Genomic DNA, 144,179 nt, shown 5'->3' on the forward strand with positions numbered 1-144,179 from the left:
GGGCAGGCTTCCAACGCACTGAATTTTGTTTGCAAATATTATTAGCTTATGCACATTTAGGATTTCTGAAAGTAAATCAACAGGTACATAGTTAAAAAATAGATAGGAATTCAAAAAAATGCATAGAAAACCAGCGGTACTGTCTTTTGTACAGTAAAAACGCTTTCTAAAACATCAAATAGACAGAGAAAATACCACATGGTCAGGTACAAGGTGCATCCAGGAAAAGGTACATCAAGGTACACCGAGGTCACTGCTAGTGCCAGATCTCCACCTACAAACACAGGACAGGTATGGCGCATGTATCAATAGTAAAATACACAAGATGATGGACCGAATGTTGGACAATGGCAAAACATTCACCCCCAGTCACAGATCTGGGTTTAATCCATCGTTATTTTGCTCACCAAGCCACCCCAGTTCCGACATGGCCATATGCAAATCAGTCTTGACCCTGTGCCTCATGGGAACAGTCCAGACCGAACTGCCAAGCCATATATTTCCTGGACCAGAATCAAGCATCCTAGGACCGGTTTCTGGCTATCAACCGTCTTCAGCCAGGATAGCTTGACTCCAGGGGCTTAGTGAGCAAGGGACCCACGTCTGGGCATACCCTTCCCACATAGGGTGAACAGCAAAATACACAAGATGATGGACGGAATGTTGCACAATGGCAAAACATTCACCCCAGTCACAGATCTGGGTTTAATCCAATCGTTATTTTGCTCACCAAGCCACCCCAGTTCAGACATGGCCATATGCAAATCAATCTTGACCCTGTGCCTCATGGGAACAGTCCAGACCAAACTGCCAAGCCATGTCTTTCCTGGACCGGAATCAAGAATCCAAGGACCGATTTCTGGCTATCAGCCGTCTTCAGCCAGGATACCTTGACTCCAGTGGCTTAGTGAGCACGGGACCCACGTCTGGGCATATCCTTCTCACATAGGGTGAAGAGCAAAATACACAAGATGATGGAAGGAATGTTGCACAATGGCAAAACATTCACCCACAGTCACAGATCTGGGTTTAATCCATCGTTATTTTGCTCACCAAGCCACCCCAGTTCAGACATGGCCATATGCAAATCAGTCTTGACCCTGTGCCTCATGGGAACAGGCCAGACCAAACTGCCAAGCCATGTCTTTCCTGGACCGGAATCAAGCATCCTAGGAACGGTTTCTGGCTATCAACCGTCTTCAGCCAGGATAGCTTGACTCCATGGGCTTAGTGAGCAAGGGACCCACGTCTGGGCATACCCTTCCCACATAGGGTGAACAGCAAAATACACAAGATGATGGACGGAATGTTGCACAATGGCAAAACATTCACCCCAGTCACAGATCTGGGTTTAATCCAATCGTTATTTTGCTCGCCAAGCCACCCCAGTTCAGACATGGCCATATGCAAATCAATCTTGACCCTGTGCCTCATAGGAACAATCCAGACCAAACTGCCAAGCCATGTCTTTCCTGGACCGGAATCAAGAATCCTAGGACCGATTTCTGGCTATCAGCCGTCTTCAGCCAGGATACCTTGACTCCAGTGGCTTAGTGAGCACGGGACCCACGTCTGGGCATATCCTTCTCACATAGGGTGAAGAGCAAAATACACAAGATGATGGAAGGAATGTTGCACAATGGCAAAACATTCACCCACAGTCACAGATCTGGGTTTAATCCATCGTTATTTTGCTCACCAAGCCACCCCAGTTCAGACATGGCCATATGCAAATCAGTCTTGACCCTGTGCCTCATGGGAACAGGCCAGACCAAACTGCCAAGCCGTGTCTTTCCTGGACCGGAATCAACCATCCTAGGAACGGTTTCTGGCTATCAACCGTCTTCAGGCAGGATAGCTTGGCTCCAGGGGCTCAGTGAGCACGGGACCCACGTCTGGGCATACCCTTCCCACATAGAGTGAACAGCAAAATACACAAGATGATGGACGGAATGTTGCACAATGGCAAAACATTCACCGCAGTCACAGATCTGGGTTTAATCCAATCGTTATCTTGCTCACCGAGCCACCCCAGTTCAGAAATGGCCATATGCAAATCAGTCTTGGCCCTGTGCCTCATGGGAACAGTCCAGACCGAACTGCCAAGCCATGTCTTTCCTGGACCGGAAACAAGCTTCCGAGGACCGGTTTCTGGCATTTCAGCCGTCTTCTGCCCAGCTTGCTTGAATCCAGTGGCAAAGTGAGCAAGAGACTCACGTCTGAGCATATCCTGCCAACGTATGGCGAACAAAGCAGTACAAAAGGGGGTGGTGATGGACGGAGCATCAGACCCAATCAAACACTCACAACCAGTCAACAGATCTGGGTTTAATCCATCACCGTTCTTTAGCCCACTCTGCCACCCCAGTTCAGACATGGCCATATGCAAATCAGTCTGACCCTGTGCCTCATGGGAACAGTCCAGCCAGAACTCCCAAGCGATGCCTTCCCTGGACCGGAAACAAGCTTCAGAGGACCGGTTTCTGGCATTTCAGCCGTCTTCAGCCCGGCTTGCTTGAATCCAGTGGCAAAGTGAGCAAGGGACTCACGTCTGAGCATACCCTGCCAACTTATGGCGAACAAAGCGGTACAAAAGGGGGAGGTGATGGACGGAGCATCTGACTCAATCAAACACTCACACCAAGTCAACAGATCTGTAGCTGGCTGGTCATATTCCTTACTCTGTATAGTTTTATGGTGACAAAAACACCTGTCTGCCAATACAGTTATGATGTACGAGAGAGTAACACTTATTTCCAGAGCTCTAGCTTCCTTGTACAGTGAGCAAGCATCTTGCTCCCCCACGTTGCTAAAAATACCTTCTCTTCCTGGAGACTCCCCCAGTCAGATGGTAGCTCAAACTGCACCAGGATCTGTAGATCGGAATCTCTTGCTTTGTGAGTGAAATAGAACTCAGGGGTGGAGGTTTTAAGCCCTCCTTCACCAGTGTAATACATTTCGACAGTCAGCAATTGCAGTAAGAAAATGAACATTCTGATGCTAAATATCCAAGGTAAACGCCTGGGCATTCTATTATCAATAGAACAAGGGGGGGCACCAGGTGAGGCGGACAGCGAAATATCAAGTGGGATAGGTAACAAGCATTTAAAATGCAATAGGTCCATGCAATTGCGAGTTTTTGAGCTATTGGCATTGTAAATGGCAATGCCTTTAAAAACAAATAAAACGGCATTGTCATTTACAATACCAAAAGCAATACCTTTTGTATTGCAAAGTACGGTGTCCGTGAAGTGGGCGCCCCGCTCATTGTTAAAGTTAAAAAAAAAAATAGCGTGGTATCCCTGAAGCAGGCGTCACGCTCATTACTAAAGTGAAAAGAATATAATGAAACCAAGCACGTGTCCCTGATGTGGGCGCCGCGCTCAGTATAAAAGTAAAAAAAAAAAATTTAAACAGAGCGCGGTGTCCCTAAAGCAGGCACCCTGCTCAGTATTTAATTAAAAAAAATTAAAACAGAGTGCAGAGTCCCTTAATCGGGCGCCGCGCTATTCGTAAAAGCTTTCTTTAAAAACATTTAATCTGAGCGTAGTGTCCCGAAAGCGGGCGCCATGCTCAGCATGCAAATACAAAAACAAAAAAAAGCAGCCGCCATGGTCCCCATCAGTGTCCTAATACAAAATAGAGCTCATTCACTAGATAAAGCTGACCCTGTAACAAGCCAAGTAAAAGATCCAGTCGTTATGGGTGTTAACAAATGCAGACGAGGTGGTAACAGGGCGGGACTAACAAGCCTTTTCACAAATCAGAAGCCACCACTTCAGAAGGACAATGACACAAAGCCAATGACAAATGTGGGCGGAGATTGGGTGAGGTTGTAGTGCATTTCCTAATACAGCATGCCTTGCAGAGCGAGCAGTGCATGCGCGCTGCCACTAGGCTCGACCTAAAAAGGAACAATACCCTTTTTACAAAGTTAATGCTAATGTTTCCATGAATGGAGATATATTATAAGAAATAAATTACAACATGTTTATTCTGTCTTTCTATTTCTTTCTCCTTGGCTGGTTTTTCCCTCTCTTGCCCCCGGGAAATGTATGATAAGGATAAATAAGGGCTGATCCCCAAACATGGGTGACAGCATCCCCCTACCGCCAACTACCATCTCAGATTAAGAACTGATATGGACAACACGCCAATAACAGTGCAAATCTCCCTCACAAACACAGTACATTTAAAGTGTAGACATAAAAAGCGTGAGGTTCTCTTGTACTTCACTATCTTAGTATTCTTCTATACTATCACTGCATATCGACCTTGATTTTCAGTGATAGTATAGTAGGATTCTAAGATACTTGAGGACAGGGGAACCTCGTGTTTTTTATGTCTATACTTTAATTGTACTGTGTCAAGGAGAAGAGGAGAAATGTCTGGATCTTGGGGATCAGGGTCTGATGGCGGCACAGTTGTTGTTCACAACTCATTTGACTATGAAATGTCTTTTCTCCTGCTCTCCCACAAACACATCTTTTTTGTGTGTTAAGCAGGCCTGGTGGGGAAGATGCAAAGTGTGCAGGACTGTTTGGCTGGCCCGAGAGGGCCGGCTCAAGCAGTCCTGTGGGCTTAAGGAGTGCATTCCACTCCTCTCCCTGCTCTGGCCAGGCCCACCCCACTCGAGAGCCACTGACTTCAATTGCAAAAATAAAATGATAAAAACGATACATTATTATCACTAAATATTTCCTTTTGATCAGTGGGGCGATGCTCCTCTGTCTTAGCAGAGGAGACTTCACTGAAAAAAAGGAGTCAAAAAGTAACAGGGACATGAATGGCTTGTTGTGAATAGTTTGGGGTTCTGGTGGGCACTCTGACAAGGAGGGATGAGAGTCACGAGAAATGGGAGGAGGCAAAGCAAGCAAGCACTAGGAAGATATGCAGGAGTATTGCTTCCTGCTCCTATGTGCGCCAACTGACAGGGTCTGAGGCCGCCATATGCAATGTGCACAATGATTCTCATATCACAGTAAACTGTGTGGTGAGTCAACTAAACCAGACAATTGGAAAAAGTATCACAAATGTATTATATATAGATCCAAATAAAAATGCTAAGGGCTTACATGTGCATTAAATAGGTGAGTGGAAATCTCTCAAAAGCCAACATTTCTCCAACGTCCATGGGCTTTCTCAAAATTGCATGACTAATAAATTAATAAATACATTTTACTTATATGCCTAATTAGAATAAGATGCCATCCATTAAAGTGCAAATGGAAAATAATAGCAAATCATTGCATTCTTGGATATTAATTTCTAACACAATTGTATTAACTCATCAGGTATATAATCACATAGCAGGTCAAAGCATGCAACTATATATTTTCCACCGTATGTTTATTCCAGTGTGTTAACCAGCTACAAAAAGCCATTTTATACATGTATGTAAAATTTAAAACATATGGCTTTCTTTTAGTGCAGCCAAGCCACCACTGACCAGTCTCATGCCGATATCACCTGTGATTGCCAACAAGGCAGCCACAGTCCCACGTAGAGGTCAAATGCCAGCCCAATGAAAATCAAGCTAAATGTTAGGGGGGCTCGAGTGCCTCCTTCTATATCTAAGGAATGCATAATTATTGGTTTGCCACACTTGCTACATAATCCATCATTTTATGCATATTTTGCAGATTTTAACAAATAAACCTATTTCTAGACAAAAGTGATACAAGGTTACTCAAAAGGCTGCCACAGTTCTTCCATACAGTAGCAGGACCATTGCAGTGAAGAGGCAGGTCACCATTCGACTTCTGATTGGTGTATTTAGTGGTTCGAACAATATAAATGAAATCAACCCTTCGAAGACCTTCTAACCTTCAGGAGACTTCTCAAGACCTGGCTCTTCGAACAGTAGCAGCCCCCCCCCCCCCTAGCGCCCTGAGACCCTCACGGGTATGTAGTGCTTTACAAATGCTATGATTGTTTGATTTATGATACAGTATTAATATGTGTAAAAAATGACAAAACAATGAAAAAATACAGCCACACATTGTGCCGCACTTCACCGCACAATTTGCCTTTTTCTTGCTGCATTATACTGTCCCCCACACTATGTAATGGGGTCTCATCCGACAACATATTTCCAGAGGTCCTGCTTAAAGCTCTAAAAATTAAACCTTGCCGGAATGATTTTGAGACAGCCAGTGTAGAGCAAGCGTGCAACAGTGCAAAAGCGCCAGCTCCATATCTTGTTCACAGTTTGTTCACCTGACAAGAAATGTGTCTAATGTTGTGGAGTATTTAACCCATCTGGAAATCAGTAGCCTTTTGGGTTTCAATTAGATTCTAAAATGACATCAATGAAGGAGCCCCAAAAAACCTGATAGACCAAAAGAATGCGTCATCAAAGGTAAACTGGTGCACAGTTGTCGTGACGGAGTCCTAGAGGAGCAGTGGGTAAGGTAGCATTGTAAGCTACATTCTTGCTACATGGATCTCTGATAGAATTCACATCACAAGTTCAAATCCCTCCAAGCAGACTCTTCCTTTGCCTTATCATGTTGGTAAGTTGAGTATGTTTGTAATCAAAGTAACACGTTATTTATTTTACAAATGGTGATACCAAGCGCAGGTTTCTCAACCCTTGAGGCTAGTGCAGAGTTACAAAATGTGACGCAAACTGGTGCAAATTGAGGACAAAGTATTTAGGGGCATATTATCAACAAAGGGCGTTACATTATGGCCGCTTTTATCGGCAGGAAACTGCCGATAAAGCAGCGATAATGGGCTTGATAATATGCTCTATGAATTCCAATCGAAGCCCATGTTAGATGTGAAGACATCTAACCCGGGCTTCGATTGGAATTCAATAGAGCATATTATCAAGCCCATTATCGCCGCTTTATCGGTAGTTTCCTGCCGATAAAAGCGGCGATAATGTAACGCCCTTTGTTGATAATATGCCCCTTAGTTTCCAGGGCAAAACTTTTTTCGAGCTGAAACGTAGCCCTAAAAATAACACAGATAATGCTTTGTACTGCTTTGTGTTACTCTGAGTCAAGGGGATGTCTCATACTAGCAATAGTAGACATGGCTTTACACCCAATCATAACAATGCCTCAGGCAAGCACTAAGAAGGTGAATTTTTTTTATTCTTCCTAAACTGTTCTCACATTTCACGTGTGCTGCACTGTGCAGTGCATAAATAGTATGTGGGTATAAAGTAATAAAGTATGTCAAAGCATGGAATTTTATGAAAAGCTACCCTTGCACGACAAAACCTTGGTTAGACATCATACACACCTTTGTACTTGGCATTAGGCAGCCTGAAAGAGTGCCAGTGCTGGAGAAGAGAAAAGCAGTGCAATATATTAGTAGATATGGCAGTGCTATGCTCTCTCCTCCGAGGGCAATACAGCACAGAAACCTTTGTTGCTGCATTGTGTTGGGCTATAACACGCACCGCCCATGGAACGCCTTGCTGGGGCAGTAACACAATGCAGTGATTTGTGCTGTGTTGAGTTACTCTGGATTGATCAAGCCACTCAAGGCCATGCAAGATGGCCTTGCATGGCTTGATAAAGCACACTTAAGTGTTGCGTCGTGCTTGCAACCCCTTGCGTGGTGCAAAAGCGGCACAACCCTTTGATAAATATGGCCCACAATCTGCAGAACGTTCAGCAATCATGAGCATAGTAACTTTCTCAGGATAGACTCAGTCTCCTGTGAAACAAGAACCCTTCACAAACATTTGATACTTTTTGTCCTAAAAATATTGAAAAGGGGTCTCTGCTCAGGAGAGGTTTGTTTTATCCTTTGTGGTGAGGTGACTCGGCCCTGTTCCCTCTTGCTGTTTACAAGGGATCTTTTTATTGGTGAATGCATGCCTAAGCAATGCCATTGCACGACGAGGCCTGAGCTTTTTACTGCTTTATGCGTCATCAAAGAACACTTTGTACTCGGAAATGCATGTCACAGAGCCTGTCTGCTTTCATTTCACTCTTCTCTCTCGTGTACCCACAGATTTCTTCTTCCCTTCTGACTATTATGTGTTTCTTTTATGTACTTTTCACAAAAAATACATCACAGATTCCTCACAAAAAAGTGTAAAAAAAGGCACCCTTGGTGGTGGAATCTGCGGGAAACAACCTTTACAACGCAACTTTTACAACGCACTACCATTACAACAAAACTTTCACAACGCAACATCCATTACAACGCATACCATTACAATGCAACAATTACAACGCATGACACTACAACACATACCACTACAACGCATGTCATTACAACGCATACCATTACAACGCATACCATTACAACACATAGTACCCTTACACTATCCAACACTTACCCTACTGTTGCAGCCCCTGGAGTTAGAATAGTAATTTTTACCCCTACACTATCCAACACTTACCCTACTGTTGCACCCCCTGGAGTTAGAATAGTAATTTTTACCCCTACACTATCCAACACTTACCCTACTGTTGCACCACCCTGGAGTTAGAATAGTAATTTTTACCACTACACTACCCAATACTTACCATACATGCAATGTAATGGTATGCCTTGTAATGGTATGCGTTGTAAAGGTAGTATGCGTTGTAATGGAATTCGTTGTAAAGGTAGTTTTTAAAAATTCGTTGTAATGGCATCCTTTGTAATGGAATGCGTTGTAATGGATGTTGCGTTGTAAAAAATGCATTGTAATGGTATGCGTTGTAAAAGTATGCTTTGTAACGTCATACATCCGGAATCTGCAGATAAGCTAAAAACGACGCGAGCAAGCATTGAGTACAACCCTATGACCAGCCAGTGCTAAGGTACAGTGACAATTACGGGAAAATGTGGTGAACTGTAAAATTTGAGCGGCACACCGTAATTTCAGTGCCACTTTGCGTATAATATTGCATATACTGCAATATGTTTGGCATGCCAGTTCTTAGCACACTTCGTGGAATGTGTTGCTTTTGTGGAGGTACCAGTATGGAACTTGAAAGGAATCAGCCGGCTCCGCCAGAGGGGACACCAATTAGGGACATGTATATTAAAAGTGGTATTTCTTCTATAATTTACAGCACATTATGGAATAAATATACTAGTAAGGATCCTGAGTTGCGTTGGCCTATAAATAGGTCATTTGATCTTAAAAAGATTCAGTGTGTGGAGCAATGTATGTTTAAACGTAAAAGTAGACAGGATATGTTTGATTGTGTACAAATGTGGGAAAAAGAAGCGCATGAACGAGTGAGAAGAGAGCAAGCCTTGGCAGACAAAGAACAGCGCAAAAATATCCATGCGAAAGCACTGGAATAAAAAAATTAAGAAATGAAGGAGATAAAAGAGAGAGAGGATAGGGAGCATAGTTTACAAGTAAATGGCCAATACCCTGTCCGGCGCCCCCTTTACCCTCTACTCAATACACCAAAGGACAGTTCTATTTTGTTAGATCGCTCCCCGCCACATATACTTTTCCCTCTGCTCCTACTATTGATTCTGATGATGATATTTTTCCTTCAGATCAGGATAAGTTAGGATCCGATGCTCAGCGTCAGACTCGCTCAGTTCTACCGGCTGATCGTGCAGCCACTCTTAGATCAGCTGCTCGCAAAGCAGCTTGTGATGATATTTCTGCTTCAGATCTTGTAGCCAAAGTACAACAAGGCAGGATAGAGAACAGTTATATTTTGTAGAATTGTTTGCCACAGAGGTAAGTGAACGGTTTAGAAGGCATTCCACAGAGTTAGAGCCTGTATATATATCAAACGAGTATAAACAATTGCGTGACGGTCTTTTTCTCCCTTCCCAGGTGGCTGACTTAATTAGATGCGTGGTTAACCTACGAGCTGATGCACTCCATTCGCGAGTGAAAAAGGCAGCTGCTGCAGCTGAGCGAACATTTCAGACCTCCGTGCCACAGGAATAATATTTCAGGGTCAGATAAAAATGCTGTAGTTCATACGTAACCTATGTGGGAAGCCGCACCTTTGTATGGCCCCCTAAGGGTACGGGAACAGGCGATAATAAGGATTCCACTAATGCTAAGGGTTGTTTTATTTATAATTGGGTTAATACTCCATGGAGTAGAGCAGATGTCATGGCTCTTAAAGCTGCTTTACCTGACCCACGGAAAAATCCAGCCGCCTTTTATGAAGAAGTTGAGGGAGCTATTAATTCAGTGTACAATGACTTTGTCTGATATTGATATGTTTTTTGGGCTTATTCTGCCCCCTGATATGTGGAGATCTATTCGTAAAGTTGATGATCATGTAACATTTGGGGATGTTTGGAAGGAATTAGAGAGGATCGATTCAGAAAGGGAACCCGTACAGAAACCGCAACAAGTGATTTTAGATCTCCCGAAAGCTATAGTAGTTAAATTGAAAACTCTTATTCCAGCCAAAAAGATAGATTGGACTGTGTTAGCATCCTGTAAGCAAAAGGCAGATGAATCAGTCTCTGACTTTTTTACACGTTTGGAGGAGGTATTCCACGACTTTAGTGGCCAGTCATTGACAGATGACAAGGGCAGACATCTGTTTGTCGATAAATTTGTCGCGAATATCTTGCCAGGAATAGCTAGTCGCCTAAAGGCCAGCGAAAGTTCATGGACTGCGTCTTCCCCAGTCTGTCTTTTGACTATGGCTCAGTATTATGAAAGTCAGGAATTGGAACCTAAGTGCAATGAGGATAAGAAGAATAAGAAGCTGAAAACAAAGATTATGCTAGCTCAGGCTTATACCCGTCCTATAGAGATGGTGGCAGAGGCGGACGTGCGTCTTATGGTCCGACCTTACCCACTTATGCTCGACCAACTTTGTCTTCTGATCAGTGTGCGTAATGTTGTAAGATTGGACATTGGGCTGTTTGTTTGTCCAGCATTGTGTGCTCAGCTGTATTTGCGTGGACGAGGGCAACCGAGAAGTCATCTGGGGTATTCAGGGCATAGAGGAGGTATGGTTCAATGTGCTAGGTTTGACACTGTTGCGCAAGATCAGAATGCTTTCAATACTTTTGATAGACGGAACCAATATCAAATGTCTGAATATTTATCATCTGATTTGAAATATTCTGCTTACGCATAGGACGGCCTTGGATGGGGTAAGGAATCAGTTGAAGTTCCAGTAGATCAGAAGGGTCCCTATGTTCAAGCACATGTTTTGGGTTCTACTGATCGGTTTCTAGTTGATACAGGAGCTATTCGTAGCTCCTTGTCTAAACAATTCGTTCCAAGGGCTCCTCTGTCTGGCTTAACCATTACATTGATAGGTTTCGATGGGATACCTTTCCTTAGGCCACTGTCACAGCCACCTGCATTCCATGTTGATAAATTCACTGCTCCATGTCCATTTTTGCTTTCTCCTAACACACCATACAATATTGTGGGTCTTGATATGCTCAAGTATTTTAGGGCTACAATACGTGGTTCCCCAGAAGGTATGAGTGTTATTTTGAATGATAACTATCAAGTGACTGAGAAGTCCTGTCTCATTAGAGAGGATTTTGCTTTGGCTTTACTCCCTAGTACTTTGTGGGCTACGTCAGACACTGATGTGGGGCAAATGGTTATACCACCAGTGCATATTCATGTAAAGGAGGAAGCTTCTTTGCCTCGATTGCCTCAATACAAAATTTCTCGATAAGGTGAAGAGGCACTTGTACGCATTGTTCATGATCTGACTGAAGTGGGGGCTGTGGAAGAAGTCCCTTACAATATTTGTAATAGCCCTATCCTTCCTATTCTGAAGAAAGACACTGAGACGAAAATCAACAGGTTTATCACTGATTTACGAGAAGTTAACAAGATTGTAGTGCCACAATACCCGGTAGTCTCTGATATCACAACACTCCTTATCATGGTTAATCCGACAGAGACTACCTTTACTGTGACTGATCTAAAGAACGCTTTCTTTTCAATCCCTATTCAGTCCTAGTATTTACAGCCAAGCATTGAAAAGACAACTTGATTCTTTTCCTGTGCCGACTGGGGTGGTTCTCATATATTATGTCGATGACATCTTGTTGGCAGCTGATAGGCCTGAACAGTGTGAAGAAGGGACGCTGTCATTGCTTTTATTTCTTGCATCACATTATCACAAAGTTTCATGGAAGAAATTGCTGTATTTTAGACAGAAGGTTACCTATTGAGGTCACCTCCTGTCTAAGGAGGGACGTGCACTTACACCAGATCGCATTCAAGCTATCTTAGACACATCAGTGCCCTGTACTCAGAAAGAAGTCAGTGCATTCATTGGTCTTACTTCTTTTTGTAGGCAATGGATTTTAGGTTTCTCACACATTGTGTTAAACCTTTGTTGGCTTTTCTGACTAAAGACACTCCAATGCCCCTTCCATGGAAGAATGAATGTCAGAATGCTTTCCACCAGTTGCGTCAAGCTCTTTGTTCTGCACCAGTATTGGGAACTCCAGATTACACTAAGATTTTTACACTCTATGTACATGAGAGAGATGGGTGTGCACTTTCAGTTTTAGTACAGACACACGGTGACAAGCAACATCCTTGTGCATATTTTTCAGCTGTTCTTGATCCAGTTGCTCGTGCATTGCCTGGGTGTTTCCGTTCTGTCGCAGTGGCAGCTGTGTCTATATGCCAGAGTGAAGGGTTAGTCTTGTCACATAGACTGTTGGTGTTAGTACCCCATGCAGTTGATGCCCTATTGAACCAGCATTTAACTAGTGCTAGGCTGACAGGATACAAATAGACACTCTTGGTACCTCATATCACCTTGAAAAGATGTTCAACCCTGAATCCAGCTACTTGGTTGCCATACCCAGCGACTCAGTCCCAGTCATAAGAGCCTCATGATTGTATATTCCTTACTGAGGAACAGACAAAGGGTTGTGTCGATTTGCAAGATACGCCCCTTTCAAATGTTGATGGGGAACTGTGGGTTGGTGGGTCCTGTTTGAAATTACCAGATGGCACGACATCAGCTGCATATGCTATTACAACACTTCAGACGATAGTTGAGACAGCGCGTATTCCACAGAAGTCAGCTCAGGCTGCTGAGCTAATAGCTTTGACACGAGCATGTGAGCTTAGTACCAACTTGTCTGTGAACATTTATACTGACAGCCGCTATGCTTTCAGAGTGGCTCATGATTTTGGGTTACTCTGGAAGGAAAGAGGCTTTCTTACATCCCATAGAATGCAAATAATGCATGGAGGATTGGTACATAATCTTCTTGACATACCCGAAGAAAATAGCAATTGTTAAATGTAGCGCACACAAGAAAGTGACCGATAAAATAGGAGAAGGCAATGCCTTCGCAGATCAAACAGACCCGTGAAACTGCAATGCAGTGAAGCACCACATCCATCTACATAGTGAAGTCACAGGCTGAACGTTGGCATGGTGGGAAAAAAACGATGGATTTAGGCCCAGATCTCTGTACTGGGGTGAATGTATGACATTGTTCTGCATTCTGTCCTTCGACTGTTGTTTTTACATTTGTCAACCCGAGTGGGACGGGTATGCTCAGACGTGAGTCCCGTGCTCTCCATGCCACTGGAATCAAGCTATCCTGGCTGATGAGGGCTGAAAGCCCGAAACCGGTCCTTGGATGCTTTTTTCCAGTCCAGGGAGGACCTGGCTTGGCAGTTCGGGTTGGACTGTTCCCATGGGTCACAGGGTCAAGACTGATTTGCATATGGCTGGGTTCAAACTGGAATGGCATGGTGAGCAAAAAAGCAATGGATTTAGGACCAGGTCTCTGTACTGGGGTGAATGTATGACATTGTTCTGCATTCTGTCCATCAACTGTTGTTTTTGCACAGGTTGAACGTTGGCATGATGTTAGGCAGGAAGTGCTAGACATGCAGAGATCTGCTTCTGCTGAAGAACTTGATCAATGGTCTAAAGAGGGAACATGATGAGGGCTGTTGGAGAAATAAAGACATGGCTAGGTGGAAGCTGCCCACAGTCTATTTTCAACCTATGATTCATATAGCACATTGGCTGGCACATGTTGGTGCTTCCTCGATACCGAAATTGCTTACGCAAGTTTGGGAGCATCCAGAAATTGCCGGCACAGCTAAAAAGACAGTGCAGTCCTGCTTGATTTATCTCCAGTACAATCCTGGTAAAGGGACACAAACTCCTACAGGAGGGTTTTGCTACACCAACTGCACCTTTTGAAGTTTTGCAAAAAATTCTTCCCCAGATTTGATGTTTGCAAACTTTTATGGAATGATAGCAGACTGCATTTTACTGGGCAAGTTGTAGAGTATGTCCTGAAAGGATTAGGGATTAAGCAGAAGTTTCATGCTGCCTTCCATCCACAATCAGCAGGGCTAGTGGAGAGATACAATGCTACTCTCACCGCCACCGATGACATCAAGTCCCTGCTGGACAATGGAGAAACGGCGGCCCTCATCTTCCTGGACCTGTCAGCCGCCTTCGACACAGTCTGCCACCATATACTACGAACACGCCTCCACAACGCCGGGATCCAAGAGAAGGCCCTGGACTGAACCACCTCCTTCCTCTCTGGCAGAACACAGAGCGACCACCTTCCCCCTTTTGCTCCGAAACCACCAAGATCATCTGTGGCGTACCCCAGGGCTCATCCCTCAGCCCAACTCTGTTCAACATCTACATGGCACTGCTCGCCCACGTCGCCCGTCGGCATGACCTCAACATCATCTCCTACGCTGATGACAGCCAGCTGATCCTCTCCCTCACCAAGGACCCTCACACCTCCAAAACCAACCTTCATGAAGGAATAAAGGCCGTCGCTGAATGGATGAGGAACAGCCGACTGAAGCTGATCTCGGACAAGACGGATGTCCTCATCCTCGGATCTACCCCTTCGGCCTGGGACGACTCCGGGTGGCCGACCGCACTGGGAACCGCTCTAGCACACATCGACCACGCACTCAACCTAGGGGTCATCCTCGACTCCACCCTCTTCATGGCTAAACAGATCAACGCCGTCTCCTCCTCCTGCTTCAACACTCTCCACATGCTCCGCAGGATCTACAAGTGAATCCCCACTGAAACAAGAAGAACGCTCACCCAGGCCCTTGTCAGCAGCAGGTTGGACTACGGAAAAGCCCTCTACGCAGGAGCCTCAGCCAAACTCCTGAGATGGCTCCAACACATCCAGAACGCCTCTGCATGCCTGATCTTCAACATCCCTTGCTGCAGCCACATCACCCCCACCTGAGTGGCCTGCACTGGCTCCCGGTAAACAAGAGGATAACCTTCAAGCTCCTCACCCACACACACAAGGCACTCCACAACACCGGACCAACGTACCTCAACAGACAACTCAGCTTCTACTACCCCACGCGCCTGCTCCGCTACGCTGACCTCACCCTCGCCACAGTCCCCCACTTCCGAAGAGCGACCTCCGGTGGCAGATCGTTCTCCCACCTCACCGCCAAGACCTGGAATACCCTCCCCATCCACCTACGGCAGACCCAAGACATGCTGACCTTCAGAAAACTCCTCAAGACCTGGCTTTTCGAGCAGTAGCAGCTTTCCCCATCCCAGCGCCTTGAGACCCTCACGGGTGAGTAGTGCGCTTTACAATTTATATGATTGATTGATTCAAGCTGAAGCTAGGTAAGATTCAGGCTTCCACATCCTTGAAGTGGCCTGATGCACTACCTTTAGCTTTGTTGTCCATTGGATCAGTGCCAAATTCATGATCTTGTCTTACACCATATGAGGTGGTATTTGGAAGGCCTATGAATATTTGGGGAATTCCTAAGCCACGCCCAATGCATGATGTACCATGTGTCTCGATGAGTGACTACCTATCACAGTTGACTGACAGTTTGATTTCTATTCATCAACAGGTTCGAGAAGCTCTTCCTGACAGGTCTGAAGGTGAGAGCCATGGACTACGGCCCAGCGACCATGTGATGGTCCGATCCTTCCAGACGTCGAGCAGCTTCGAGCCTAGGTGGCGCGGCCCAGAGCAAGTCCTCCTGGCGACGAGAACTGCGGTTCGAGTGACGAATAGGAGGAACTGGGTTCATTCTACTCACTGCAATAAGGTGCCGTCTACCCTGGTGGAACCTGCTGCCCTGATCGACCAACGACACATTTTGGATACGGAGAAAGGCCTAGCCAAATCACCTGAAGAACCTGCAGAAGTCTTCCGGACCATACGATCCCTGGTGTATCCCGATATCAACTGAGGCCCGGAAAGAAACTTCATTGTTGAAAAAGACTGGTTGAGCAACCATCCTGGTTTAGTAAAAAACTGAGCTGAAGAGGGGGGGATCTTCTGGGTATTGACACCCATCTTAATTCTCAGTGAAGAAACCAACGGACTTTAGAGCTCCAGCGATTTTGTTACTTCAACAACGAGATGAATATGCCTGTGGAGGAAAAATCAACTGCTGAAAGGATCTGTGATCAAAAGATAATGTGCATTGCTGGATTTATTGTTACTGTGGTCACTATGGCAGTGATAACTTGCGTTGTAGAGGAAGTGGCTCCTGCTCGACATATACTGACTGCCACTACACCAACACCCATTGAACACAACTATTTTACTCTCCCTTATCATGAGCAGAAGCACAGACAATCTTATCTGAACAACAGGCTAATCCAGATGTTGCACCACACCTACAATGGTATAAACATTACTGACTGTTGGGTGTATGGAATGATGCCAGCTCATCAGAAAAAGGGAGGAACCCCTTTCATTCCTCTTCCCTTTTCCCATAATGGCTCTTTTCAAGCCTGGTTTGCACTCCCATTTGCTTCTCCAAATATTACTGATATAGCTGTATGGAGACTAAACTATTATCTTAATAAAGCATGTTATCCTGATGAAGAAGGTGATCTGCAAGCTAAAGGAAATAAGTGGGAGATGGAGGAGTACCGACGAGGAAATGCTTCTACACATTATGTTTGCCCAAATACACAAACTGCAAAGGGTAAAGGGCCATTTGTTATTGCTGTAACTAGAGCTCGAGCAGATCTGTGTGTAAATAGTGTTGGGAAAATTCCAGTGGGAAGAAGCAAATGTACTCAGGTTTTGACTATTGAGGGCACCAATAACAGCAGCTTTAAGACTTTGCATAATACCTACTTCATCTGTGGGAATAAGGGATACCAACATCTACCTGTTGGATGGTCTGGAGTCTTTCATGTGTCCTTTTTGCTACCTCCTGTGTTTCTGGCACCTGCATCATACTACCAGGACTATCAATTGTTTAATGACATTTCTAAGAACAGATACAAAAGAACAATAAGTAATGACGATGTGGAGCAGACTGACACAACACTACAGCAATACGTTGATTTTAATTTGGGACTGTTTTTCTTTGTTGGTGCTACTTTGAACAATAGGAAAATAAGATGATTGATTCGTGTCATAGAAGCTGTGAACAACCAGACAGCTATGGCACTTGGAAACATCACGTCGGAACTGCAAATTGCGAGGATTGTGGCGCAACAAAATCATATGGTTCTAGATGGGGTTTTGGCTGATAGATGTGGTGCATGTCGCATCATCAGAACCACCTGCTGTATATACATTCCAGATCATGCCCCTTCAGTTTTTGATGCGATCTCCAAAGTCCACAAAAGTGCTGCTGAGAGCCACTCTGATACTGCCACATGGACTTTCGCCAGCTGGTTTTGGACACTGCTTGTTACCTGGGGCTCGAAACTGTTTACAGTCCTGTGAATACTATTTGCAAATCTACTGACATGCTGTCTATTTATACAATGTGGTCCAATGCTTTGCTCCATCTGTATCACTGCTTGTACACCTTCCAGACGAGATGTTAACCAAATGAATGCCCAGCGTATACTAGACAAAGAAGTTGATAGACTAATGAAGATAGGCATACATGATGTATACTTAGACTCCTCTAGATTGTAAATGTCTTCAGCTAATGCTAAAAGGGTCATCTGTGGAAATTTGGCAGAGATCGATGTTAGCATTTGGCTGAAGCCATCTTGTTTCCGACAGCCATTTTGTCTGCCATGTGCTTGCCATGTGCTCTTTCCTTCTTCTCTGTAATTTGCCCTTATGCCTTGCTTAAAGAACTGGCTATACTTAGCCTCTGCTACTCTGTACATGCGCAGAGAAGTTTGTAGCTGCCCATGCACTTGTTTAGGTTTGTTACTGTCAGGATGTTCCTACTAAAGTCGGCAACTAACTGTTGACTCCTTCTTGGTTGACTGTGCATTTCTGTATGACCATTTATGTATGTAACTCTCCTATGTGTGCTTGTACAGCCTTCTTTTGAGCCCCTGTGTGGGTATAAAAGACCCATGTTTCTTCTACTCCTTGTGCTACTTCATACACTACCGTAGGGTGTTGTGTGAATGTGGTTCCACCTCATGAGGTTTATTAAAACATCTCTTTGCTATTTCAGTTTCCGTGCCAACTTCTTTTTACTGGCCTGAGGACTTGTGTGCAGAGAAGGGCGAACCCCTAGCACTGGTAGGGCTTGCTGAGGTCCACCTCTACAACCCAAGAAAACCTACAAAATACAGAAATGCTTGGAATCTAGACACTCATGGGAGTCCAGGGAGGTAAGCCTTGCACGGATCCGATGTTGTATTACCCACAATGCCCTTCAATCCTCAAGCATTGGTAATAAACACATTTTCTTCAAATTTTTGTAAGCAAAAGTTCTGGAATCTGCTGGGATCCACAATTGTCCCACCTAACCAAGGTTCTCACAGTTGTCTCACAAGAGGAACAGAACAAGCCAGAGACCATGAGAAGATCATAGGTACTTGGCATAGTCCCTGGTTTGAACTGTTCCTCTTATGTGCACTAGTCCAGCCACACAAGTGGGGTAGTTTATTTATTGGGAAACATGTGGGAATGCTGGGTGGTATAAATGTTGCCGATCCACACAGATTCTGAAACGTTCTCACACAGAAATGCAAGGAAAATGGTTGATTTTAGCCAAAGTTTGAGGTTTGAAGGGGATTGTGGGTAAGGAAGCATTGTGAGATCAATGTTAAGCGTACCCCAAATATCTAGTTATTCAGAAATATCTGGGTCTGGTAGGTATCCTTGGGTGGCCGCTGAACCCGGACCTAAATAGCACAGCTACCCCCTGTAGGAAAGTAGGATCTGCTTCTTCTGGTTACCCCCACTTTTTGCTGATGTCTCACTGTTTTGGACTGGTCTGACTGGGATCTTGCTGTTAAGGAACCCGGTCTCTGCTTTCTCCCTTAAATTGAAATGTATGGACTTTAGGTATACTCCAGATTGGATACTGGGCTACCCTTATCAGTCCCTAGTGTATGGTACACATGTACCCAGGGAATAGGTACATCAGAGGCCTCCCATGGGTTGAAGCATGTATTATGCCACTCATGAGAGGCCATTCAAAATGACACCACAGGTCTGCTACAGCAGCTTGTGCAAGCTTGTGCTTGCACCACCTACTTAGATATAGGTTTACTATATCTATCTAAATCACTACACTTAAAAACCCATCAATCACCCCTATGGCAGCCTTATCAATCCTGAAGGCAGGGTTCTGGGTTTTACGTTAGAGGGTGCACCTGCATGAGTAGGGCCCCTCTGCAGCCTCCGAAGACCATTCTCCGGGGTTGTCTGTGATGCAGCCAGACATGTAGGTTAGGTTGCATTATAACCTTGCGGTAAATGCTAACGGCTGCTTAAAAACATGTTGTGTTTGGTGTCAAACACCTTTAAATCATACCTCCCACACCTGTAACTGGTGTGGGATATGATTCCACCTTTCTGAAATCACTATAGTGGGTCACCGGACTACCCGGTACCAGCTTTCTTGACCCGGGCAGCACAAAATGGATGCTGCCAGCCACAGACATGATTCTGTTCTTCTGCTGCTGAGCCAAGCTAGAGCAGAGGAAGGTATTACAACAGGCAACCTGTCAAAGGGAGGTGTGACCACCTCCCAGACAGGGTTTAGTGTATTGGGGCTGGGTGGGTGCACTCTGAGAGTGCCAGAAAGTATGCATTGGGGGCACATTTGGTGTCCCTGTGCATAGTCCAGCTCAAACCAGATCTGGAAACCATTGGCTCCTCCTCTGGCGTGAAACTGGACAAAGGACATGGGTGTATCCACCCCTCTGTTCTGCCCCTCCCCTAGGAGGGTCCACAGAATCTGGGTTACCTGGCTACAGGACTTTAGATTTTACCTGGACAAGATTCTACTAAGAAGAAACCAAGTACTTTGACTACCTGCATGACGTTGCATGACAGAAGAATCTCCCTTGGAGGAAAGGAGTTACTCCCCTGCACTAGCAGGCACCTAAGCTCGTCTGACCAGCTTGCATCTCCCAAGCTCCTGAAGACTCCAGAGATTTTAGCAACACAGGAGGTAGGTTTGCTGGGTCCCTGAGGTTGATCTGCCCTTTCAGAGATTCTGAGACCAATATACCTCATGGGGACTGCATGACCTGAACTCTTGTGCACCGCATACATTTACAAATGCATATGCTTGCTGGCAATTTCCGAGCTTGTGCATTGGATTCTGTGTAGTCCTGACCCCGAGCAGTATTTGCACTGAAGAAATATGACCTCCTTGCACTGAGTTCTCTGTGGGCTGGTGCTTTGCAAACTTGCTTGAGATCTCCTCGCGACTCCTTGTCCATTGGCCTGTGGGTCCTGGTGAGGTTCACCTTGTTTATTCTTGGGCTTCCGTAGTTGCTCCAGACATGCCCTGACTCCCCATTGCTTGTAGAGTCCCCTGGACCTTGCTGGTTCACACCACAACCTGTTTGTCCTTCCTGCAGGGGTGGCATTTGCCAAGGCTTGTAGGTCCTCCATCTGGACATCAACCCCTCAGCACTCGACATCCTTCGTGGGACAACTCACATCCGGATCCTGGCCATCCTCGACATCTCCTATTCCCCATGGCTGTAGAGTCAAGCATCCCTTCTTCGCACCTGAGGCACCCGACATCGGTGGGCATTCAACTATTGAGCCCCTGGTCACCTGAAGTGACCCAGACTCTGTCCCCTCTGCTTTCAGGTTCCTCTCACCTAGAATCCAAGCTTGGATTCCACTGGACACTCTTTACCATCCAGGCAGCAGTACTTCTTTGCAGCTCTCTCTTGAAAACAACAAAGGTTCCAACACCACTTGACCCCTATGCAGGCGGCTCCTCTGGGATAGGTAACACAGGTACTTCAGTACTCACTGGTGAGTTGGCTCTTGAACCTCCTATGTTCCAAAGAGTTTGCTTGAAGTCCTCATAGAAGTGTCCTTAAACTGTACTTTTGCCATCACGACTTTCCCATAAAGTTGTACGGAGCATGCGGTCATGTTTCCTCACTGCACCCATCCTCCATGGGCTCCCTGTGTCACTACCTTGGGTGGTTTCTTGTGGTCGCAGCGATTCTACGTGCTCTAGGCACTGTGTCTAGTAAAGTCATGATTGCTATACCATCTTTTTAGTATATGGTTCGGTCTCCCCCTGGAGCCCGCTGGGTAATTTGCTACTTACAAATGTTCTATTGATTCAATATTGTGTGCTTTTTGTTCTAATCTCATGTAGAGATTAGTAGAGAGTGTTATATTAATAAATTCATATTTTTATATAACTACTGCGTGGTTCTCCTTTCATTTAGTCATTCAAGAGGTGATATTCTGGTAAAACAAGCTGCTTTACATTCCTTCAAGATTAAGCCTGAAGGCTGCTCTCCACAGCTACCACTATGATAGATTTCTAAAGGTTATCTTTGACCTCATACATCATAAGGGTCATTTGGACTGGTACAGGGTGCCCACTTCAATTAGTGGAGAGCATATACCAGATCACCTTCTCACATTGGTGTGCAGGGGTTGGGATTCAAGCTTGCTATTGTTTTACAAGATAAATCTCATTGAGTGGTTAACTAAAAAGCACTAAGTATTAGGTACATAAAATACATCAAGATTTGAATAAGTAAGTTCTACTGAACTTGAAGTTTGGTAAGTCAAGGGTCTAGCACACCCTTTCTCCAACTCAAGAGAGTTTAATCTCTACTATGTTAGATAGGTGCCTACACCACACAAGACTAGTATGTCTTCTAGAGGAGAAGCCAGTGGCTCTCTGCCAACTAGGTACAATGGCCTCTCATTTTAAGAGTTGAAAGCCATGTGTGTGTCTAGGAAGTTGAGGACAGGGAGAAGTGTCAACACCTACGTCTCATTGAGGTGTTACTCTTAGAGGACCTTAGGAAGACCCCAGGGTCTGATAAGGTTGAATGAGTGGGAGAGGGAATGAGGATAGGCAAGGAGTTCTCACCTTCTTTGACCTATAATCAAACCCTGACCAGGAGGATAAAGATGATTCTAACCTGGCTAATCAAGATCAGGAAGAGAATGGAGAAGGCCTTGAAGGCCCTCTTTTTAATCCTCCTGGTAGAATACAGAGTTTACCATGGAGACCTACGTCTACCTCTGTAGAATTTAGACACTCAGGAACTTCTGTAGGGACTTCCATATCTAATAAGAGAGATAACTCTTATGGTAGACAGTGCTAATTACTAGAGCTTGAGAAAGCCAAACGTAGGCTCAAGAGAGAGCAATTGGCATTAGATAGGGAATCCTTAGAGCTCCAAAGGGCTAGTAGAAAATTGAGACTAGAGTCCCATGGTGGCAGAAACAGTGTCCCTAGGTTTAAGGAGTATGCTCATGATCATAAGAACCTGAACAAGATAGTCTCTACCTACCAGAGTGGGGATGACATCCACAAATGGGTAACTGCACTAGAGAGGGCCTGTAAAGTACAGAGGGTCAATCAAGAGCAGTGGGCAGCTATCTTGTGGCTCTCCTTTGCTGACAAAAGTAGAGATAATCTCCTCACTGTTAGGGAAGAGGATGCTGACAATTATTCAGTCCTGAAGAGTGCTCTCATTGATGGGTTTGGCTTAACCACTGAACAGTACAGGATTAAGTTCAGAAACACCCAGAAGACACACACTCAGCACTGGGTGGACTTTGTAGGTTGTGCTATTAAGGCTCTGGAAGGCTGGTTATTTGGCAGTAAAGTGAATGGTTTTAAAGGATTGTACAATGTAATTATGAGGGAGCAGATCCTTAAAAATTGCCTAAACCAGTTGCTGCATCAGTACTTTGTTGATTCTGATCTGACCTCTCACCAAGAATTGGGAAAGAAGGCCGACAAATGGGTCATCAACAGAGTGAAGGAGAAAGCTCAGAATCAAAGTGGTGACCAAAAGAAGCAAGTTGCTAAAACTCCAGATACAGGTGGGGAGAAGGGTAAGGACCAGAGGTCTTCACAAGGCCCCCAAAATCCTGTATCTGAGGGGGGTCACTATCTAACAAGTGTAAAAGTAAAAATAAACCTTGATGATTCCTGTGTAAGGAGAAAACCCTTTGGACAAGAGATGCCAATTGTTCAAGGAAAAGGGTCCTCCTGCCAACACCACCACTGCCCTTAAGGCAACTGACCCCCCAAGGATCAGCTCCAAGTGGTGGCATGGGAACAAAGGTTTAGTATGGTTAACCCTGGGATCTGAGATGGATTCTGGTCTAGTCAGAATTCCTACTCAGGCTGTTTTGGTCTGTGATGGAGTCATGGATATTGCCTCCTTATTTTTCAGTCCCAGTAATCTGGGCAAGTACAGACAACAGCCTTTGATAAATGGAAAGGAGGCCATGGCATATTGGAACACAGGAGCAAGTGTTACAATGACCCTGACCAGAACATACTTGGTGAGATGTACCAAGTGCCCAACGCTAGCAATGTCAGGACAGACCATTCCTTGGTAGTAGTTAATTTCACCTGGGGAGGAGTAACTGGCCCTAAGAATGTTGTATTTAGCTCAGACCTCCATGTGTAATGCTTGTTGGGCAATGATTTGGAGACTTCTACCTGGGCTGACGTGGAACTAAGGACATATGCAGAAATGTTGGGCATCCCTGCAGATGTGTGTACCATGACTAGGTCCCATGCAAAAATGTCTTCCACTGAACAGGTCCTGGATCCTGGAATAATGGACCAGGTGCCTTACAAGAGAAGGAGCAGTCGTGGTAAGGCAGTGTCTTCCTCGTGCCTCGGAGTGAGGATCAGTCTCCTGAGGTAGATGATCTCAGTCCCTGTGAAGGAACTGTCTCAAGGGAACTTGAACCTGATCAGATTGAGTTCTTGGGGGCCCTTCCAGTGCAGATATGAGCCAGGAGCAGCTGAGCTACCCCTCTCTTGAACCCCTCAGACAGCAAGCTGCTCAGAGGCTGCTGGGAGTACCAGTGGGTCCCACAGTATCTACTGGGATGATGGACTTCTACATTCAGAGGGAAGAGACACCAAGCCTGGTGCTACCTGGAGGTTGGTTATACCTCTGAAGTTTAGTGGCTTCCTATTAACACTCGCACATGACATCCCATTAGCTGGACACTTAGGCCAAAGTAAGACCTGGGACAGGCTTGTCCCTCACTTTCACTGGCCTCACATGTCAGAGGACACAAAAGAATTTTGTCGCTCCTGTATTACCTGCCAAGTCAGTGGTAAGGCAGGTGGTACTACAAAGGCCCCCCTGATACCACTACCTGTGGTGGAGGTTCCATTTTAGAGGGTTGGGATTGACATTGTTGATCCCATGGATCCTCCAACTGCATCTGGGTACAGATTCATACTAGTGGGGGTGGACCATGCCACTAGGTATCCAACGGCAATACCCCTTAGGACCACCGCAACTCCTCCTGTGGCCAGGGCTCTCCTGGGAATCTTTTCCAGGGTGGGTTTCCCTAAGGAGTTAGTATCAGACCGAGAAAAATGATTTATGTCTGGTTATCTTACTGCTATGTGGAAGGAGTGTGGAGTGAATTACAAATTCACCACACCCTATCACCCACAATGCAATGGGTTAGTTGAGAGATTCAACAAAACCCTAAAGGGCATGATAACAGGTCTCTCTGACAAGCTTAGGTGTAGATGGGATATCCTTTGCCCTGCCTTCTCTTTGCCTACAGAGAGGTTCCTCAGAAGGGGGTTGGTTACAGTCCTTTTGAACTTCTGTTTGGTCATCCAGTTAGGGGTCCCTTAAGTTTGGTTAGGGAGGGATGGGAGTTACCTCTCAAACCACCTAAACAGGACATAATGGACTATGTACTTGGTCTCCGCCCCAGGATGGCTGAGTATATGAAGTAGGCAACCAAAAACCTTGAGGCTAGCCAGGAATTACAGAAAGCATGGCATTACCAAAAGACTGTTTTGACTGTGTATCAGCCAGGACAGAAGGTATGGGTGTTGGAGCCTGTGACCCCAGAAGCTCTCAGAGACAGGTGGAGTGGGCCCCATACCATACTTGAGCAGAAGGGAGAGGTTACCTACCTGGTGGACCTTGGAACTCCCCGGAGCCCCCACAGGGTGCTCCATGGGAACAGGCTCAAGCCATATGTGGACAAGGCAGACATGGGCTTGCCCATGGCTACTGATGAGGTACAGGAGGAAGAGAGTGACCCACTCCCTGACCTCCTCTCACAGAACCCTGATGATGGTTCAGTTGATGGTGTAGCCTTGACAGGTAGCCTCACTGGGCAGCAACAGACTGATCAGTACAGACACATGTTTTCACTGACTCCAAGTCAAACTATCTGGTGTACACATGAGGTGGACACAGGTTACAGTCTGCCTGTTAAAAATATGATTTACAGGCAACCTGACAATGTCAGGGACTGTATCAGGACTGAGGTCCATAAAATGTTGGAAGTGGGAGTGATTGAGCCCACAAATAGCCCTTGGGCTAGTCCAGTAGTCTTGGTACCAAAGCCTCACACCCAGGGTGGTAAGAGAGAGATGAGGTTCTGTGTTGACTACAGGGGACTCAATGCATCCCTAGGACTGATGCTCATCCAATTCCAAGGGCAGATGAGCTTATTGACACTTTGGCGTCTGCCAAATTCTTAAGAACATTTGACCTGACAGCTGGTTAACTGCAAATCAGATTAGTTGAGGAGGCTAAAACAAAAACAGCATTCTAAACCCCTAGTGGGCACTACCAATTTGTGCTGATGCCTTTTGGTCTGAGGAATGCACCTGCCACATTTCAAAGGCTGGTGAATAAAGTTCTCACAGGTCTGGAAGCCTATAGTGCAGCTTATTTTGATGAAATTGCTGTCTTTAGCACTACCTGGGAGGATCGCCTGGTCCACCTAAGACATGTTCTGGAGGCCCTGCAAAAGGCAGCCCTCACTATCAAGCCCACCAACTGCCAGATAGGGCAGAGTAAGTGTGTGTACCTGGGTCACCTTGTGGGGGGAGGCCAGGTTCAACCATTGCAGAGCAAAATCCAAACCATCGTGGATTGGGTTGCTCCAACTACCCAGACCCAGGTCAGAGCTTTCTTGGGCCTGACTGGGTACTACAGGGTGGTTGTTAAGGGTTTATAGTGCCCCCCTTAAATGATCTTACTTCCAAAAGAAAGCCTAAGAAAGTTCAGTGGACAGTTAGCTGTCAAAAGGCATTTGATGACCTGAAGCAGGCCATGTGCACTGCTCCCATTCTGCAAAGTCCTGATTATTCCAAACAGTTCATTGTTCAAACTGATGCATCTTAATTGGGGGTAAGGGTTGTGTTATCACAATTGAATGAAGAGGGTCAGGATCAGCCAGTAGCTGTCATAAGCAGAAGGCTGACCCCCAGAGAGAAATGTTGGTCAGCTATTGCGAGGGAAGCCTTTGCTGTGGTTTGGGCTCTGAAGAAGCTGAGGCCATGCCTGTTTGGCGCTCACTACATTGTTCAGACAGACCATAAGCCCCTCTTATGGCTAAAACAGACGAAGGGTGAAAACCCCTAACTCTTGAGGTGGTCCATTTCCCTACAGGGCATGGACTATACAGTGGAACATAGACCTGGGAGTAACCATGCCAATGCAGATGGACTCTCCAGATATTTCCACTTAGAACATGAATATGAATACTCAACTGGTCAAGGTTAGTTTAATTCCCTTTTGTTGGGGGAGGGGTTGTGTAGGAAAGCAGGATCTGCTTCTTATGGTTACCCCCTTTTTTGCTGCTGCCTCACTGTTTTGGACTCGTCTGACTGGGATCCTGCTATTCAAGACCCAGTATATCTGCTTTCTCCCTTAATATGCTATGTATGTACATTAGGTACACTCCATATTGGATACTGGGGTACCCTTATCAGTCCCTAGTATATGGTACACATGTACGGAGGGCATAGGTACCCCAGAGGCCTCTCATCGACTGAAGCATGTATTATGCCACCCATGAGAGGCCTTTCAAAATGACCCAACATGTGTGTTACAGCAGACTGTGTAAGCTGGTGCTTGCACCACTTACTTAGATATTGGTTCTCTATATCATTCTAAATAACAACACTTAAAAACCTATCAGTCATCCTTATGGCAGCCTTATAAATCCTGAAGGCAGGGCGCTGAATTTTATGTGTGAGGGTGCCCCTGGATGAGTAGGGCCACTCTGCAACTTTAGGAGACCATTCTCTGGGGTTGTCTGTGATGCAGCCAGACATATAGGTTAAGTTGCATTATAACCTCATGGTAAATGCCAACTTTAAAACGGCTGCTTAGAAACATGTTGTGTTTGATGTCAAACACCTTGGAATCATACCTCCATACCAGTAACTTGTGTGGGAGGTATGATTCCACCCTTCTGAAACCACTACTGTCAGTCACCGGTCTACCCGGTACCAGCTTTCTCGACCGGGGCAGCACAAAATCGATGCTGACAGCCACAGACATGATTCTGCTCTCCTGCTGCTGAGCCAAGCTCGAGCAGAGGAAGGCTCCTGCTCTGGCACGAAACTGGACAAAGGACATGGGTGTAGCCGCCCCTCTGTCCTGTCCCTGCCCTAGGAGGGTCCCCAGAATCTGTCCAACCCTTTCCCATGGTTATAAAGTGGGTTACCTGGCTACAGGACTTTAGATTTTACCTGGACAATACTCTAGTAAGAAAAAAACAAGTACTTCGACTTCCTGTGCGACGTTGCATGACTGAAGAATCTCCCGTGGAGTAAAGGAGTTACTCCCCTGCACTAGCAGGCACCTAAGCGCATATGACTGGCTTGCATTTCCTGAGCTCCTGAAGACTCTGAAGATTTCAGCAACAAAAGAGGTGGGTTTCCGAGGGTCCCTGTGATTGATCCGTCCTCTCAGCGATTCTGAGACCAGTATCCCTTGTGGGGACCATGAGACCCGAACCCCTGTGCACTGCGTCATTTGCAAATGCATATGCTTGTTGGCGATTCCCGAGCATGTGCATTGGACTCTGTGTAGTCCTGACCCCAAGCAGTATTTTCACCGAAGAAATCCTGCCTCCTCGCACTGAGTGCTCCGTGGGCTGGTGCTTTGCAAACTTGCTTGAGGTCTCCTCGAGACTCCAGGTCCGTTGGCCTGTGGGTCCTGGTGAGGGTCACCTTCTTTTTTCTTGGGCTTCCCTAGTTGCTCCAGATGTGCACTGACTCCCCATTGCTTGGTGAGTCCCCGGGACCTTGATGGTCCCCACCGTAACCTGTTTGTCCTTCCTGCGTGGGTTGCATTTGCCAAGGCTCCAGACGGACATCGATGCCTCAGCACTCAACATCCTTCGTGGGATAGCTCACCTCCAGATCCTGGTAATCCTGGACATCTCCTGGTCCTTGTGGCTGCCGAGTCAAGCATCCCTCTTCGCACCTGAAGCACCCGACATCGGTGGGCATTCAACTACCGAGCCCCTGGTCACCTGAAGTGACCCAGACTCCGTCCCCTCTGCTTAAAGGTTCCTCTTACCTAGAATCCAGGCTTGGATTCCAGCGGACACTTTTCACCTTCCTGGCAGGGGCACTTCTTTGCAGCTCTCGATTGAAAACGATGAAGGTTTCTGACACCACTTGACCCCTATGTACCCGGCTCCTCTGATTAGATAACACAGGTACTTTGGTACTCCCTGGTGGGTTGGTTCTAGAACCTCAGATGTTCTAAAGGGTTTGCTTGAAGTCCTCGTAAAAGTGTCCTTAAACGGTAACTTTGCAACCGTGACTTTCCCATAGAGTTGTACGGAGCACTCTGTCGTGTTTCCTCACTGCACCCGTCTTCTGTGGGCTCCTTGTGTCACTACCTTGGGTGGTTCCTTGGGATCCCAGTGATTCTACGTGCTCTAGGCACTGTGTCTAGTTAAGTAGTGATTTTTATACCACTTTTTTTAGTATATGGTTCGGTCTCACCCTGGAGCCCGCTCTGTATTGTGCTACTTACGAATGTTCTATTGATTCAGCATTGGGTGCTTTATGTTCTAATCTCATGTAGAGATTAGTAGAGAGTTATATTAATAAATACATCTTTTTATATAATTACTGTGTGGTTCTCCTTTCATTTAGTCATTCAGGAGGTGATTTTCTGGTAAAACAAGCTGCTTTACATTCCTGAAGGCTGCTCTCCACAGCTACCACTAGGATAGCTTTCTAAAGCTTATCTTTGACCTCATACATCATAAGGGTCGTGTGGACTGGTACTGGGTGCCCACTTTAATTAGTGGACAGCATATACCAGGCCACCTTCTCACATCCCCCATCGCCAAATCATGACATTTTTATTACAGAAAAAACTGATGTCTCCACGTTGCGTTATGGGGACTGTTGTTTTGCAGGTGCTAGGACAAGCCACACAAGTGGAGTAGCATTTTTATAGGGAGAACTGTGGGCACACTATGTGGTAGAAGATTTGTGGATCTCCACAGATTCCTGAACCTTCTCAAAGGCAAATGTGAGAAAAATCATTTATTTTAGGCAAAGTTTGAAATTGTTGATAAGAAAATGCCATGGGAAAAATGCAAGGAACGCCACCCTGGACTGCCCTGGATGTCTACCTTTCAGTAATGTCTCTGTTTGGAATGTTTTCCTAGTTGTAAAAATGGTGCAAACATTGACTTGGTAAATCTCATCTAGATTTTGAGTCGTCCTTCCATTACTTTGCGTGGCACAAGGGTGAAGCAGAACTTTGATAACTAGCCCCCTAAGGATGTACAGCTTCTATTCAAAGCACCTCTTGAACTGTGTGAAAATGAGGAGAGAATCTACATAGCACGACTTACTAAATTAAACAGCAGCAAACGCCAATTTATGCACCATGGAAAAGCAAATTATGAGGCATATTTTGCAATTAGACGAAACTATGCTGCATTTTCGATGGCATTATTATTCAACTCTTTTGACAATTTTGCGCACAGTGATACAAAAGAGATTGCAAAACCATAGACAATATACAGGTTTCTGAAGGCAGATAACTGTACACTCGTAACATATCCTATTCAAAATATTTTTTACCAATTATGGATTTTGACTTGTATGGCAAAAAAGGAATGCCATTCTAATAACACTGCCTTTTCTACCCTGCCCCCCAGGTAAAACAGTTTCAGCAAAACACAAGCAGTGTTGCATTGACATGAAAATATGGCATCAAGTGCACACTTCTTGTAATAACAGGCATGCTACATTTATCTTGTGTGTTACAGCTGTTTAGAAAATGTTGTTCATTTTCAGTTTTACTGTGTCTCACCAGAAGGTGCTTTAGAATTCAAGAAATCGAGCCTTCCATAGAGAAGCAATATCTTAGCCTTGGAGGGATCCTTTAACTAACCCTTGCATTGAGATTAATGATACATTGACAGCATAAGTTTTCGGGATCAGTGAAGGGAACTAGACCTGGATTACCAAATAGGCAAAGTAGGCACATGCCTATGGGCCCCAGCCCTTTTAGGGGCCTCATGACAATAGATCAAAATAATATAGATTTGATCTTGAAAGAAAATTACAATCAAGCTTTCTTAAATTGTTTCCAAAACAGAGAAAAAAAAGAATCAACTCAAAGAAGCAAAAACTTTACATTAAAGTCTTTATAGAGAAAATACTGTATTAATGTAATGCACCCATTGAATTTTTTAATTTTGTTGGTTTATTACAAAAAAAAATATCACAATAATATTTATTTTTGTGTAATAAAATCAGTTTATTTTAATTGCTGGTTGGTAAAATTAAAAACGTATTAAGAGATAATTTGTGAGGGGGAGGCCCCAAAATGTTGACTGCCCACAGGCCTCCACAGGGCTTAATCCGGCACTGTAGGGAACACTTCCACCCTGTTTAAAAAATATTTAAACATGCTCCCATCTGCTGAACAAAGTCTTCCCCCGTTCATGAACTGTAGATTTTAACAACCCCTAGGCACAATTCTCACCTTTTTGTGCCTCAAGGCAGCGACCAATTAAGTTTTGTAAAGGGTTAGCATGAGTTGAGTTGCCCTCCACGTGCACTGTTTGTAGTGAACTTTGATCTTTTTCAGCTATAAAAAGTTTTGGGCTGGAAAGTACACATTATTCAGCAGTTAGTAAATTATGTTGCAAGTGCAGCAAATGCAAAATTAAGCTGACATCTCAGTCGCCACTAAATTGTAAATATGATTACAAGCAGTAAAATACCCTTTACTATACTTTAAAGGAATATTGCTGATCGCCTTGGAGTTCCTGATGACCTAAGTATTGTACAGCAGAGGATGCTTTGTAACATTTGTTATTATAATTATTATTATTATTGTTGTTGTTATTGGTATTTTGTTGCCGTTGTTCTTGCTATTGCAGTTCAATAATTTGTTATTATTGCTATTGTTGTTGCTATTGTTATATTAATATGGTATTATTGTTGGTGTTATAGTTGTTGTTCTATTATTATTATCATTATTATTATTATTATTATTGTTGCTCCTATTGGTACATCAATAATGTATTATTGGTGTTGTTGCTATTGTTCTATCAATGATATCTTATTAGGGATGGTGTTGTGTCAAAAATACTTTTATTGTTAATATTACTTTATTATTATTATTAGGTTTTTTCCCCTGGACGTTTATATAGCGTGAACTTGACCTGAAGGTATCAGAACACTTTACATGAGCACCAGTTGCGTTACATGAGGTCACTTTCACTTTTTTTTTTTGTTAGGCAGGGGGAGATTAACCCCTTGCATGCTGGTGACGGCCGGGAGCCGTCATGGCACACAGTGCTCGTGTGCTGATGACGGCTCCCGACCGTCATGACCGCACCGGCGATCGGAATGTGCCGCACAGGCGCAGAATCGCGGCAGCATCCAAGGGGTTAAGTGATTTGCCCAGAATCACAGGATGTTCAGCGTCATTGCCGAGACTCAAACCCGGTTCCCCTTATTTGAGGTCGATCGCTCTAGCTGTTTGGTCACATCCTCTCCCTTATAAATATTATGATGAATATGATTATTATTCTGAATATTATGAATATAATTATTATTCATAACAATATTTTTATTACCATTATTAATATTATTATTGTCATTGCAGTTGCTCCTATTGGTGCATCAACAATGTATTAATATTATTGTTGCTATTTTTCTATCAATAATATCTTATTAGTGATGTTGTATCGAAAATACCATTATTGTTATGATTCATTTATCGTTATTATTATTTTGATTTGTGGTAGTAGTATTGTTTTTATTATTATTTGCAATCTGTTTATGGTTTTGGTTATGATTTTAAATTCCAAATATACTCTTTTTCAGTGGAAAATAAGCTGGGTTTGGCAGCCCTTCCTGTCGATAGGAACGGAAATAATGCTCCTTTTCCTGCCACAGTCATTAACGATCAGCTCTTCTGCTCTTCTTCCAACTCTATCATTAACTTGCTTGAAATTTGTTTTCTCAAGTGTGTTACAAGTCGCACCTGCTGCTCCCCAGGGTTTTGGGACGGAAACAAAAGAATCTGAGGACAATTATTTTTTCCTAGATGATTTAACATGAAACAAATGCTGGTGCCTATGCTAGGAGGTGGCACTGGTGCCAAAGGCCTACTGTATGTGGGCTCGTCGGGGGTGTGGGGGCCGGGCAGGTGCTGCCAACCGGGGCTATCTCACTTAATTGGCAGAGGCACGGCTCTGCGTGAAGACGCAAGGGCCCGCCCCTCTCTGCGTCTCATACGTTTCAACTCTTGCACTTTGGATGCAATCGCTGGCCCGCCTCCAAATTGTTCCTAATGCTCTGCATGATTTTTGTTCCCCCGTGCCAGAAAAACAGAAAACAAATAGCATTTTCTTATTTCATTGCCAGTGCCTGCCCTCTCATGCGCACTCCTCTCTGCTTTACAGAGCCACAGCGCAGGTTTTCCCGCATTTAAGGTTAGCTAGATTCCTATTTTGCAGTTTTCAGAGTCAGAAGTTCAATGTAAATTAAGGTGGGTGCCCAATTGCTTGCATTTTGTAACACTTCTGGAACTTTCCGCATAAACTGAGCGGTGTAAGTTCTACTTTACGACGTATCACAAAACATTTTTTGACAGGCGCTATTTCATGTCCTAAGTTAAGGTAGTGTTTGCTCTAAACACCTTTTACCATCCTATTAAAAAAAAAACAGGATTCTGTAGGTGGTTTTGTGTGACAAGAACGTTGTTGCACACTTGTTGCGTGTTATTTCTGTTTTATGGTAGAATCCAATGGTGACTTCGTCAATGTTGATACATTTCCAACCAGAATCTGAGCAATAGTTAGCGTACAGTGCAAAACAAACAAATACCCCTTCCAAAGACACTAGCATTCAACCCAGGCGCGCAACACCCATTGAACTCACCGGGCTTCAGCTCCCCCCCCCGTCGTGTGTGTCACTCCCGGGATGAGACAGATCCCGGGCACACACAGAGCCGCACCCGAACGTTTCACAGGTCTTTAAAAGACCATTAGAATGTTAATTAGGCCTTGCAGTTGTTTCACCCCTTCTAAGAGCCCCTGCAGCTCCACTCTGCCTACTGATTAAAGGTTCAGCCCCCCCCCGAAATTTCTTCTTAGCCCCCCCCGAAATTTGGCTCTAGTTGCGCCTCTGATTCAACCACTCCCAGCTTTACATGCTTGCATGATACCAGTAAGCATAAAGCCACCTCAATAGACCCTGCCTTAAAATAACCTTCTCAAATTCACTTTTGTGATCCAGCTCAAGTAGTCGAATAGATTCAATTCAATTGATTGCATTGCAGTGTACATGGATTTCAAACAGCCACAGGGTGGTAACTTTTCTATTCCTGGATGCTCCCAAATAGTGAACATGCTTTCAGGGAGAAATTGGGTGTGACCAGATGTATGAATCCAGGCACTTCCCTATCAAAAGACAGAAAAAAGCCAACATTAAAATACAGAGGAAGATGCAGACAGATATACCCCAGCATCCAAACACAACTGCAACTATCCCAGCTCTGCAACGTAAATAACTGTGTGAGGAAGGATGCTGCTGTAGCTAGGTTTGTGGATGTTGGCGGGACTGTGGGCAAGTACTAGAGATGTGCAAAAAAATGTGTACGGTAGGCATAGTCTCACTCAGCTCCCCATTATAGACCTACATGAAGTGCACAAAATTGCTCAGTTTCCCTATGGCTACACACTTGCATAGATTGCTCACAAACTGGCACCATTTCCTCGAAAATGCCAATATTTCTTCGTGAGTAGGAATTGACACGGGAAACGTATCTAGGGCCTCATTTATGAGGCCGTGCGTCACTTTTATGCCGCCGGTGCGTCACTTTTTGTGACGCACCTGCAGCGGAAAAAATGTGCCTTGTTGCACCATATTTACAAAGTGACGCATCTAGGTACATGCGTCACTCTGTAAACCCCTGTGCTACATTATACCTAGGCCAGGTATAATGTATGCAGGAGGGGCGTTCTGACGCAAGACAGGGTCATAGAAGTGACGCAGTGAAATCTATAAGATTTCACTTCGCCACTTCTAGGACACAAATGCGTCAATTTCTTACGCCTGCCTCACAGCAGGCGTAAGACTGACGCAGGCCCTTTCACATGGGGCTTGCCCTATGTGAAAGGACACATTGCTGGAGTTGTGTCACTTTTGTGACACACTTTTGTGCCATACAGATACGTCAGAAATACTGACGTATCTGTAACTCCTTGCTCCATGATGCGTCATACTGTAAATATGACGCATCATTGTTCTCGCCCAGGAGGGCGCAGTAAAAAGTGAGAAATCGCTGTTTTCATGCAGGGATGCATCACTTTTCATAAATGAGGCCCGTAGTGTTTCCTATCTTGTTTTCTGTCTTCTTCACGACTTTGAGACTGGGTGTATGTTGGTGATCTTTTTGCATTCAACAATTGAAAGGGGTGCCATGGTCATAATTTTTTTACCTGAAAAACCATGTGCAGAAAAGTTAGCAAATAATGGGTACGTACTACAGTATTCGCGACCATTAAAGGAGGTTAGCTTTATAAATTAACACATTCTTAACATCACAAGTCCCCCTCCTCACTGGCATCAATTGTAATGAATCGCCCAGTAAAGTATAGATGACCTATGTCAAGGAGCGGAGAGGATATAGTGGTGGTGATCAGGACACCCAGTGTAATATGTATGTTTGGGTTTTTATGTCACCTGAGTCACTTACCTGAAGGCTTAGTTTCCTGGAGTGTGAGGGTGAATGAGGGCCTGGCAACATCTCAAAGGAGATGGGAGAAATCCTGACCAGGCCCAATACTATAAATAACAGTTCTGGAGCAGAAAGTCACTTGGAATCATAGAACGTATTCCTGTCCCATGGGATGAAAGCAATTTCTAGTGCAAATAAGCAAGGGGTAGTAATGCACGCGGACAGTACAGAGCTCAATTAGCTCTTTCGGGCCCTTAAGTGCACTCTAACACTTTTCCCAACATCAATGCCAGCAGTGGCAGTCAAACTTCTGCTGGAGGCGGACTTCACTGGCTAATTGGGTTCAAACCACCAAAAGGGGCTCTCCACTCCCCCTTGGTGGAGTATTCTAAATGGTTCTGCTGATAGGTGGGGGCCACGTGTCAACAATGGACAGTCACAACTGAATCACTTATTTAATTTCTATATCTATTGCGGTTGACATTGGGACCTGCCTTGGATCTGGGATGCTCTCCCACCAAGATCTCAGGTAGAAGCCCTGCTCACACGTGGAGCTACCCGGATTTGAGATTGTGTCCCATCGTGTTTGGGTTGTGGCCAGACTGGGACCCGATCACAGACTGTCCCTTGCATGGTGTGTGAGACAACTCTCTGGTCCCTCTTGTATTTGCTCATTCCAAGGAGAAGGCCCGCCCCCTTTTTCCCTTGTAACCTGCCCATTGGCCAGCCCTCTCCCGCCTCCCAGCTGCTCCTCCCTCCCACTTTGCCATTTATGGAGGTCGCCGTGCGGGAGCGCAGCGGGCGCGCCGATTGTGCGCCGAAGGCGCGCCAAAGGCAAGCCCGTCTGCGGCTGTCCGCGCCGGGCCCGCGCCCAGCGCCAGGACCCCTGGCCCCCGACGATTCCATCCCACCCGCCAGACCTACGACGCTGCAACCATCTACGCACTCAACACCGGCCGAACCCCCGGCTGCCAGCGAGCCACCCCAGGACGCACCCACGGACCCTTCACCTGCCAATCCTGCACATTCTCCAGCATCCGGACCTGCACCGCAACCGCCAAGCCGAGCACCAGCAGCAACCACCTGAAGGGCATCCTGCTCAACACCCGCTCTGTCCACAGACACGCCTTGGAACTCTGGAACCTCCTCGACACCACATCACCAGACGTCGCCTTCCTCACGGAAATCTGGATGAACGCCTCCTCAGCGCCCAACATCGCCATCGCCATCCCGGACGGATACAAGATCACCCGGAGGGACCCCGTCAACCAGACAGGAGGAGGCATCGCCATCGTTCACAAGAACACCATTCGCATCACGACCAGCTCCGACGACACCCTCACAGCCGCCGAACACCTGCACTTCCAGATACACACCGACCCCAAGGCCACCCTCAGAGGCACCCTCATCTATAGACCCCCGGGACCACGCACACAATTCAGCGAAAACATCGCCGATTTTATCAGCCCGCACGCCCTCCCCTCCACTGACTACATCCTCCTCGGGGACCTCAACTTCCACCTGGAGAACAACAACGACCGCAACACCACCACCCTGCTGGACAACCTCGCCAACCTCGGACTCAAGCAACTGGTTACCACCCCCACCCACTACGCTGGCCACACGCTCGACCCCATCTTCTCCTCCAGCAAGGACATCGCCTTCAGCCACGCCACCGGACTCCACTGGACGGGCCACAGCTGCGTCCACTTCAGCTTCAGAAGGACCACGATCCACCACCACCCACAACAGGTCCCCCGCAGATGCTGTAACAAAATCACAGCCGACCAGCTCGCCACATCCCTGAGGCAGAACCCTCCCGCCAGCTCAACGAACCCCAACGAAGCCGCCAACAACCTCACGAGGTGGATCAGCAACAGCGCAGACGAACTCGCCCCACTGAAGACCCCCACCGCCAGACCCGGCACCAAAAAAGCATCATGGTTTACCGACGAACTCAAGAGCTCCAAAAAGAATTGCCGAGCCCTCGAGAAAGCCTGGCGCAGAGGCCCTACTACAGACAACATGACCACCCTCAAGCTCGCCACTCGAAAACACCACCAGCTGATCCACACCACCAAGAAAACCGCATTTAAGGAATGACTTGACAACAATGCCCACAACAGCAAGGAACTCTTCAACATTGTCAAAGAGCTCTCGAACCCTAGCGCCGGAGACAACAACATCACCCCATCGCAAGAACTCTGCAACTCGCTCGCCTCGTTCTTCCACAACAAGATTGCAGACATACACAACAGTTTCAGCACACAGCCGACGCACCCTACGACTGCACCAACACCCCCCACCACCACCATCCGTGCCTGGACCCCGGTCAACACCGAAGACACCATCCGCACAATGAACTCCATCCACTCCAGATCTCCAACCGACCCCTGCCCTCACCACGTCTTCAACAAGGCCGACTCCGTCATCGCACCACACCTGCGGGACATCATCAACGCCTCCTTCGACACCGCCACCTTCCCAGAGAGCTGAAAGCATGCCGAACACAGCGGCCTACTGAAGAAACCATCAGCGGAACCCACGTAACTAAAAAACTACCGACCCATCTCGCTCCTTCCTTTTCCTGCCAAAGTCATTGAGAAGACCGTCAACAGGCAGCTGGCCGCCTTCCTCGAGACAAATGGATCCCTCGACCACTCAAAGTCTGGCTTTCGGGCCAACCACAGCACCGAGAACGCCCTCATCGCAGCCACCGACTACATCAGATCCCTGCTCGACAACGGAGAAACAGCGGCCCTCATCCTCCTGGACCTCTCCGAGGCGTTCGACACGGTCTGCCACCGCACCCTAGTACAACGCCTCAGCAACATCGGGATCCAAGAGAAGGCACTGGAGTGGATCATTTCCTTCCTCGCAGGAAGAACCCAGAGAGTCCGCCTCCCCCGTTCAGATCCGATGCCACCAAAGTCATCTGCGGCGTACCCCAATGATCATCACTCAGCCCCACACTGTTCAACATCTACATGAGCCCCCTTGCGGCCATCGCACGCCAGCACAACCTCAACATCATCTCCTACGCCGATGACACCCAGCTGATCCTCTCCCTCACCAACGACCCCGCCACCGCCAGAACCAACCTACACGAAGGGATGAAAGACGTAGCCGAGTGGATGATGAACAGCCGCCTGAAACTGGACTCTGATAAGACGGAAGTCCTCATCCTGGGATCTTCGCACTCCGCCTGGGACGACTCCTGGTGGCCCCCTGCCCTGGGCAGCGCACCCAAACCGACAGACCACGCACGCAACCTGGGCTTCATCCTGGACTCCTCCCTCTCCATGACCAGACAAGTCAACGCGTCTCCTTGTCATGCTTCAACATCCTCCGCATGCTACGTAAGATCTTCCGGTGGATCCCCACCGAAACCAGGAAGACGGTCACCCAGGCCCTCGCCACCAGCCGTCTGGACTACGGCAACTCCTTCTATGCCAGAACCACAGCCAAACTTCAGAAAAGACTCCAACGCATCCAGAACGCCTCGGCACGCCTCATCCTGGACATCCCCCGACACAGCTATATCGCCGAACACCTGAGAAACCTGCACTGGCTCCCCGTCAGCAAGAGAATCACGTTCCGACTCCTTACCCACGCACACAAAGCTCTCCACAACCAAGGCCCAAGATACCTCAACGGCCGCCTGACCTTCTACACTTCCACCCGCCAGCTACGATCGACCAGCCACGCCCTCGCCGGCCCGTCCCCCGCAACCGAAGAGTCACAACAGGAGGAAGATCCTTCTCCTAACTGGCTGCCAAGACGTGGAACTCCCTCCCCATCCACCTCCGCCAGACCCAAGACCACCTCTCCTTCAGGAAGCAACTCAAGAACTGGCTGTGGGGGGGCGTGGCTAGCAGCCGATGATGGTGGCAGCAACCTAGAGAGGCTCCCGTAGCAAGGCGGCTTCCCGCAACAATCCGCATGCCTATCCGCTCACTACTCGTCCCAGAAGGGGTGTCCTGGGTACGGTGACCGAACGACAGTCGCAGGCGAAATTTGGGAGCTCCCCGGCCTCGGAAAAAGGAGGAAGGATCGACTTCGTCCCCCACTGAAGTGCGGCCTGGTGACACGAGTGCAACCCCGGTGTCTGGTCGAGCCCCAGCCGAGCGGAAGTGGACCCTCCTCGGCACGATCGACAGGAAGTTCCCGCTAACGACATAGCTCGACACCAACGAACCACCGGACCGGCGGGTCCCCTTCGAGCATTCGATCCCTGACTCTAACTTTCCGGTGGCGAGGCGGGGTGGTGCCTTGCAGCGGCGACCAGCCGCAGCCGAAGTCTGTAAATTGCTGTGCGATAGCCGCCATCTTGCTCCGGCCTGACGAAGCTGAATCCGAACCGCCGCTGCCGGGGGGCTACAACATCGACAGCGGTCACAAGCCTGCTCCAGGTTGAACTCCTCGATCGGACGCCTCGGCACGGCTGGCCGCGGACTGCCTGCTTTTCCCATCACCGACAGTGCCCCGCCGTAGAGCCAAAATGGCGGGGAAAGGGCCTCGGCAAACCGCCGCTCAGGCGAAACTTGGCAAATTCGCCTACGACAACCAGGCACTCTCCCAGCCTGAGCAGCGCAAGTCCATTGGCAAAGGGGCGGACAATGAGGGGGCTAAAAAGGCCACTTTGGATGATGTCCTGCGTGCCCTGGAACAGGTCCAGGCAACGGTGGGCTCTACTGCTACCGAGGTGACCCTCATACGAGCCGACCTCCAAAAGATGGGCGAGAGAGTGAAACAAGTGGAAGTGGTAGCTAAATCACTCGTAGAAGACGTCTCGGATCTACAGGTGGCTATGGAAAAACTGCAGGCGGACAATAAACTCCTGAAGGACAAGCTAGATGATCACGAGGGGCGCTCCATGTAAAAGGGTAGGTAGACAACCAGTGACCAAAGACCCTTTTATGTTGCCCGGCGGTGTCGCCTCTATTACCCACATTTATTAATTAATGAAGAAGCAGGCGCTGGAGACTGAAAGGCAGGAAACGAGGGTTTATTCTCTCCGGAGGAGAACACATCAATTCGGACAGCAAGTATCGGCACGAGGTGCTCTGCCCGCATCTCTGAGGCCTGGCCTCTTATACACAGGTTTATTGCTTTATTACATGAAACACATATCTGTCAATACTTTGATGTTCGGAAAGGCATCCTAGGAATCCCCGCTTCAAGCCCGTTCCCACACGTTTACAGTTGAAATCCCCACCCTGGTCACAACAGGTGATGATCATCGCGCAGCTGGACATTCCGCCGATTCACGGAATGTGTGGAGTTGATCGGATCTCATGGGGTGAAGGGTGTTCGATCGACTCGAGGGTCCTTTGATAGGGGGAAGCTTCCTACTGTACGGGGGTGTGATAAACAGTATCGGCAGGGCCAGGTGGCGGCCTGGGAACAAGGGAGACAAACGGGCACACACAGGAAAAAGGGGTCTGTATCAAAGGACTTGGGACCATGAAAGGGATGAAGGGAGGTGTCGCGCTGGGAACAGGATGGGATTCCGAGGTAGAGCTGCGCTGAAGGGGGGGTTTATGACCTGAGGCATATGGGAGCGGGAGAGGGTTGTCAGCGTGCGAGGGATGCCTGCGAGGTTAGGAGAGAGAGAGAGACGCGCTGGCTATCAGCGAGGGCAGGGAGGCCATGGTGCTCAAAATGGCTGCCGCTTACGCGCAAGGCATGTGAGAGCGGGGGGGGTGATCAGTGCGTGGGGGTGCTTGTGAGGGTGAAGAGCCGTGCTGGGGGTCAGGGGTGTGCAGAGGGTGGTTCTGATCAAGGCAGCTAAAGTGGAGGGAGTGTGCGACAAAGAGTGTGGCATCGGGGCAAAGGGAAGATGGCGCAGATAATGTTCACCAAACCGTATTAATTTTCCACAGTCCTCCCTTTAACATTTCTAAGACATCTTGTTGGCCTATTTCCTATCTATGTCTACTGCGGTGGTCATAAGTAAGGAAGTGAAAAACCCAGGCGAAGGAACTGTACATAAACATCGCATTTTAAAATCTTTTCATCTTAGTGGCGGGCTCATCGTTAAGCTCGTTGCAGGAAAGTCATAGTAATGCAATATCAGACAAAAATTATGTAGTGTGAGAGCGTTGGGTACAGATCATAGATGCTTATAGTCATAGGAACTCATAGGTTACCACGTAAGTAAGTTCCTTTTGTACTCGGTTGGAGCATAGTCAATTCAATGGCGGTTGGGAGAGAAATGAGACATAGTAAAAACAATAATCAGGGTTTCCAGTGTCTTGTGGTCGTGGACCATTATTAGTGAGTTCTCAGCATTCTTTGTCATCTTCTGTTAGCACTGTTGAGCACCTGCATTACAATTCGTTCTTTAGTAGGAATGTCCATGTGGGTTGAGCCGTTGGAGGTCTGCGAGCAGGAGTGTGTCTTTGTTTTGTTTCGCCAGACCTCATGGGAGAAATATGTTACGGTTTTTGGAGCAGGTGCATTTTCTTCCATAATCCAGAGCGTGGCCATTAGAAGGAGACAGAAAAGGATTTGTGGTGAAGGGTGCAATTGTCTTTGAGTTGTGGAGTCTGTCTGTTCTTGGGTCTTTGTGGTGGGTATTTCCTGTTGCTTCCATCATCTTCAAGGTGCTCGGTAGCGGGCAGAACCACATACTTCGTTTAGCTTCTCTTTGGGGTGACCCTTGGTGGTGTTTTAGGTCACCGTTCTGAGATTTAACACAGTTCGTGGTCTACTTAGTCGGAGCTCCCTCCCTTTTGACGCAGGAAATACCCTTCTCTGGATGGCACGGTAGGATTTAGAGGATGTTGAAAGTTCAGGTGGAGGGAGGGGGGTGTGCGAGTAGTCCTTATGGTAGGTCGGAGGAGGAGGGGATGGAGCAGGGCCAGATCGGGAACAGACCAGGGGGAAGGAAAATTTAGACAGGCGGGTCCATAACCAGGTTCAGAGAGCGGGGACTTTTCGGCACATGTCGATCATAAAGCAGGGGCCTCAGGTCAGCCCTTTCCTTTCATTCTGTCAGAAACAGTGCCTCGTCCTGCGACTCCTTACTGCTGCGGTCTCGCCTTGGCCAATGTCGCTGATGTTCCACGATCTGCAGTCAGGCCACGTGCTCCCACATCCGGTCTCTTTCTCCTCCGACAGTGGTACCCTTAAATGAGTTTGGAAAGACAGTTTTTAGAGATTCTGCAGAGGAAGGTAATCACATAAATCTATTTCCCTCCCAACACTAAGCAACTGGGTTAGCATCCGTTACATTGAGGTTTTTTGCAGCCAACGTATAAATAATTGATGATAGGTTTGCTGGGTTCCCTACAGCTTTCCTTCGTTACTATTTCTTTGGTGTTTTGTTGGTATTACATTCATTGTCGTGGAACGAAGTCTGATACTTATTCATTGCATTTTATCACAGTCACGTCAATTCTTCTGGCAGAGACCCACTTTCCTAGTACGAGTCCTACGAAGCTTATGCCGTTCTTCAGGGCTTTATATTTTACAAAAAGTGCAACGTGCTATTCACCATGGTCTGATAGGTATCTTTCTGAGGAATGAACATAGGCTAAACGATTTTTCATTACATCAATGCATCCTATCTTTCGGCTAAACAGTTTACTTTCAACAGGGTTTATTTGCAACAAGTTCTTTCATTTTTGACTTAATTCTAACTTCGCAAACATTATTCTAAATTCTACATAGTTTCTTACAACCTGGCTACTTTATTAAAAAATTCGGGGCTTGCGATGACTATTCAACTCATCCTTGGGGTGAGCGAGGTCTAATGGAAAACAACTAGGAATATAGCGAACTGGGGCAAGGGACATTTTTCAAACTCTCGTCCAGGGCAGCTGATACGAAACTGGGGGCATTTTGGGAAAACGGGGATGTCTCGATCACTTTTACTGTTTGGGTATTGAGATAGTTTCGGGACGGGGAAGGTCGCGTTTACCAGAGACATTTTTATCATGGATGCCACTGACAAGTAGTTCCCTCAATATGGGTCAGATTAGGGAACCTTAGTCGTCTTACCTGTCCCTTTCTTTTTGGCCAATCTAGGTTTCATCAATATTTAGCAGAAAAGGAGAGGCAGCAACGTGGTATCGATGTAATTTTTATTTAGGACAAATTTGTGCAAATACTTGTGGTATTTTGGAGCCAATCAGGTGGTGCACCAGGGGTAGTGGTTCGCCACTTAGGTGCCAGTCGCTAGGAAGAGTGAAAGTGTGGAGGAGAGAGAGAGAGAGAGAGAGAGAGAGAGAGAGAGAGAGAGAGAGACAGATAGAGAGAGAGAGAGAGAGAGATCAACAATAGGCTAAATAGTACACGTGCGACATGTGGTTGTGTACTATTTAGGCTATTCAGTGCATTACCCAACATGAGACACTTTGGGTTTGTGTTAGAATGTAGAAAGCATGCAGTTTGGGACGGAAGAGCATTAGGCCGGGTACATTAAGGACATGCATTTAGAAGGGTGTCTTTAGGTGCCATCTTGCAGTGTAGGTCCGTTTCATGTATCAGACATGGTGTGGCTCCAGATCTTTACTATACCCAAGTCGTGATTCCAATGTAACCTGTAGAGGGAGAAAAAGGAAGAAAGGGAGGGGGAACAACATTCGAGCATATCAGATGTACGGGCACGAAAGTTCTTTACTTACCACATACTCGTCCTGTCTCCTTGGGATATAATCCCTAGGGTCTTGGTTTCTGAAGTTAAGGGGGGGCGGGCAGTGTGATAGGTTGTTCCTGGGGGGTCCGAGGGTGGCATTATAGATCGTGTGTAGGGAAACGCTAAAAAAGAAATCAGAGGCGCCTAGCGCGAGGTATCTGGTTTATAGATGTATCTAGCTATCGGGATCCTTAAATCATTCCCAACGCTGTGATGTTCTAAGGCATATCAGTTCTTCGGCCAACCCTGTCCCTTAGTACCTTTGAGCATCATACCTTTATCACACCGCTTCACTTTACCCGTACTCAGAAGTCGAGGTCCTTCTTCATGCGTTAGTTCCTGAGCCTAGTCGCATATTTGGAGGCAGCGTATCATACCTTAGATTCGATCATTAATCTGGGGCCAAACAACCATTTTCTAATAACCTTAAAAAGAGAGCAAAACGGTTGCGCACAGAATAGCCCTCACGGTAATTCCCACATTTACAAAAGTATGCGATACCTGTTCACAGTTTGGAAAACCTTTATTTGCATAATCGTTCAGTAAGTAAATATGTGAGTGCAATCGTATTTGGCCGGACACGATGATGGCTGAAGCACATACAGTAGGGGGGCTATTTTTGCAGTATTTTAAAAGCATTGAAAAACGTCTACTTAGTTATTTGTAAGAAACTAAAAATGTCTATTAATAATTGAGGGATCAGAGGGTATTTATTTCATAAATTGAAACACAGTCAGACTAATTGCAATCACATTTCCTAGATGTATACCGTGAGCGTGCGTCATAAGCTACGTTATGTATCGGTTACAATAAATATCATAATAAATCGTATATTGAAATCAACATTTTAACGGGATCCTTTCAAATGTTCGCCAAGTGAACCCTCCTCCCTTTTTCGTCAAGTGTACAAAGGTTCACATACATATCTCAGAACATCAAGTCTTGTTAGCTAAAGAACACCACGCGGTGTTCGTAAGTTCCTATTGATACTGGCGCCATTTTGGGCGATGCCGGGTTGGTTGCACCAGAGTCCCTTTCGGCAGTCCAAAAACCTGTGCTAACAGAGGGGCTGGTAATGTGGACCGTCAATCAAAAAGGGGGAGGGAGGTAGAGTCTTCCTTACCGGGTCACATTGAGGTTCAGCCGGAACTTACTCGAATCCGTTAGCCCACAATATTTTTGGATGATTCAGACTGAAGCTGGTGCTGACACGAGAGCACCACCATCTTGTGGCTATGTTGTGGTCATTTCATTAGTGATCAAGGCAGTTGTTCCTCACCAGAAGCCTGTAGGGGCGAGGGCTCCTAGGACTCTGGTAGAATCTTCAAAACTGTGGGGATGTTGTCGGAGGTGGGGGCTCGTGCCCAGGCAGGCAAGCGCCCGAGTGGCAATATCGGACAAAGTTACTCCAGCGGCCTAGACCCGCCTTCCAGGGGGCCCAGATGCCATTTTGAGACCCTGCAGCAGCCGCCCTTCGTCGTGTCTTCAAGAGTGGTAGAGACTTCTCTGGGGCGAGAAAAAAATGGAGCACCGTGCCGTTGGAGCAGGACATTGGCTTGTGGCGCTAGGATGCAGCTGTGGCGCCTCTACCTGGGGAGGTGGGGGAGACTCGTTCGCGCCGCCTCCCTGTCCCAGTGCACCCCACGCCGTTCCTTCGAATCAGGGGTGTACATGATGACCACCCTACACCCCTGACTCGGCGAGTACTCTGGAGGACCATTGTATGTCCGGTGCTGCTCAAGTATGCCCGTCGGACATTGTATGTTCTGTGCTACGGAAATAGGTCCGTCGGACATTGGATGTTCTGTGCTGCGGAAATAGGTCCGTCGGACATTGGATGTTCTGTGCTGCGCAGGTATATCCGTTGGACATTTGTATGTTCTGTGCTGCGCAGGTATATCCGTTGCCCGGCTGGAGGATTTCGGCACCGGGCCGGGGGCTGGGAAACCTCCTACCTGTGGAGGTGGAAGAGGCTCGTCCGCGTCACCTCTTCCTCCCAGCCCCACCCTGCACCAGTTCAGCGGAGGAATTTGCGATGGCCGGACCAGGAGATACGAGGGAGGGGGTCATCTGCATCCGCCCCCTCCCTACTCGTGGCCCGGGGGACGCCGCCCCAGGAAGGAGAGGATGGGGGAGACCATTTCCCGCCGGGCCCATGGAGCCTCCTGTATATTCTCGCCGGCGACCTATTTGGTCTATGGCGGTCGGCAGGCCCCGCCCCACACGTGCTGTGTGTTTCACCTTCCGGATGGGCGGGACCATTGACCTGTTACATTTTGGGAACTTCCGGAGTGAGCGTAATATGTTTTGTATTGCTCCTATTGGTACAGTTTTACTTGAAAGAATGTTTTACTAGTTTTTCTATTTATCGTTGGTTGTGTGTTATTTTTATCGTAATTAAATCTTAAATTATATAACAGAGATTTGGCTTCCTTGAGTCCTTTTCCTAACGGGGCGTTGTCTACGCAGGCCTGTAATTGCTTTTGTTTTTCAGAGTGGGGGGGGCAGAGAGTAATCAGTCCCAGAACTCAAACATGTCGTTGAAATTGGTCTGACGAAATCTGTGCCATCGGGCATAATCAAACGTTGTAGTTCTATCTGTCTTGTCCGTGTTAGTCTGATTCGTCTTTGTCTCGCGCCTTTTCCCTTTCTGCCGGTCTGTTATTTCTGTCGGCCCTCCGCTCTTACCTATGTTCCGTAGAGTCGGGCATTGGGCTTTCCAGTGCCCGAGTCTTTTACAAAAAGCACATTGGTTTTGCCTTAAGTCTGTTCGTCCTGCGCGTAGTGTCGGGGGGTTACTTTCGGGTCGTTGTGTCTCGGGGTTGTCCTGTCGGTACGTCCCTTTACACTGTTCCCTTTTTGTGTCTAATCCTCGGAACTGTGTCATCGCTGCCCCTTCCTTTGGCCTACCAGACGCTTGGAAGGTCGCCTGTCGCATTTCTTTACCTACTCTGACTTCGTCTCTTTCCTTTCGTTGCGTTGCTTCTTTGCGCCACATACTGAGACTGTCGAGCATAATAGGCGTGGTCTTGCTACTACGAAGGGCTATTTCTAACGTTTCTATTTTGTCAAGATCGAAGGATCCTACCAGTGGCCACTGTTTCTCTTGATTTGCTTTGGTATACTTGTGCCATAGCTTGCTATAGGCTATGGTAATTAATCCATACTTTGTGAACATTTCTTTATTAGGGGTGCCTTCCAGCGGAGCTAGATGGTCCACCTCTAATAAACGGTCCGGGCTGAACCAGCTATCAATCAGTGGGGAGAAGACAGGCATGACGGGTCACAATGGGGACAATAGTCAGCACTACCTATCTTATCACTGTGTGCAAAGACTAGACAGAATATTTCTATTCTACGTTGTTTGCAGGCAGTGAATACCTCAAGAACCAATATCAATCAAAAAAATGGTCAATGGGGAGAATAAGTAGGCCCGCAAAAAGGTCTGCGTCACCTACCCTTTCACTATCTGCAAAGAGGGAACCTATTCTTTCCTGTTTGCAGACAGAGAATCTCCAGAAAAACGATCCGTAACAGTTAATCAATGGGGAGGGGCAATTGATCAGTGGGGGAGAAAGATAGGCACGACGGGTGCGTTACCTATCCTTCACTGTTTGCAAGGGGAGAGCCGGTTGTTTCTCCATTTGCCAACAGCGAATCTCCAAATAAATTAACAAAGAGTAATACTAGTATTTTTTCAATCAATCAAACAATTTCTTAATTCGTCGTGTTTACACGACCTTACCCGGACCGCATGGACAGTTTCTTGTCTTTCGAATCCAGCGCCCGATCGTCCTCTTTTCTTCGTAATCCTCGCGGCACTCCTGATGGTTCCCAGTCAGGACCGTAGATCACTCGAGAGAGGTCTGTTCGGAACCAGTGAAGTTTGGATGATCGGCTGTCAGACGAGGGTCTATCGGACAGGGTACCTCCCGATCGTTGCAGTCGTTCACTCTGTCGTCAGGACCTCTCCCACTGGATCCACGAGTCGCTGATGGGCCCTACGTTGGGCGCCAATTGTAAAAGGGTAGGTAGACAACCAGTGACCAAAGACCCTTTTATGTTGCCCGGCGGTGTCGCCTCTATTACCCACATTTATTAATTAATGAAGAAGCAGGCGCTGGAGACTGAAAGGCAGGAAACGAGGGTTTATTCTCTCCGGAGGAGAACACATCAATTCGGACAGCAAGTATCGGCACGAGGTGCTCTGCCCGCATCTCTGAGGCCTGGCCTCTTATACACAGGTTTATTGCTTTATTACATGAAACACATATCTGTCAATACTTTGATGTTCGGAAAGGCATCCTAGGAATCCCCGCTTCAAGCCCGTTCCCACACGTTTACAGTTGAAATCCCCACCCTGGTCACAACAGGTGATGATCATCGCGCAGCTGGACATTCCGCCGATTCACGGAATGTGTGGAGTTGATCGGATCTCATGGGGTGAAGGGTGTTCGATCGACTCGAGGGTCCTTTAATAGGGGGAAGCTTCCTACTGTACGGGGGTGTGATAAACAGTATCCGCAGGGCCAGGTGGCGGCCTGGGAACAAGGGAGACAAACGGGCACACACAGGAAAAAGGGGTCTGTATCAAAGGACTTGGGACCATGAAAGGGATGAAGGGAGGTGTCTCGCTGGGAACAGGATGGGATTCCGAGGTAGAGCTGCGCTGAAGGGGGGGGGGTTTATGACCTGAGGCAAATGGGAGCGGGAGGGGGTTGTCAGCGTGCGAGGGATGCCTGCGAGGTTAGGAGAGAGAGAGAGACGCGCTGGCTATCAGCGAGGGCAGGGAGGCCATGGTGCTCAAAATGGCTGCCGCTTACGCGCAAGGCATGTGAGAGCGGGGGGTGATCAGTGCGTGGGGGTGCTTGTGAGGGTGAAGAGCCGTGCTGGGGGTCAGGGGTGTGCAGAGGGTGGTTCTGATCAAGGCAGCTAAAGTGGAGGGAGTGTGCGACAAAGAGTGTGGCATCGGGGCAAAGGGAAGATGGCGCAGATAATGTTCACCAAACCGTATTAATTTTCCACATCCAGGCGAAACAACGTCCGCATTCTGGGGGTCCCGGAATCTGAGACAAAAGGGGCCATGGACTTGTACTTGGAGGATCTAATTAAAACCCAACTGGCCCCTAAGGAGCTCTCCAACTTCTTTACTGTGGAACGGGCCCATAGGTTGCCCGGTGGGACACCAAAACCGGGGGCTGCCCCACGTCCCATCCTGGCAAGACTTTTCAATTTTAGAGATCGAGACACTATACTCCAAGCAGCCAGGGTGGCACCACCTATCCAGATCCAAAACTCTCGCATATCCTTCTTCCCAGATTACACTGCGGAGGTCACTCGCAGGAGAAGAACCTTCCTGGAGGTAAAGAAAACGCTCCGCAAGCAAGAGTTGCCGTACTCCATGTTGTTCCCAGCCCGGCTGCGAGTGGTGGCCGACAAGAAGGTCTGGTTTTTTGATTCCCCAGAGACAGCGAGAGACTGGCTGGAAGGTTGGCGCATGGTGGACCGCACCTCTAACCGTCGACGCAACAGGCCCGAGGACGACAGCCGACCCGGCTCACAGACTTCAGCTAGGAGAAGTGCGAGCGCATCGCCATTGCAGGATCGATCTGGGGCCGCCGGGGGCGAATGAGGCTCGGCAGTGATGAACTGGTTGGACTCCGGCTTTCTCCCACAAAGATTGCTATTTCTCGTCGTTCATGGACGCTGGCCTGGACATCCCGAGGGCGGCAGAGGGACCGCCTGCTTTGGGGGACACTCTCCCCTGACGTGCAAGTACTCTGTTTTTGGAATGGGATAAGCGCTCTGCTGAGTTGGGGTGGCGGGCAGTTGTAGGTCCGTTTAGCAGGGAGGCAGGGTGGGAAGGGGTGGGGGGGGGCTGGTTCTTCTTTATGGGAAATTCACAAAGTCGATCTCGAACTGTACAGTGTGCTTTGATTAGAATTGTACTATTGCAGGAGTGGATGATTCTTTATGGACAAACTGTGTGTTTGATGAATAATGATGGTGGGTGAACAACTCAATGCCGTGAGGGCGGATGAGGCGCAGACCGGTGGCTCCGCCCTCCGGCTTCTCACTTGGAATGTGCGGGGCCTGGGTGATAAGGTAAAACGCGGCCTTGTCTTGTCCGGGGTAAAGCGCTATAAACCAGACTTAATACTCTTGCAGGAGACCCATTTGTGGGTGGTGCTACCAAGGCCTTGGACAGGAGGGGGTATAAAATGCTGGTCCACTCCGAATTTTCTACTGGCTCACGGGGCACAGGCATACTGATCAAAAAATCCTCCCATTTCATTACCCTTAGTACTAAATCCGATAATCAGGGGTGCTTTGCGGCGGTGGTGGGACAGTGGGACGGTCACCCATTGACGGTGGTCTCAGTGTATATCCCGCCTTCCCTGCACTCGGTGATGCTTCCAGCCCTGGGAGACTTCTTACTGTCCCTCCTGGAGGGAGACATACTCTTGGGTGGGGACTTCAATGCAGCGGCTGACCCGCAGCTCGACAGGCTTCCGGCGACTGCCCTGCCGGGGGGGCCCTCCCGGTTTCGGCGGTTCTTGGAGGCGCTGGGGTTGGTAGATGTTTGGCGCCATGTTCACCCACTGATCCGACAGTACACATTTCGCTCCACAGTCCACAACAGTCTGTCCCGCATTGATTATTTTTTAGCGTTGGGGGACGGGATACAGCGGGTGGACGAGGTGGGCATACAACCTCGGGGCATCTCAGACCACTCACCACTGACTCTCACCATTACCTCCCGTACACGGTCCCGTCGCCATATATACCCCATTCAGGCCTCCTACCTTAAAGTCCAGAAAATCAGGAAGGCTCTTCAGAAGACCACAGAGCAATACTTCACGGAAAACGAGCCAACTGCGGCCTCTGCCGAGATTCTCTGGGAGGCCTATAAAACAGTGTTACGGGGGCAAGCGATAGGCTCTATAGCGGCGCATAGGAAGGAACAGACCGCTGAACACTCTGCTCTCGAGCTCCAATTGCACGAAGCCACTAACGCCCACGAAGCTGACGACACGGCACACACTCTCGCGCTCCACCAGCAGTTATACGCAGACCATGCACGCCTCACGACACAGGGACATATCACTGACACACAGAATCGGGTGTACGATATGGGGGACAAGGCAGGGAAGATGCTGGCCTGGCTTGATAGGAGAGGTGGTAGCTCCAGGGGGATCCAGCAGGTGAGAGATGGCAATGGCACGATGGTAACTGACCCCGACCGAGTGGTAGAGGCGTTGGCGTCCCACTTCGAGAAAGTGTACACTCCCGAACGGGAGGTGACCGTGATTGCGGCCCAGTGTGCGCTGAGCGACATAGACATTCCTTCGCTGCAGCCGGAGGCCGTAGCCGACCTGGAGGCGGCGTTGACCACCGATGAACTTCGGTTGGCCATTGGGGCGCTCAAGCCCGGCAAGGCACTTGGGCCGAACGGCATTCCAGTTGAGTGGTTCCAAGCACGCGCTGAAGATCTTTGTCCCTACTTACTTAAGATGTACGCAGAATGTCGTGAGAAGGGGCAGCTCCCACTGGATCAGCGGACGGCCACGATAGTGGCTATACCGAAGCCCGGCAAACCTCCTGAGGAGTGCTCATCATACCGCCCTATTTCTCTGCTAAATGCGGAAAGCAAAATCTTAGCGAAGCTCCTGGCCAGCCGCCTGCTGCCTCACCTGTCTGACCTTATCCACCCAGACCAGTCAGGGTTCATGCCTCACAGAAACACTGCTCTTAATCTCAGAAGGGTACACGGGGTACTGGCGAGGGCGGACCACATTGGCGATAGTGCAGCCATCCTGGCGCTAGACGCGAAGATGGCCTTTGACCTGGTGGAGTGGCCCTACCTCTTCGAGGTCCTCTCACACATGGGCTTCGGCCCAAACTTCATTTCGTGGATAAAGTTACTTTATACAGCGCCGGTGGCACATGTGGTGGCAAACGGCCACATATCACGCACATTCTCGCTGGGCCGTGGCACCCGGCAGGGTTGCCCTCTTTCCCCCCTGCTCTTTGCACTTACCCTAGAACCTCTGGCTATTCGCATCAGGCATACCCCCCTACTCAAGGGAATTCAGTGGAGGGAAGGATGGGAGGACCGCATATCCCTTTATGCGGACAATATGCTGGTGTATCTAACTGACCCCGAGCATGGAATACCAGCTCTTTTGCGCCTGTGCGACGAACATGGCGAGGTTTCAGGCTACACCATTAACTGGAACAAATCGGAGTTGTATGTGCTGGCAGGGGACCCCCGACACTCGGGCCAGACTGCCCACTGCGACTGGCCGGTTCCTCCTTTAAATACTTAGGCATCCATATCATGAGGGACCCTTCCGAATACAAGAGACTGAACCTCATACCACCACTGGACCGTCTCAGACAGGACGCGGGCTTCTGGGCAGGGCTGCCACTAACAATGCTGGGGAAAGCTGCATTGTTTAAAATGAAGTCACTACCCCGTTTCCTGTACATCCTGGATAACACACCATTCCCGGTGGCAGCGGGATACTTCAGAAAGGTCGCGGCAGTGGTCTCCGGACTGCTGTGGGGCAACCGCCCGGCACGCATAGCCCAGGCTAAATTCTGCAGAAGCTGGTATGAGGGTGGCATCGCACTCCCAAACTTGCATCTATATTATTGGGCAGCACAACTCAGGCCCATTAACCAATGGCTACATGCTCCACAATCTGACCCGGCATTTCAGGCAGACAGGGCACAGTTGGGCATCAGCACCATGCTAGCCCCACTTTATGATCGGAGGAAGCTGAGACTGCTCGTGGGCCCCACTAGGCTCACGGTGGCCACCTGGCACGCGGCCACCGCTGCGTTAGGATGGAAGAGCACGCTCACTAAGCTCACCCCGCTCTGGGACACGCGTGCTTTGGGCAATCTTCGGACCAGTAAGGGGTTCTCCCGATGGGACTCCATCGGCATCTCCACAGTGGGAGACATGTGGGAACGGGGAGAGGTTATTTCCTTCGCCCGCCTGAGAGAGATATACGACCTCGGACCGCACGAGTCATATCGATACGTGCAGATCCGCCATGCCCTGCTATCGGCCATCCCGGCTGGTTCGACCCTCCCTGAGTCCTCCGCATTGGAGGATCGCCTCCTGACCGACTTCATGGTGGAGAAAGCAACCTCCCTAACATACCGGAAGATTCTCAATAACTCACCAGATCCTCTGACACCCCTCAAGGATAGATGGGAGCAGGAGGTGGGTGCGCTGGATGAACATGAGTGGAATTACGCTCTAGCCTCCCCCAAAGAAGCTGGTATAGCGGCCAGGATGAGGCTAGTCCAGCTCAAGGTCCTTCACAGAGTATACTACACTAGAACACTGCTACACCGCATACACCGGACTCCGTACCCCTTTTGTTTGCGTGGCTGTGGGGATGAGGGTACCTTCTTCCACACATTCTGGGACTGCCCGCGCGTACAAAACTACTGGCGTCAGGTCCTGCGTACTGTATCCCAGGTGCTGGAGGTCTCAGTTCTGCCGGAACCCCGGCGGTGCCTCCGCAATGTATGGGAACCAACAGATCTGTCACGGTATGGCCGCCTTTGGGTGACACTAGGAATGATGGTGGCAAAGCGGGACATTGCGCAGCGTTGGGGGGTGGCGGGCCTTATAGAGTACTGAAGGTTGAGAGTACCTGGCAAGCAAACAGCCCTTCACAAATGTTACAAATGCTACAATATCACCAGAACAGGATTAGAGAAGAGCAGGATCAGGAAAAGAGACGCATGAAAGAGACAAAAATGAAGGTGCTGGTTGCCCAAACAGTACCGGCAAACACGAACAAAAATGGTCCGACACCTGTCAAAGGGAACTGTAATTATTGCAAGCAACCAGGTCACTTTGTAAAGGATTGTGCTGTCCTGAAACACAATATAGCTACAGGCAAGGCAAAAGAACGAGTACACACTCCTAGGCAAACTCCTATTTACGAGAGCTCCCCAAGGTTTTACAGAGAGTCCTAGCATTTACAGCCAAGCTTTGAAAAGACAACTGGACAGTATTAATATGCCTACCAACACTGTACTGCTTCAGTACGTTGACGACATCCTAATTACAGCACGAACAGAAACAGACTGCGAAAATGCATCACTGACAGTTTTACACTTTCTGGCAGACAAGGGGCACAAAGTGTCCCCTTCGAAGTTGCAATTCTGTGCACAGCAAGTGGTGTACCTTGGACACTTGCTGTCCAAGAGGGGTAGACAGCTGACACAAGAACGCATTCAGTTAATTGCTAACCTTTCACAGCCCAAGACACAAAAGGAGGTACGGGCCTTCATTGGCCTCACTTCATACTGCCGGCAGTGGATTCCCCAGTATGCCTATCTAGCCAAACCACTCATACAGTTGACAACACAGGAGGCAGCGTCTTCGACTGTCCTCCCTTGGACACAGGAACACACCTTGGCATTTGAAGAATTAAAAAGAGCCTTATGTCAAGCGCCAGTTTTAGCGACTCCGTGTTACAGCAAACCCTTTACACTTTTCGTAACTGAACGAGATGGAACAGCATTATCTGGTCTCACACAAGATCAAGCAGGAAAACACAAGCCTTGCGCTTATTTTTCTAGTACACTGGATCCAGTGGCCCAAGCTCTGCCTGCGTGCCTGAAATCAGTTGCAGCAACAGCCCTAGCCATAAGACAAAGTGACTCGATAGTGCTGGGACACCCCCTGACAGTACAGGTACCGCATGCAGTGGAAGTTCTCTTGAACAGGACACAGACACAGCACCTGACTGTAGCGAGACTGACAGGATATGAACTGACGTTATTTCAGCCACACATAGAGATCAGACGATGTAACATTCTGAACCCTGCTACACTTTTACCCTCAAGTACAGTAGACACCGCACCACATGACTGTGTGGAAATAATGAATATAGTGACGAAACCAAGACAAGACCTGACAGATATTGCACATCCAGACCCTGACCTAACACTCTATGTAGATGGATCATGCATGAGAACGAGCACGGGAGAGTTAGTGGCAGCATACACCGTGACCACTTCTACTGAAGTCATAGAGACACAAAGAATAGACATACTGTCAGCACAAGCAGCAGAGCTCATCGCTCTGACACAAGCCTGCATAAGAGCTAAGCACTTGAAAGTGAACATTTATACAGATTCACAATATGCTTTTGGCGTAGTTCATGACTTCGGAGTACTCTCGAGGGAGAGAGGTTTCTTGACCTCTCATGGGGCCAAAATTCAGCACGGCCCGCTTATTCAGGCTCTGTTAGAAGCAATACATTTACCTACAGCTATAGCTGTCCTGAAATGCAAAGCGCACACCAAAGTTACAGACACCATCTCCCAGGGTAATGACCTGGCAGACCGAACAGCTAAACTTACAGCACAGACACCAACAGACACGACAAAGACAGAGGTACCATCACTGACAAAAAGTATGACAGTCAGGGATCCTTCTCAAGATGTACTCGACATACAGACACATGCCACTTCAGATGAAATAAAGAAATGGACTGAACAAGGAGGGGTCCAGACTGACCAGGGTTGGCTGACTAAGGGCAAAGCAACATGGTTCCTTCCTGATTCCATGGTACAAGTGATCATAAACACATCACATAGTCCAGCCCACTTGGGAGAGAAGGCAATGATAGACAGCTTACAGAATATCTGGTTTAACAAGCACCTGCGTGCAGCAGCGAAACAGAAAGTACGTACGTGTATGATCTGTTGCCAGTTCAACCCAGGTAAAGGCATTCCGGTGGAACAAGGCGGATTTCATCCTCCTGACCACCCTTTTGAAGTCCTTCAGATGGATTATATCCAGATGGACAGATGTAGAGGTTACAAGTATGTCCTGGTAGTTGTGTGTGCACTATCTAGATGGACAGAAGCGTATCCAGTCCCAGATTATACTGCTGTAACAACCGCCAGGCAATTGGTGCGTGAATTCTTCCCTAGATATGGATTGCCCCGTGTCGTGTACTCAGACAATGGTCAGCCTTTTTCTTCTGAATTAATGAAACAAGTGTCCCTTCTGTTAGGATATAATTGGAAGTTTCATTGTGTGCGACACCCTGAAGCAGCTGGTCTTGTCGAAAGGCATAATCAGACAATAAAGACGAAATTAGCAAAGATCTGTGCAGAAAAAGGCGTGGATTGGATGGTAGCCTTGCCGGTTGCCCTCTTTTACATGCGTATGGTAGCTCATTCCAGAACAGGCCTATCTCCATATGAAGTGGTTTTCGGTAGACCGTCGAATATGTGGGGTACGCCTATGCCTAAGAAAATAACTGATGTTGACAGTAACATGCTGACAGATTACCTGGCTTCCTTGATGTCTGCACTACTCTCTTGTCGTTCACAGGTTGCCGCCGCCTTTCCTGACAACACCCAGGTCAAGGAGCACGCCATAGTCCCTGGAGATTTCGTCTTCGTCCGCAACTTTGATCGATCAAGCCCCCTTGAGCCGCGCTGGAAGACACCGAAATTAGTATTATTGACCACGAGGACAGCCATCAAGGTCGAAGGGAGAAAAGGATGGCTCCACGCCCATCATTGTAAAAAGTACTTTGGAAACTCTGGAACTTTGGTTAAGAAACAAGACATTAAAGACATTACAGACTTTGAGCCCCCTTTGCTAGAAAAGACTCCACAGCAAGAATATAGGTCCAAATTACGATCTAGAAAGTCAGACAGCGTTTAATTGTTTAAGTCCACTAGGTGGTGAATCGGTTAGACAGGATTTCTGACATGTATAGGATCGCGGAACCCAATAGTAAAAAGAGCAAAATGAAAGAGAAATACTGCAAGATATTACGCAGTAGATGTATAGTAACTCTGATTTTTCTATCTCTTCTGTGCATCACTATAATCTGTATCAGCTTAATACTACATGTTTTCTTTCCTCCTATTGCCTCACATATACACATTTCCATTAATGACACCGTAGAGCATACATTTAGTGATCTGCCACCCCATGAACTGTCATATCGACTGGCCCTGCGCAACAATACTTTTATTCGGATGTTGCACCGTTCTCACCAGACCAGCAATGCGACTGATAGCTGGGTATGTGGGCGACTCCCACCTTATCAGAAGACGAAGGGAGTTCTGCCTCTTTTCCCTTTTCCGTTCTCCCACAATGGTACGTGCGGAGCATGGTTTGCCTTAATGACATCATTAGACAGAAAGTTCACAGTTTCCCAGGGTGACTGGGTATGGGGAAATTTGAATAAAGTAATGAATGAGGCATGTTTTCCAGACGAAGACGGACTTCCCCAAAGGAAGGGAACCGATCTAGAAAATGAAGAGTACGAGCAAGGAAATGCTTCCCTCAGTTTTATAATGTTGAATGTTCAGCCCATGCAAAATGCAGGTCCACCGTTTATTTCAGTCCTGCCAGTAAAAGGTGATTTGTGCGTTAGAAAGAAAGGATCAGTACATATGGGACACAGCGAATGTAATGCTGTAGTCGAGTTTACTGATAAAGGAAAGTCTTCTTTCAAAGCATCTCGCCATTCCTATTTCATTTGCGGTCAGACAGCCTATGTACATCTGCCCTTAGACTGGGGTGGGACATGCTATATAGCGTTCCTACTGCCACCCGTCTTTCTGGCCCCATCCAATTATCATTGAGTTTCACGACTAGAGCATGTTAGACACAGGAGAGAGACCGATGCCTCCGTGGTTGATCAGACTGAGACAGCCTGGGAGCAATATACAGATTTCAACAGAGGTTTCTTTTTCTTCATAGGTCCCGTCCAAAACAGTAAACTGATACGCAGGTTAACAAGAACACTGGAAGCAGTTGTGAATGAGACTGCATCTGCCCTGGGGAACTTAACCCAGGAGCAGTCTGCCATGAGATTAGTTGTTCTTCAGAACCGCCTTGTTCTTGACGTCATCCTGGCGGATAGGGGCGGGGCTTGTAGAGTGATCGGCTCCAGTTGCTGCGTTTTCATACCAAATAACGCGCCATCTGTGTACGCAGCAATATCAAGGCTCCACAAGATTGCTCACGAGATACATCAAGACCCAGGCACATGGACTTGGTCCAGTTGGCTCTGGAGTGTAATATCGGCATGGGGATGGAAAGTGTTCTCGTTCCTAGGAATGATACTGCTTATGATATTTGGCTGCTGTCTCTGTCTGCAGTGTGGCCCGGCCATTTGCGGCCTGTGTGCGACTGCCTGTGTTCCACATCCACATATACAAAGGATCAAGAATGAACAAATGATGCTGTTTGAACAAATAGACGGTATCATGAATATAGATGTGACTTGAAGGGTACAGTAGGGGACAAGGAGGGAATGAGGAAACAGAAATTTTACATGGCCAGTATGTCCCCTTCATGTACCCCACGTTTAGTGTATGTGCATGTCACCCATGCATTTTCCCTCTATGACCTGCAATAATGATGCCTCTGTATTTCCGTCCCACATTAGGATGTCAGTTACCAAGTTTCCCATGTAAGACACGTTAATTCTGCACTGAGGCCCATGTTGCCATGTGTTTGCATTGTGCACGTTTAATAAATCGAGATGAACCCATTTTGTGGCTCAGCCTGAGCCAGTCTCTGAATTAAGGTTTTCATGCCTCCAGACACTCTGAGGGCTGGAGCTACGTATCCCTGACCCCTCGCATACTTCTTGCCAAGCCGAGAGGGGCCCAGCCCGGGGTGCCAAGACAGTATTTTGCACAACAGTTACATGCTTGCTCTACAGAATCACATTCCTGCCTGGTGAAGAAGGTAAACAGAACCCGTCTGCAGAGATAGGGCCTAGCCTTTCTGTCTCCGTTTAAGTGATTTGCAGAACTCGCGTCCATAGAAAGCCCAAAGCCCCCACGCAATGAACGAAGAAATATATGCTCACACCGGCTCTTAGTGATGAGCGAACTTTGCTTCAGATAATACATCCCCGGACTTAAGATATCAGATAATACCAGAAGTTCTGGTCGCCCTGACACTGAAGGCCTCTCTACCAGACCGAAAGTCAGCTCCCCCCAGCTACACGTCAATTGCACGTCATGACCAAGTTGCTCACACAAGTAGGGCAAAGTTTAAGCTGGCCATGCAACCCCCTTCCATGCATCCACCCACCTATGACTCACCTATGACTCATCAAGTGAACGCCCATATGCACACCCACATGCTCTTATCTCTCTTTTTCTCTTGCTCAGCCTGGAGCGCTCCTCCTCCTTCTCTATGCAATTCAATGTATAAATATTGTACTCTGTGAGTAAAGTTTAGAAGACCCTTCCTGAACCTTAGTGGTGATGGAACCTGATTCTCCCTTAACTCGAGTTAATGAAATAAAGCCCTTTTGAATCGGACACCACAGACTCTGCCTCTCATTTAATTCATGACCCTTTGGTTATTTATAGAAATTATGACAGGGTAATACTTTATTTACCACATTTCCATGGGCCCTAGAAAGGGCCATGCCCTATGTATTAAAGCACCAGAAATATCATCTGGGTGTGTTGCACACTCTTCCAGTAAGCATAACATGACACATAACATAACTTGTTGTAAGTATCATGGTTTGAAGGTTTGACATACAATGGCATTGAGTTTCTAATCTTCATTATATAATGGTATGTGATGTAGTAGCGGTAGTCCCATAAATTCTCAACTTTGTCTTTGTGAAATGAGCTCCAAGAAATGAAATATGTCTGATAGGGTGACCACTGGGGTTTCACAGGTGAATTTGATGGGGTAGATGATCTTTATAATATGTATGGATCTTTTATGTTGCTTGAATCCAATGATTAGGCAGTTTGTTGTCTTGCGGTTCGGTTCACACTTCTTGTATTTTGGATACAGGTGTGCAGACATCTGTGAGAAAACAGAGAGGCCAGGATTAGTAATAACCCTTGTGCTTGTGATCAGGAAATCAAAGCAATGTTATTTGATGGGACACTTTGGTAATAGCCACATTTTAACCATTCCCCCGAACTGTAAGTGATTCTCATTGGCTTTGGTCTTTACAGGTATATCATTCTTTACTGTGACTGCTTGAACAGAGAAAGTAGTGATACAAACCATTTTTTTTTGTAAGCTGTATTTCTTATATCTCATGCCTGCAATGAACTTATGTATCTCGGTTTGCATTGTTTTGTGATTTTTGATTTCAGGAATTTATATCTTCTATTGTTTATTACTCTGTGAGGAATGCATAATAGCTTGAAGAAGATCTTTTTGCACATAGAAGGTACTGTAGAACGATTAGGGCAGGAGAGATGTGGAGTCGTGTCTTTACATGTAGAAATGGTCTTTCTACTGAATTCAGAATTTTCTGAATCCTTTTTCTGATTGACAGTGGAATGCAGTTTTGTAGTCTATGAGCATAAGACAGTTTTGAGAGGATCAGTAATGTATTTTCTTGAACGTTTTGAGGGAATCCCCTTTGTGGAAAAATGTGTTGAAGTGTTTTTCATTGTATAGAAGGTAGATCTAGATAGCTTGTCCAGGGGAACATTCATGGAATGTGCAGAGTCCATGAAAATTCCTAGATTTTGTACCTTTATGCTAAAGTCCCAGTTTATCAAGCCATGAGAGAGGATCATGATGTTTCCATACTTGCTCCCCTCTCCATCAGATCAACCAACTACATCCTCCTCGTGGACCTCTATTTCCACCTGAAAGACACCACAGACCATAACCCCACTGTCCTCCTCAACAGCCTCAGCAACCTTGGACTCACCTAGCTCATCTAAGGATCAGACCACACAGCAGGCCACACTGTGAATCCTATGTTCTCTTCCAAGAACAGGATCACCACCACCCACACAACCCTGCTCACATGGTATGACCACTACATCATACATTTCAAGATACCTGCCCACCAAACCACCCTACCAGAAAAACAAAAAGCACCATGAAGGCACTGGGGCAAAATATCCCCAAAATACTGGACTTTGACACTGCATGAACACCACACTGCTCCCACCAGAAGCAAGACCTAAAAAAACAACGAATGATCCAGCTGGTGCATGAATGACATCAGGGAATCCAAGCACCATTGCAAACTATGTGAGAGAAAATGTGGCTCGACAAAGCCACACACAAAGTTGCCCTCCAATTCTGCCACCAACGACTATGAGACAAAAAGAAAAAGGCCCTAACTCTCAGACTCAAAGCCAGCTCCAGTAACGGCAAATAACTCTTCACCATTGTCAAGGAGTTCTTCAATACTGCCGCTGACAATGACATCATTACATCCCAATCACTCTGCACCGACCTCTCAAACATCTTTGAACACAAGATTGCCAAGATCTACAACACATTTGTCCCACAGCATACTGATATGAACTCCCCTAAACAGTCAGACACTCCCTTCATCACCAAACCACAGCTGAGCAACTGGAAGCCCCTCTTGAATGAAGTAACCAGCTCCTTGATGAATACCATCCACTCAGCAGCCCCCTCAGACCCATGCCCCCACTTCATATACAACCTTATAAGAACCATCATCTTACCCGTGCTCACCGCTAACATCAACACCTCCATAAACCACTACCACCTTCCCGCCTTGCTGGGAAAATTCAACTCCATATTAAAGAAACCAACAGCTGAACCCAACACTTTCAGCAGCTACAGACCCATCTTGTGTCTTCCTTTTCCAACCAAAGTCATGGAGAAAGCTACCAATACCTAATTTGCATACCACCTAGAACGCCACCAACTCCTAGGCAGTTCTGAATCAGGCTTTGGCACCAACTACAGCACAGAGATAACTCATTGTGGCCATCGATGACCTCAGAAGCATCCTCAACTGAGGAGAAATGGTTGCACTCATCATCCTCAACCTTTCCGCAGCTTTCAGTATAGTCTAACACAAGTCACTCATCAGAAAACTTCAGCACTTAGGAATCTGTGGACTGGCCCTCAAGTGGATGTCCTCCCTTCTCATAAACAGAACTCAAAAAGTTAGACTTCCCCCACACCTCAGAACCAAAGAAGTTAATCTGCAGAGTCCTTCAAGGAATGCGGCTGAGCCCAACACTCTTCAACGTCTACATGATACCGCTCCCGGACATTGTTAGACACCACGGCATCAACATAATATCCTAGACCAATGACACACAGCTCATCCTCTCCCTTATCATCTCAACCAGCACTGCCAAAGAAAACACAGCCAACTGCATGAGCAACGTCGCTGCTTGGATAAAAAACAACTGACTGCAGCTCAACACAGACAGCACCACATACTAATCTTCGGCAATAACCACTCTCCCTGGATGCCTCTTGGTGGCCCTCCGATCTTGACCCCCCTCGGATCCTGCCATGAACCTCAGGATCATCCTGGACACCAACCTCTCCATGAGCAGACAACAGTGTCTCCTCATCATGCTTTAATTGTCACCCAGGCTCTTATCACAAGTAGATTTGATTGCAGAAACACCCTCTAAATTGGAATCCCAGTCCAGGTTGTACGCCAACTTCAAATCACTCAGAATGCCGCCACAAGATTCATTGTGAACATCCACAATACCACTTCTCTCCACACTTCAACAATCTCCACTGTCTCTCAGTCCAGGAAATATGTAAGTTCAAGTTACTAATGCATGCCAACAAAGCTCTGCACACCACTGGTCCAGCTTACCTCAACCACTGACTCAACTTCCACCAACCCACCAGGCACCTTCAATCGGCATCCCAAGCATGAGTATACCTCCCTCGCATGAAGAAGGCCAGAATTGGAGGACTCCCCTTCTCATACCTCACAGACAAGACCTGGAACAACCTCCCACAACACCTCAGAACCCACCTACCCTTCACGGATTTCCAAAACAACCCCAAGACCTGGCTCTTAAAGACAAAACAGGCATGATGTCATTCTACCCTCATGGATGATTAGACACTCTCTACAAATACCCAAAACATTTCCATTCACCACAGGTCAATATTTTGCTTTTTTGAAGTATTTAGTATGAGGTGTTCCATGTCAGCCACTAATCTATAGCTATGATGCAGTTGTTGGTTTTTGATTTTCCTTGGGGGGTTTCCAATTTGTGAAGTATCTGCATGTTGTCTTCGTAGTTGAAGATGGTAGGTCCAAAGTTGTTAATTAGACCTTGTTGTTATTTCATATAAGTGTTGAAGAGTAGAAATGAGATGATAGATCCTTGTGGAGCTGCTATTTTTATATAGTAGGGGTTAGATGTGAAAGGGTTCTTTCAATTAAGAGCTGTTGTGAAGATGTGAGGAACCCCAACAGTGGATAATGCTATAAACACCAGTTTCCAAGTTTAGTAATACAGGGCTACTTTTCTTCCCCATTGTGTGTGTTTTAGGATATCCCAAACTGTAATTATGGCTGATTCTGTACCTTTTACTGGATGGAATCCCATTTGATAGAATGAGAACAGATGATGTTCTTCTATGGAATGTGATATCTGAAGAAATGCACGTCTTTCCTTAAGTTTGCCAAGAAAAGGTTGATTCAAGTTTAGTCTCTAATTGTTGGGTTCTTGTGACTCCAGGTTTTTGTTCTCATGTAATGGGAGCAGGTATGCCTTCTTTAACTCTTTCTATAATTCTACACCGGGTACTGCTTTTGCTTCTCACTGGGGTAGCTATAAATTTTGGTAGGAAAATATTTGTGAGGCTCAATGGAGGGCAGAAATTCTGGGCAGCCAGTCGGTCCACTGGTTTTTACTAAGTCCAGAAATTCAGGCATTTTAATTTCTTGAAAGAAGAACTAGATGGAGACAGTTTTACAGCCTTGATGCCTTTTAATTCTACATTCAGAGGGGCAGTGGGGGGGGGGGTCAACTGATATTTTTAATTATTAGATATGAGCCAACCCCTCCACTTTGGGTATGTTATGTTGTTGCTAACTTTTTGCTGGCGTCTGGAAAGAGTGGAGTAGATACTTGACTGCTTTCGAGATTGCCAAATTTCAATCTTATTTTGGGGGAGATGCTTGGATGAACATGTGACATTGTAGATTCTGCTTCAGTAGTATATTTTCTGGCCTTTTATATGCAAGAGTTATTCATTCTGTTATGTGTGATACAGCAGCCTAGTAGAATTATGTTGATATTTTATATAGCATCTTAATTGAGAAGGTGTTGATGTTGAAATAGTTGGCTGGTTAAGGGTTGGTGAATAGGACATAAAATGGCATTTACCTGCCGTGTGGGTGGGTCTGATGATGCTCTGTTGTAATATGTGTGTGTTCAGACATGAAATTATTCCATTAGGTTGAGACACATTTGTTTTGTTGAACAAGAGACTAAGGTCACCAGGTATACATAGATTCGAATATTTGATTGACAGATATGAGCCTGTGTCATAGAGTGACTCTGTAATGTCTTTAATGTTGGATGGGGGGTTTGTAGATTAGTTGAAAGCTGCAGCTAAAAGAAGAACTAGGGCTACATCTGGTGAGAAAGACTTTGCAGCCTTAAATTGTCATATCGCCCATCTTGATGGTTATTATGGAGTACTAAAGGATAGTAGCCAGGCCACCTACTTTCTTTACTTGTTGTTGTAGGTAATGGCTCAATAACAAGATGGTACAAAAGGGGATTATGGATGGAGCGTTTGAGCAAATCAAACACTCACCCCAGTCAACTGTTCTGGGTTTAATCCATCACCATTCTTTAGCTCACTCCGCCACCCCAGTTCAGACATGGCCGACAAGCAAATCAGTCTGACCCTGTGCCTCATGGGAACAGTCCATCCCGAACTGCCAAAGCCATACAAAAGGGCATGATGGACGGAGCGTTTGAGCAAATCAAACACTCACCCCCAGTCAACTGATCTGGGTTTAATCCATCACCATTCTTTAGCTCACTCCGCCACCCCAGTTCAGACATGGCCATTTGCAAATCAGTCTGACCCTGTGCCTCATGGGGACAGTCCAGCCCGAACTGCCAAAGCCATGTCTTCCCTGGACCAGAAACAAGCATCCTGGGACTGGTTTCTGGCATTTCAGCCGTCATCAGCGAGGCTAACTTGAATCCAGTGGCAAAGTGAGCAAGGGACTCACGTCTGAGCATACCCTGCCAACTTAGGGCAAACAAAGCGATACAAAAGGGCATGATGGACGGAGCGTTTGAGCAAATCATACACTCACCCCAGTTAACTGATCTGGGTTTAATCCATCACCATTCTTTAGCTCACTCCGCCACCTCAGTTCAGACATGACCATATGCAAATCAGTCTGACCCTGTGCCTCGTGGGAACAGTCCAGCCCGAACTGCCAAAGCCATGTCTTCCCTGGACCGGAAACAAGCATCCTGGGACTGGCTTCTGGCATTTCAGCCGTCATCAGCCAGGCTAGCGTGAATCCAGTGGCAAAGTGAGCAAGGGCATCACATCTGAGCATACCCTGCCAACTTAGGTCGAACAAAGCGATACAAAAGGGCATGATGGATGGAGCGTTTGAGCAAATCGAACACTCACCCTCAGTCAACTGATCTGGGTTTAATCCATCACCATTCTTTAGCTCACTCTGCCACCCCAGTTCAGACATGGCCATTTGCAAATCAGTCTGACCCTGTGCCTCATGGGGACAGTCCAGCCCGAACTGCCAAAGCCATGTCTTCCCTGGACCGGAAACAAGCATCCTGGGATTGGTTTCTGGCATTTCAGCCGTCATCAGTCAGGCTAGCTTGAATCCAGTGGCAAAGTGAGCAAGGGACTCACGTCTGAGCATACCCTGCCAACTTAGGGCGAACAAAGCGATACAAAAGGGCATGATGGACGGAGCGTTTGAGCAAATCAAACACTAACCCCCAGTCAACTGAATAGGGTTTAATCCATAACCATTCTTTAGCTCACTCTGCCACCTCAGTTCAGACATGGCCATATGCAAATCAGTCTGACCCTGTGCCTCATGGGAACAGTCCAGCCCGAACTGCCAAAGCCATGTCTTCCCTGGACCGGAAACAAGCATCCTGGGACCGGTTTCTTGCATTTCAGCCGTCATCAGTCAGGCTAGCTTGAATCCAGTGGCAAAGTGAGCAAGGGACTCACGTCTGAGCATACCCTGCCAACTTAGGGCGAACAAAGCGATACAAAAGGGCATGATGGACGGAGCGTTTGAGCAAATCAAACACTAACCCCCAGTCAACTGATCAGGGTTTAATCCATAACCATTCTTTAGCTCACTCTGCCACCTCAGTTCAGACATGGCCATATGCAAATCAGTCTGACCCTGTGTCTCATGGGAACAGTCCAGCCCGAACTGCCAAAGCCATGTCTTCCCTTGAAGGACTGGGTTTTTCTAAGACCCAGCGGTGCCAGGGATAACACCTAAAATCTTCGTGGGTAACCTGTTCCGGCGTACAAATGACAGAGACACGGGACACTTCCTTCGGCGTCAAAGATTCAAGGTTTATTACTGCAGGGAACACAGAAGTCCCAAGAAGTACAACACGTGCAAGTTCGAGGAGTCTGCTTCAAATTGTATCTGTGGATCGCTCTTCTTATACAGTTTTTGGGCATAGGATAACATGGTGAACAAAAGATTACAACCCGATTCCCACAGTAAAGGTCATAGGGGGTCGCTTTCATGTATTCAGGGCCCGGAACATAATTACAGTAGCATTTGGCAGTTCTCAACTGTAAAAGTACATCTTCCCACCATTAGTACATTCCGTTCGACTATAAACGAATCAAGGAAGAGGCAGAAACAGGTGCAGAGGAAGACGAGGACAGTGAACAGATCGAAGAGGGTGTAAAAGGGGTGGTATCAGGAAACACGAGTTGCAGGCATCAAAGGAGACGTGCCTAATGAATGCACAACTGAGACAATAGACCGGCACGGCAAGATGAGCCTCGAGCGGGGCCATCTGCCTTACAGTGTCATCCCCCTCATCATAAAGACACCTTCAAAGGAACACGTGTCTTCCGTAAGAGTTTGGGAATCCCAGGGTCGCGAAGCGGACAGCGTCCGCTCGCTGGCTACTTGAGGGCAAGAGACAAAATGGATGCCGTATCTAAAATGGAACCTGTGGGTTCAGATGAAGAAACCCACGAAACAAACTAACGGTTTAGGCTAGCACAGCGAAAACGCGTACACCCACTAAACTCGTCATTTGCGGTTCATAGATACCAGACTCGACCATATTCGTGCGAGTCGAAAACACCACTTACAATTGTCACGGAACCTCAGACGCTCCTTTTGCCCTCATGTAGGCAAGCACTAGTCGGAATCAGAATCGATCTCGATATTCATCAGACCATCCAGATGCTGTTGTAACATAATTCTATCCATCAGAGTTCCTTTGGTAACAGGCGGCTGCCTTATACACGTCGTAGCACAGAGGCCACATAAGGCAGGACCACACTGCACACAAAGACAACACGTGAACAGGAATGCTACAACAACCCCAATGATCATCAGAATCTTCCAACCCCAAGTCGACATTAGGCCCCAAAACCACCCTAGTAGCGTCCAATCCCCTACGTCCACGTGTATGGACTCAGAGATCTTATGCAACTTCGAGATGGCTTGATAGACAGTCGGAGCGTTGTCTGGAATGAAAATACAACAGCTCGAATGGATCACCTTACATACTCCACCTCGATCTGCTAAGACGACGTCTAAAACCATACGATTTTGTAACGTCATAAGCCTGTCCGCCTGAAGCTCTGCTGTGATGTTGCCAAGGGCACTTGCAGTGATATTAGCTGTCGATTCCACCACTCGAGTCAACTGTCTCAGGTTCCTACTATTGATCATAGGTCTCCAAAACGGCAAGAAACCCTTGAAAAAGTCTCCTGCCTCTTGACCGGCAGTGTCCTCTTTGCTAATCACGCCTCTCACAACTCTGGTCTTGTGATAATCTGAGGCAACCATAAAGGTCGGTGGCAACAAATTTGCAATATAACAGGTGCCCGCGAAGTCAAGGGGCAACCATGTATATGCACAATCGTAACAGACAAAGTACGTACCCTTGGCAGTCAGAAGAACAGGGGAAGAGAGCATTGGTAAAACGTACGTTTCAGAGCAAGCACTCTCCCCGAGGTGAGCTCTCGGGCTTCGGCCACGACCTTTCAAACAGAAATTACCAAGGTGGGGTACGATCCATATTGGAGATGAACTTTTGAGCTGTCAATCGCCCACAAGCACACTATACTCAGCCTCACTCAGATCCCTATAGGCTCGCACCTCTTCCTCTGGGATGAGCGATGGTTCATAGATATCCCTATCTAAATCAGCAATCGCTATTGCCAAAGACTTATGGTACGGACCGGGACCAAAGTGTGGAGAACGTGGCTCTCGATTGGGGTAAGAATCTAGTGCGCTTCGAAACATTGTTTGGAATGCTCGAGCTGAACCCTGGGAACTGTAAGGAAGGACCAAGTACGGAATTCCCTTATCGGTGGTGTGTGGCATTAACCCACACACCCGACAATTGGTAGTGTTCATCACCAACTGATGCTGATGAAGGAGCTGAACGAAGGAATTGTTCATGAATTCCGCACGTCTAACCTGCTCGTGTTGGGGTAAGATGTGGAAGGAATGAGGAGAGACAGTGGAGGTAGGTTTAGGTTCAGAAGAAGTGGTAGGTGAGGCAGTAGGCAACAATAACTGTATCATGTAATACACCCCACCCACCAATAACGAAGAAACAGTTAGAAATAGAAGGAACACCTGAAACATGAAGCATTTTGTACGTGCAATTCTACGCAGTTCGAATCTTTGGGCTTGAGCCTTTTCCAATTCCGACAGCTTCGAGAAAGCCATCCTCTAAAACCGTCCGCAACGTTCTTGACGCACTTCGTTCTGTGTAGCAGTAGTCAATCCCCAGGAGTTCCTAGGAATCGACGGTCTCCGACGTAGTGTCAGGACCTACTAACCAGAAGGAAGTACCCGCGCGGCCCTACGGTCTACCCGGATGTAAGGTACTTTAATCAACAATATATATACAGAAATCTCCTAGCTGTGGAAGCAAATACACATACGTGGAAAAAGACTTCAAAATTTACAAAATCACAGTTATTCAAAAGTGTTCAGGCTGGAGAGTGATAATGGGGTGACGTGGATGTCAGTGGAGAAAGCAAAAATATTTTTTATTGGTCTCTGGTGTTGGAGCGAAGAAAATATCTGCTTCTCCCGGGACGAGTCTGATCGTCAAACAGTTGGTCCGATGATGAAACAGAATCCTGTCGACCAGACAATTGTTCAGATCTTGAGTTCTGTATGACAAATGTTCAACAATATCGTTCGGCTGCACTGAGGTATCTCCGACAGGCTGAGCGTCGCTGAATGGGACAAAGTTCGGTACGATCTCAGCTTCAGGCGAGGCGATGCCCTTCCTCACCCACGGGTCTGCTGGCAAAGGTATAGGTACCTTCTTGGTGTGGGTGGCGTGCACCCAGTGCTTACGCCCCTCCAAACGAACAGCAGTCCTCGTGGCAAGGAGCACCTGGTAAGGTCCGGTGAATCGAGGCTCAAGATTGCGCTTTCGGCCAAAATTCCTCGTCACCACCCAGTCTCCGGGCTGGAGCTGGTGGCCTGGACCCTCCGTCTGCGTCGGCAGTGCTTCAAAGACCTGTTGGTGAATTAACCTCAGTTTAGCAGTCAGATCATGAAGATAATCGATCAACATTGGATATTCAAGATCAGAAAACACACTGGGTCTAGGGACCCCCCAAACATTGGCAGGACGGCCGAACACAATCTCATAGGGGCTGAGCCCTACTCGAGAGTGTACAGTCGCCCTGGTTGACAGAAGAGCTAAGGCCAAAGCGTCAGGCCACGAGAGACCAGTCGTAGCCTGAATGTTCGCGAGTTTCAATTTAAGAGTGCCATTGTACCCTTCAACCAAACCTGCTGACTGGGGATGATTGGCGCTGTGGAACTTTTGTGTAATTCCAAGGCCCTTACACACATTCTTCATCACACTCCCTACAAACTCACTTCCGTTATCAGACCATACAATCCATGGCATTCCATACCGAGGAAAGTATTCCTTCAGTAGGACTTTTGCAGTGGACAGGGCAGTATTGTCCTTAAGAGGGTAGGCTTCGATCCATCGGGAGAATGCGCAAACCACAACTAAAACGTACTTTAGGTTATTGCATCGCTCCATATGGATGAAGTCTAACTGAATCACCTCAAAGGGACATGAAGGAGGAGCAAAATGGCAAGGAGGTGTAGGAGTTCCCTTACCAGGATTGTACATCATACATATCATACAATTCTTAACCAATCTCTCAGCACACTTAGCAATACCATCATTCTTCCATACAGGGGACAACAGCTTACAGATACCTTTCGCACTAATATGTGACAAGCCGTGTGCCATTGTCACAACAGCTAGCACATACGCATCCGGCAACATCCACCTCTTATTCTCCGACAAATCAATCCAGCAGCCATTCGCATCCAGCTTTCCCGTACTCTCTTTCCACTTCGTCTTTTCAGTCTCGGTGGCCTCATTCTGAATCGCTTTCACACTCTCGATAGTGTCCTCACACATACCAGTTTCTGCAGGCCACCTTACCGAACTCGTCACATACATTCTAGTTGTAAGGTTCCTGGCAGTCTCCTTAGCAATCTCATCAGCGAACGCATTGCCACGACCAACATCATCCGTCACCTTACGGTGTGCACTACATTTAATAATCGCCACCTGCTCGGGCAATGTAAGTGCATCCAAAAGATCATTCACAAGCTGTCCATGCTGGATCTTCGTACCATGCGACGTCATGAAACCTCTCTCTCTCCACAAACGTCCGAAGCTGTGAGCAACGCCAAACGCATACTGGCTGTCCTAGTAATTACCGTCGTCAGTGCCCTGATCGACGTAATAATCGTCCACATTGTACTGTGCGGATCTGCCTTGCGACGATCCACGCTGATCGAAACAATTATTAGAATCAGAAGAATTGTTAGAACGATCATTTTGAACACCGCGACCTCTACCTCGTGAGGCCTGTTGAGGACCACTACGACCTCCTCTAGATGAATTACCACTATTTCGATCACGCAAAACTGGACAATCGAATTTCAAATGACCCTCGTTTCTACAATAGGCACACTGATTGTACCCTAGCATAGATCTCTGCGAAGAGGAGTCATTCCGAGATTGCGACCTATTTGACTGAGACTGCGATCGATTCCGCTGCTGTGAATCATTCTGATTCGAACGCGGAGGATACGCTTGTTGCAACAACACTTTTGTTTTGAGCTCTTTCGTCTTTTTGTCCGCACGATCACTTTCCTCTTTTTCTCTATTCTCATAATATTGGGCCGTAGCCAATATCTGAGCAGAAGTGGAAACAGCCCACACACTCTCTGAATTCTTTAATTTGTTGCTTAGGTCTGGCAACAAATTTGACACAAACTTGTCCACAAACAATCTCTGACCTCCCTCTGTGCCCATGTCTTGACCACTGTGATCAATGAATACCTCCTCAAATCTCGTAAAGAAATCAGAGACACTCTCATCCTTCTTTTGCTTGCAGGCGGACAATTGGTCCCAGTTAACTTTCATAGCTGGCATAAGCGTTTTCATAAGGGTGATTATTCTCTGAGGGAGATTTGCAATCAACTGTTCGGGCTTAGCCCCACCAACTTGCAAGGCATCCGCGGCAAGAAGTGCAGCCCAGTCACCACCTAATTCTGCTGCATGATCTTCCTGACGAATCTTTGCCCATACCGGTTGCGGTACGACATTGCCAAACAACATATCGATATCGGCAAGATTCATTATCGTAGCATCCACTAGCTGAGGCAATTCTTTATAATACCCTGCAGGATTTTTGCGAGGGTCGGGCAAAGTCTGCTTAACCTGCAGAACTTCCGACCGTTTCCACGGAAGATGTATCCACACTCTCTGGAAATTTGGCAAAATAGCAGGATTAGCAGCAGCATCACCTGGCATCCACACTGGCGGAACTTCGCGCATGGGATACTGGCCAGGCGTAGCCATCCACTCCTCAGTTTCGTCTTTAAACAGTGCTCGGGGTATCACAGTAGGACGAAAAGATAGAAGATGCTCGAGAGCACGCCGAACATTGCTACCCACGAGTATACCACTCGCAAACTGAAGCTGAAGTTCAGTTACGTCAACCGGTACTTCGTTGACCTTGTCATTATACATTGCTTCACGTAAGAATTTGCACATTTCGTCAAACACAAATCTCTGTGTTGGCACATTGAATTGAGAGAAAGTGTCAGCAATTGTGCGCTGAGGACTTTTAAGGGGATACCTAATCCAATTACGCGCCATATTGATTAGTGTATCACGTTCCCTACCACCAGGAAGCTGACTCCGTCGTTGGGGAGCATCAGGTTCATCAGACCCAAAAATCGGTCCAAAAGGAGAATAGAGATTAGCAACAGTGTTAGGAATTCGTCTGCAAACAGATGGAGAAGAGGAGTAAAGTACAGGAGCAACAACATGAGGGCTAAAGACAGGAGCAGCAGGAGCAGTAGGAGTAGCTACAAGAGCAGAAGTAGCGGGAACAACAGCTTGAGAAGGTATAGACGGAGGAGCAGTAGGAACAGGAGCAGGTAGAGGAGCAGGAGCAGGCTGGGGAACAGGAACAGGTTGAGGAACAGGAACAGGAGGAACCACAGGAACCATGGTATCCTGTGCATACGGAGGTGGCGACTTTAATAGATAGGACAACAAAGGGTCCTCTACTGCTTCCTCTCCCTTCTTATCCATACCCGTCGGTAAAGCGGGATAACAATTATCCGCTGTCATACGCTGCAATCTATCGAAAACTTCCTTTTCCTTCTCCTCCTTATCGCGCTGAAACTGCTCTGCATTTCTCATCGTTGTAACAATCCCTTCTCTCTTATTACGTTTAAGCTGCTTGATTTCTTTCTGCTTGGCTTCCTTACGCCACAGCCGAAAGGAATCAAACATGGCCGGCCTTGCTTTTCTTTGGAACAATTTAGCTTCAAGATTATCTAAAATCGGGGCCTCAAAACTACCATGAGGTGACCAACTAAGGACACCGTCATTTTTGGTGTAGCGAACCCAACACTCATTGAATGTGATTGGACCCAAACCATGTCGACTATATAATTCGTAAGTTGGAGTTCCAACCGGAGGTATCGGACACAAGTCCTCCAGCCAGGAATCCGCACCACAACCTCTGAAGCAACTGAACAAAGTACTACGGCTAGTAATCGCGCACACTAACCGAGTTTACAAACGTCAAGGGTTATAGGATTACAATGTCCCTGCAAAAGAGCAAAAACCCTCGGTTTTTGGCGACTGCAGACGTCAAATAGCACAACAAAGAACAAAATACCAAGAACCACAAATGCAATGGAACCATGCAACAACTAAGCACCTATAACAACAAAGGACTCTCGGAGCGACCCACAAATACTTAACTCAAAGATCAGTGGCGTCACCAGGAAGGCCCGTCAATCGTCTCGCTGTACCAAGGTCTACGCCAGGCACCAAAACAGGTCTACAGTCAGGGCAGCAGTCCGTCGCAGCCGTCAGGAGGCGGGGATCTTCGCGGGAAAACTTGTTTCGACAACAGGATCGATGAAGCAGGGTGCTCCTTCCCTCGGAGATTTCACACGAAGTTCCTCACGATCGTTGGGCTTTGGACCGGTACCGCTGATGCAGCCCAACGTTGGGCGCCAACTGAAGGACTGGGTTTTTCTAAGACCCAGCGGTGCCAGGGATAACACCTAAAACCTTCGTGGATAACCTGTTCCGGCGTACAAATGACAGAGACACGGGACACTTCCTTCGGCGTCAAAGATTCGAGGTTTATTACTGCAGGGAACACAGAAGTCACAAGAAGTACAACACGTGCAAGTTCGAGGAGTCTGCTTCAAATTGTATCTGTGGATCGCTCTTCTTATACAGTTTTTGGGCATAGGATAACATGGTGAACAAAAGATTACAACCCGATTCCCACAGTAAAGGTCATAGGGGGTCGCTTTCATGTATTCAGGGCCCGGAACATAATTACAGTAGCATTTGGCAGTTCTCAACTGTAAAAGTACATCTTCCCACCGTTAGTACATTCCGTTCGACTATAAACGAATCAAGGAAGAAGCAGAAACAGGTGCAGAGGAAGACGAGGACAGTGAACAGATCGAAGAGGGTGTAAAAGGGGTGGTATCAGGAAACACGAGTTGCAGGCATCAAAGGAGACAAGCCTAATGAATGCACAACCGAGACAATAGACCGGCACGACAAGATGAGCCTCGAGCGGGGCCATCTGCCTTACAGTGTCATCCCCCTCATCATAAAGACACCTTCAAAGGAACACGTGTCTTCCGTAAGAGTTTGGGAATGCCAGGGTCGCGAAGCGGACAGCGTCCGTTCGCTGGCTACTTGAGGGCAAGAGACAAAATGGATGCCGTATCTAAAATGGAACCTGTGGGTTCAGATGAAGAAACCCACAAAACAAACGAACGGTTTAGGCTAGCACAGCGAAAACGCGTACACCCACTAAACTCGTCATTTGCGGTTCATAGATACCAGACTCGACCATATTCGTGCGAGTCAAAAACACCACTTACAATTGTCACGGAACCTCACCCTGGACCGGAAACAAGCATCCTGGGACCGGTTTCTTGCATTTCAGCCGTCATCAGCCAGGCTAGCTTGAATCCAGTGGCAAAGTGAGCAAGGGTCTCACGTCTGAGCATACCCTGCCAACTTAGGGCTAACAAAGCGATACAAAAGGGGATGATGGACGAGGCATTTGAGCAAATCAAACACTCACCCCAGTCAACTGATCTGGGTTTAATCCATCACCATTCTTTAGTTCACTCCGCCACCCCACTTCCGACATGGCCTTATGCAAATCAGTCTGACCCTGTGCCTCAAGGGAACAGTCCAGCCTGAACTGCCAAAGCTATGTCTTCCCTGGACTGGAATCAAGCATCCTAGGACGAGTTTCTGGCTATCAGCCGTCATCAGCCAGGATAGCTTGACTCCAGTGGTGTGGAGAGCACGGGACTCACGTCTGAGCATACCCATCCCACTCGGGGTGACAAATGCAAAACAACAATTGATGGACAGAATGCAGAACAATGTCATACATTCACCCTAGTACAGAGATCTGGGCCTAAATCCATTGTTTTTTTGCACTCCACACCACCCCAGTTCAGACATGACCATATACAAAATGTCGATATATATTAGGGACTGTGAGATAGACTGACATCGCATCATTGTCGGAGAGCGCTGCAGGGACATTGTCCACCTCATCTACTAATAAATTAAGTTCTGAGGAACCAATAAAGTGATTGAACCTGGCGTATGTGCGGTGCACATGTGAGTAAAAGGAGTAATATGAGCTCTTGGGATGGGCCTCCCGCCAAATGTCCAGAAGCCCCCTTGTCTCATCCAGTTCCTCCCATCGGTTGAGATTGTCCCTGTAGTGCCATAGTGGTGGCCCGATCTGTCTAGTTCTGAATCCATAACGAAGTTGATGTCCCCTCCCACGAGAACAAGCTTATCTTGAGATTGCAAAATTTCAGAAAGTGCGCCTTTGAGAAAGGTTTCCTGACCCGAGTTAGGGACATAGAGAGACACTACAACCAGAGTCATGCCACCCACCTTCACCCTGTGTGCCAGAAGTCTACCTTTAATCTCCGCCACCTTATCACCCACTGTGCCCTGGAAGTGTCTAGCAATCAGTATGGCTACCTCCGCCTTCTTGTCCGCAGTGGAAGAGTAGTATTGATGAGGAAAAGCCCGGGATCTCATTCTATGCCAGTTTCTAGACAAGTGTGTTTCCTGTAGGGGAAATATTGAGGCACCCAAAATCTCTAGATATGACAGAATGGCTCTGCGCTTGATTGGATTATTGAGCCCCTTTACATTAAGGGTAACAACTTTCAGAGTTGGTCGCAACATAGTGTCATTGTGAAGTGATATAACATTTGCCTGAGATCTCTGCCGCTTCAAGATGCCGGTCTGGGGGTCCCACCCCCGGTGACACACCGGTTCCTCCCCTCCCTGCCCACATCCCCCACCCCTGCCCCAACCGTCCCCCGGCCCCTTCCCAACTCTCACCCCCTGCAGAAGCCCCTCCAACCCTCCACCCTAACCCCAACCAAACAATCCCAACAAACCATCATTGTCCAATGCCCGTCGTCTGAAGATGCTGGCAGATGGAGAAGAAGAAAGAAGGGTCTTCGTGCAGCCTAGTCGACCCCTGCTCCCCCCGTTTCCCTCCCCGGATCAGCCATGACTCGGTGCTATGAGATCCCCGTTTGCATCTGCTCGTTCACTCAAGAGTTGAGGTGTCTCGCATCACCGCTTCCAGGGCCGATGCCCTCTCCTGGGATATAGCTTCTCGTCTGGCTTTGTTGCGGGTTTGGGTGAGCGTCTACGTCCCACTTTCTGCCATCCGCTCTACGTCGGTTGCTGCAATGGGGTAGGGGGGACGCCTGGCTGTGGCTTGCTCTGCCCAAGAGCTCGCAAGTTTCTTGAAGTGATCGCAACTGTTGTAGCTTGCCATTCCACTTAAAGATTAGATGGAAAGGATGGCCCCACGAGTACAGCACTCCTTTGTCTTTTAAGTAGGCTGTTACTTTCTTAAAGGCCTTTCTCTTCTGCAGTGTGATGAAGGCTAGATCTTGGTACGGGGCTATGGGGTGATCCTGGTATTTGATAGGTTGTTTCTTCCTTGCCTCCCGTAGAATACGTTCCTTCAACACAAAATCCAGTAGGAAGACTAGAATGTCAGGCGGCGGGCCGGTGCTCGCTACCCACCACCCACTCTGTGCGCACGATCAATACGAATCTCAAAGTCCGAAATCTCACCGAGGATGTCTATGAAGAGGCCCTGGAGGTAGCCGTCCACATCTGCCCCTTCCTCTGACGCAGATGTTATTGCGTTGAGACCGATTCTCCAGGTCCTCAGCGTGAGCTTGTAGGTCCACCTGCTGATCCTTTAGTTGAATGACTTCTTGCTGTAGGAACTCAATTTCCTCGCTTTTGGATTGTTCGCCATCCTCAATGGCTACTACGCCCTCCCTAAGTTCGTCGACATCCCGGCATATTTCTCTACACTCGCCTGTCACCTCATGTTTCAGCGACTGAAAATCCTTTCGGAGAGTGTTAAAAAGCATGTCCAGAAAAACTCTGGTGATAAGCGTGCCCATAGGTGCCCGGTCAGGGAGGGGTTGGGATGCCGTTGGGTTAGGCCCCCCTTTGTCCACTGTTGTAGGGGATTTGGTGAGCATTTCTTTGAGCGTTCTCTCTTCCTTCCTCCTCATACTAGCCATCTTGTTGCACCTCACCAGTCCTGTAGAGTGACAATTACTCACTGGCACAGGGATCTCGTGTCCGATCGCCTCGCCTGTGGCACCTCTTGTGCGACTACGTTCTTGGGGTGTGTGCACGCTTCAGGTGGGCTATCTGTCAATTTCGACATCTCTCTCACGCTGATGGGTATGTACTAACCCCCTGCCTGGGCCCCAGTGTGTTCTCCCCGTCCTTTGCCGCTTTTGTGGGTATGAGCCAAGCTGCTGAACCAGGTCTCTACCGAAAGGTGTAATGCAGGCCGTTGTGTGCTATCCTGGCCCAGGCCTCTGATTTGCTGTTGGCAGGGCCTGCCCGTGAGGCCCACCACACGCGGGGGAGTCTCCCACCCACTGGTGACCGGCCTCACTTGCCCTCAGTCTGCAGGGCCGTCTGATTGCTCCCTCTGGTACCCTTATGTTGGCCGCAGGTTTGCCCCTATCTCTGCTCCTGTCCTGATGTGAATGGGGACGTTTGCCCTCCGCTATACGGGCGCCTACAAGGTGGATTCTCCCCGTGCCCACTTGTAGTCCTCTGCAGTTCGGGCCCTCCTTACCCGCTGCCCTGCTTGGAATGCCAAATCCAGTACCTCGCTGCTGACGGTGATAATCACCTATCGGGGCCCCAGTGTGCCCGGCACCATGTGCTTTATGCTGGTGGAGGTGTAGGCTTTGCTGCTAGGTCTCACGCTGACTCCTTGAATGTTGGGGCTGATGATCGGTGGGTGGTGTGGTGCAACCGATGTCTTGATACCCCACCACTGGTAACAGCTGTGTCCTCTTCAGTGTCTGTGCAGCCCAGGTGCCAGTTTGCGTCTGCAAGCTATGGGCTGCTGCGGGGACTTTCAGGTGCAGCTCGCCTCCCAAATCTGTACACCGGTTAGGCTCCTCGTCTCCCTACAATTCTTCGCCAGTTTCTAACGCATAACCGGGGATATTATGTTTAAATTGGCCGGAATAGGGGGTTCGGTGTGAGAAGCCTCGAGGTCTTGCGTCCTCCTAGGTCGCCATCTTGGCCACGTCCCCCCTAAACTTCTTTTGATGTCCAAACAACAATCAGAGTACACTTCCAGGGTCCCCGGGACCTCAAGAGGAGCAGTTAGAGACTCTTATGTTGTCAGGCAAAGGGATACAGCAAAGTCCAGTGCAGGTCTAGTTGCTACTGGTTAGCTGGAATTCTTTGCAGAAATGTGCTATTCCTTTTTTTTATATTCCTACAGCCACCCAGAATGTCAGCCTTGCTGTATTGTATTGTATTGTATTGTATTGTAATTGCATTTATATAGCGCTTACTACCCCTGACAAGGCGTCAAAATGCTTTTTTCGGCGTGTAGCATGCTACTTCGGGACCCATAGAGGATTAGTGTTGAATTAGTATAGTGAAACATGCAAGTAAATTTTAAGTGGTGGTTAGGTTAGTCTGGTTTTTGGATTCGGAAGGATAGCAGGATAGAAAAGGAAAAAAAGGTTTATATTCATGTAGCGCTTGTTACCCCTGATGGGGTGTTGAAGCACGCTAATCCGGAAACCCATTAAGGATTAGTGCTGAATTAGTATGGTGAAATATGAAAGTAACTTGAGTGGTGGATATTAGTCAGTTTTTTGGAGTGAGAAGGATAGCGGAAGGATAAAAGGGAAGGGAGGTTTGCATTCATGTAGCACCTGTTACCCCTGATGGGAATTGAAGCGCTTTTCTGTCAAGTAGGACACTACTCCGGAACCCATAAAGGATTATTGTTGAAAATTCGTATAGTGAAATATGAAGTAATTTGAGTGGTGGATATGTTATTCAGTTATTTGGATAGAGAAGTGTAGGTTGCGGGATAGAAGAGTGAAAGAGGTTTGTATTTATGTAGCTCTTGCTGCCCCTTGATGGGGTTTTGAATCACTTTATTGGCAAGTAGCACGCTACTCTGGAACCCATAAGGATTACTGTTGAATTAGTATGGCGAAACATGGAAGTCATTTGAGTGGTGGATATGTTAGTCAGTTATTTGGATTGAGAAGGGTGGGGGTGGGGTAGAAAAGGGAACAAGATTTGCATTTATATAGCGCTGGTAACCCTGATGGGGTGTTAAAACGTGTTATTGGCGAGTAGCACACTACTCTGGAACCCATAAAGGATTAGTGGTGAATTAGTATAGTGGAATTTGGAATGTGAGAAGTGAGCATGTTAGCCTGTTATTTTGATTGAAAAGGATAGTGGAGGGGCAGAAGAGTGAAATATTTCTTTTTTTTTAAAGTCATAGCAGTAGGAGGAGTCTTTTGGATGAGTAAAAATGGGTTTTTGAGGGGTCGAGTCAGAGGGAAGAGTTTAGAAAGGTTTGTTTTGGGGGATCGGTATAGTAAAAGAGGTGTCAGATGATGCCAGGAGGGGTAGAGTAGGAGAGAGTCTAGAAAGGGTTATTTTTGGGATCATGGTAGTGATATGGGGTTTGGGATGAATGAGAGAGTGGATTTAGAGGATATATTGATAGATGTATAGGGTGAGAGATAGGGTAGTGCATTGGAAAGAGTGGTAGAAAGAAGTTTGAGATGAGTCAGAAGGTTGGGCTACAGGACATATTGAGAGAAGTATAAGCTAAGAAATAGGGTAGTGCGTTTGAAATGCTAAATTATAAGAAAGTGATAAATATATAGATCCATAAGTACATTGAAAGTATATAGATGCATGACGGAGGTAAGTATATGTAGATTAAAGATATTGATAGAGGTACAGGATGAGAAATAGGGTAGTGCATTGGAAATGCTTTTTTCAGGAGAAAAGTAACATGCACATGATGATGAAGGATAACAATCCTGAAACACCAGTGTCCAGAGATGGCCTGCAACTATGCATATTTACTTACGCACCTGCGAGCCGTGAGAGGTACAAGAACCCGATAACACTTGGCAGCCTACGCAGCAAACCCCGAAGATAAGCCTAAACTCTGCTGATGAAGGATAACAATCCTGAAACACCGGTGTCCAGAGATGGCCTGCAACTATGCATATTTACTTGAGACTTTCCGATAAGCACACACTCTTGAATGACTGCATTTACCAGAATGCTCAGGGGTATACCTGCTGGTGGGTGGAGCAGTGTGTGACCCTTGGATTTTTGTTTATTGGCTGCCTTGAGCCGCTGAGCTGACAAGCTCCGGTTACGCACCTGCGCGCCGTGAGAGGTACAAGAACCCGATAACACTTGGCAGCCTACGCAGCAAACCCCAAAGATAAGCCTAAACTCTGCTGATGAAGTATAACAATCCTGAAACACCGGTGTCCAGAGATGGCCTGCAACTATGCATATTTACTTGAGACTTTCCGATAAGCACACACGCTTGAACGACTGCATTTACCAGAATGCTCAGGGGTATACCTGCTGGTGGGTGGAGCAGTGTGCGACCCTTGGATTTTTGTTTATTGGCTCCCTTGAGCCGCTGAGCTGACGAGCTCCGGTTACGTACCTGCGCACCGTGAGAGGTACAAGAACCCGATAACACTTGTCAGCCTACGCAGCAAACCCCGAAGATAAGCCTAAACTCTGCTGATGAAGGATAACAATCCTGAAACACCGGTGTCCAGAGATGGCCTGCAACTATGTATATTTACTTGAGACTTTCCGATAAGCACACACTCTTGAATGACTGCATTTACCAGAATGCTCAGGGGTATACCTGCTGGTGGGTGGAGCAGTGTGCGACCCTTGGATTTTTGTTTATTGGCTGCCTTGAGCCGCTGAGCTGACGAGCTCCGGTTACGCACCTGCGCGCCGTGAGAGGTACAAGAACCTGATAACACTTGGCAGCCTACGCAGCAAACCCCGAAGATAAGCCTAAACTCTGCTGATGAAGGATAACAATCCTGAAACACCGGTGTCCAGAGATGGTCTGCAACTATGCATATTTACTTGAGGCTTTCCGATAAGCACACACGCTTGAAAGACTGCATTTACCAGAATGCTCAGGGGTATACCTGCTGGTGGGTGGAGCAGTGTGCAACCCTTGGATTTTTGTTTATTGGCTCCCTTGAGCCGCTGAGCTGACGAGCTCTGGTTACGCACCTGCGCGCCGTGAGAGGTATAAGAAACCGATAACACTTGGCAGCCTACGCAGCAAACCTCGAAGATAAGCCTAAACTCTCCTGATGAAGGATAACAATCCTGAAACACCGGTGTCCAGAGATAGCCTGCAACTATGCATATTTACTTGAGACTTTCAAATAAGCACACACGCTTGAACGACTGCATTTACCAGAATGCTCAGGGGTATACCTGCTGGTGGGTAGAGCAGTGTGCGACCGTTGGATTTTAGTTTATTGGCTCCCTTGAGCCGCTGAGCTGACGAGCTCCGGTTACGCACCTGCGTGCCGTGAGAGGTACAAGAACCCAATAACACTTGGCAGCCTACGCAGCAAACCCCGAATATAAGCCTAAACTCTGCTGATGAGGTATAACAATCCTGAAACACCGGTGTCCAGAGATGGCCTGCAACTATGCATATTTACTTGAGACTTTCCGATAAGCACACACGCTTGAACGTCTGCATTTACCAGATGCTCAGGGGTATACCTGCTGGTGGGTGGAGCAGGGTGCGCCCCTTGGATTTTTGTTTATTGGCTCCCTTGAGCCGCTGAGCTGACGAGCTCCGGTTACGCACCTCCGCGCCGTGAGAGGTACAAGAACCCAATAACACTTGGCAGCCTACGCAGCAAACCCCGAAGATAAGCCTAAACTCTGCTGATGAAGGATAACAATCCTGAAACACTGGTGTCCAGAGATGGCCTGCAACTATGCATATTTACTTGAAACTTTCCGATAAGCACACACGCTTGAACGACTGCATTTATCAAAATGCTCAGGGGTATACCTGCTGGTGGGTGGAGCAGTGTGCGACCCTTGGATTTTTGTAACATGCACACAGATCCAAGTACATGAAAGGTACATAGATGCGCAATGGAAGTAAGTACATGTAGACCAAAGATGATTTTTATTTATTTATTTTCAACAACATAATTATTCTACATGTTTATACAAAGCAATACACAAAGATAGGTACATATCAATAGTGAAAATAAATGCTTATATACAGAGGAATATGCTGTAAATGTCTGTTTGCGTATGGTGCTGATATGGGGAAGAGTCCATTCTTCAGTAGTTTTCTGAAGATAAGGTGGATGTTGGTGGATCTTATGTTGGGGTAAAGAGTTCCATAGTTTGGCTGCTTGAACAGAGAATGATTTGCCAACCATGTTTTTTTTTCTTGTGTCTTGGGATTTTGAGGCAAGATGCCCCTTTAGAGTGTAGGTTCCTTTGGTGAATGTGTTTGGTGATTTCATTCCTGATGAACATCTGTCCCATTCCATGTATTGCTTTGTGGGTGATACAAAGTAGCTTGAACGGGGATCTTCTGGCAACCGGTAACCAATGCAGGGCTTTTAAGGCAGGTGAGATATGGTCTCGTAATTTGACATGCAAGAGTAGTCTGGCATCCGAGTTCTCAATCCGTTGTAATCTGTTCATGGTTGTTAAAGGATCCGTGATAGAGGCTATTGGCGTAATCGAGATTGGACCTTGTGTGGAAATCCCAAATGTGGGAAAATTAGTTGCAGTGTTTTTATAGTGACAAAGCATGCACTTGCTAGTTTGTCCACTTGGGCATTCTTCGATAGCTTGGAGTCCATGGTCATTCCAAGGTTTCTTACTTCCTTCGATACTTTAGGTGGTGATACCAGTTTATCAAGCCAGGTGGCAAGCAGGTTGTAATGTTTCCAGTATCCACGCATGAGTATTTCCATTTTGGAAGCATTCAATTTGAGATGGTTCCAAATCATCCACTGATCCACGGCTCTGAGACAGCTGAAAATTGGGGATTTTGCAATGTCTTTGCGGCATTCCAGTTGAAGGAGTATTTGCGTGTCATCTGCATAGTTAGAGCATGTGAGGTGAAATTGATTGATCAGTACCAGTAATGACTTCATGTAGTTGTTGAAAAGCATGGGTATAAAGATAGAACTTTGAGGGACCCCTGCTTTTGTGGAGTATGGTTTGAACGAGAAAGGTGGGGTATGGATGATGTTCATTCTGTTTTGAAGGTAGGAAGCGATCCAGTCTAGAGCAGTTCCCTCTATGCCGGCTTCATAGAATCTTTGTTTCAGAGTGTCATGGTCAACCGTGTCAAAGGCAGCCGAGAGGTCCAAGAGGAGTAGCGCAGCAGCCCTGCTGCGGTCAACTGTATTCTTCAAGTCATCCCAGATGGCAAGGAGGGCAGATTCAGTGCCTCTTCCCGGACGGAATCCTGTTTGGAAGTCTTAGAGTATGTCATTTTCTTCAATGAATTGTGACATTTGGGCGAACGCTGCTCTTTCTATCAGTTTGCCCAGGAAGGGTCCATTTGTAATTGGTCTGTAGTTGTCAAAGTTCAGCGGGTCCAAGTTTGTTTTCTTCAGTAAATGGCGTATGTGTGATTTTTTGAGTTCTTCTGGAAAGATCCTGGTAAAATGTAAATGTAAATGTATAGGCATTTATATAGCGCACTACTTACCCGTAGGGTCCCAAGGCACTTCGACCGCTGCGAAACCCTTCCTGGCTTCCCTGAGAGATGGTCCCTTAATGGGTATCTCCAGGGTGAGACCAGGCATCCCCGGCGGTCTGGTGGGGCCGTTAGTGAAGATGAGGCAAGCTAATGCCCAGAGTTGCCGAGTGTGATCGCTGATCAGAGTGGGCACCGAGGCGAGAGAATTATCGAGTCCGCTGACCCTGGTCCAGAAACCTGCCGCGCCGGGAATCGAACCCTGGTCCCGGGCCGTCCTCTGCTCTCGGGTCTGCCGCCTCTAACCAGTGAGAGTGACCCTTGGAGATCTTTCTGTCCATTGATTTTAAGTGGAAGAAGGTTCCACCTCCTGAAATCCTTCTCAGAGGTCGCACATGCCAAGTGCAGCAGGTTAAGTCCACCTGGTATCCTTTTGCAAGTTGATCAGTGCTCTGAGGAAGGCTGGGCAAGGATCCAGTTTTGTAGGGTTCATTGGCCTGTGGATAAGTTGCACTTCATGACACTACTATTTCTCCTCTAAGCAATGGAGTAAACATTCATAGGCCATGATCAACCAGTTTTTGCAGTAGTTCCTATTTTCTTCACTGTAAACAGACCCACAATTGAGGTTCCGTGACAATTGTAAGTGGTGTTTTCGAATCGCACGAATATGGTCGAGTCTGGTATCTACGAACCACAAATGACGAGTTTAGTAAGTGTGCGCAGTTTCGCTGTGCTAACTTAAACCGTTCGTTTGCTACGTGGGTTTTTCATCTGTACCCACGGGTTCCATCTTAGATACGGCATCCATTTTGTCTCTTGCCCTCAAGTAGCCAGCGAACGGACGATGTCCGCTTCGCGACCCTGGGACTCCCAAGATATTTGCGGAGGACACATGTCTCTTGTAAAGTGTCTTTATGATGAGGGGGATGATACTGTGAGGCAGATGGCGCCGCTCGAGGCCCATCTCGAGCGGCCGGCTTATTGTCTCAGCCGTGCATCTCATTAGGCACGTCCCTTTGATGCCTGTATCTCATGTTTCCCGATACCTCCCCCTTTTACACCCTTTCCGATCTCCCCACTGTCTCCATCTTCCTTTGCACCTGTCCTTGTTCCTAATTCGATCTGTTTTACTGCTGATTGGAATGTACTAATGGTGGGAAGATGGGTTTTTACAGTTGGGAACCGCCAAATGTTTCCGCACTTATATTCCGGACTTTATGTGAATCAAAGTGACCAAAACGACCCCTCTGGGGGATAATTGTGGGAACCGGGTTGTAAACTTTTGTCTGCTATGCAAACCTATGGGAAAATCGTGTATAAAAGGAGCGATCCACAGAACCAACTTGAAGCAGTCACTCTGAACTACACTTGTTGTACTTCCGTGATTTCTGTGTTTCCCTGCAGCAAATAAACCTTGAATCTTTGACGCCGAAGGAAGTTTCCCGTGTCTCTGTGATTTGTACGCCGGAGCAGGTTACCCACGAAGGTTTCAGGTGTTGTTCCCTGACACCGCTGGGTCTTAAATAACCCAGTCCTTCAGTTGGCGCCCAACATGGGGCTGCATCAGTGGTACCGGTCCAAGCCCGACGATCGTGAGGAACTTCGTGTCAAATCTCCGCGGGACGGTGCACTCCGCTTCATCGATCCTGTTATCGAAATAAGTGGCCCGAAGACTTTTCCCGCGAAGATTCCCGCCTCCTGGCGGCTGCGACGGACTGCTGCCCTGACTGTAGACCTGTTTTGGCGCCTGGCGTAGACCTTGGTAGAGCGAGACGATTGACGGGCCTTCCTGGTGAGGCCATCGATCTTTGAGTTAAGTATTTGTGGGTCGCTCCCAGAGTTTTGGTTGTGGTTGCTTAGTGGTTGCATGGTTCCATTGCATTTCTAGTTCTTGGTCCTTTGTTGTATTGTTTGACGACTGCAGCCGCCAAAAACCGAGGGTTTTTGCTCTTTGCTGGGACTTGGTAAATCCCGTAACCTTTGAAGTTTGTGAAACTCGGCTAGTGTGCAAGATGCCTAGTCGCAGTACTTTGTTTAGTTGTTTCAGACCTTGCGGTGTGGATTCCCGACTGGAGGACTCGTGTCCGATACCTCCGGTTGGAACTCCGACTTATGAACTGTACAGTAAGCACGGGCTAGGCCCGATTACTTTTAATGATTATTGGATCCGTTATACGAAAAAGGACGGTGTCCTTAGTTGGCCACCTCATGGTAGTTTTGAGACTCCAATCTTAGATAATCTAGAGGCTAAATTATTTGCGAAAAAGTCAAGGTGTTGCCATGTTTGATGCCTTTCGGTTGTGGCGTAAAGAAGCCCGACAGAAAGAAATTAGACAGACTAAACGAAATCAGAGAGATGGTGTTGCTACCATTGTAAAGAAAGCAGAGCAGTTTCAGCGTGATAAGGAGGATAAGGAAAAGGAAGTGTTCGATAGGCTACAGCGTATGTCCATAGATAAATGTTATCCTACTTTGCCTACGGAGTCGGAAAAGAAGGAGGAGGCAGTTGAGGATTCTTTAATGTCTTATCTTATGAAGTCACCACCTCCGTATGTACAGGGTACCGCTGTTCCAGTGGTTCCTCCTGTACCTGTTCCGCCACCTATTCCTCAGCCTGTCCCTCAACCTGCACCCGTCCTTCCGACTGTTCCTGCTCCTTTGTCTGTTGCCATCCCTACTGCTCCTCCGCTTCCACATACTCCTGCTCCCGCTACTGCTCCTGCTCTGTTAACTCCTGCTGTTGCTACTGTTTCTACCCCATCACTTGTTAGTCCTGTATCTTATACTTCTCCCTCTACTCGTAGTCGTACTTCTCCTCTTGCGGCTAGTTTCTTTCATTCGCTTGGACCTGTTCTTGGGTCTGCTGGTTCCGATGGTCCTCAGAGACGTAGTCAGCTTCCTGGTAACAGAGAACGTGCTTCGCTATACAATATGGCGATGGGTTGGATGACACATCCTCTTCGAAATCCACCACGTGTCGTACTCGACACATTTTGTCAATTCAATATACCAACCCAGAGATTTGTGTTCGAAGAAATGTGTAAGGTCCTTCGCGATCAGATATCGGCCGATGCACCTGACGAGGTGCTGACCGCTTTGTCCGATCTACAGCTTCAGTTCTCGACTGGACTGATAGTGGATACCAACGTTCGACGTGCGGTTGAGCGGTTGCTATCTCTCCGTCCCACTCCTATACCCCAAGCCTTGTTTGTTGAGGATATTGAAAGACAGCCAGATGAATCTGGTCAGTTTCCTATGCGCGAAGTTCCACCAGTGTGGATGCCAGGTAATCCCGCAGCTGCTCCTCCGATCTTGCCGTTCTTTCAGAGAGTGTGGATACATCTCCCGTGGAAACGATCAGAAGTATTACAGGTAAAACAATCTTTGCCCGACCCTCGCAAAAATCCTACAGGGTACTATAAGGAATTATCGCAGCTCGTAGATGCTACGATAATGAATCTTGCCGATATTGATATGCTGTTCGGAAATGTCGTACCGCAACCGGTGTGGGCTAAGATTCGTCAGGAGAATCATCCGAATGAACTAGGTGGTGCTTGGGCGGCCATTGTAGCGGCGGACGCCCGACAAACTGGTGGTGCTAAACCTGACCAGCTGATTGCTGATCTTCCTCAAAGAATAATAACGTTAATGAAAACTCTTATGCCAGCTATGAGAGTGAATTGGGATAAATTGTCGGCTTGTAAACAGAAGAAGGACGAGAGTGTCTCCGACTTCTTTACGAGGTTTGAGGAGGCATTCATCGACCATAGTGGTCAGGATATGAGCACTGAGGGTGGTCAACGGTTGTTTGTCGATAAATTTGTTTCAAACTTATTGCCCGATTTGAGCAATAAATTGAAGAATTCAGAAAGTGCATGGGCCGTTTCTACCTCAGCTCAGATATTGGCAACAGCACAATATTATGAGAATAGAGAGAAAGAGGAGAACGACCGTGCTGAGAAAAAGACGAAAGAGCTTAAAACTAAAGTGTTGTTACAGCAGGCCTATCCCCCACGTTCGAATCAGAATGCACCCCAACAGAATAGATCGCAGCCGCAGTCGAACCGATCACAATCTCGTAATGACTCCTCCTCCCAAAGATCCTCGTTAGGGTACAATCAATGTGCCTATTGTAGACAGGAGGGTCATATCAAATTCAATTGTCCTGTTCTGAACGATCGTAATAGTGGTAATTCATCTAGAGGAGGCCGTGGTGGTTCACAGCAGGCACCACGTGGTAGAGGTCGTGGTGCTCAGAACGACCGTTCAGATAACTCATCAAACTCTAATAACTGCTTTGATCAACGTGGTTCATCGCAAGGACGATCTGCGCAGTACAATGTAGACGATTACTACGTCGATCAGGGAACTGACAACAGTAATTACTAGGACAGCCAAAGACAAGGAGAGGGAGTGGTATCAGTTCCGGTTGATCAGAGAGGGCCTTACGTCGCAGTTGCTACATCGGGCGTCGTTGAGCCTTTTCTGTTGGACACTGGTGCAGCGAAACGTTCCATAAAGCATTCGAAACTCCCTGGCGCACCTTTGTCTGGCTTAACAAATGTTTCCGTTGGATTCTCTGGCGCCCCCGTTAGCAATCCAGTTTCGCGCCCTTTGCCCCTTACAATTGGGCCTCGTGAGCTAGAAGCTCCGTTGATTTTGACTACTGGTTGTGGCGAAAATCTTTTGGGTCTGGATTTGCTTAAACGTTTGTATGCAACTTTGTATTGTTCTCCTGCGGGTGTAAAGCTTACGTTAGGAGAGAGGGTTGTCTCTCCCATGTATTTGTCTCTCGATAAGCTTCCACCGGAATTGAACTCTCTTCCTGCATCTCTGTGGGCAACAGGTCCCAATGACGTGGGCCTGCTTGACATCTCCCCTTATGTTGTTCAGTTGAAATCTAATGTGCGATTGCCACGTATTCCCCAGTATCGTATCTCCCTTGATGGTGAGCGAGCATTGTTAGCGATCATCTATGATTTGATCGAGAGAGATGTTATTGAGGAAACGCGGGGAAACGTGTGCAACAGTCCTGTACTGCCCATTCTTAAACGTACTGATCCTTCGAAGCCACCTGTTTATCGTTTTGTTATCGATTTACGGGAGGTGAATAAAATTGTGATTCCTCAGTTCCCCGTTGTGCCTGACATCACGGCGCTACTGACTCTGATTCCAGCTTCTGCATCGTGGTTTTCGGTGATTGACTTGAAGAATGCGTTCTTCAGCATCCCGATTGCAGAGGAGAGCAGGGACCTTTTCGGTTTCTCTCTCGGTGGCCGTAGCTTCCGGTTCAAACGCGCTCCTCAGGGCTACTGTGAAAGTCCATCGATTTACAGTCAAGCCTTGAAGGGTCAACTGGATGCGTTCAAGTTGCCGGCTGGTGCGGCCTTAATCCAATACGTCGATGACTTATTGGTGGCTGCTGATACTCAGGACATTTGCAAGATTGCTACGGTGTCGTTGCCGCAACATCTCTGCGTGTTAAATCACAAGGTGTCACCTTCTAAACTCCAATATTGTTGTCAAGAAGTAACCTATTTAGGTCACTTATTGTCAAAGGAGGGAAGGCGGTTGACCCCAGAGAGAATTGCTGCAATTGCACGAATGGCTGTGCCAAAAACCCAAAGAGATGTGCGTGCCTTTCTAGGTATCACGTCGTACTGCAGGCAATGGATTCCTAATTTTTCATTGCTAGCGAAACCATTAGTGGCTCTTACGTGCAAGGATGTTTCAACTCCTTTACCATGGACGGAAGAATGTCAGAAAAGTTTTTCTGAACTGCGTGCTTCATTGTGTTCGGCTCCTGTGTTAGGTACTCCTGACTACAGTAAGCCATTCATATTATATGTTCACGAAAGAGAAGGTTGTGCTTTGAGCGTCTTAACGCAACCTTTTGGTGGTAAGCAACGTCCATGTGCATATTTTTCCTCGACCTTGGACCCGGTAGCTAGAGCATTGCCGAGTTGCTTGAGAGCAACAGCGGCAGCTGCGGTGTCCATCCGACAATCAGCAGGATTGGTCATGGATAATATGCTTACGGTGATGGTTCCGCATGCAGTTGACACTCTTCTGAATCGTACGAAAACTCAGCACTTGACGAGTGCGAGATTGTCTGGGTACGAATTGACGTTGCTGGCAAGTCATATCCAAATAAAACGTTGCAATGTTCTGAATCCGGCGACTTTGTTACCAATTAGCTCAGAGTCAGATGAAATAACAGAACATGATTGTTATTTGAGGACAGAAGAGGAAACAAAAGGTCGAGTGGACCTCAAAAACACCCCATTGGAAGACCCAGATGGAACACTGTATGTGGATGGTTCATGTTTTAAGTTGCCGAATGGCGATGTGACTACTGCTTATGCTGTTGTAACGTTGAATACTGTTGTTGAGACTGCAAGATTGAATCAGAATTCTGCCCAAGCTGCAGAACTGATCGCTCTTACCAGAGCGTGTGTGTTAGCGAAAGGGAAACGTGTGAATGTGTTTACCGACAGCCAATATGCGTTTGGCGTCGCCCATAGTTTTGGGCGATTGTGGAGAGAGAGAGGTTTTCTGACCTCGCATGGTACGAAGATTCAGCATGGCCAGCTTGTGAATGATCTCTTAGATGCACTTACGTTGCCTAAGCAGGTAGCGATTGTTAAATGCAGTGCGCATCGTAAGGTGACGGATGATGTTGGTCGTGGTAATGCGTTTGCGGATGAGATTGCTAAGGAGACTGCCCGGAATCTTAGCACTCGAATGTATGTGACGAGTTCGGTTAGGTGGCCTGCAGAGTCGGGTATGTGTGAAGACACTATTGAGAGTGTGAAAGAAATTCAGAAAGAGGCCACCGAGACTGAGAAGACGAAGTGGAAAGAGAGTACGGGAAAGCTGGATGCAAGTGGTTGTTGGATTGATTTATCGGATCAGAAAAGATGGATGTTGCCTGATGCGTATGTACTGGCCGTTGTGACAATGGCACATGGGTTAGCACATATTAGCGCGAAAGGTATTTGTAAGCTGCTGTCCCCTGTGTGGAAGAATGATGGTATCACGAAATGTGCTGAACGTCTGGTGAAGAATTGTATGGTGTGTATGATGTACAATCCTGGCAAAGGAACCCCAACTCCTCCTGGCAGTTTTGCTCCCCCTTCATGTCCCTTTGAGGTGATTCAATTGGACTTCATCCATATGGAGCGATGCAATAACCTGAAATACGTTTTAGTTGTGGTTTGCGCATTCTCCCGATGGATTGAGGCCTATCCTCTCAAAGACAATACTGCTTTGTCTACTGCAAAAATCCTACTGAAGGAATACTTTCCTCGGTACGGAATGCCTAGAGTCGTGTGGTCGGATAACGGAAGTGAGTTTGTGGGGAGTGTGATGAAGAGTGTGTGTAAGGGCCTTGGAATTAATCAGAAATTCCATAGTGCCAATCATCCCCAGTCAGCTGGTTTGGTTGAAGGGTATAACGGCACCCTTAAACTAAAACTAGCAAAGATTCAGGCTACGACTGGTCTTTCGTGGCCTGACGCTTTACCCTTAGCGTTACTGTCAACTAGGGCGACTGTACACTCCCGAGTAGGGCTTAGTCCCTATGAAATAGTGTTCGGTCGTCCTGCGAATGTCTGGGGGGTTCCTAGGCCAGGTATTTTTTGTGATCTTGAGTATCCAATGCTGATCGATTATCTTCATGACTTGACTGCTAAACTGAGGTTAATTCACCAACAGGTTCACGACGCACTGCCGACGCAGACGGAGGGTCCAGGCCACCAGCTCCAGCCCGGAGATTGGGTGGTGACGCGGAACTTTTCGCGCAAGAACAACTTGGACCCGAGGTTTACTGGACCTTACCAGGTTCTCCTTGCCACGAGGACTGCTGTTCGTCTTGAGGGACGGAAAAACTGGGTGCACGCCACCCACACCAAAAAAGTCCCTATCCCTTTGCCGGCAGACCCGTGGGTGAGGAGAGGCATTGCATCAACTGAAACCGAAGGATTGCCGGCGTTTGTACCCTTTAGCGACGCACAACCTGTCGGAGAACCCTCAGTGCAGCAGAAAGAAACTGTTGAACATTTGTCATCCAAAGACTCAAGACCAGAACACTCAACTGATCAGCAGGACGTTGTCTCTTCAAAGGATCCTTTGTTCGACGAACAGACACGTCCTGGGAAAACCCGATACTTTTTGCGATCCAGCACTAAAGACTAATAAAAGATCCTGTTCTGTCCCTTGACAATTGCATTATCCCGTTTTCCACGATCAGTTTGAACACTCGTATCACTGTAATTATTTTTGTATATGTACATTGAGTTTCGTTCCTTATACTTTTTGCTTCCACAGCTGAGAAATATTGATTATAAATAAAGGCCGTAGGGCCGCGCGCGTACTTCTTTCTGGTTAGTAGGTCTTGACGCTAGGATAAAGACCGTCGGTTCCTGGGAACTCCTGGGAATTGACTACTGCTACACAGAACGAAGTGCGTCAAGAAACGTTGCGGACGGTCATAGGGGATGGCGTTTTCAAAGCTGATGGACTTGGAAGAAGCTCAGGCGAAAAGGTTCAAGTTGCAACAACTTAGTCGTACCAAATGTTTTATGTTCCAAGTATTTGTATTATTTTTGACTGTTTCTGCATTATTAGCGGGTGGGGTGTATTACACGATGTCTTACTTCTTACCTTCTGCTATACCTACTCCTACCCCCGATCCTAAACTTACCTCTACTATTTCCCCTCATTCCTTTCACATCTTACCCGAACACGAGCAGGCTAGACGTGCAGAATTCCGCAACAATTCCTTTATTCAGCTCCTTCACCAGCATCAGTTAGTGGTTAACACTACTAATTGTTGGGTGTGTGGGTTGATGCCACATACTACGAATAAGGGAATTCCATATCTGGTGTTACCGTATAGTTCCCAAGGGTCTGCTCGAGCATTTCAAACAATGTTTCGAAGCGCACTAGGTTTCCACCCCATTCGAGAACCACGTTCCCCCTACTCTGGTCCTACCTTGTATCAAAAACCTTTATCTATAGCAATAGAGGACTTAGATAGTGATATCTATGATCCCTCGCTTATTCCCGAAGAAGAGGTACAAGCCTATAGGGTCCTGAGTAGAGGCGAGTATAGTGTGTTCACTAGTGAAAAACAGCTTAAAAGCTCACCTCCGATATGGGTCGTACCCCACATTGGTAATTTTTGTCTCATAGGTCGTGGCCGAAGATCGAAAGCCCGACTTGGAGAGAGTGCTTGCACTGAAAATTACATTCTGCCGATGGTCTCGTCCCCTGTGTTTCTGGCGGCCAAGGGTACATACTTTATCTGCCATGATCGTGCGTATGCATGGTTGCCCTCTGACTTCATGGGCTCATGTTTTATCGCAAATTTGTTGCCTCCGACGTTTACTGTAGATGCAGATTATCACAAGACTAGAGTTGTGAGAGGCGTAATTAGCGAAGAGGATACTGCCGGTCAAGAGGCAGGAGACTTTTTCAAGGGTTTCCTCCCGTTTTGGGGGCCTATGGTTAATAGTAGGAACCTGAGACAGTTGACTCGAGTGGTAGAATCGACAGCTAATATTACTGCCAGTGCCCTAGGTAATATCACCACAGAACTTCAGGCGGATAGACTTATGACGTTACAAAACCGTATGGTTTTAGACGTGATCTTAGCAGATCGAGGTGGGGTATGCAAGGTGATCCATTCGAGCTGCTGTATTTTCATTCCTGATAACGCTCCGACCGTTTATCAAGCCATCTCGAAGTTGCATAAGATCTCCGAATCCATACACGTGGATGTAGGGGATTGGACGCTACTTGGGTGGTTTTGGGGCCTGATGTCGACTTGGGGTTGGAAGATTCTGATGATCCTCGGAGTTGTCGTGGCGTTCCTGTTCACGTGTTGCCTTTGTGTGCAGTGCGGTCCTGCCTTATGTGGCCTCTGTGCTACAACGTGTATGAGACAGCCGCCTGTTACCAATGGAACTCGGTTGGACAGAGCTATGCTACAGCAACATCTAGATGGTCTGATGAATATTGAGTATGATTCCGACTAGTGCTTGCCTACATGAGGGCAAAAGGAGCGTCTGAGGTTCCGTGACAATTGTAAGTGGTGTTTTCGAATTGCACGAATATGGTCGAGTCTGGTATCTACGAACCACAAATGACGAGTTTAGTAAGTGTGCGCAGTTTCGCTGTGCTAACTTAAACCGTTCGTTTGCTACGTGGGTTTTTCATCTGTACCCACGGGTTCCATCTTAGATACGGCATCCATTTTGTCTCTTGCCCTCAAGTAGCCAGCGAACGGACGATGTCCGCTTCGCGACCCTGGGACTCCCAAGATATTTGCGGAGGACACATGTCTCTTGTAAAGTGTCTTTATGATGAGGGGGATGATACTGTGAGGCAGATGGCGCCGCTCGAGGCCCATCTCGAGCGGCCGGCTTATTGTCTCAGCCGTGCATCTCATTAGGCACGTCCCTTTGATGCCTGTATCTCATGTTTCCCGATACCTCCCCCTTTTACACCCTTTCCGATCTCCCCGCTGTCTCCATCTTCCTTTGCACCTGTCCTTGTTCCTATTTCGATCTGTTTTACTGCTGATTGGAATGAACTAATGGTGGGAAGATGGGTTTTTACAGTTGGGAACCGCCAAATGTTTCCGCACTTATATTCCGGACTTTATGTGAATCAAAGTGACCAAAACGACCCCTCTGGGGGATAATTGTGGGAACCGGGTTGTAAACTTTTGTCTGCTATGCAAACCGATGGGAAAATCGTGTATAAAAGGAGCGATCCACAGAACCAACTTGAAGCAGTCACTCTGAACTACACTTGTTGTACTTCCGTGATTTCTGTGTTTCCCTGCAGCAAATAAACCTTGAATCTTTGACGCCGAAGGAAGTGTCCCGTGTCTCTGTGATTTGTACGCCGGAGCAGGTTACCCACGAAGGTTTCAGGTGTTGTTCCCTGACACCGCTGGGTCTTAAATAACCCAGTCCTTCACAATGCCATGAGTCAGGGAATTTCTAAGATAGTGAAAGTCTTCAGACACACTAAACCTACACACTGACAGCTGGGGATGTGTTTGTGGGGGGGGGAGGGTGGTGTACTGTGACATTCCTAGGCCCTTATTTATGAGGCCTTGCGTCAGTTTTGCGCCGCCGGTGCGTCACTTTTTGTGACGCACGAGCGGCGTAAAAAATGCGCCTTGTTGCGCCATATTTAAAAAGTGACGCATCTAGGTAGATGCGTCACTTTTTAAACCCCTGCGCCACATTATACCTGCATCAGGTATATTGTATGCAGAGGGGGCGTTCCCTCGCAAAAAGCCTCGTAATAGTGATGCATTGAAATCTATGAGATTTCATTGCGTCACTTTTAGGATGCTGTTGCGTCAAAATCTTGCGCCTGCCTCACAGCAGGCGTAAGACTGACGCAAGCCCTTTCACATGGGTCTTTCCCCAGGTGAAAGGACGCATTGCTGGAGTTGCGTCACTTTCGTGACACACTCCAGCAATGCGTCACTTTTGCGCTTACAGATACGTCAGAAATACTGACGTATCTGTAAGTCCTTGCGACATGATGCGTCATACATTAAATATGACGCATCATTGGTGTCGCAAGGAGTGCGCAGTGAAAAGTGACGCATCGCTGTTTTCACGCATCGATGCGTCACTTTTCATAAATGAGGCCCCTAGTTTCCATCCACATCTGTCACTAAAATCCAGTTTGAAGCAAGTACTGTACTCACAACAAACCCCAGAGAGAGGTGTGTGGTGGGACTAAAGAAGAGCCCTTCAGCAACACAAAAATTGCCCTAGCATCCTGTTTTCTCCCTTCAAAGTTTGCTAGATTTCTACATTCTTCAAGACAGACCTGTCATGCGGGGTTTGACTCTGGAGTGAAAACAGCAGGTGCACAGCCCCCACCCTACATATTCCATTGAGCTCAGAGGAGTAATTTCTGGCTATTCAGATCAGCCTAATGTGTGCTCCGGGTATGAATTTCACACCTCATTCAAACCTCTTTCAAGGCTGAGCACAGGCGGATATTTATGGAGAGTTAATACAAATTAGCCTTCTGAAAGCCCAGACAGGTGAAGGATATCTTTCCAAAAGTTCCCTTTTCTAAATATTTATTAAGATCCAACTTCACTATTGAATAGGATGTTTAAAAAACTTTTACAGATGGTGGTTTAATTATTTTTCTAGTTTGTCTCTTTCTCGAGTCGGTATTATAAGTATTTTATTCTGCACTCTGGTTTTCTGCATGTCCCACATTTAAAATACCATGCACCCTACATTGTGGACTACAAAGCCAACATAGAGGTGACGTACTAATACTTAACATGGGGTCTTGCCTGTCAAATATAATTATTTTAACAGGTTGAACTGCAGTTTTGACTGCAGCAGTCAGGCTACATTAGTAGGCCTGAAGTCATGTTTTTCTTGTCACACTAATGGATTGCATAATAATGCATTGCAGTCTTCAGGTAACATTTAACACTCCATGTCATGGGTGCAGTTATTATACTTTATACTCAATCCTTAAGGGATAGTTAAATTTGGTAATCAGCGATTAGCCAATTTCTAAATGTTTTAGGATCAGAGCACATACACTGGGCACGGGACAGCTGTACCCTAGTTTGAAGAATCTAAAAACCAGCACAAAAACTCAGCAAAACAATGATGTTGGTCACACAAAAGATCTCTTTTTCTCATACTAAGTATGAATTGTGTGTCTGCATGAAAAGGAAGTTGTGTATGAAAGTGTTTTGTTGTTGAGTTGAAATCAAGTTTAGTGTTGTGTTGTACCACGGTGATGCACAGTTTGTGAGTATGCTGATATCTGTGTTCCACTTCCATTTGTTGAATGGTTATGGGGTTTGAGAAAGGTGTTGTGGATGAGTGTAGTAGTCTAGTATTGGTGCTTGAAACTCTGCAATTGATGTGAGATATGAATGAGTGAGTTTCTACTCTGTCTTAGTGTGCTGAATGGCTGAGCTGTTGACTGAGTCTGTAGATTGTGGGTGACTATTATTATATGAAGAGTGCATCAAAGGCTGAGAGGCTTGGCGTTTAAAAGAGGAGAGCCTACTGCATAGGGTTAGGATTGAGCACTTTTTTAGAAAGTGAGGGCCTCATTTATGAGGCCCCTTCAGCCGCTGGAACATAACTTTTTGTGTCATCCCTGGCGCAGGAGCTTGCTTCATATTTACGAGGCAGCACTAAACCACTGTTTTTTGGTTTAATGCTGCCTCGTAAATATGGTTTCCTTTAACACAGTTTCCTGTGTTAAAGGGGGGTGCAATGAGTGTTACTGGGAGCGTTCCCCTACAACATTAATGGCTTTTGACACTGCCCCAGATTGATGAGAAATCGTAAATCTGAGGCAGCTGAAAAATGTACTACTCCCCAGGAGAGGCATAAGGGAGGCACAACAAGGAGAAATATCTTTATTTCTCCTCATTTTCTCTTCTCCTATGTGTGCTTCATTCTGAAGCACACATAGAAAGAGGAAAAAGCCTCTTGTGATTGTTTTTGTACTGGAAGGTATTTACTTACTAATTTTGTAAAGTTTGGCATGCCTCACCCTATCTCCCAATGGTGTTTTTTGGGCCCTGGAGAGAAACTAGGTATTAATTTAGTAGATCCAGCCACACTCACTCCCCCAAACAGCCAAAACAAACTGGTGAGTCTGCTTTCTTTAGTCGTGCATTTCATTTCCATATACTCCTGCACAACACCCAACACAGGACGCCTACGCTTTTTGTCTTACGCCTTCAACTGGCCAACCCCATTCGAACCACATTTGTGAATTAAAAAAAAAAACAGATTTACATCACATGACTATTTGTCATTCCTGTTTGAAATGTCTAGACCACCTCTCACATTTTTACTCGGTCAACTTTTTCCTCCATATTGGATAACAATGCCACACATTCTTCAATTTTTGTTATTTCACATTGTTCTATATATGTAAAGATTATCTGCAATCCCTTTATCTGCATCCAACAATTTCCTAAAGTGCATTGTGCTCATTTAAGGTATAAGTGCTTTTTTTAAAAAAAATTGTTTTGTATATATACAATATATAAGCTTAATAGCTTATCTATTGCACTTGGTGTGTAAACATTTCTAGAAAGTGGAAATGCCTAGTTGTAAACAGTATCACTGGATCGATATATGTTAAAGTCTCAATATTTGCAACATAAATACACTAAACAATATTGCATACATACTTATACAGTGTAAGTGTATAAACGATATTTCTATTTTTTGGGAAGTTTTACAGTAATATTATATTTATATGTGCATACACACACTACCAAGACAATCCTCTATCTTATTTTATAACTGCAAATTTAAATATCAATCCATATACAGAGTACATAGAACTACATGAAGATGCAGGTGTTTGATTGTAAACATTCAGTCTAAATGATTCTGTATCAGAATCCCTATATCCTATATCCTCAGTATGGATATAGTATCCACAACTTGTACTTGAATGTAAAGTGCATTTGCAGTGTTTGCATTTCCTATCTCCACCTCATGAGATAAGGATATTTATGCCAAAAATTACATACAATTCCAAGATAATCATATGCACTCAATTCTGAGTTAGTTTTTTTAAAGATATGTCTATATAATAGAATACAATTGCATTGTACATAATTCTTGTTCTTACTTGGCAACATGCTATTAATAAAAAAGCAACACTACACCACATTGTAGTTAATCCTGATATGATATATCAATTGATTGGTCTAGATCGTCATTTCCCATCACTCTGAGATCACTACAGTAAAGTGCTAGTGCAATCATTATATGCAAAAGTGTGCAAAAAAATCTGTCCTGAAAATATTACAGTATTGAGCCTAGTCAACAGATTCATATTTCAGAGGTGCAGCAGTGTTCATTTTCATTCAATATTTAAAATTTCAGTCAAAGTCGTATAAAAGCCGGAGCAGGTTCAGGTCAGTTCTTCCAAGCAGGGCCATATAGCAATGGTCAGGGGTATGTTACCTCAAAGATGAACATACAGTTCCACATCAAGATTGTGGCTCCATGGTTTCTCAGTGCCTAATAGGACAACCATCCTTGATTCACAGCGCTGTAGCTCCAGTTCTCTGTTTCTCTATGTGGATGATGAATAGCTACATGTTTAATGCCATAATATTGCAAGGATGCCAGACTGCCTTGATGTACATCCCAGAAGTGCTTAGCCATTGAGTATGCTCTATCTTGCTGTTTAATGGCCCTGATATGCTGTAAAATCCTGAGTTTGACTCTGTTGACTGTAGTTACAACATATAACATACCACAGCCACATTCCAATGCACAGACCATAAATTCAGTTTTACAGGTTATCTTTTCCTTAATTCTGCAGGCTCTCCCCTCATAGGTTGCATAGGAGGTTCAGTTTGATCCAAATCTTCAAGCTTTGCATGTGGTCCAATTCTTAAAGCCTATTCTTCTATTGGTGAGACAATTTGATCCCTGGTATAACATGGACATGGTTAGCATGTCCCCCAATGATGGAGCTTTATGATATTTTATACTCAGATATTGTCCCACTACCTCCTTAAGGTGTTCACCATGAAGCAGTTTATGCCAATTTCGCTTAATAAAAACAGATCATGCTATGTTCAATGTTGTGCCCCATGAAATACCTTATCACATAGTCTTGTTCATTCATATTCTCTGCTGTGGTATATGTCCGCATTTTTTTGAAAAGTAACTACTCTATCTTTGGTCAAAACTCTGCATTTCACTTCAATGAGAACTTGTTCTGGATATCCTCTCTCCATGAATCTTAAAATCATAGACATGGCTTCAGTCTCAAACAGTTCATCAGTAGAAAATATCCTGCATGCTCTCAAAAGCTGACTGTATAATATGCTCCACGTGGGAGCGTGGATGTCCACTATTGCCATGCAGTACTGAATTGCATGCCATCTTCTTATGAAAAATGGTTCTTTGTATGGTTCAATCTCTGATTTGTAGCTTCACATCAAGAAAATCTATCTCACATGGTCTGCAATTTTTTGGGCAGTTGTATGTTGAATGGGTTCTTGTTTAAGATGGATGCATACTCATTCAATGATGTCTTATTTCCATCCCTCAGGATGAAAATATCACCTCAGTGTGGTGCGCATTGCAAGCAGCCCTTCCCAATTCTTTCTCCCACCAACCCACGTAAATGTTGGCATATGTGGAGGCAAACGCTGCCCCCCATCGCCGTACCCTGTTTTTGTAGGTACATTATCTTATCAAAGAGAAAGACATGGTGTCTGAGACAGAATAAAAGCATCTTGAGAATCATCATTGTGTGCTGTACAAAGTTCAGAGGTCTCGACCTTAAGAAGTAACGGCAGTCCTCAATTCCATAGTAATGGGAAATGGAAGCATAGAGAGAGCAGAAATCCATAGTCACCATGAGATAACTCTTCTGCCAAGGAATATCATCAATCTTCCACAGGAAATCATTTGTATCTTGTGTATAAGATGGTAAAGTGGTGACATAGTTGTATAAAAACAAATCTAGAAATCTGGAGCTGTTTTCCACTAACTATCCAATCATGCTCACAATCGGTCGCCCAGGAGGGTTGTATAGAATCTTGTGAAACTTTGGGAGGTAATATATAACAGGTGTCCTTGGATAATCGACCTTTAGATATTGGTATTCCTCCATGGACAATAAACTGTCATCAGTCCAGTTCTTTAGCATAGCATGATATTTATTTTGATGGTTTCCAATGGGATTAGTTTTTAATTCTTCATAATGTTCTTTAACTCTTAGTTGTCTGGTCTTCTCTCTGGTGTATTGGTCAGTGCTCAATACCACTATATTTACTCCTTTGTCCAAGGATTTCAGAATGATGGACTTATTGATTCTCAAAGCATTCAATTCCCATCAGTATGCTGCAGTGAAGTTGTTATGTTGCTACCGGTGTGTTGAAGCCCTCATTTTATTGATGTCCTCTGTTAGGAGCTCATGAAATACATCCACCAGATTGCCTGCTGGTAATTGTGGCATAAACCTACTTGCTGGTCTCAGACCACTCTCAATTGTTTGATTTGTTGAAACTCCCATTCACTCTAGTTGTGGAATATCTATTTCATTTGCTGTCTGTGTTGGGTCACAAGTGATGTAATTTGAGATGTCATCCGTGATGTCACTGACCATGTCAAGAGTGATGTAATATGTGAAGTCATCAACAGTGCATTGTGGGGCGCGAGTTACAGTTAGCTCAGCTAACTATAATGGCTGAATGTATCTGCTTTTGTACGAGTGAAATGTTTGCCTAACTATAATGTCTCTCTAACCTTTGTTTTTTTCTATGAATTTCTAAGGTTTTTTTAAATGCTAATTCCTAACTATAATGTCTCTGAAACCTGTGGTTTCTTTCAGTAAATATCTAAGTTTTTTTAAAGCTAATTCCTAACTATATAAAGTCCCTGTAACCTTTGGGTTTTTTCAGTGAATTTCTACGGGTTTTTAACTAGCAGTCACGTTTGCAGAGTGGTGGAGAAAAGGGGCTGAGCCTCCAACCAGCTCACAGGACTTCCGCTGCGTAGGACTTACAGGAGCTAACAGGAGGGCTTCTTGGCCCCCAAGGTCCCTCTGGAGTAAAGTGGCTCCATCCCCAACCAGCAGATCACCAGGAGGCGGGTTTGCAGCGTGGTGGAAAAAGGGGTGTGGGGCCTCCGAAGACCTCTTAGCAATTCCGTTGTCCGGGACTTACTGGAGGTAACACAAGGGGTAGTTGGCCCCGAGGACATCCTTGTGGGCCAACTATCCCTCCTGTTACCACCAGTAAGTCCTACATAGCAGGATTGCTGATTTCTGATAGCAAGCCATGCCCATTTTCTCCATCACTCTGCAAATGCACTTCCTGGTGTTCTCTTGGTTGGGGGATGAAGCCCCCTTCACTACTGTGGGTCCTTAGGGGCCAACTAGCCTTCCTGTTATCTCCCCTGAGCCCAACACAGCTAGATTGCTGAGCGGTGGTCAGAGGTCACATCCCCTTTCTCCACCACTCTGCAAACATGCATCCTGGTGCACTGCTGCTTGGGAGATGAAGTCCACTTTAGTCCTGAAGTCCTCAGGACAAAAGAGGACCTCATTGCCCCACCAGCAGTACGCCAAGAGGTGTATAACAGAGTGGTGTAAAGGGGCATGATCTCCAACCACCTCTCAGCAACTCCCAGGCCATTTTCGGCCCCGGGGACCCAATCCCTCAGGGCATGGCCAGATGGTCGAGGACCGTGGTCAGTGCCTGAAGGCCCCCACAGTCTTGGCTGGCTCCCACCTCCTGTGGGTGCCGGAATTGCTTTTTACCACCAGGGAGCTGCTGACATGCAGCTTCCCAGGGGTAAAAAGTGCTCCACTTTAAAAAAGTGAGAGCAAAATGCTCTCACTTGTTCAAAGTGGAGCACTTGTTTGCTATGGGATGGCGGGAGCAGTGCTCCTGCCATCTCATAGCAAACTGCAATGTCCTGGGGGTGAGCACCCCGGGCCATTGCTGGAGCTAGACCTGGGGGCTGGCAGCACCACAAGAGGGGTCCTCTGGCCTCCCTCCAATAATACTAAAGTCCGGGGGAGGTGGCAATCCCTGGGGCTGAAATGGGGCCACATGCCCTCTCACATTGAACAAAATTCCCCGGGGAGGTGGTGGTTCCTGGGGCTGCAGTCCTCCACGCATTTATTTATCAAAGAAAGCCCCATGAAGGTCCCTGGGGCTGCAGGTGGCCTGCGTGCCACCCACATTTATCAAAGATAGCCCCGTGGAGGTGGCTGTCTCCGGGGCTACCGGGGCTTGCACAGGCTCCACATATATTTTGATCATTGCCCCCAGGACCTGGCCCACCCAGGGGCCTAATTAGAAGAAGCCCAGGAGGCCGCGCTTCATTTATTTAAAATTTTCAGCTGGATTCATGGATACATTGCAAATCTCGCTGAAATATGTTTTAAAAAAATGCTTTTTTTAGTCCTGGGGTTCCCTGTGGGACCCCCTGAGCAGCCTAGGGGGTCAAGAGGTTTCTACCTTGCCCTTTTTCTTTTTTCTTTTTCTTTTGACTTGGTTCAACCGAGTCACAAGATGGCTGCCAACAATTCCTGATTCAAATTGTTGGCAGCAAATCAGATTACAGGCTCGAGATCGGTAGGGTTTGCAAATCTTCTAGGGCCTTATTTGTATACCTGAAAAATGTTTAAATTTTTCAGGGACTACTAAATGGATTTACATAATTTAACAAAAAAAGTGCTTTCTGAACTAAGAGCTACCTTTTTAACAAATTTGGTGCAATTCCGTTCAGAAGTTCGGGCTGTAGCTGTGTCTAAATTTTCCTTTGGAAATTAATATGGAGAAAAAGCGTTTTGGGACAACCCCTTTGCTTCGGCTCCTGTTTGATGGATCACCCCAAAACCTTCAAAACAACAGCTGAAGTGAGTGGGCCATTAGTTTTTGAAACTTTTGCAAAGATTCATCAAATGGCACCAAAGATATTGGCAAAAGAAACAAAGGCTTTTTGAATAGAAACATAGTCCTAACCATAACTACCTACTGGCAACTGCCAGTACGAAATAATTGTATATATTTACCAGCAAAAACATCACTTTAGAATCCAAAGGACTAGGCACAGACACCAATTTGTTTTCTTTATATATTCAGCAATGTTCCGCATGTACTCGTTTTGGCCACACCTTGGCCTTGCTCACACATGCACGGTGCCATTAGCTTGTCCCTTTTATAGTAACCACGTGACCCATTATTATTATTATTATTATTATTATTATTATATTTATTTTTGTAGAGCGCACAGCTACCCTAAGGTTTCCCGGCGCTGAGGATGAAACTGAGCAAAATAACAAAGAGGAGAATAGTGAGCTAATGAAAACAGAGTTATTGGTTGAACAACCATGTTTTTAGGTTCTTACGAAATTGCAGGTAACAGTCATTTGTGCGAAGCTGAATTGGGAGGGAGTTCCACAGGGGGGGGGCCAGGTAGGAAAAAGAGCGACCACCCTGTCTAACTCGATTGATCCTGGGTACCTGGAACTTGTGTTGGGTCGAGGAACGTAGGATTCTTGGGGGGACGTATTGCTGGACCAGGGAGCTCAGATAGGCAGGGGCCTTGCCAGCCTTGATTCTATGCATGAAACATAGAGCTTTAAATTTTGCTCGTTGTTCGATGCGGAGCCAATGTAGACTCCGGAGACCAGATGAAGTTGGGGATTTTTTCGGTAGCATGCATATCAGCCTCACAGCTTCGTTTTGCACTGTTTGCAGTTTCTTAGTAACATCTTTACATGCCCCCAGATATAAGATGTTGCCGTAGTCCAGTCTAGATGTAATTAGAGCTTGGACTACTGTTTTTAGTGTATTCTGGGGGAGCATCCACCTGATTTTCTTGAGCCATGATCCTGGAAGACAGACTGTGCAAATTGCAGAAAAAAAAACATGTTTTCAAACATTGCACATGCCATCACTCACTAAGGAAGATAACAGTTGATAAGGAATTAATTAGTATACTTTTCAATTTACAACTCAGTTAATCTAAATAACTAAACAAAATGTCTCTGTACTTTGCATGAGGTTAATAAATAATAAAATATTTTAGACAGATTGCTACTTGACCCGATTCCTGAAAAAGCACTGTCCTGCACATTTAGAAAGATCATTAATAACTCTCCGGATCTTCTCCTGAAGTTACAGGAGGCATTGGAATCCGACGTGGGCTTGCTGGAAGACGATGATTGGACAGAGGCAGTGCAAAGCCCTAGAGAAGATGCAATTAGAGCAAGGTTCTGGCTCATACAGTTAAGAATCCTACACAGGTCCTATTACAGAAGTACGCTCATGTTTAAGATGGGACGCACACTCACAGAGGATTGTCAAAGGGGATGTAAGCAAAAGGGTACTTTCTTCCATTTTTTATGGGAATGTCGGATTATACAGAGGTTTTGGGAGAGGCTGACACGTATAATGACAGAGGTGGTTGGGCAACCAGTTCCGGTGGAATCCCAGTGGCACGTGCTGTGTGTTTCCAAGAGCAGACATGGTCTAAGTATCCAAAAATGTGGCTGCTCGTGGCCGCAATGGTGGCTAAGAGGAATATTGTCAGGGCCTTGGGGCCACCCAACCGCCAACAGTGGCACAATGGAAGATTGACATGGACTGGTGTTGTGCAGCTGAAAAGGTAATTTATGAGAGTAGAGGCTGCCCCAAGAAATGGGAAAAAGTGTGGCATCAATGGGAAATGTACAGGGGTGGGTGAGAGATACCTGGTTCCTAAGGTGGGTGGGGGGTAGATCTGGGAGTGTGGAGTGGGTCCTAATGAAACTTCTGGTTCAACCGCGAGTACCGCTATACCTAAGAACTGGGAGATATGGTAACAGCTATGTACTATCGACCACTGATTGATGTAATGTTCTAGATTACAACTGACGAATGTTTAATAAAAAGAAGTTTAAAAAAAATAATATTAAAATATTTTAGAAATTCATGGTATTCAAAAATGAGGGATGGCACAAAAGACATTCATACCATGTTACTGTATTGTTATTGCACACAAACTAACAGTACACATGGGGAATTTGATGATGAGCACATAATTAATCAGAAACAGATTTAGCATGCATTTCTTTAATGAATCATGTTTTATGTGTTATCTCAACTAATAATCATCATTCTAAATGCAACTATAAATCCTATTATATGAAAAGCAATAACATAAACATAACTTTGGTAATATGACCACTTTACATTTGACATCATGCCCCTGTGGACCTAGTCAAATTTAAATTACATTACATAAATATTTGTTTGTACTTCTTAATATAATGACTCAAACTATGTGTATGGCTGTTTCTGCATGTCCTTGAAAATATGGCTCCACAATCCAGCACCTTGAATTAAGCCCATGTGGAGCTGCTCTTCAAATGCCCATGTAAATATGTTGTTGGACAACTAGTGCTATTTCCTATTTCATCATGCTACTTGTCAACAATTCCCTTTATAGCAAAAATTCTGCCTTGTTCACTTATTTTAGTATTAGTACATCATGCTGCCGATCAATTAGCCACTCATAGCACTGCACTTACAGGGCGGATTTGTTGTGGTACTATATACTGACTGTAAGAGAATGAAAGAGCTGCAGTCAGTCTCTTTTAGATTAATAGAATTAAAGATAATTATTCCTCAAGTTCAAGCCATTTGGTGATTTGGAATCTATGTTAATTATATATCTTATTTCAGTTTGTCTCAGTAACCGCTCCGTCACCGCCTTGTAATTGCCTAGGAATCGCATCGGTAACAAAGTACTTGAGGCATTTGGGATTATTGTTGTGGTGTTCACTGAAGTGCCTTGCTATTGGGTATGAGAAGTCTTTATTCTTAATTGCTCTTAAGTGCTGCAGTATTATTTTGTGGACCTGCAGTTTAGTAATGCCTACATATCTCAGTGCACAATCACATTCTAGTACATATATTGCGAATTCCGTCTTGCAGTTAAATGAGCCAGCTATAGTGAAAGGTTTATCATGGAACGATGTAGAGAATTCTGCAGTGTGGACCCCAAAGCTACATGCTTTTCAACTGGTACACTTACTGAAGCCTTTGTCCTTTTGCAGACAGCATTTCTGCTAATTTATCTCTGGACTGCTCTTAACTAGACCGTCTCTCATGGAGCGGACTCACCTAAAAGTGAAAGAAGGCGATCTGGGTATGTAGGGTCCTAAAACTTGACCTCCCTGGATTAAGTGCAAATGTTTCCAGATGATGAATCTCAGCTCTCTTTCCTGTTTGTTGTAGGTTGTTATAAGCCTGATGGTTGAGTCGTTTTACTTTATGGGGTGTGTTGAATAGAATGACTACCCTGCTTTTTTGGTTCACCCTGGCCATTGTCCCTCCTAGGGATTTCTTTGAGCACCCTCGTTCCAAGAATCTATTAATGGATTCATCCTGGTATTTTGCCCGACTGAATTTTTTTTTTCATCCTGAGCCGCTCCCCATATGGTATTCTGGATTTCAAATGACTAGGGTGAAAACTGCTCGCATGAAGTATGGAATTACCAACAGTTTAGTTCTCAAATAGTCATGTCTCAATTTGTTGTCCTGCACAGATACTTGCAAATCTAGAAATTCAATTTGTGTTCTGCTTTTTGTGTTTTGGTGTTAATCCATTCAGTCATTTTTGAACAATTAATGCTCAAAAACATTGTATATCTAGGGACGCAGAGGCCACGCAGATCCCGACAGATCTCAAGCTGTGATCTGATTGGCTGTGATCAGCCAGGAAGTGGTGGCAGCCATCTTAGAACTGAAAAAAATGAAAAAAGATACACAAAGGGGCATGTTAGGGATACCCTGGAATTCAAGGCCTGGTGATGGAGGGAACCTGCCTGAGGCCAAAAACATTTTTTCAAAACAATTTGCTGCAAATTCATGGAGGATCCACAAATCAACAGCAACATTTTTTTAAAAACATACTCCTATGCTCGTTTTTTAAAGCCACCTGGGGTGGACCTGGGCAAGGGGAAGAAAGAGGTTTATGTACTGAGGGAGGGAGATGCATTTAGCTCATCCCCAGGCTGATTTTGGCCTGAGGACCCCATCCCTCTGGGCCCACAGTATATCGAAGGGGGCAAGTGGCCCCCCTCTCCTTGCTGTTTTCCGCCCCAGGGAGCCCATTCCCTGGGGGCCGACGTGTTGAGGAAGGGTGGGAGGCCCCCATTTTCTCCAAGCTATGCATCAGAGGAAGAAGGAGGAAGAGAAATGCAGAAAAACAGCAAGAAAAAGAGAAAACAGGGATGTAAAGTACATGAGTAAAATAAAGGGCAGGTAGTTTATGGTAGTGAACTAAAATGGCTTGAGGTGAAATCAAGACTAAGCAGCCTTGGTATCTAGCAATCAACATTTTCAGTGCTGGCTGCGGGCTTCTGAGCAAAACCTTGGGCACAAGCACCTATCATTTTACAAATTAAGCGCGGCTCTACCCATTTAGGCATTGATTCCAAAATCCTCTTCCAAGCACATTGTCAGTTCTATTCGGCTATTATCAATCTCCACTATCAACAGACCTCACACTTGGCAGGGTGAATGTGGAATAAGTAATGTTGAACCATCACAGGGGAGGTTACAAAAAAAGTTAACATTTGCCCATACCATCCCCTTAAACAGGCAAAAAAGGGATATCATAGAAATACATTGTGACATTAGTGGACCAAAGATAGGTAGTGTGTCCTTTTTTCATAAGCTACACTACACAGAGAACCAACCTGCCTTAGAAGAACAATTCTGTTGAAGTAAACCCAAGCAGAGGTTTGAATGTTCATTACAGCTACTTTAGTAAATGGCTCTGTACACAGTGTTAGAATATGCTGGTCTCTATTTTCTACCCACTCTACCTCTACTTTTAGTTTCATAATACAGAATAAGAATCCTTTCACTGGTTCATGTCCTCCATTCAGAATAAGAAGAACCTTGCTTTTTCTTAAGACATCTTATTTGCTTGGGCCTGTTAAGGCAGCCAACAATTTGGGTCTGATTACGATCTTGGGGATAGGATACTCTGTCACAAACGTGACGGAAATCCTGTTGGCCATATTACACGCTCTATATGATATAGGATATGAAATTCTAGGGACTGGATATCCATCACGTTGCACATAAAGGAAATAACTAACATTAATAAGCTATTAACAACCCAACAGGTTACCAAAAAGTATATATTTTATTTAAAGAAAAATCTCAATGCACCCTTAAGAGACCCTCACCCTCTAAACCCTAACAAAAACTAATCCTATTACAGCTTTCAAAACTCTCCACCTGCTATAGGCTGGGTTCCCCTTCCTGAACCCAAGCACACTTCAAAGTCACTAATTGATTACTAATTATCCAGCTGTTCTCACCCACACAATCCACAGCAAGCCACCTTCTCCCTTGAAACCAAAACAAATACAAACTAAGCAATTGTCCCTTTACCAACTGTAACAGCAGCAACACCACCCACAGAAGGCACACTCTCTTCATGAAACTGAAGCAAACACAAAACTAAACAATTACCTCTTCCCAAACTGCATACAACCACACCTCCAGCAACAGGCTGCCCCCACCCTAAGAGAAAAATAACCGTCCAAACAATGAAATCTTATGTTGTGTTTTTTTGGAGTCGCCTCAATTCGTCCTGCCCCTTCTTTAAGTCCTCTAGCAAATTGAGGATCTTGCGTAGGGAGGACATCCATGGATGTGATAGGATGGGGGTATTTGGTGGAACTGGCTACTGCGGTGGTGGTGGGGGTGGTGATGCCCAAATGCTCATGGTAGCTGTAATGGTCACAAACAACTAACTGGAAAACAGATTGTCTTGTTACCTCCTTCCTCCTCTTACTCCATGTCCACTAACTGATGGAAGATCACTGTAATTGCCTAGATCTAACCGTAGCTGTGCCTTTTTATTGGGTTTCTCCGACGTATGGTATCTGACAGGAGCTGCAGGATATTCCAAAGAAAGACTAAATAACATAAGAAGTGTACCCACTGCAAGCTCATAGTTATATATTCTCAGGCAGTTCTTGGGCTATTCAGTGAATGGTACTCTGATAGTAATATTGACTTTTGGCCAAAGCTAGGACTAGGATAAGGTTTAGCTGTGGATGGGTTAGGTCATTAGTAGAAGATAGAAGAGAGACGGTGAAAAGGATGACATAAGAAGAACTCTCTGCTTGGGTTTGCTGGCTTAACTAAACATTGAAGACACTAAAATAGATAAAAGGGGAAGTTAGAAAACATTTTGGAAAATACAAAATAAGAAAAATATACAAGTCACTGCTGTCTAAGAAGGAAAGTAGATTAACTATTGTTATATCAAAGAAGAGAAACTTATAAACAAGACTTAAGAGAAGTAGTCACATCTTCAGGAATGATGACTGTGGCCTTTGCTGGCTCCCCTTCCTAGCATGATCTTTTTTGGTTTTGGTGGAAGGAGGAAAGAAGAAGACACTGAATCAGTAGTACTATCTACAATCGTAAAATCTAAGTCTGTGTAATAATTCACAAGAAATAAATGAACTGCTTCAGTAACCAATACTAGTCCCTTCTTTAAACTATGTTCAATAAAGAGTTACCTGGCCGTCTAATCAGTTATCACTACAATACATTGCTCCTCCCCTAAATGTATATATTTTCACCACTGTTACACTAAAGCTTGTGCTACCCCTTTACAGAGTTGGAGGCTGTGCAGCGACTCAAGAGTTCTGCCCCATCATGCTTGAGCTCTTGCCTCTCTCCTCCTCACTTCCTACCCCTTTCCTCTATCCTCCACACTACCCATCAAACTCAGAATGTCACCTGTGCTTCCTGGTGCCAACGTAGGTGAATGCTTACTCACCTTTTGATTTTATTTTAATATATATATTTTTTGCTTCAATACCTGCAAGCACATGCTACGTGTACTCCTGGCTACTGGTATTCAATAGTTTTAATGGCAATAGCTGCAATACTGCCAACAAATTTCGGCCTTCCTTGGCCTTGGTCACAGTGATTGGAAAATAGTCTGATATCAGTTTTTATTCATTGCTTATCTCATGCACAATATAAATGATTCACACCCCAATGTGTCTGTAATATCCGTCATAGTGAACTGGTGTTATACTTCACATTAATACAATAACATTTAATATTAAACAAACTGGCATTATCAATGCATTTTTCTAATAATATCAGTAGTCCTTGTTGTTTAGTGATGTTATGCAGAAAATTAGGGTCCATTCAATTACAATCCATATTCTTAGATGCAGATATGTGTATATCTTTCTGTAAAGGCCAATTGCATTTGTGCCCAAGTGAACTTATTGCTGTTGTCTGACTTTCCCACTGTGGATAAATACTCAGTGGACTTTTTAAAGTATTTATATTGGTGCAATATACTCTCATATTTGGAACTGCAACACACTTTAGCTAACAATTCAACAGTCTGTCCATGTGCCCATGTTTCCTGATTTCTCCCTTTGCCATTCAAAATAAAAATTCAACAAATGTGCAACTGTGTAACTTTCTCTTACCATGTTATGATAGTTTGGTTACAGCACCATTTGGTCAATATCAACTGTTAAGAACAATAGTGATAAGTGACTAGTAAAATTGCAAAATTAAATACAAGAAAATCCCCAAAAGAGGTCATGGATCAGTGTGTTCTCACTAACCCAAATGATTACACAATTCTTCCTCAATGTTCAGACCATGAGGAAATCTATTATCAATTTTGAATAAGGTGCGCCTCCCTGTTACCTCGATTTCTGCTCACAGTGCCCTCACCACAATGTTTGAGATGTTCTCAAATTCCCTTATAATGTTCGTCGTAATGTCCACCTACCAAATAGTGTTTAGCTTTCTTGTTTATCGCTCTGATGAGTACCTTATTCTCTTTTTTACCAGGTGGATCACACTTCCAATATAAAAGTTCTGGCATGAATATGTCAGCATGTATATTGCATAATCCGTACTACATGTTATGTAGCTGTTTATTTTTATTGTATTGTTAGTGTGGAGGGCTTTATATTCAGTGACATTGTTGTTATATTTACATGCACTTCAATGTACAAAGTTCTAACTACACAGTCTCTTAAAGACTTTGGACCTTATTTATATCTTGGTGGTACTACCGCCATTCTGCTGCGGCGGCAGTACCAAGTGCTACTTCAAGCGGATGGTCGTCCGCCCGCCTTATTTAGATGAATGCTGGCTGACTCTCTGTCCACGTCAACAGAGTTGTTCATTACAGCTTACTTATGCGGTAAACTCCAATGCCGAAAAATAGTAATCCGTCACCATCAAGGTGGTGGGATTGCGCTGAGCTGATTTAGATTTTCCTGTTGTGCTGGAGATGTTCTAGCAGCGTATTGCATATGGAGTTAATCCATCATGGGACGCAGTCAGCATTGGACTTTTCCTGTGGCTGTAGGCTGGATGCTAGCCATTTTGGTTGTTTGCCCTTGCACACCTCACGATAAATCACACTCGATTTCAGACCATGATTTTTTGCATTTCCACAGCATCATGGCATTCATCCACAGCAATTTCACATTCAAGTCAAGATTTCATTTTGCTTTTCCTAATTGTTGTTCATTCTCTCTCTTTTCTAATTTGATTTTTCGTGGGTAATTACCATCAGTTAAGTTTATAATTTCATAATGCCAGGACCCAAAAATCAAACGGAGAATTGTCAGTCATGGTGGATGAAATCATCAGAGAAGAGCCACAATTGTTTGGGTCCAAGTACAAAATGCACCCCTATCTCAGAAAAGGTGAGTGTAGGCCAGAATAGTCAACAGAGTGAATGCTGTAACAAACAATAGGCGCACACAGGAGGAAATTGAAAAGAGGTGGAATGACCTGTGGGGGAGAGTTTGTTCCCTGGCCTCCAAGTGGTGGTTCTCCCAGACCCCTCTTATGACTTATGCCCTTGGAGGAGAAGGTCTTACAGATCTTATATCCTGAAGACTTGATAGGAATCTGTGGTAGAGTGGTTATGCTTTCCAATGTCTCACAAACCTAAATGTCTTGTTTGCTTTCAGGTTAGCTGTTGCTATTGTGTTTTGCACAATTTATTTCACATAGAAACCTAAATATATTGGTGACCTCTTGTTTGGCTTGTTTGTTTGAGTGTATTGAATTATATTAAAGGTAACAGGTTTCAATACCCATCACATTTCACATGATGTTATGGTGCTTGTCAGTGTTTGTACTACGAATTAAAAATACCATATATTTGTTTCACATAGTAAACGCCTGTTCTATTTCTAATGCAGATTAACACAAGGTGTGTTGAAGTCACAATTTTGCAACATTGAAATAACTACAACTACCATGATGCCTTGCTCACGTTTTGTGAAAATAGTATTGCCATCTCCATTAGCTCATTACCCCCTTTCTATCATATTTTTGCATAGTAGAAAGTGTCATTTATTGATCCATCTCTATTAAATGCTCTCTTTTGAAAATTGTTTATGTTGAATTGTGTATGATGTCCTTTTCTTGTCATGTAATTGAATTGATGTTTTGTGGGCCAGCATAGTGAGGCCACTGAGGTCGATGTCACCAAGGCCACCATAACCTAAGTCTTGGGTACCCACCATCAGTCCAAATACATGATTGGCCAGGTCCTTAGCAGACTAGACTATGGCAAAACACTCTATGCCGGCACCACACAAAAATTCTGAAGGAACTGAAAAACATCCAGAACGCCACCCCCAGACTCATGCTGAACATCCCCCACCGCAGTCACATCACCAGTCACCCGGGAGACCTTCCCTGGATACCTATCAACAAAAGAACTACCTTCAAGCTCTTCACGCTTGCCTACAAAGCCCTCCACAATGCCGGACCTGTATACCTCAACCACCGGCAATCACTGTTGCTGCCCCAATTCAGGAAGGACGTCAAGAGCTAGCTCTTCGACTGAACTGCAGCTCCACCCCCCACCCCCAGTACAAGTTGAGACCCTAACGGATGAGTAGTCGCACTATACAAGAATCCTGATTGATTGATTGATTGAGCTCCAGGACATGAAGCAGTTGCAGAGGGACCACAATGTTCAGAAAGAGAATTTTAACTGCAATGTGGGCTCTCTGACTGGGGGGCTGCAGGACATTTACACCCATATGTGCAGGTCTTTTCATGCACCATCTTCATATTTCTGTAACCCAACTATTTCTGGGTCTGCTACATCTGCCGCAGCCACATAAAGGAAGGTCCTGTCTCAAGAAGCAACGCCTGCACCCTGCAACTGTAGATCCACCAGCCACCCTCAGGAGCACATGTTCATCCGAACTACCAGGAGGAGATGGCAAGACCCCTACCACTAGCAAGAGACATTAGTTGCACCCAATTTCCTCCCATGTGTGACTACCATTCACTCTGTGGACTATTATCTGGTCATATTTACCTTTCTGAGGCTAGTTGTATTTGGACATTGGACTGCAAATAATTTAAGCTCTACAATTCCGGTTTAATTCGTCATGACTGACTTTTCTTTTTTGTTTGTAATTATTTAACCTCCACTCTTACTTTAGTTGCTTTTGTATAATAAAAGCAAGAAAAAGAATTCAGAGGCTGGTGTTGTAGTTATTTTCTGTATTTATTATATTGCTTATCCTTCCTTAATCCATTTCAAAATGTAAACAAAGTATTTTTTATTCATAAATGCAATTCTACTCACTAATTTCTTCCATGACAACAAAATACACATACCAAAAACTCATCAACTAGTATTTAATTCAATTAGTAACAAAGTGTTCTGTCCAAATTTTAGTAACCATCACAAACTATACATAGCACACATTCTCACTGCCATTTTTACATTTGCAGTTCCACAACTTGCCTCCATAAAAGAAGAGGATATAATATAAAGATTCCGATTCAATAGGCAAAATATTATTGAATTATGTCATGAGCTGGAGCAAGATATTCTCCCTCACAATAGGAATGGCAGAATAATAACACCAATAGTCCTAAATCCTAGCAGTACTCAATTTTGTGGCCACAGGATCAGTCCAATACACTGTTGCAGTATCTGGGGTAATGTCACAACCACCTTTAAGTGGTATGCTACAGGACGTTCTTCCTACAGTGATGAGACACATCAAGATATTCACACACTTAACACAACATGTGCATTTGGTCGATGTAAATGGAGATGACTTTGCTTTTGGTTGACTACTACATGTGGTTAAAGCAAATCAAGCAGCACATAATGGGGCCGATTACGGATCGTGCTGCAAAAGGGACCGACCGCCATAGGTGCGGCGGTCCCGCATGACAAATTAGGATGTGCCCGCCACACTGGCGGGCACATCCTGTATGTTTACATTGTGTCGGGTGGCAGCACCCGCCACAATGTAAAAACACATGTTTTACATTTGAATGTACAACGTGGCAGGAACCATGCGGTGCCTGCCACATTGTACATGCAAATGTAGGGGGGTACCATAGGTACCCCCCACGTCCAGCACCCCACCCCCACCCCACTGGGGGCCTGCAACTGGCCCTCAAAGGCATTTTCCACCTGTCTTTTTGGGGCGGAAACTCTGCCGCCTAAGACAGGCATCCAAATACCCACGGCAGTGCCTGCACACCACCATTAACCCCCTGTACCTGGTCCCGCAAGGTGGGCGGAACAAGCCCGCCTTGTGGGACCACGGCGGACGGTCTTTCCCTCCACCGTGGTACCTTTTCCCTTCCCACCGCCATCCTAATATGGCGGTGGGAATTTTAAGGTCGATGGCAGTGAATCTGCGACCGCCGGGCCAGCGGGCCTCACCGCCGGCCCGGCGGTCCCGGATTCACCGCCATCGTAACTGGCCCCTTAGTTTGGTGCCACCAGTAAACAGAAAACAAATCAAATACTATTGAAAAAACTTCCATTCAATCACTGTTCAAGTTGTCTCAGTACAAGATATGTACACACAAAGTCTATGCATGTCTTCCACAGGAACAACCCATGGTCTCTCTGTACTTTGAAACAGTATCATTTAAATGCAAATGTTATCACTTTGAAATGTCCAAACGAAGATGACATGGTAAAGATACCTAAAATAGATTAAAACAAAAGTATGAGCAATGGAACATAATAAAATGACAGATTACAAAGTCATCTTTTTGAGAACACATTTTCCAAATCCCAATCAGAGATAATGAATGAAAATGAACACAAAGTCAATGTGTCAAAACTTTGGTCAACAAAGACTTGTGGCCTGGATTTCCCTGAACCTGCTCTTTCTAAAAAATATCCAGCACATAATGTTATACTCATAACATCAATCGTTGGTTTTACAGTCTTTGTGATAATCTGTAAAGAGATACTTACACTCCTGTGAAGAAGTTGTCAATGATATCCTGACGTAAGTCAACACCTTCTTCCTCACCACTATCATCTTCATTTGGCATATCAGGATCCTCACCCAGTGGCTCTTAATGGTCCACCCTCCATGATATATGGGATGTTCCGTTGCAGGGCTACATTGCGTAGCATGCAGCAGGACATCATGATTTGGCACACCTTCTCGTGAGTAGAGGAGGGCTTCGCCAGTCTAGTCCAGAAGTGAAATCTGGCCTTTAGGAACCTGAAAACCCACTCCAGTGGCCTCCGTGTGCTTCCATGGACCTCATTTAAGCAGACTTCCCCTCGCGTTGTTGAATTCCTCAGCGGTGTACAACCATGGTCAGTTAGGATACGCTGAGTCTCCTAATTGGAAAAAAAAGAGAAGAGCCAAGATATGTAACACCATTTCAGATGATTCACCTGAAAATTAGCCAAAACAATATTATGTCAGATTGGACTTACCAATAAGCTAGGCCCTCTCAGGTTCAAGTTGAACATTTGCAGGGGTATGCTGCTGTTCGTACTACAAAGGAATCATCGGCTGATCTGGGGCAACACACACACATGCTTGTGATGAACAGATCAGGTAAGCAGATAACTTGCACATTGATTGAACAGAAATGCTTCTGATTCTGATAGACTTGTTCCCTGGCATGTGGTGACACAAAGGGAGTATGTGTGACATCAATTTATCCAACCACATGTGGTAGGCAACCCAAGGCATATAAATCGACCTTCTCATTCACAAATTCCTCATGTCGTGGAAACTGGATGAAGCTAGTGATGTGTCTCATAATTGATAAAAGAACGTCTTGTAGCACACAACTGAACCTAGGTTGTGACATTCCACCAGATATTACCACAGTGTATTGAAATGATTCTGTGGCCACAAACTGAAGAACTGCCATGAGTTGGGCAATTGTTGTAATAAATGTGGGATTTCTGTTGTGAAGCAGAAGATCTGACTCCAGCTGATGATATAAATCCAGAATAGTTTCCTATTCAATCAGAATTTTTTGATAGTATCCCATTCTTCCATGGTGGCAAGGTCTGGAAATGGGCGGTATACTTGATGCTGTTGTCTCCTCGCTCTCCACGGGTCCAATTATTTGCAATGGAACAATTGTGAACATATTTAAACATTGTCCACATAAATATTTTTTTAATCATTGACCCAAATATAAAGTTGTGCTAAAAGATATGTGGTTTTAAAACATATTTAAATCTAACATTTATTTGTTTGTCATTTGTACTTCAAAAATGTCATTTTTTTAGCTGTCAGTGTCTGGGTTCTCTCCCTCCAGGCTGAGCAATACCAGCAATACACTTACACTTTCTAAGAATGTAACCTCACCTTCATCTTGTGCACATCAGCAACCGAGGGGCTTCCCAAATGGATCCACGGCCCTGTGTTATGCTGGTTCACCTAGGCACTTGGGCAATGCATACCAAATCTCCACTAGCGTACATGCACAAATCCAGACACAATGTATCATGAAAATTGGATTCCGGGTTCACTTTCAACAGAGGAACTTTAAGTTAATGGGCTAATAGGCTCCCATTCACATGACACAAATAAAATGGCCTTGTCACATAACAATCATTACAAAACACAGTATTCTGCAACCACCAGTCTACCTGTATGAACCCATGACAGGGACAGTAGTCCTTCTATCATTACAGAAGGTCTGCATTGTGTATCCCTTTAGGCCTAGGACAGGTCCAGGACTAGTCGTAATTCAAGGGTAGGCCTAGGACTTTGCACAAATGCTAGATTAGTGTGAAGCTGTGGCCAACATTTGAAAACCAGGATACCAGATACCCACAGCCAGCACACAGGGCAGGTGTCATGGCTGTACACCATGGAGGGGACATTGCTACCTGTCTAATGTAGATACTAGACAAAATGAAAATCTTGAATTGAGTCAAAATAGAAACACTGATGAACCAAGATATAGATGCATTATGATAAAGAAAATAATTTTTGACAAAAGATGTGGATAGATGGGGTTAAACATGTTCCCTTTGATGGAAAATTAGCCACCTGTGTAGATAAACATCTGATATAATTAAAAAAAACAAATTCATTTTAGGACAAAATAAATTATATTTCAAAGCAGATGGGCGGAAGCTTTGAGTCAAAATGGCAATATTTGAAAATTCCAAGCACAAAAAATAAAATCCATCAAGCCTCAAATGTTATGTAGTGTCCCTGCCACAGCTCCCAGCTTTAACCTTGAATTAATTCTAAAGATTCTGAGAAACACTTGCTATGCAAAGCAAGGTGTGTTTTCATTCATTGAAATTGCCTATATTTTGTTAAGAATGCTATTGACTCTCTAAATAAAGTGACAATTCACAGGCTTAGCAGTAAGCCCTGATCAGAAGCCCTAGAACCTAAAGGAACACTGGGGATAAGCTACATAGGTTTTGCCTTTTTAAAATGCCTCAAATAATACAAAAGAATTCCTCAGGTCAACGCTGAACTCTAAATTACTCTATGTTCCCGAAGTTTCCATTCCAGTATGACTGACAGGGGTATTGTGCATTCACAGTCACTTTGTTTAAGTAAATAAACAAAAATCAGGGAAATGTCCATTTGGCCATTTTCCTCATACCTCACGATCATCTCTCAATTCATTCTCATTGATCTCCTTGCGCATAGGTCTTTAGAAATGCCTTAAGGGATCATTTCACTGAAACACTGTGGTCGCCATCGTTGGCCAGTTCTCCACCTTCTTACTAAAACATAGCATCATCTTCACTGTCCCCTCACTTCTTCTGTTCATCAGCTGTTTATAATCCAGGAGAATTCTTATCCAGAAGAGTTCTTCTTTTGAAGTACCTTGAAGAACTCCCTTGCAAAAAAGGCTTCATTATATTGTACATCCCATGATCCACTGTGAAAGTCTCTTTGTTGTATAAAGTTATTGTATCAGTGTCACACACTTTTGAAGAAATTCACACCTTTTAACAGTATTTCATAGTTGCATAGAAGTGAAATGACCAGATTCATGATCAAATTATTCTTAGTAATGTATAGACAAACTGCAATAGAATGAGTTTTTACGGTATACATCCTTGAACTGGCATGTGCATTGATTTTATTATAAAGCATGATATTTGATTTACTGTTATTAACATTTGAAATAATAATACAATTGAAATATAAATAAATACATAAATATAATGTTGAAAATATCTGCATAAAATAAAATGTTATGTGTGTGTGTATGTGTATATAAACTTTTTTTAAATTAAAACATTTTAAAACAATTAACAATGACAAATTGCAGTACAGTTAATAATAACAATAAACAAATAAAAATAATATATACAACAAAACATATAACAAATTATATTAAAAAATTAAATAGAAAATAACAAAATTACAATTTTTTTATTTTTATAAATAATGTAAAAAATATTTCAAAAATAGAAAAAAAAATACTACAATGCCTAACCAAGTAATAGTAAGGAAAGTTGAGGAATTTTCAAACGTTTGAGTTGCTATTATGACTCCAATATTATCAACAGTTGAGTAAGTGTTGGTTTTTAGAGGAGTCAGATTTACTATTCCCACTCAAGCATAAGCAAAAGTAGGGAAAGTGCAGAAATTGTGAGGGGGGTTACTAATTTCACTACAACGTAAGCAACATTAGGGAAAGTCTTGGACTTTGGAGGTGTCAGATTTACTATTCCCACACCAACATATACAACACTAGCCAAAGTGTTGGACTTTAGAAGGGTAAGGTTCACTATTCTCACTCCAATGTGAAAACAGTAGGGGAAGTGTTGGACTTTGAACAGGTTAGATATACTATTCCCACTCCAATCTAAGCAACAGTAGGGAAACCTTTGGACATTGAAGGGGTCAGTTTTATTATTCCCACTCCAATCAAGCAACAGTAGGTAATGTGACTTTGGAGGCATTAAAGTCACTATTTCTACTACAATCTCAACAACAGTGAGGAAAGTGTTGTACTTTGTAGGGGTCAGATTTACTATTTGCACTCCAATATAAGAACAAATAGTGAAAGTGTTGAACTTTGGAGGGGTAAGATTTACTATTTCCACTTCAATCTTAGCAACAGAAGAAAAAGTGTTGAAATTTGGATTGGTCAAATTTACTATTCCCAGTCCCGTTTTAGCACCACTAGGGAAATTCATGGACTTTGTATGGGTCAGATTTACTATTAGCACTCTAATCTGAGCAACAAATGGAAACTATTGGACTGCAGAAGGGCCAATTCCCACTCCTGAATAAGCAAAAGTAGGGAAAGTGTTGAACTTTGGAAAGGTTACATGTACTATTCCCACTGCAATCTTAGACACAGTAGGGAAAGTAGTGGGCGTTGGGGGAGTTACATTTACTCTTCCTACTTCAGTCAGATCAACAGTAGAGAAAGAGTTGGATTTTGGAGGTGACACATTAACTATTCAAGTTCTTATTTTTTTCTTATATAAAACGTTTAAATATAGATAAAAACTGAAATTATTTAATATTTTTCAAATAAATGTATTGATTAAACATAACGTAAATAAAATGTTATTGAAAAAATACACATTATGTATTACAAATAGAATACAAATTCTTTAAAAAATGAAAATATTTTATTTTTCTGAAAGATATTTTTATTGGAAATTTTGGCACAAACAGTATATAAGCAAAAACGTGTACCATCAAGAGATCCCATGCAGGGGAACATAAGCCGCAAAGGAGATTGGTAAATAGGTTGAGGGCCTCAGACATAATAAGCCAGCTCCATTTCCTATGAAGGAAGCTAGTTAAAGGTTACAGCTGCTACACCATCGGAGTGTTTCTTTTTTCCTGAAAGGTGTAAATGCAGGATCAATATACAGCATTGCTAAGCAATCAGGTAGATCAGCGTCAAACTTATCATAAGACCATAACAATACCTTCTTCAAAATATACATCTGGGAAGCTCTAGGAGAAAGAAATGCAGCTCCACAGCTCATATTCCAATGTGGGACATGCCTGTATAAGACAACAAGAAAAAGAAACCGAAACCCTCCCCACAAACCCTCCGCCCACCCTGCCCGTGGTGGCGGCAACAAACAAACATTCAGAAAACTGGACGGTTATTAATACATTAATCAAAATTGAAAAAGATGGAGAGCTCTGATGGAAGGGGGGCAAACTGCAGAAGGGAGGCCCAGAGAGAGGAAGGAGACCAGGGGACCCACTTGAATTCGAAGTTCTTATAATCGTCTCTAAAGATATCAGCCATACGTTCCATACTTAGGAATCGCCACAGCCGAGAATGCCAGAAAGAAATCGCCGGGGCCTCCCTCCTCTTCCCTGCGGCCGCTAGGGTGACCTTAGCCACGCCAATGCAGAGCCACAAAATCGTTTTATCAGCTCGGGTCCAGTGTTCAAGGGCGGAATCCCGAAGCACCAGGAGGATCCCCGCAATAGTGGCGGGAATGGGATAACCCAACATATCCTTCACTTGAGCTAAAATTTCTTCCCAAAATGGACGAATAGTTGGGCAGTCCCACCATATGTGTCTAAAATCACCCAGAAGCCCACAGCCTCTCCAACATCTATCCAAAGATGTGGGGAAGATCTGTCTGAGTTTGGAAGGAAGCAAATACCAATCGATCATGGTCTTAAGATGTGCCTCCCTGAGATCTGTGGAGTGATTAAAGCGGGAAATATCAGACCAGAGGTGAGACCACTCCTCTTCGGAAATTGGGCGCTGGACCAGACCCTCCCACATAGACATGTATCTAGGGCGTGGGGAGAGCTCAGTCTTAAGCAAGAAACTATAGATGAAGGAGATCACCCCTTTCATAGAGGCGGTTTTGGAGAGGATGGCTTTGAATTTTGTAAGGGGACGAGTAGCAGTTTCTCGATTTTGAGGAGTAAGGGCTCAGTGCAGCAGTTGCGTGTATTGGAACCCTTCTGTGTTTTCTAAGTCAAATTTCCTCTTTCAGTCGTAGAAGGTGAGGGGCTCAGAGTTGTGGAACAAGTGGATGAGAGCGAGACACGCTCCCTTCCTCCATGCCTCAAAAGCCCCCTCATGCTGGGCCGGGGGAAACTCCGGATTGTGATGAATTGGGGTAAAAGGAGACGGGAAAGAAGTCCATCTATCGTCGCCCGATATCGTGTCCCAAACTTTAAGAGTTGTCCGAGTAAGAGTACTAACTTATGTGTTTGGGGGTCTGTCCTTACGGTGGCGCCAAACCAAATCCGAAATAGACCGGCCCTTCACGCTACGGTCCATATGTAGCCAGTGTTTTTCAGAGTCATGTTGGGACCATTCGACTAAAACTCTCAATTGGGCCGCCTTATAGTATAGATGCATGTCTGGTAGACCAACCCCCCCGTCTGCGTGGGAACGGCGAAGCATAGAGTAAGAGAAGCACGCTCGACCCCCCTGCCAAATGAAACGCACATTCATGGTCTTCATTCTCCGAAAGAAATCCCGCTCCAGCTCAATAGGCAGCGCTTGAAATAGATAAAGTAGCATGGGTGGGAGGGACATCTTCTCAACGTGAATGCAGCGTAGCCAAGATAAGAAGAGCAGTTTCCATTTTGCAAGCTTCGCCTGGGTGCTCGTGAGGAGCGGCAAAAGTTAGCGGCATAGAGCCCACAAATATCCGATGTCAGTTGGACCCCCAAGTAGTGAATGGTTGTAGAGGCCCAAGCCAGTGAGGTAAGAGAACGGAGTCAAAGGACAGCTTCCGGCGATAGGGTAAGGTTCAGTATAAAGGATTTACTAGAATTAATTTTAAACCCAGAGACGAGGTCATAGCGTTCAAGTTCCAACTGCAGACCCGGGAGCGAGATATCCAGCTCCGACAAGGACAGAAGGACATCGTCCGCAAAGAGGGAAATTTTATGGGGTTCCTCTGTGAACAGGATGCCTCGGATAACCTGACTATTCCTGATTGCGAGGGGCAGAGGTTTGATGCTTAGGGCAAAAAGTAAGGGGGAGAGGGGACAACCCTGTAGGGTCCCTCTCGAATGTGGAAAAGTGGGTGAAGGCATCCCATTGACAACCACCCTGAAGTGGGGAAGACTATAATTAGCTCTAATCATGTTAAGAAATTTGGGAGCGAAGCCAAATGCCTGGAGTGTGCAGAAAAGGAAAGCCCAATCAACCCTATCAAAGGCCTTCTCTGTGTCCAGGCCTACTAAGACCGCTGGAATTTGACGCCTATTAGCCTTCTATATAAGATGGATGATTCTACGGGTGTTATCGTGCATCTGGGGGCCTTTAATAAAACCGGACTGGTCAGGGTAGATAAGAAACGGCATGAGGTCATTTAGGCGTTTGGCAATGGTGGAGGAATATAGCTTGGCATCCAAGTTTAACAGGGCTATGGGTCTATAAGAGGCGCAGCATTTGAGGTCTCTCCCTGGCTTGGGGATAACCGAGATTACTGCTTCTGACGGGGTCGCACCGTCTTCCGCCATTTTGTTAAAAAGAGGGCTGAGATAGGGAGACAGGTCAGGGGCAAAGGTACTATAGAAAAGGGCTGTGAAGCCATCGGGCTCCGGCGAAGGCTTGGATAGCTGCAGTGACATCCTCCAGGGTGTTAGGGGCAGTGAGTAGATCATTCCATGCATCCAAAATATGTGGTAGAGGCTGTGACTGGAGGTATTCTTGCTGCGCTACATCATCTAAAGAATCTCCGGAATAGAGGTCCCGATAAAAAGATCCAAAAATGGCCGCCTTAACCTCGTCTTTATGCACTACTGTCCCGGAGGGTCCCAAGATGCCACCAATGTACTCTTTCTCCCGCTTGTCCTTTAGCTGACGGGCTAAGTGCCTACCAACTTTATTACCTTGGGTGTAGGAAAGGTGGAGCAGTATTAGAAGAGTGAATTCCACCCTATTGGTATAAATGGCCCTCAATTTAACTCTGAGCGCTGTGAGTTGGTGTTGCATTTGTCTCGTGGGGTTAGTTTTATGAAGATTTTCAAGAGTGGATAATTCAGTTTCCAGAGACTCCTGCTCATGTACGCGCTGTCTGTTCAGGGCAGAATTAAAGGTTATGCAGTCGCCTCGGAGAACAGCCTTTAACAGCCTTTAAGGTGTCCCAGGTTATGAACTCTGATGTGTCTTCTGGTCGATTGACCTTAAAAAAATTCTGTGATGATGGTCCGTAGTTTAGTACACGATGCCTTATCTCGAACAAGAGAGGGAGGAAAGTACCATTTGGGAGTAGTCGGCGCAGGCCTCCGCCATTGAAGACAGACAGAATACAAACTATGGTCGGAGACCGATAGCGGGAATATCTGGGCGTCTTGCAGGTCACCCTGCAATGACTGACTAATAAAAATATAGTCCAAACGAGAATAGGTACGGTGAACATGGGAATAAAATGTATAGTCGCAAGCCTATGGGTAAAGTGTGCTCCTTGTATCTAAAAGACCTAGATCCCGTATTTGCTGTTGTGTTTCCCCTGTGAAGGAGCCTGCATATGCACGCTGTAAATGGGTACTATCAAGCTCTTTCTGCCAAATTAAATTGAAATCACCCAACAGGATCAGTTGGCCTTCTGCAAAGTCTGTGAGATTCCACAGGACTGTGTGTAGGAAAGGTGACTGGCCTGCATTGGGGGCATATAGGGCCGTAAAGGTGCAAAGTTGGCCCCTGAGGTGGCCCTTGACCATGATCTAGCGGTCATCCTTATCGCTGTGGACTCCCAGGGGTTGGAATTGGACAGCAAAGCAAAACATTATGGTCACCCCCCCCCCGGTGCTTCGTGGCCACCGAGTATCTGTAAATGAGGGGGGAAGAGTTTGTGCTTAAGACGGGAGTCATCCGATCTGGCTAAGTGGGTCTTTTGTAGTGTCACCACATCCAAAAGATGGTCTATTATGTATTTCCAGACCCTGAGACATTTCTGTGGGGAATTAAGGCCCTTGACATTCCAGGTGGCAATAGCGAGTGGTGTCATAGCAGCAGGAAAGAAACAACCAGCCCCTCAGTAACAGTATTTAAAGTCATATTTGGCAACACAAATAAGTGGGAACACCAATGGTAAACCTGAAGAGACAAAATCCTACGAGGGCATCCTTCGTGAGACAGAAAAAGTACCGCAGAGGCCAGGAGTTCATCAGTGGATGAGAAGGGTCCATCGTCGTAAAGGCAGGGGCCACAGTGGGGCTTAAGAGTGTGACTCTCTAGGCTCACCCGGTAGATGCAGGCCCCTACCGCAGGTCCTCCGGGGTAGTTACGAACAGCAGGAGGCAGCGTAAAGCAATGGTGAAGCAAAAAAGTCCCCAATCAAACAGATCTGAGGAATCAGCGCTGTGAACGCCGTGACCAAGCTGAGGTGGATGTGCCTCCCACGGGAGACCCTCCCCGGTTGTCTGTCACTGGCGTCTCAGTAGCTGTGGAAATGCAGGTCCAAACCTTCCTGAAGATCAGTGATGTGGAGTCGCTTATTCTGAAACTCAAAACTGAGCCCATAGGGATATGTCCATCTATTCCGAATTTTATCCTCACGTAGTTTAGTAATAACAGTTCGTAGTGATTGTCTACAGGCCAGCTTTGCGGGAGCGACATCTTGATAAATGATACAGGAGAAGTTCTGGCAAGAGACAGAGTCTTTAGCCCTCGCCGCCTGTAAAACCGTCTCCTTAGTTTTGAAGGAGTGGAATTTCGCCACGATATCATACGGTCGTTTCTACTCTCCTCGCTGTGGTGGCCCCACATGGTGGACTCTGACCAACTTTATCTTGAGTGACTGGGGGCAGACAATCTCTGGGAAGAGACACACCACAAAAGCCTCCAGATCAGACCCCTCTGCGCCTTCTTCCAGATCCCTAATACGTCGGTTCTTCCTCCGAGATCTATTCTCGAGGTTCTCCGCTTTAAGATGCGCCTGAAGTAGCTGGTCCTTGAGTGTTCGGACATCCTCTCTGAGTTCGCCCGAACGTTGCTCTTGGTCTTATTGGTGCGCTTCAAGGTCAAGGACCCTCGTGCCCACGGAGTCAACATCTTGTTGCAAGGAGGTAAGACGCTCTGTTAGCTTTGATCGCAACTGGTCGATAGAGGACTTGATGTAGTGACTAATGTCCTTACAGAGATCCGTTTTGAAGTCCTTAAACATATTCAGTAGTTCTGTTTTCGTGAGAGCAATCGTCGCCACCTCTGGATTACTTCTCAGTGACCCTCGCTATTCTGAAGATGCAAATAAGTCAGAGACCTTGCTGAGAGACTTGGACGTCGTTTTCTTTGGCGGCATAAGGTGGCACCTCCAGGAAGGCGGCGACGTCTGCAAGGGCCTACGGACCACGTCTCTAGGGACAGCAGCCTGAGGTGGGGGTCAGACAGGTCTTCTTCGGCAAGGCCCTCAGGCTTCAGAGCAACTCCTTGGTAGGCAGAGCGATAGGCCCGACGAGTGCAAAAAAGTCCCCCCCCCCCGTTGCAGAACAGGCAAATGGTCAAGTGGACGGGGACTAGCCACGGAGGAGCAGATCTAACACAGCACTAAGGACCGTGCGGCAGGGCTGGATACAGGCCAGAGGGCCCCTGGTATGTGCAGGTCACATTGGGCTCATTGCCTAGAAAACGTGGAACATGGGACCCACATCAGAAAAGATGCCAGCGTCACCACCCGGAGGGCTGTATTAGTAGAAGCGGGGTGGCAGCGCCAAAATCCACCAAACAAGAGCACCCTGGCTGAGGCCAAAAGATGGAGCGCTGCTGAGGGGGAGGGAGAGTTAGCCGGCAACCATCAGGAGAGCACCGACATCATGGTAGATGGCACGTGGGCACAGGGTAGGCAATGAATCAGAGAAGAGTGAGAGAGGATGTGGCCTCACTGCAAGATAGCCTGTCGTTTATGCCCCATCAAAGCTCACCCGCAATGTGGAGTCGGCGGGCGGATGGAGTAGAGAGAGTCACTCACAGAGATCCAATCATGCCGTCATTGTAGAAGATTCATCTACCATGTTTAAGTCAGGCACACACGGCTCGCCTCAGCGGTGCTCGAGTGAAGCGATACCAGGGAATCCTTGCCGCCGGCCCCCACTCGCCTGTAAGCGCTCCACGCTAAAGGGAGGCTGTCACCAGTCCGGCACCGAGGAGTCGGAAGGTGAATCATCTGGAGTGGGCGTCAGTCAGCTCGGGAGGTCCGTGGGCCGCCAAATCCACCGTAGATTGCCGCAGGAGCAGCGCGTGGACCTGGAGCCGAGATATTTCACGTCTGCTCGGCCATCTTGCCCGGCCATGCCCCCAAAAGTGAAACTATTTTTAAATTAAAGCACTTCCTGCCTTACAACACTCAAAAATACCACCGACAAACGAATAAAATAATTTAAAACATACAAAAAAGATACATTGTAAAGATATTATTTAACAATCATGTGAAGCAATTACAATTAATACATTTATTAAATACTAGCAGCCCGTCCCAACGTTGTACGGGTATGAATTGCTGCCGGCCAGTAGTATATTGTTTTGTAGGATTTCGTTTTGATAGCATTTCTTATCTGTGACAGGCCAGTGAAACGCTCCGATTCACAGTGCACTGCTGATACACTTAAGAGTGCACGTTCAGTAGTGTGTGAACTTGAGTTTCCCTACTTTATTTTTCCTTGCAATATTATATAGCGCGAACTCGACAACATGACATGAGCACAATTTACATTACAGAAGAACACATTCATTTGTGGTAGGCACGGGCAGACAAAGCGATTTGCCTGGAATCACAGGTTGTTGAGCTGATGCCGGGATTCGAACGTAGCTCCCCAGCTCTAAAGTTTGCAATTCTAGAACTTGTGACGGGAGGTGTGTCTAAAAGTGTATGTCGGTGCTGGCCATCAATGAGAGAGACCTGTGCATTTTTCAAATGGGTGGTGAAAAAATATGAGTAGGTTGCTGGAGATGTGGGCCGCCGTGCCACCAATGTACTTACCGGGGAGGGTAAACACCCATTATTTCGCAACTTTCTTTCCGCATACCATCACTCCGCATACTTTCATTAGGAAAGTACCATGACTCCGCAATGCCATTATAACGCATCACATTACATTTGATATGCTTTTACCAGGCATACATTTACAAAGAAATTTGTTGTATGGGTATAGGGGTATATGTTTTGGGGTACTGAGGTATATGTTTTGGGGTGTTTGGGTATTTTAAGGGTTCAGATATAGTTTTGGGTTATGGGGTACAGGGGAAGTTTTAGGGTTCTGGGCTAGGTTTGGGTTTTAGGGTACAGGGGTATTTTTAGGGTTCAGGGCTAGGTTTGGGTTTTGGGGTACAGGGGTATTTTAGGGTTCAGGGGTAGGTTTGGGTTTTGGGGTACAGGGTTATTTTTAGGGTTCAGGGCTAGGTTTTGGTTTTGGTGTACAGGGGTATTTTTAGGGTTCAGGGGTAGGTTTGGGTTTTGGGGTACAGGGGTATTTTAAGGGTTCATTGCTAGGTTTGGGTTTTGCGGTACAGGGTTATTTTAGGGTTCAGGGTTTGGTTTGGGTTTTGGGGTACAGGGGTATTTTTAGAGTTCAGGGCTAGGTTTGGGTTTTGGGGTACAGGGGTATTTTTAGGGTTCAGGGGTAGGTTTGGGTTTTGAGGTACAGGGGTATTTATAGGGTTCAGGGCTAGGTTTGGGTTTTGGGGTACAGGGGTATTTTTAGGGTTTAGGGATAGGTTTGGGTTTTGGGGTACAGGGTATATTTATAGGGTTAAGATGGGTTAGTGTTTAAGGGTGTTGGGGTATTTTAAGGAGTAAGGGTGGCTTTTGATTATGAGGTGCAGTGGTATTTAAAGGGAGCAGGGTGGGATTCGTTTTTAGGGTGTATAGGGTAATAAAATAAAATAATAAAGAAAAATAATATAAATAATGCAATTTAAAAGAATAAATGTTTTAATTAAATTAAAAATGTATATATATATATATAAATACACATATTTACAAACATATATTTGATGTTTTAATAATATACTTTTGCCCATTATTCCGCAACTTTCTTTCCGCATACCATCACTCCGCATACTTTCATTACCAAAGTACCATGACTCTGCAATGGCATTATAATGCATAGCATTACATTTTATATGCTTTGACCACGCATACATTTACAACGAAATTCGTTGTAAATGCATGAATGGTAAAAGCATGTTTTTTTTGAATGTTTGGATAAGGTAAGTATGGGTATAGGGGTATATGTTTTGGGGTACTGAGGTATATGTTTTGGGTTGTTTGGATATTTTAAGGGTTCAGATATAGTTTTGGGTTATGGGGTAAAGAGTTAGTTTTAGGGTTTAGGGATAGGTATGGGTTTTGGGGTACAGGGGTATTTTTAGGGTTCAGGGCTAGGTTTGGGTTTTGGGGTACAGGGGTATTTTAAGGGATCAGGACTAGGTTTGGGTTTTGGGGTACAGGGGTACAGGGGTATTTTTAGGGTTCAGGGCTAATTTGGGGTTTTGGGGTACAGGGTTTTTTTAAGGGTTCAGGGCTAGGTTTGGGTTTTAGGGTACAGGGGTATTTTTAGGGTTCAGGGCTAGTTTAGGTTTTGGGGTACAGGGCTATTTTAGTGTTCAGGGGTAGGTTTGGGTTTTGGGGTACAGGGTTATTTTTAGGGTTCTGGGCTAGGTTTTGGTTTTGGGGTACAGGGGTACAGGGATATTTTTAGGGTTCAGGGGTAGGTTTGGGTTTTGGGGTACAAGGATATTTTAAGGGTTCAGGGCTAGGTTTGGGTTTTGGGGTACTGGGGTATTTTATGGTTCAGGGGTAGGTTTGGGTTTTGGGGTACAGGGGTATTTCAGGATTCAGGGCTAGGTTTGGGTTGGGGGGTACAGGGGAATTTTTAGTGTTTAGGGATAGGTTTGGGTTTTGGGGAACAGGATATATTTATAGGGTTAAGATGGGTTAGTGTTTAAGGGAGTTGGGGTATTTTAAGGAGTAAGGGTGGGTTATGATTATGGGGTGCAGGGGTATTTAAAGGGAGCAGGGTGGGATTAGCACACGATATGAGACATGGCATGAAGGGCGGAACGTACCACACGCCCCCAGCGTTTGTCACGCCCCCAGCACACGCCCACAGCACAACGCAGACACGCCCACAAGGGACTACTTTGCTGGCACGGTTCTTTTACCTTTTAAATGTATATGGTGGACGTCTGCATAGCCTATGTCCTTCTGCTGCAACTGCCCTTTCTAACGCTGTATTGGGTGTTGTGATTGGTGCTGTGGTTCCTGAGATTACCCGCCTCAAGTGTTTGAGCTCTCTCTTTATTATATTAGTATGGATAACGTTAATAAAACACAATATTACTTACATCTACTGAAATTCTAAATATGGTGTTGAATACCTAAAACATTATATTCTTACCTTCTGTATTCTATCCCACACTTTTCTTAACATCACAATATTTTTGACAAATGTGTGTCTCTCAATATTTTTTACACTTTCTTTTGTCAGAATAACCCTCTGCAAAAACTCACTGCTTGGTGACTTGACCTGCTCCTGGCCTAGAGTATAAATTCAAAACCTCTTTATCTTTCATACTGTTTTACAAAGCCTTTCCTTTCTCTGTTCTGTCATATTCTTCAGCCCAATAGAGAACTACACGTGCCTTCAAGATGCTTATTAAGGCATGGAATGCTAAGCAAGCACCAAACAATAATAATTATGTAAACAGTGAACTTGTGAAGAGTGCAGGCATGGACTGTTTATGAGATTTGGCACAGTTGTCAAGCAAGTATGCTTTCTAGACAGAAGGAGTTCATCCCAGCATGCCCAATATCACAATATCAACCACACCTCAGGAGCGAACAGTGGAAATTGATGGTAGTCGGGTTCATGTGGGCTATTTCTGCAACCATTGTTAAAGTTTAACTTATCTCTCCTGTATAGGGATGGACTTGCCCTTTTTCCACTCTGACATATTTCCAATAGGCTTCGGGCTTGGGGCTGCTTTCTGAATTCGACGAGCTGCTAGGGCCCAACCATTACAACTCCATTGGCCCCATGCTAGTCTCAGCCTTCTGCCTTGAGGGGCTGTGTAACATTTTTGTCAGTTCTGATTTTCATTTCCAGTCCTGCCCTGTTTCTAAAGCCTCAAGACATGTCTTAAACCATCCATGTATTTCTAATCTCAAGTTATCAGCATCTGTGCTGAACATGTGTGCTATTTGTATGATCCTGTAAAACTCCTAGTCAATTACTGAGCAAAGTTTCTTGAGCTCCATCCTTTAACAAATTGATTCAGGCTTGGAGGATGGGAAATGCCTTTCTTTTCTACTCCACATTTGCAAGTATGATCGGAGACCAGTCATTCACCTTTTGAAGAGCTAAAACTTCAGTATGGCTTATTGGTAGGCCATATGAGTAGAAGTGCCATTAAAATTTGCTTAAGGCAAGACACCTGTGATTCTTTTAAATAGCCTATAAAGTGTTTCTCAGCCACTCTGGATTCTTTTCTGGATGTGATAAGCGATAAAAAATTAGGGCCTTTCATTAACCTGAAAGTGGGTGTTTTGCAAACCTTTTTGCCAGCTCGATCAATTGGCCCATAGGAATCTTTGCTCAGCTAGGAATTTTCAGTTGTGCAAAGGGATCCTCGATGACACTCAATAGAAAACACAGCCAATTTTAGTTTTAATTTTAAAATAACACTTTTTTCAGTTATGGAGTTTTGTTTCTATTCAAGCAATGAGATAGCAATGTCAGAGAGGATATTTAAATATAATTTTTAGGTTTTCTCAGGCATTCAGCTATGTAATGAACATTGCAGCTAATTAGGAAAAAATAAACAGACACATTCATTTCAAATCATATAATAGCCGCTGTTCCCTCAGTAATATGTTGCAGGCAGCTACCTAGGACAAAAAGACTAAGGGGCACATTAGGATGGCGGGCGGGCTTTGCCCGCCTTCCACCCTAGCGGAACTCGGGACCGCCCGCCTGAAAGGCGGGGGTCCCGACATGCCATTAGGATGCGCCCGCCACAGTGGCGGGCGCATTCCTCAATTTAACATTGTGGCGGGCGGTGCTCACTGCTCCGCCCGCCACAATGTTAAAAACAGAAGCACGCATTTGCATATTCGAAGCGGCAGGCACCGCGCGGTGCCTGCCTCTTCGAGTATGCAAAGGCAGGAGGGTACCACAGGTACCCTCCTGCTGCCACCCCCCTTTGGCCTTCACTCTGGGGGCCCACAGGGGGCCCCCAGAGTGAACACCGCATGCCTTTCCGTGGCGGCATTGCCGCCACGGAAAGGCATTGACAAATGCCTATACTAATATGGCTCCAGACACCGCCACCATGTTCTCCCTTTTCCGCCCCGGCCGCTATGCGACCGGGCGGAAAATAGGCGGGCGGTCTTTCTCACCACTGCGGTCCCCTCCGCCATCGTAATATGGCGGGGGGAATGCAGGGAAGGATGGTGGGCGGATTGCCTCCGCCAGGGTGGCGGTGGCCACCGCCACCCTGGCGGAGGCAATCCGCCCGCCATCCTAATGGGCCCCTAAAACTCCCCTGGGTTTTCATAAATCTACAACGATAGATTCTAATGTAAGCTGTGCCAAATAGCAAATTACATTGAACATGCAAAAATATAGCATTTGTTTTTAGTTTTAAAAAATTGCACTTCTATTTAGAAATATTTCATAATCAACTGAAAATTTCATACAAAACCAACATTTCCTTTGGTTTTATAACTCTTTGCTGTTACTCATCATTCAGTTTGAAAAAGTCACCAATCCTTATTACGGTGCCATACTATGAGACAGGGAATGAGTTCACAGTGTTTGCTGATGCGTTTCAGTGAAAAAGAGTAATGACAACCACCTTCTTCAGAAGACATAGTTGAAAATCTTCCACACAAAATTTGTGTGTGGCTGACATTATAAAGCCATCATGGAACATTAAAACATACCTAAAAACAAATATAAACATGGCACACAAGCATTAAAACAGGATTTCCAAAGAAAGCCCTGCAATCATGAATTATCTCAAAACACTGCTGATCAACAGGTCACACAAACCATGACTCTAATGGACATCCCAAATGGGTAATATATACACTCTCAAAAGATGTTGCGGGAGTGCAGATTAAATTGAGTCATCTATGACAGAATGTAATAAATAAAGTTATAAACAGTTGGGCAATTGAAAAATCCCTCAAGAGACTGGGTACATGCCCTATTGCGGTTACAACCTATGGCGCCCACACATCTGACTCTACAGAGGCTTATTAATTGAGAAATGTATTTAATCTTCTACTGTCTTTCAATTTGATTGCGTACATTTGGTCTGTACACCAGTACTTGGTTTTGTTTACGAGTCTCCCATTGATGTTATCACAACACTTTGTCCTGAAGATGATCTCTTTACTTGAATGACATTACGAGACAGAAACTTTGACGTCCTAGCCACTACAACTTCTTCCTAATGAACAGAAAATTTACAGTGGACCAGAAAATGCTAAGTTTATCACAATGGCTCTGAAAATCTGTTGAGTAGTTTCCCTTGCTAACTCAACTAAAAAGTTATTTGTTAAATTACTCCTCCAGGAGTCATTTTGTGTTTTGATTAGAACTTAACGAATGTCATTAAATTATACATATTCTCCTCCATATGTAGGAGGAGACTAAGTAAAGATAATTAATAGCGTATTTTTTTGTGTGAGTGGAGACCCCTATATAAACTGTATAATCCCAATGACACCACTCTGATAAATCATTGTTGCAACACAGATTTACGATTCTCTCGGGGGTACTAAACATGACTCTCTGTTAGTGTTCCATATTGAGTGAAGCCCTCCTTACAGAAGTTTTACCTTGGCTTTATAGTGACACTTCTTAAAAGAAAGGGACATCTAAATGCCTGATGTAACGCTGCTCAGAATAAGCAATGTGTAATCCTTCTGGCTCTAAGAGTAAAGTGCATTAGTTTATTAATATTTGAACACAGGAATATTTACCCTGGTTAGAAAGAAAACCAAGTTCATTGCTCACCTCAAACAGACTGTACTCAATAGATTTTCTCATTTCGTCCAACCATTACAAATCCATCAAGTTCCCAACAAAGGAGAGTCTTGAACTCAAATAGATGTGACAAACTTTTTAAGTATTCCTATCTGTCTCCTAACTTGATTTAACCGTAATATAACTAACTGTGTATTGTGTAATACATTAGCGACAAATGATATCTGCTCCCACATACAAAGGCCATCCAAAATATACTTCCAGCACCTCAGATAAAGGTTTGTTTGTTTTCCCTATAATATAAGGAAGGGCAAACAGGATCCTACCAAAAAAGACCGAGTACAGATCCTTTAAATTCCCAACATCCAAATACCGAGTTTGGTCTGTGAGATACACTGCCCTGCTCTTTCTCAACTCAATAATGAAAAATAATTCTGTTTTCTTACTTTTTTAAAGGTCAGACATCATGCATAAAATATAACTCACCTGTACATCCTTGGCAGCTCATGCCTATATCCAAAACTTTACTATCTACATAACCAGGTTCACCCTCAACATCATCATCCTTTTTTTACTAATACCTTTTTCGTTCAGTGTAACACGCTCATGCACCACTGAATAAATTAAACGAGTCACATCCCCACAGGGCCTGTGACCAAACATATACTCATAAATAGGCAATACATTGTCCATAATTGGACATATTAATTTCTCCTCTTAATACAACTCTACAAGAAACTTTGGGGGGATGTATGACGTTACAACGCATGCTATTACAACACAGTACTTTACAACGCATTTTTTACAATGCAAATACTTTTACAACGCATGCTTTTACAACGAATACTATTACAACGCAAGATAGTGTTAATAATAGTAAAGTGCTATTACAACGAAAACATTTACAACACATACCTTTACAATGCAAATATAATATATATATTTTTTTTGTAAAATAAAACCTGGAACGGGATGCAGGGAAACTAGGGGTTTTGGGTGGGGAAGTGTCTTAAAATGATGGGAAAAACTAAAAGTAAAGGAAAAGAAATGCAACAATTTTTTTTTAATGAATACTCAAGTATTGAAATTAATACTCGAGTATTAAAAAATAATACTCATGCAATCTAAACTGTAGAAAATTTTACACACGCAACGAAAATAAAAAATAAATATACTAAACATTTATTAGAATAAAAGAAAATAATTCTTTGAAACCAACAAAATAATACATACACATAGTCGCCATTTTAAAATATGTAGTTCAAACGTTAGTCCTACAACTCTTTTCATGAAATAATACCACAACACTACTTTCAAAATAGATGCCAAAACGGCACAGAAAACGAAAATAACATATCTTTTAACAAACTTTTAAATTATAACTTTCCACAGAAATAAAACGTATGTAAAATAATAATACCAACGCTGTGTTTCCAAAAAAAAACAGTGACACTGACCAAAACTTATAAATACGAGGCAGACACCATTTTTAAAACAGTTGATTCTCAACTCCCAGAGTGACCAGACGCCAAAAGATGACCCTCTGACCTCTTCACCTAAACTAAGACCAGATCGGATCTCAGGAGTATTATTTTTCGGAATACAAGTGAGTTATTTAAATTATTTTCAGAAAAATATTTGGAAACAATTACAACACTGCACCTAATACGTTTGTTTTTTCTATTTAAAGAAAATATTATACCACCAAGATATTACTATAATTATGTATACATATATCCATATATACAAAACCCTACATTTTAAAAGCTGAGAAAAACATGTAATCAATTTTTTATTGAAAAATGATTTCAAATAAATAAACATAAAATATTTTTCAAACATCTCAAAATGTTGCATTTGTTTTATTAGTCGAACTACTAAAAACAACGCAGCTAAAGACCAGTATAAAAAAATTGAATTTTGCTACAGAGGCAACACTCCTCTTCAATAATAATTTTAAGGTACTTTTCAATATTTTAATCAACAATTCTAAACACACGAAACGCAAATACATTTATTAATGCACATATATTTATTCTAATTTTTACAGAGAAATTCATTTTCGAGAAAATTATTAAATAATTTCTACTTTGAAAATTGAAACGTCAACTTGTTAAAAAGGTAATTACATTATTATTTACAAAACTGTATGTTTAAATATAATTAATAATACTGTATTGATTTATTAAAAATAAAAACTGTAGAGATAAAAATAATTTATAGTAGTCAATAAAGGTACAGCAGTAACAAAAGAGTGAAATAGTATAGGGTTACAAATAAAAAATTCTATTCAGACTCCAGGTAGGTGCAGCATGAGAGAAAGTGTAGGAAGGTAAAAGGGTATTATTTTCTATTCTTACACCAGTTAGATGCTGCAGTAGGGAAAGTGCGGGATGGTGTAGGGGTAACAATTTCTATTCAAACTCCAGGTAGGTGCAGCAGTATAGAAAGTGTAGGATGGTAAAAGGGTATTATTTTCTATGCTTACTCCAGGTAGGTGCTGCAGTAGTGAAAATGTTGGATAGTGTAGGAGTATCAATTTCAATTCAAACTCCAGGTAGGTGCAGCAGGAGGGAAAGTGTAGGATGGTAAAAGAGTATTATTTTCTATTCTTACTCCAGGTAGGTGCTGCAGTAGGGAAAGTGTGGGATAGTGTAGAGGTATCAATTTATATTCAAACTCAAGGTATATACAGCAGAATAGAAATTGTAGCATGTTAAAAGGCTATTATAAACAGAATTGTTGACATTATTTTCTACATCAAAAACATTTCACATTTAAATAACATTACCTTTTCCTTTTTCATTTTCTTACAAAATCACAATAATCTCCAGATCATCAAACAAGTATTATTTTTCAAAGAGTGCAACAACCCAAAAACCAACCAATAAACACACCATCAAAGCAGAAACCAGAAGACAAAGAGATATAAAAAACAAAAAGGTATATAAAATTCATACTGCAAGAGAAAGTGTTTTATGAAGCAAGAAAATTATAGAGTGTTCTACCTCCAGATACGTACAGCAGTAGAGCAAGTGTGTAGAATGATAAAAGGGTATTATTTTATATTCTTACTCCAGGTAGGTGCTGCAGTAGGGAAAGGGTGGGATGGTGTAGGGGTATCACTTTCTATTCAAACTCCAGGTTGGTGCAGCAGTATAGAAAGTGTAGGATGGTAAAAGGGTATTATTTTCTATTCTTACTCCAGGTAGGTGCTGCAGTAGGGAAAGTGTGGGATGGTGTAGGGGTATCAATTTCTATTCAAACTCCAGGTTGGTGCAGCAGTAGGGTAAGTGTTGGATGGTAACAGGGTATTATTTTCTATTCTAACTCCAGGTAGGTGCTGCAGTAGGGAAAGTGTGGGATGGTGTAAGGGTAGCAATTTCTTTTGAAACTCCAGGTAGGTGCAGTAGTAGAGTAAGTGTTGGATGGTAAAAGGGTGTTATTTTCTATTCTAACTCCAGATAGGTGCTACAGTAGGGAAAGTGTGGGATGGTGTAGGGGTATCAATTTCTATTCAAACTCCAGGTTGGTGCAGCAGTAGGGTAAGTGTTGGATGGTAAAAGGGTATTATTTTCTACTCTAACTCCAGGTAGGTGCTGCAGTAGGGAAAGTGTGGGATGGTGTAGAGATAACAATTTATATTCCAACTCCAGGTATATACAGCAGTATAGAAATTGTAGGACGGTAAAGGGCTATTATAAACAAAATTGTTGATATGTTTATCTACATCAGAAACATTTCACATATAAATAACATTACCTTTTCCTTTTTCATTTAAAAAAAAATAAAAATCACCTTCAGATCATCAAACAGCTATTGTTTTTGAATGAAAGCAACAACCCCAAAACCAACCAACACACAATCAAAGCAGAAACCAGACGACAAAGAGAGAAACAAAACCCAAAGGTATATAAAATTCAAACTGCAAGAGAAAGTGTTCTATGATGCATGAAAATTATAGACTTTTCTACCTCCAGATACGTACAGCAGTAGAGCAAGTGTGTAGAATGATAAAAGGGTATTATGTTATATTCTTACTCCAGGTAGATGCAGCAGTAGGAAAAGGGTGGGATGGTGTAGGGGTATCACTTTCTATTCAAACTCCAGGTTGGTGCAGCAGTAGGGTAAGTGCTGGATAGTAAAAGGGTGTTATTTTCTATTCTAAATCCAGGTAGGTTCTGCAGTAGGGAAAGTGTGGGATGGTGTAGGGGTATCACTTTCTATTCAAACTCCAGGTTGGTGCAGCAGTAGGGTAAGTGTTGGATGGTAAAAGGGCATTATTTTCTATTCTAACTCCAGGTAGGTGCTGCAGTAGGGAAAGTGTGGGATGGTGTAGGGGTAACAATTTATTTTGAAACTCCAGGTAGGTGCAGTAGTAGGGTAAGTGTTGGATGGTAAAAGGGTGTTATTTTCTATTCTAACTCCAGGTTGGTACAGCAGTAGGGTAAGTGTTGGATGGTAAAAGAGTATTATTTTCTATCCTAACTCCAGGTAGGTGCTGCAGTAGGGAAAGTGTGGGATGGTGTAGAGATATCAATTTATATTCTAACTCCAGGTATATACAGCAGTATAGAAATTGTAGGATGGTAAAAGGCTATTATAAACAAAATTGTTGATATGTTTATCTACATCAGAAACATTTCACATATAAATAACATTACCTTTTCCTTTTTCATTTTTAAAAAAAATAACAATCATCTTCAGATCACCAAACAACTATTGATTTTGAAAGAGAGCAACAACCCCAAAACCAACCAACACACCATCAAAGCAGAAACCAGACGACAAAGAGAGAAACAAAACCTAAATGTATATAAAATTCAAACTGCAAGAGAAAGTGTTCTATGATGCATAAAAATTATAGACTTTTCTACCTCCAGATACGTACAGCATTAGAGCAAGAATGTAGAATGATAAAAGGGTATTATTAAAACTCCAGGTTGGTGCAGCAGTAGGGTAAGTGTTGGATGGTAAAAGGTTGTTATTTTCTATTCTAACTCCAGATAGGTGCTGCAGTAGGGAAAGTGTGGGATGGTGTAGGGGTATCACTTTCTATTCAAACTCCAGGTTGGTGCAGCAGTAGGGTAAGTGTTGGATGGTAAAAGGGTGTTATTTTCTATTCTAACTCCAGATAGGTGCTGCAGTAGGGAAAGAATGGGATGGTGTAAGGGTATCAATTTCTATTCAAACTCCAGGTTGGTGCAGCAGTAGGGTAAGTGTTGGATTGTAAAAGAGTATTATTTTCTATTCTAACTCCAGGTAGGTGCTGCAGTAGGGAAAGTGTGGGATGGTGTAGGGGTATCAATTTCTATTCAAACTCCAAATAGGTGCAGCAGGAGGGAAAGTGTAGGATAGTAAAAGGGTATTATTTTCTATTCTTTCTCCAAGTAGGTGCTGCAGTAGGGAAAGTGTGGGATGGTGTAGAGGTGTCAATTTATATTCAAACTCAAGATATATACAGCAGAATAGAAATTGTAGCATGTTAAAAGGCTATTATAAACAGAATTGTTGACATTTTTTTCTACATCAGAAACATTTCACATTTAAATAAAGTTACCTTTTCCTTTTTAGGGCTCGCCTGCTGATGCGCATGCGCATAGCTGGCGAGCTATATTGCAGCTTAAACAGAGTTTACCTAACTCGGCGATTTGTTGCAGTGCCCGAGAGCGCGTGCACATCAAAGCCACCAGCCTCCTCAGGCATCTCAAGCTTCCCCCAGCCGGCATTTCTCCTCCCCTAATTATTCACTCACGGCTGGCCGGCCGGCACATCAAAGGCTGCTGCTCCCGGCCCCTATTCTTCCCTTCTTGCCTCTCCCCGCCCCCCATCCCCACCACAGCAATGCCGAGGGCTTGTTACTGCTTTGTCTCCCACTTGTCTCAAACACTGTAGGTGCTGCTTCTACCTCTAAGAACTTACCTCTGACCGATCAATGCTCTCACTGTTAACCAGTCGGGCCACTTAATATTCATTTATGACAATTTGCAAGGTCTCACGACCAGCACGATCTACTTCCACCCAGTGGCTTACCTGCGGCTGTGTGGCAAACACAATAATCGTCAGCAGCCCCCCTCTTACCGGCAACGCCGCTGTCAGACGGCAAGAGAAGTTACCGCCACGGGCGGCTAAAGGTTTATCAGCGCCACTGTTTCTACTCATCTATTTGCCGCATGGCTGACATCACATGGCTTCAGCTCACTATTTACTGAAAGTTGCTGTTTAGCAAGGAGCAGATGTACTCTCAGCAGTGTCCCAGTCGATGGCAAACTGTGCCTCAATGATGTTATCCTCATTTACTGACAGTAAAACAGTGTTTTGTTCTCTGAAAGCTCAGGTACCGGGAGTGTTACTAAAATAGTTCATGCTGTGCATATGTATGCCTCCAGAATTCATTTCTTCTTAAAACACACCTCACTAAAACACTGCTGTTGTTAGGTTTAGAAGGTGATGGTCTGCAGAGCATGCCAATAGGATGTGCAGCCCCATTCTTCTCACATAAATGGATCAGGGCCCTTATCATGAACATGTACAGTGCCCATACCCTGGCCCAGAAGGAGTATATGTGCTGTATTGATGCAAGTATGCAACTTTTAGTGCATACATTAGCTCAGAAATTCCATGCATTAGTTTATAAGCTGTACACAGTGCTGTTCATAAACATGAGTAGGCAACCACTGCTCTGTGTTTACTAGTATGGGCTGCCAACATCATAGTTTTAACAGAAACAGGTGCCTGGACCCTTCAAACCTGTATACTGCCAGAGAAAGTATTCATTATACAGCTCTAGAATCAGCAAGTGCAATTTTCATTCCAACTGACTCCCTGCCAAAATGAATCTAGCTGAAACAAGTCTTGACACCTGAAGACATCACCCATAAAACCCAATGCGGAATGTCAGAGACTTTTATTTATTCTGGTTTTACTGCTCTTATCTGTTTTTTTTTACCTTTGTGCAACCTGAGGGGGATCAGCGTGTTACAAGCAGAGCCACTGGAAGTATTTGGCACCGGGAGACCAAATTATGCAGCAGGGTTGACTACATTATGCAGCAGGGAAAGCCAGTTTAATACAGAATTTGTGCTGCAAACTTACCATTAAATACAACTCAGCGGATCAGTGTGGCATGTGTCCTATTTGTATGTCATGCACTTTAGGGCTCAAGATAGGAGACTTTAAAGCTGCAAAATATTTGTGATTCTTCTAAAGTACTAGTGCCTTGTTGAAATGAATACCGCCCTGAGAATGACGTTTATATGATGTCAGCATGACTCTGCCTTGATAGTGAAACAAAAAATCATAGTAAAGGGATCATTCTAGCCATCCGTTTTTAATTCATTATAAATACCTAAGACCTTTATTTCCTGCTGCAGACAAAAACCATTCCCTCAGTTCATTAAATGGGGATTGTTACACTATCAGGGCAATATGTTCACCTCTTTAAAAGCCTGATTAAAGCAATCTACAGCTGAGGGCAATCCGTTAACTTCACAATAGTGAAAACTGTTTGCTTGTTCTGAGCCAGACATATTTTTGGTAAAAGATCTGTAAATTATGCCTCAGATGATCGATTATGTTGTGAAGGCAGCATTTCCGATTTAATGCAAAAATGTTGTTGCTGCACAGGCATCTATTTTTTTAGTGGCCCATTCTATAGGTTTTGAAAGCCTGTGGTGGAAATCGATGAAGACTGTGCAGTTTTTAAACTCTGGTATAGTACGTTTTAGTGGCAGTGGTGAGTCTTGAAGTTGATGCATAGTTTTGATTGTTACCTTTGGTGCTTGCGATGTCATGAGACCCTGACTTTTGATGCTTTTAATGGCTTGGCTTGCCAGGTTGGGAGAAGCACACCAACCCAATTATAAGATGTTTTTGTCAATTGGGCCATGAATATCTGTGGAGGTGGTTAGGTCAAGGTTGACCTGGTTAATTTGTTGATGGGTGCTAAAAGAATGGTGTGAGGTTGGATAATTTTTTCTTTAGGTTATGACAGCGTTGGTAGCTTGTATGGTCTTCTAGTTTTGAAAGGTTTTTTTTGTGACTTGTGTCAAGTTGGGTATGTTTTTGAACTTGTGTGATTCATGCGAACATGCCTCCTTCCGGGGTTAAATCATGTTAAGATAGTTGAACTTTAAGTGGTAGATACTGGCGTATACTTTTAAACTCCCTCAGTCCAGTTCCCGGTCCTGTGACATTGCAACATTGGATTTTTTGGCTGCTTTTGTGAAACCATCAGTGGAGTTTACAGTGGTCGAATACCGTACCACCACTGCAGAAAGGTATACAATTTTTATTGAGTCCTCTCTTACTGACAAGTCACGGCTAGAGTGAATGAGGAGTACTGAGGGACTTTGTTTCACACTATGTTCTATCGTGGACCTTCGACTTGCACAGGTTTGGTGGTCTTATATGAGTTGAATGCATGAAAGTTCTTAACTCAAGCAGGTGTTCTTAATCACTTCCATTCGGGTAACTGCTAAAGATTTTAGGTGGGTGCTCGGCTGTGGTCCATTGACTAATAATTTCCTGATGTCATCATTTACAGTGCAAATTTAGCTGGTGTATGAGGCGATAGTGGTGTATGAGGTATTCGTTTTGCAGACGAGAACAGGTTGATTGGGCCCACATACCACACCCACCACCACATCCACTACAACCACCACCGCATCCACCACCACCACCGCATCCACCACATCCACCGCATCCCCCACCACCACATCCACCGCATCCACCACCGCATCCACCACCACATCCACCATCACCACCACATCCACCACCACATCCACCACCACCACTTCCACCACCACTTCACCACTGCATCCACCACCACCACATCCACCATCACATCCACATCCACCACCTCATCCACCACCTCATCCACCACCTCATCCACCACCTCATCCACCACCGCATCCACCACCACCACATTCACCACACCCACCACCATCACTTCCACCACCACATCCACCACCACATCCACCACCACTTTCACCACATCCACAACCACCACATCCACCACCACCACATCCACCATCACCACCACATCCACCATCACATCCACCACCCCCACCACCACCACATCCACCATCACATCCACCATCACCTCCACATCCACCACATCCACCACCACCACATCCACCATCACCACCACATCCACCATCACATCCACCACCCCCACCACCACCACATCCACCATCACATCCACCATCACCTCCACATCCACCATGACATCCACTGCCACATCCACCACCACATCCACCACCACATCCACCACCACATCCACCACATCCACTACCACCGCATCCACCACCACCGCATGCACCACCACCACTACACCCACCACCACTACATCCACCACCGCATCCACTGCATCCACCACCACATCCACATCCACCACCACATCCACCATCACATCCACCACCACCACCACATCCACCACCACATCCACCACCACATCCACATCCACCACCACATCCACCATCACATCCACCACCACCACCACATCCACCACCACATCCACCATCACCTCCACATCCACCATGAAATCCACCGCCACATCCACCACCACATCCACCACTGCCACATCCACCACCACCACCACATCAACCACCACCGCATCCACCACCACCACATCCACCACCACCACCACATCCACCACCACCACCACATCCACCACCACTTCCACTGCATCGACCACCACCACCACATCCACCACCACATCCACCACCACCACCACATCCACCACCGCATCCACCACCACCACATCCACCAGCACATCCACCACCTCATCCGCCACCTCATCCACCACCTTATCCACCACCACCACATCCACCACACCCACCACCAGCACTTCCACCACCACATCCACCACCACATCCACCACCACTTTCACCACATCCACAACCACCACATCCACCACATCACCACCACATCCACCACCTCCACCACATCCACCACCACCACATCCACCACCACATCCACCCCCACATCCACCACCATCACCACCACATCCACCATCACCACCATGACCACATCCACCACCACCATATCCCCCAGATCCACCACCACCACATCTATATGTGTGTGACTCTGTGTGTGTGTAGGTGCAAATGCAATGTTCTTGGATTTTCGTCACAATAATATACACTGAACATAATCTTCACAAAAGTTATTTACAAACGTTTAAGCTATTGCCATTATAAATTACAATAACTTTTATTTAAGTATTAATTATTTACAAAATTAAAAGCCATTGTTATTTGTAATATCAATATATCTAAGTCACGTAAATACAACACACATTGCATTACAAATGCTATAGGTGTCACATTTGCAAAAGTTAAAACTATTGACATTGTAACTGACAAAGCTATTAATTTTGCTTCTTTCAAAACCAATACATAAATAAAAAAAGTGTCATTTACAATACCAATAGCTCAAACTTTCCTAATGCGAGCCTATTGCATTTCCAAAGCTTGTTCATTTTCTTACAAAATCACAATAATCTCCAGATCATCAAGCAACTATTGTTTTTGAAAGAAAGCAACAACACAAAAACCAACCAATAAACACACCATCAAAACAGAAACCAGACGACAAAGAGAGAAACAAAACCCAAAGGTATATAAAATTCAAACTGCAAGAGAAAGTTTTCTATGATGCATGAAAATTATAGACTTTTCTAACTCCA

The sequence above is a fragment of the Lissotriton vulgaris genome, chromosome 4_1 (genome assembly GCF_964263255.1).
Source record: "Lissotriton vulgaris chromosome 4_1, aLisVul1.2, whole genome shotgun sequence".
In the NCBI taxonomy this organism is placed as follows: Eukaryota; Metazoa; Chordata; class Amphibia; order Caudata; family Salamandridae; genus Lissotriton; species Lissotriton vulgaris.